We start from the raw sequence: 144,179 nt of genomic DNA, 5'->3' as shown, positions 1-144,179 counted from the left end.
TCTAATGGGGAAGAAGAGGTTTGTCCTATAAAAGTTAAAAAATAAAAATAAAATCACAGGTAAGCAAAAAAGTTAATATTCCAAAAGTTCAAAAAAGTTTTTAAAAGTTAATGTTCTGTTTCAAATGTTATTAAGTTAATGTTAATAAATTTATTGCGTTGCGGCCTGTTTTTTTTTTTTTTTTTACCTTCTAGGTGGACCAACCGATGAACGAGCTGCAGCACTGATGTGCATTCTGACAGAAGCATTGCGCTGCTGTCAGATTACACAAAAGTCGGTGTATGCGGCGCTGCAAGACGAGATTTCTCCTCTGCAGTAAAAAAGATACGTTTGCCGAGGCTTATGAGCTGAGGGGCGGTGTTCATATGCTTTGGCAAACACTTTGTATCTAAAAAAAATATTAAAAAATCCCGGCAATGATTTATTCATCCACATCGATTGATGTGAATGGAGAAATCGGGTTTGCCAGGGCAAACGGGCTGAGTGGGTTTGGATGTTGAGCGGAGCTCCTATGTCCTGGCAGACGCCTTTCCCCTCCTTTTTTTTTTGGCAGAGATTTTTTCATCCACATTGATCGATGCGAATGAAGAAATCTGTGGCGTTCATTTTTTCTTTCAGCCCAGAGGCTGAACGAAAAAAAAATAATCTCATTACACGTATGCTCAATATAAGGAGAATAGCAGAAACTCCTAATGCTGGCCATACATGTAATGATTGCGGAGATCCTCAAATGCCAGGGCAGTACAAACACCACACAAATGACCCCATTTTGGAAAGAAGACACCCCAAGGTATTCGCTGAGGGCCATATTGAGTCCATGAAAGATTGAACTTTTTGTCCCAAGTTAGCGGAAAGGGAGACTTTGTGAAAAAAAAAAAAAATATATCAATTTCCGCTAACTTGTGCCAAAAAAAAAAATCTTCTATGAACTCGCCATGCCCCTCACGGAATACCTTGCGGTGTCTTCTTTCCAAAATGGGGTCACATGTGGGGTATTTATACTGCCCTGGCATTTTAGGGGCCCTCAAGCGTGAGAAGAAGTCTGGAATCCAAATGTCTAAAAATGCCCTCCTAAAAGGAATTTTGGCCTCTTTGCGCACCTAGGCTGCAAAAAAGTGTCACACATGTGGTATTGCCGTACTCAGGAGAAGTTGGGCAATGTGTTTTGGAGTGTCTTTTTACATATACCCATGCTGGGTGAGAGAAATATCTCTCTAAAAGACAACTTTTCCCATTTTTTTTATACAAAGTTGTAATTTGACAGAGATATTTATCTCACCCAGCATGGGTATATGTAAAAATACACCCCAAAACACATTGCCCTACTTCTTCTGAGTACGGCGATACCACATGTGTGACACTTTTTTGCAGCCTAGGTGGGCAAAGGGGCCCAAATTCTAAAGAGCACCTTTAGGATTTCACAGGGCATTTTTTACACATTTGGATTTCAAACTACTTCTCACGCATTAGGGCCCCTAAAATGCCAGGGCAGTATAAATACCCCACAAGTGACCCCATTTAGGAAAGAAGACACCCCAAGGTATTTCGTGATGGGCAAAGTGAGTTCATGGAAGTTTTTATTTTTTGTCACAAGTTAGTGGAATATGAGACTTTGTAAGAAAAAAAAAATCATAATTTTCCGCTAATTTGTGCCAAAAAAAAAAAAATTCTAGGAACTCGCCATGCCCCTCACTGAATACCTTGGGGTGTCTTCTTTCCAAAATGGGGTCACTTGTGGGGTATTTATACTGCCCTGGCATTTTAGGGGCCCTAATGCATGAGAAGTAGTTTGAAATCCAAATGTGTTAAAAATGCCCTGTGAAATCCTAAAGGTGCTCTTTAGAATTTGGGCCCCTTTGCCCACCTAGGCTGCAAAAAAGTGTCACACGTGGTATTGCCGTACTCAGGAGAAGTAGGGCAATGTGTTTTGGGGTGTCTTTTTACATATACCCATGTTGGGTGAGATAAATATCTCTGTCAAATTACAACTTTGTATAAAAAAATGGGAAAAGTTGTCTTTTAGAGAGATATTTCTCTCACCCAGCATGGGTATATGTAAAAAGACACCCCAAAACACATTGCCCTACTTTTCCTGAGTATGGCGATACCACATGTGTGACACTTTTTTGCAGCCTAGGTGGGCAAAGGGGCCTAAATTCTAAAGAGCACCTTTAGGATTTCACAGGGCATTTTTTACACATTTGGATTTCAAACTACTTCTCACGCATTAGGGCCCCTAAAATGCCAGGGCAGTATAAATACCCCACAAGTGACCCCATTTTGGAAAGAAGACACCCCAAGGTATTTCATGATGGGCATAGTGAGTTAATGGAAGTTTTTATTTTTTGTCACAAGTTAGTGGAATATGAGACTTTGTAATAAAAAATAAAAAAAATCATCATTTTCCGCTAACATGTGACAAAAAATAAAAACTTCTATGAACTTACTATGCCCATCAGCGAATACCTTAGGGTGTGTACTTTCCGAAATGGGGTCATTTGTGAGGTGTTTCTACTGTCTGGCCATTGTAGAACCTCAGGAAACATGACAGGTGCTCAGAAAGTCAGAGCTGCTTCAAAATGCGGAAATTCACATTTTTGTACCATAGTTGTAAACTTTTGCGCAAACCAATAAATATACACTTATGTAATTTTTTTTTATCAAAGACATGTAGAACAATAAATTTAGAGAAAAATTTATATAGAAATGTAGTTTTATTTGAAAAATTTTACAACTGAAAGTGAAAAATGTGAAATTACGTCTTCTCTTTTGGGTTTAGAGGTGACATCATCGGCGCAGGCGCACTGAGGGAGTGCTGAGGAAGCAGGCGCGGAATTTGAATTGCAGACAGGGCCAGCCGGAGGAAGAGAGCGCTCACTGGCCCTGTCAATCAACTGGAGGAGGGGGCGTTTTTTTAAAAGGAGGATGTGGCGGCTACCAGCAAGTAGACGCCCTACTTGCTGGTAGTGAAGTAATTTGCATATTTAGATTTTTAATGAAACAAAGCCACAGAACATGGTAAGAGCCCTATATATTGAATAGTCGTACAATAAGGATTTTAATATGCCCAAAAATGAAAAATGAGTTTTGGGGGGTGACAGAAGCCCTTTAAGGCTATTGGCAGGTTTAGCTGTATACACATTTAAGCTATACTAGAAACCTAGGACAGGTCTTAGCTGGCCAGCTACACTGCACTAGCTATGTAGGAAGATCAAATACCTTTGGGGTCCAGCCTGGCATAGGTAGCCACAATAGTACTGAGGTAGGTGAAAATTTAATGGTGGAACTACAAATCTTTTAATACTGGGACATGACCAGAATATGTGGCTCAACGAACCCACACCTAGTGAATATCTCCAGCAAGCACTTATTTCCCGTAGTCCCATTTTATGTAATTTATCTGGATTGTTATACCATCTCGTCATAGTCTTATACGAATGTTCTTGGCTTCTAACGCATCTGGAGAAACCTTGTGATCTTAGGTGTATTTGATCTACTTTAGCAGGAGTGAAAGATAGCCCCAGGTCCTTTTCCCAATGTTTGATGTAGGCAGGAGTACTTCACAAGACATGTATCACGGTCGGCGTGGCTATCACATACGTGACACAGAGGGAGGGAACGAGGAAGGCCCTGCCCAAGTGAGAGGGAAGATGGTGACCCCTGACTCACCTGGCGGCTGGCACCTGGCTGCCCTGACGTCCCTAGACGGGTTCCTCACCCGTACGCCGATCACGTGCCTAAAGCCCTGGCTTTCCCTGAGCTGAGCCCTAGGTAGTGAGCAGGGCGATGGGAACACTAGTCCGCACCACTAACTCTAAGGGAAAACACCAAGGGGAGGACAGACAACACAGACTCAACATATATTCCCAGGTGGGCGACAACAAGAGACAACAATAAGCCAAACAGGGATCCGGAGGGTAGCACACAGGAACAACAACCAGGATCAACCACTCCAGTGGGTCAGTATAGATGTCCAGGCAGGAAGCTCTACAACTGGCAACTAGAGAAGTGTGAGGGGAGAATATAAGGAGGTAGGGAGTGGCAGACAAGAAACAGCTGAGGAGGAGAAGCTACGGATCCCTGAGAGAGACAAAAAGGATAGCAAGGCAAACACAGAAAACAATAACTAAGAAACACCGTGATCTTTAGATATAGAGCGCGCAGCCACCCGCTGCGACTTCCTGACCCCGGGTATAACGGAGTCAGACGTGGCTCTTGATACCCTCGTGACAACATGGACTGCAAGCTCCTGTATAGTAGAGAAATGACTTGTTTGGGAATCAATGGATTAGCCATTAGTTTCTCAAACCAGGTCATCTCTGCAGTCATGTCATATTTGGACTGCAATTGTATACAGGCTGATCTGAACTCCCTTTGAGCAAGGAAGTTACCCTTTTTTACATATAGGGAACAAATGCTGTCCATGCCAGTGGGGGTTTGTCTATTGGATATTGGCTCTTTTATGCTTATGTGATTAAAAAGGCACCAAAAGGGCGAAGGAAGGGCAGCTTTATCTGGGTAAAGTAGATATGGGAGTAAGTGAGAAGGCATGTAACTTGAAGGGCTGGATAACGGCCTAATATCCGTTTGTAGCAGTTTAAAAGTGGCGTGAACACCTTTTGTTAGACCTTCTGGCGGAGGGTATAATCCTCCTGTACCCCAGAGTCCAGCTAGCTGTCTGTTTGAAAGATTTGCCAATTCTATGTCTGAACCCAGTATTCTAAAATGAGGGATGCAAAACTAAAGCCATCTCTTCAGCTGAATTGCACAATAATAAGTTTTTGCGTCTGGAAGGCTGAATCCTCCCTTGGAGCGCTCTTTGGTTGGTCTATCATATGCCAATCTCTGTTTTCTGACATTCCATAGGAATGTTGTGAATATGGAGCGTATTGACAAAAAGAAAAGGTGTGGGAGGTATATAGGCACCATTTGTAGCATATAAAGAAGTTTTGGCATGATATAGGTCTGTAATAAGTTCTTTCTGCCTAGCCATGAAATGTACGGTAGGGTTAGAGACTTCAATCTCTCCTTAACCACCTCACATCCGCCCATAGGATATAAATGCCCTATGGGTGGATGTTTAACTCTGAATGAACGTTCTGGAACGTCCATTCAGAGATCGCACCTGCAGGCTAATCATGCAGCTGCAGAGCGGGTTGCCCGCTGTCAGTGAAAGCAGGGCAACCCAGAGAAAAGGCAGGGACAGTTCCCAGGTGTCCCTGCCTTCTAGATCGCTGCATGCACAGCGCTCACTAAGCGCTGTGTATACAGATCAGGAATCGCTATGCGCTTACTGTCCCGGTCCGGTGGTCATGTGACCACCGGGGGCCGGGAGAGTGCAGGAGCTGTCGGGTCTTTCACAGACCTCGATCAGCCCTGCACTGAGGCTGTACAGCCCTGTATTGCACTGTACAGCCTCTCTGGGGGATGTATTTCCCCTGTAACTGGAGCCACTATGTCAGCCCCAGTTACAGGAGAAATCAATTGTGAAAAAAATGAAGTCAAATGTCCCCAAGAGGTCTTGTATGACCTTATGGGGTACACAAAGTGTAAAATGAAAAATAAAAAAATAAAGTGTTTTATAAAATAAAAGGTTTCACATGTAAAAAAAAAAAAATTCAGTAATTTAAAAAAAATATAATAAAATAGGAAAAAATAAATAAAATAGACACATTTGGTATTGCCACGTCCGTGACGGCCGGCTCTATAAATATGTTACATGATCCAACCCGTCTGATAAACACCATAAAAAGTAAAAACTGTGTAAAAAAAAAAGCAATTTTTGTCACCTTACATCACAAAAAGTGCAACACCATGTGATCAAAAAGGCATATGTCCCACAAAATGGTACCAATAAAACACCTCATTCCGCAAAAAATGAGCCCCTAAATAAGTAAATCGTTAAAAAAAATTGAAAAAACTATAGCTCTCAGAACATGGAGACATTAAAATATCACTTTTTTGGTTAAAAAAATGCTGTTATTGTGTAAAACTTAAGTAAATAAAAAAGTATACATATTAGGTAATGCCCCATCCATAAGAACCTGCTCTATAAAAATATCACATGACCTAACCTCTCAGATGAACGCCGTAAAAAAATAAATAGAAACAGTGCCACAAAAAAGCCATTTTTTGTCACCTTACATTACAAAAAGTGTAATAGCAAGCAATCAAAAAGTCATATGCACCCCAAAATAGTGCCAATGAAACCGTCATCTTATCCCGCAAAAAATTAGACCCTACCTATGGACTATGGAGACACTAAAACATGATTTTGTTTTTTGTTTCAAAAATGATATTGTGTAAAACTTCAATTATTTAAAAAAAAGTATACATATTAGGTATTGCCGCGTATGTAACAACCTGCACTATAAAAACACCACATGACCTAAACCTTCACGTGAACACCGCAAAAAAAACAAAGAAAAAACTGTGTCAAACGCCATTTTCTGTCACCTTACATTACAAAAAGTGTAATAGCAAGCGATCAAAAAGTCATATGCACCCCAAAATAGTGCCAATCAAACCGTCATCTCATCCCGCATATGGAGAATGTTAAGTAATGTATATTTTATGAGGTATCACTTTCTGTTTTAAAAGCAGAGAAATTTTTATTTTGAAAATTGCAAATTTTTCTAAATTTTCGGTCAATTTGGGATTTTTTCATAAACAAAGGTGAAATATATTGACTCAAATTTATTTTTTTGTAAATTCTCTTTTTATTAGTTTTCATTTTAAAATTAATGTATCACGAGGGGAGGACACCTCGGGACGCAGCCCAAGAGAGTTACCTCCATAAGACATGAGTGATACAATAGAAAACACATAAAGTGCTATATGTGTATACACATAAAATATGTAACAGAAAAGCACCAAGGAAAATCGAATTGCAAATATACAATTACCAGCATATGCCGGGCGATATCAGGGTATTTTTTCGTTAAGGGTGCAGCCTAGTAAACAGTTAACTTCAGGTAGTTTGCAGGTGGGAGGGAGAGACCAGGTCAAGTGGGGAAGGGAGGGGGGGGAAGCAAGGGGGAGCAGGGGGACAGAAATCGAAGGTAAAAACTCAGAAAGAGCAAAAAAGGATGGAAGGGCCAAGAGAGATACACAAGAGCCTCATATCCTATGAAGCAAGAAGAAGTTTATAGTCGTGGGTAGTTTGAAATGTCATCCAGCCTTTCCATGTCTTAAGAAACGTATTTTCAGTGTTCATTAGTGAAGTGGTTAGATCCTCCATCCTCATTATCTCCTGAATTTTACCCAGCCACAGAGACATCGTAGGCACAGTCGTCTACCTCCAAAGGCAAGGGATACATGCCCGAGCAGCGTTGACCAAATGTGGTATCACTGATTTTTTATAAGTCGCCATAGATAGGTCGCACTGGTGGAGCAGGAAGAATGCTGGTGATTTCGGGAGGTCAACCGTGGTGAATTTGGACGTAACCTGCCACACCTTATCCCAAAATTGTGTTAGTGCCTGACATTCCCAAAAGATATGTAACAAGGTCCCTCTTGTTTCACCACAGCGCCAGCATAGTGGAGACACTGTAGGGAATATGGCATTCAGTCTGGTGGGTACACGGTACCATCTAGAGAGTAGTTTAAATCCTGCTTCCTGTATGTTACTGGCTATAGAGGTCTTATGTGTGCACGACTAAATCCTGTCTTTCTGCTCAGTCGTAAACGTCACTCCCAGGTCTTGTTCCCATTGTATCATATATTTTGGGGGGGAGACCCGAAGGAGAATTCAGGAAACCGTACATGCTGGAGAGAGTGTGTCGGAGGGTACCCCTTTGATCGCATAGTTTCTCAAAGTCCGTTTTACCTCTACCGTATAAAGATGCCTGTGGTAGCGTAGAGAGGAAATGTCGTAGTTGTAGGGCCTGCCAGTCAGTCAAGACAGGTGTATTGGAGTCCAAGTGTGGAATCGTCCATGAGTCCGTCATGATAAAGTGATGTGCCCGGAAGACATTGTTAGATAGTAAAGTCCTGAAATTACCCTGTTCAAGTCCTGGTGTAAATTGCGGGTTCCTCAAAACTGGGTACAACGGCGAGGGCGAGGGTGAAATGTCCGCCAACCACGGTGTCGCCACCAACGGAGTGGGGATAAAGGATTGTTCGAGTTGAACCCACTGTTTATGCGAACTATGCCGGCACCAGTCAATGATGCGCATTAGGTGTGAGGCTTTGTGATAGGCCACGAAGTTCGGTAGTCCCAGACTTCCACTGTGTTTAGGGCGGAACAGGAGGGAGCGGGCAATCCTTGGTGCTTTCCCCGCCCATATGAACTGTGTGAGCATTTTTAACAGTGTATGAAAGAAAAGTCTGGGAATGTGTATAGGGAGCGTTTGAAAGAAATAGAGTATCCTAGGGAGGATGTTCATCTTAAAGATCGAAATTCTCCCGAACCAGGAAAACGTACCTGTATGCCACTTATCAAGATCAGTTCGTATCTGGCGGAGCAGGGGGGGGTAATTTTCTGTGTAAAGATCGGCCAATGTGGGGGTTAGGTGGATACCTAGATATTTTAGAGATGATCGCGCCCATTTAAAGGGAAATCCGACCGACAGATCCCTAATCATTGCAGCAGATTTGGGATAGAAATTCTGGGGTTAGAGAGGAAGAAAAGCAGATCGTCCGCATAAGAGGCAACTTTGTGGTGGGTTCCCCTTATTTGTACACCCGAGATATCCGGATTCAATCTGATATGCCCTAATAATGGTTCTAGGCAGAGGATGAAGTTTAGAGGAGAAAGGGGACATCCCTGTCTAGTCCCACTAGTAATGGGAAAACTGGCAGAAAACTGGCCGTTCACTTTAACCGAGGCAGAGGGGTTGGAATACAGGTTATGAATTCTTGCCATCATGGTGTCCCCTAGGCCTAAGTATCTCAGGGTTTCGAACATAAACCGCCAGTTCACCCTGTCAAATGCTTTGTTGGCCTCTGTTAAGAGCAAGAGCATGGGAAGTTTAGTCGATACTGCATGATATATTAGATTGATGGCTTTGGTGGTGTTATCCCTGGCTTCTCACAAGGGCATTAAGCCAGTCTGATCTAAATGTATGATGTGCTGCAAGTATGGGATCATACGGGTAGCTAAAATTTTTGAGAATAATTTCAAATCCACGTTAATTAACGAGTTCGGACGGTAGCTCTGGCATTGGGATAAGTCTTTGCCTTCTTTAGGGATTACCGAGATGTGCGCTCTGAGGGTATCTGGCGGGGGGGGGGGGGGGTCTGTATAGTATTAAAACTGTTAAAAGCAGTTGGAAATTGAGGGGCCAATAGGTCATTGAACGTCTTGTAGTACGACAAGGGCAGGCCATCCAGGCCAGGGGCTGTTCCCGTGCGGGATTCCTTAATGGCTAGAGCTAGTTCTGTATCAGTTAATGCCAACTCCAGTGCGTCAATCGCTTCAGGAGGGAGGCGAGACATGCCAGAAGTGGAGAGATAGGTTCATATGTCCGTAGTGTGGCCGTCTGGATCAGTACGGGAAGCGTCAATGTTGTAAAGTGAATGGTAATATTGTCTGAAAGCATCTGATAATTTTGAGGGCAAGGTGACTCTGTTTTAACCTGGAAATGGACCCTTTTAAAAATTTGCTTTTATTAATTTTACTTTAAAAAGCATAGAAACATAGAAACATAGAATGTGTCGGCAGATAAGAACCATTTGGCCCATCTAGTCTGCCCAATATACTGAATACTATGGATAGCCCCCGGCCCTATCTTATATGAAGGATGGCCTTATGCCTATCCCATGCATGCTTAAACCCCTTCACTGTATTTGCAGCTACCACTTCTGCAGGAAGGCTATTCCATGCATCCACTACTCTCTCAGTAAAGTAATACTTCCTTATATTACTTTTAAACCTTTGCCCCTCTAATTTAAAACTGTGTCCTCTTGTGGTAGTTTTTCTTCTTTTAAATATGCTCTCTTCCTTTACCGAGTTGATTCCCTTTATGTATTTAAAAGTTTCTATCATATCCCCTCTGTCTCTTCTTTCTTCCAAGCTATACATATTAAGGTCCTTTAACCTTTCCTGGTAAGTTTTATCCTGCAATCCATGTACTAGTTTAGTAGCTCTTCTCTGAACTCTCTCTAGAGTATCTATATCCTTCTGGAGATATGGCCTCCAGTACTGCGCACAATACTCCAAGTGAGGTCTCACCAGTATTCTGTACAGCGGCATAAGCACTTCACTCTTTCTACTGCTTATACCTCTCCCTATACATCCAAGCATTCTGCTGGCATTTCGTGCTGCTCTATTACATTGTCTTCCCACCTTTAAGTCTTCTGAAATAATTACTCCTAAATCCCTTTCCTCAGATACTGAGGTCAGGACTGTGTCAAATATTCTATATTCTGCCCTTGGGTTTTTACGCCCCAGGTGCATTATCTTGCACTTATCCACATTAAATTTCAGTTTCCAGAGTTCTGACCATTCTTCTAGTTTTCCTAAATCCTTTTCCATTTGGCGTTTCCCTCCAGGAACATCAACCCTGTTACATATCTTTGTGTCATCAGCAAAAAGACAAACCTTACCAGCGAGGCCTTTTGCAATATCACTTATGTATAAACACCCTCTGTATAAACACCCTCTGATAACTGGGTATATATAAACACCCTCTGATAACTGGGTATCCAAACTAATAATAGGACAAGATGTTGCCCAGCTACCACCGTGAATTGGTGAAGAAAAAAATAGATAAATACAATAATAATTCAGATATGTAAAAATTCCCATGGCATTGGTGACTTTTATTTGAGGTTGGGAGTTGGGTAGAGAGTGGGGCACATTGATAGGGGTATTAGGGATGGTTCTCTCCCTGTACCCGCCCTAAGATAATCCTCTGCCCAGGGATGAGCCCTAATGGTGGGATCACCCTGTCCCGTACCTACCCTGTCTAGCCCTGTACAACCCTGTACAGTGAGAATTTATTACAGATGTCAAATTTTTTTTACCCCGACGCGTTTCCCCACTTTTGGTTCATCAGGGGGTCGGTTAGAAGATAATAGTTATAATGGATAACATCATGCAGGATGAAAAAAACTGATAATACTGGATATATTTACTGTGTCCTGATCGATACCATGATGGGGCAGGCCATGTAGGAGGAACTGAGAATTTGCATATATTCCCCAGAAGAAAGAGGAGATGTCACCTAGGAAAAAGATATCATAAGAGAGCCCACTGTTGATATTGTGGCTATATTGTAAATTGCTCATAAAAGTTTACAATTAATGGTGACTTACATGCTGGGTGTCCCCCTGTGGTTTGGACTGCCGCCTGCCGTGTCTGATGGGGCAGTAAGGCATCCCTGTGTTTGCCGTTTTTATATGGTGGGTAAAAAGGCGCCTTTCTCTGTAGGGAGCCGCATGTCCGGTCGGTGGAACGCACGCTCCACTACTTCCGGTGCCTTGGAATGCATGCTTCGCTTCCTGTCTGCTGAACCGCAGACGTCATTTCCGGAGTAGCGATGCTACAACGCTCCAAGTCCTCCCCATATGATACAGTTGCGGGTAGGCTGTATCCGATTTTGGTACCCGATTATCCCCATATAATTGTTCTAATTAGACACTTCTATGCGTCTTAGAGGGGCAAAGGTGTAGATAGTTGTTTTAGGAGTACGGTTCCTCTGGCAAGTTTTAATCTGAACAGATCAGATGTGCCACATGAAGCAGCCAGATGAGGTCAAGTGAATGGTAATATTGTCTGAAAGCATCTGATAATTTTGAGGGCAAGGTGACTCTGTTACCTGAATTGTCAGTCAGAAATGGGACATATGTGCTCAGTCTGGATTTGCGGAGTGCCCGTGCCAGCGTCCTGCCTGGTTTATTCCTATGCTCATAATAATGCCTGCTCTCGCTTTTGATAGGCATAACGAGTGGATTTGATCTCTTAAGAGACATATTTCAGTTCCTATTTGATCAACCTGGGTGGCCTTGTGTTGTCTATCAAGGACATGTAGTTTAGAGATCAGTGCAGTAAGGGTGGCTGTCTTCTCTTTTTTGAGGCGGGCCCCTAGCTTAATGAAGATCCCTCTGATAAAACATTTGTGCGCTTCCCAAATAGTAATCGGGCTACTTTACGGGGATACATTTATGGAGAAGTAGTCAGTCAGTTCCTTAAGAATCTCTGTCTGCACCTGAATGTCATGTAAAAGGGCTGTGTTCAGACTCCATCGCTAGGCCCTAGGTTGATAAGTAGGCAGAGAGAGAGTGATGGAAATAAGGTCGTGGTCTGAGAACAATATTGGATCTATATGAGCCCCTGTCAAGACTTCCAAGTTGGAGTGTGAGATAAAAAAGTAATCGAGTCTAGAGTAAGTATCGTGAAGAATAGAGTAGAACGTGTAGTCCCTAGAAGATGGATGTAATGTCCTCCACGTGTCCAAGAGCTGATGTGTGTGTGTAGTAAGTCTTTAACCCTAGTCTGTGAGGAGCGGGAAAGGTAAGAGTGTCCCCTTGAAGAGTCCACAGTTGCGTTCAGTAGAAGGTTAAAGTCGCCCCCCAAGATCAGGACCCCTTCTGTAAATCCTTCCAGGTTAGTGAGAGTGACCCTTCTACCCGCTAAGGTACCTTTCACGAAGAGGGAGCGTCCTGCTCCACCAGCACGAACCTCAGTCAGGACCCACGAGATGGCACCGGAGACTAAAATGGAGACTCCCTTCGTCTTGGAGTCCGAGCGAAAGTGCGTTTCCTGAATGAACGCAACATGCGCACGCTTCTTCCATAGAAGTCTGAGGAGGGAGGATCGTTATTCAGGAATGTTCAGTCCCTGTGTGTTAAGAGAAATCAACAGGATATCAGACATGGCCACTGTAGGCAAGTTGTAATTGGAAGACCCAAGAATAAGAGAGCAAAGAAGAGAGAAGGGACATCGGAGTGGTTGGGAAGGAGAGAGGGGGGAGAAAAGGTTATAGGCAACTGGGAATTAGTGAGGGATAATCAAAAAGCAAAAACACTACTAGACGGTAGCAATATTGCTAATAAACTGTGATTCGCCCACTCTGGGAAATGACCAGAAGTGGTAGAGTACACAGTGCCCTATTGGGGAAATGGAACAACTGACAGCGGAAGTACAATTGGATAAACTCAATACATAAACATAGTGAGAGCAACCGTAGGTCCCCCATCTTCAGAGTAAGAAAACAATGTGGGGAGGAAGCACATGGTTCTGCAGAGTAAATCGTAGCAGGCAGCCTCGTCTCTAGCAGAAAAGCCAAGGTGGCTAAATGGAGATAACAAGGCTTGAGGGTAGAAGTGGTCACCCAGGTGGCTGACTGTAACTGTGGACCAAGTCCAATCGAAGGTCCTGTGGGTGTCTGGCTAAATAAAGATCAGCCAGCCGTCAATCCAAGGCCATCAGCGGGGTTGAGTACGAGAGGATCTCAGCAGGGATAGATGTCAGCGGCGGTCCCATGAGTTTTGAAGACGATCACCCGATGAACGTTGTGGGAGAGGGCGCTGAGGTCTTCCAGATGGGTCCCCTGGGAGGGACCGAGATTGGAACATGGGGGGAGCAGTCCAGTCTGGGACAGAAACCGGTGGCATGCCTAGGAATGCAAAGGCTTCCGGAAGATCCTCTGTAAAGCGGACAGGAAAGGATTGGCCTCCCAACTTCCTAATGATAATGTGGAACGGGTGGCCCCAGCGATATGTAGCTCCTGCCTGTTTGACGGCCTCCAGGAGTGGTCGGACCATGCGTCTCATGTACAGGGTTAGGCGGGAAACATCCTGTGGACCCTGTCTAATTCAATCTCACTGTGTAGCGGTCGGTCCAGGACGATATTAAAGATAGACACCACTGCGGCGTAGAGGCGGTCGCCGGTTACTGATTCAGGTAGGTTACGAACCTTAAGATTGTTACGGTGACCCCTGTTTCCAACGTCGTCTAGGTGGAGTGAAAAGTCTCTCATTCGAGAAGTATGTGTGGACAACACATCCGAGAGAGAGGCCAGTTTAGATGAAGACGCCCCAAATTGTTGTTCAAGAGACGATACACGCTCATCTATGGCTTGTACTGTGGCCTGGACAGCCTGCAAGGCCTGAGTTTGATTAGCTTCAATTCTGGCAACATGTGCCTCTAGGTCAGCTCTAGTGGGTAGAGCCTTCACCATCCCCCATAATTCAGCCAGCGTGCGGTCTAGTGACGGCGGTGGAGGTGAGTCACCCGGTCTATCATCCGATATTTGCGGCGTGGGAGAGAATATGGCCGGGATGACTTGGCTAAGGGAAGGGGTCTCAGCCACTGCCTGAGGTGAGGGTGGTACCTGCATAGTTGAGGAGCAGGGGCCCGTCTGTGCGGGTGGCCGTGCTGCAGAAGCGGATCCCCGCAGTAAAGCCTGTGTTCCTCGTTGCTGTGTGGCAGGATCAGCGAGGATGAGGCCTCCAGATGTCTCCTTACTTGATGTCTCCACATGACTGTGCGCCAGCGCTGGGGAGAAGGGGGGCGCGGTAGGCCGCAGCTCTTGCGATGCGTCCGCCATCTTGGGGATCTCTGCGGCGGGTGGGTGAGCGGGGCCGGAGCGGAGGAATCGGCTCAGTGTCTGGCCTGAGGGGACTGTAGACTGGCTCCTGGACCGCCTGCCTCTTGTCATGGCCCGTGGTGGAGTTGTTTATGCGCTTCCTCTGGCCAGGCTGCTACAGGTGACCACGGAGCTCTCGGTGTGCACGTCCTCACGCCACCATGTCGAAGCCACGCCCCCTTGACTCAAATTTATGACTGTCATGAAGTACAATGTATTACGAGAAAACAATCTCAGAATGGCTTGGATAAATAAAAGCGTTCCAAAGTTATTACCACATAAAGTGACATGCAAAAAATGGCCTGGGCAGGAAGGGGAAAACTGGCCCGGGGTTAAAGGGGTTATCCAGGAAAAGATAATTATGACCTATCCTATTACATTTTAAAGGGGTTGTCCAAGTTATTTTTTTATTTTTTTATATGTTTTTAACTAGGCAAATGTAACAGCTTTCCAATTAACTCACCTTATCTCCAGTGGCTGGTTTCTCAGATTTCACTGAGGGTCACATGACCTGTGATGTCAGCTTCTCTCCCTGCTCTGATAATGTTCAAGCCTGAGAGATCTTGAGACATCACTGTGCAGACCACGCCCGCCCCCCCCCCCCCCCCCCTGCACTGCCGGCTGCTGCTTACACCGCGCAACAATGATTTTGCTACTGAGAGAAAAACATGTGATTTATACTAAAATGAGCGCGCTGACTCCAAATATAAACTCAGAATTTGCCTGACACGTCTAGATTTTAACCTCTTAAGGACCCTGGGATTTTCCATTTTTGCGTCTTTGTTTTTCACTCCCCGCCTTCCCATAGTCCTAACTTTTTTATTTTTCCATTCACATAGCCTTATCAGGGCTTATTTTTTGCGAGACAAGTTGTACTTTCTAATTGCACCATTTACGGTTGCATACCATGTAGAAGGAAGCGGTAAAAAAATTCCAAATGGGGTAGAATTGGGAAAAAACAAGGTTTTTATTTTTATTTTTTTACACTGTACACTATGTGGTAAATTTGACCTGTTATCTTCATTCTCCAGGTCAGTACGGTTACAACAATACCACACTTGTATAATTTTTCTTTTAATACTGAAAAAAATTAAAACCTTTGAGGATTTTTAATTTTTTTAATAACCATATTCTGACCCCTATAACTTTTTTGTAGTCATGTATATGGGGCTGTGTGAGGGCTCATTTTTTGCATGACAATCTGTTCTTTTCAGTGATACCAATTTGAAATGTGTGTGACTTTTTGATCACTTTTTCTAAAAAAAAATATTGGGTAAGAAGTTGGGTTGAAGTGACAAAAAATGGCAAATTGGCCGTTTTTTTTTTTTTTTCCGGTTACGCCATTTGCCGTATGTAAATAAGTAGTGGTGGGGCACTCTCTATAGTATTGAGAACAGTAGGGTTTATTAATAAATATGAATATAAAAGTGATATCCGAAAAATCTATATTAGGGCTCTTTCACACTTGCGTTCTTGTCTTCCGGCATAGAGTTCCGTCGTCGGGGCTCTATGCCGGAAGAATCCTGATCAGGATTATCCTAATGCATTCTGAATGGAGAGAAATCCGTTCAGGATGCATCAGGATGTCTTCAGTTCCGGTACGGAACGTTTTTTGGCCGGAGAAAATACCGCAGCATGCTGCGCTTTTTGCTCCGGCCAAAAATCCGGAACACTTGCCGCAAGGCCGGATCCGGAATTAATGCCCATTGAAAGTCATTGATCCGGATCCGGCCTTAAGCTAAACGTCGTTTCGGCGCATTGCCGGAGCCGACATTTAGCTTTTTCAGAGTGGTTACCATGGCTGCCGGGACGCTAAAGTCCTGGCAGCCATGGTAAAGTGTAGTGGGGAGCGGGGGAGCAGCATACTTACCGTCCGTGCGGCTCCCCGGGCGCTCCAGAGTGACGTCAGGGCGCCCCAAGCGCATGGATCATGTGATCACATGGATCACGTCATCCATGCGCATGGGGCGCTCTGACGTCATTCTGGAGCGCCCGGGGAGCCGCACGGACGGTAAGTATGCTGCTCCCCCGCTCCCCACTACTACTATGGCAACCAGGACTTTAATAGCGTCCTGGGTACCATAGTAACACTGAACGCATTTGGAAGACGGTTCCGTCTTCAAATGCTTTCAGTACACTTGCGTTTTTCCGGATCCGGCGTGTAATTCCGGCAAGTGGAGTACACGCCGGATCCGGACAACGCAAGTGTGAAAGAGGCCTTACAATTGATTTAGCAGCAATAATAATACATAGAATGCTAAAACTCATAACGCAGTGTTCCAAAAAGGCATCTCCTTCAAAAGTCCATCAATGGATAGCCTCCAATAATTCCCAATGAATGGGATACTGGTCATCCAGACCTACAATTGTATTGATTTGTCCACAATGTAAAAAGATATATCAAATACGATTCAGTTACAGCCAGATATCTTCCAAAATCAACCACTGATGTAGGGGTCATCCTGTTAAACCCCGAAACGCGTATGGTATTATCCCCCAGTATTGGAACACAGACACACGATTATCTACCACCTAAGGACTGCTTGAAATATTTGAAATCTATTTGCGCAAACAACCTTTATCCTTTGCGGGTCCCCGTGCATTGCCATCGTTGGCGTGAGATTCTCTGGCGAGTAACAGCCCTTGAGACCGGAGCGCGAAACACACAAGAGGCACACCGCGTCGAGGGCAGGAGAAATCCACTGAAGTCCTCCTGGTAAGATCGTGTCAGTTTTGTGAAAGTTAGCGATCGCATTATCTGAACAATACAGCGGGACGCCGCTGTCTCAGACAAGTGAGCGGGACGCCGCTCTGAATATTGTCAGCGCTTGCTTGCGCTTTAGACTGGAGACTACCTGGCACATTGATTCGAATTTTGGAAGATATCTGGCTGTAACTGAATCGTATTTGATATATCTTTTTACATTGTGGACAAATCAATACAATTGTAGATCTGGATGACCAGTATCCCATTCATTGGGAATTATTGGAGGCTATCCATTGATGGACTATTGAAGGAGATGCCTTTTTGGAACACTGCGTTATGAGTTTTAGCATTCTATGTATTATTATTGCTGCTAAATCAATTGTAATATAGATTTTTCGGATATCACTTTTATATTCATATTTATATATTTATTAATAAAACCTACTGTTCTCAATACTATAGAGAGTGCCCCACCACTACTTATTTACATATTTTGATTTCTGTCAGATTGGGTGATATCTGTCAGTGGGTGCACCTCAAATTGATTCCTTGTCACTCTTGTGCGACATATCTCTAGTTTTTATCTTTACCATTTTACGTATGCCATTAATATTGTTATATTTTATTTGTTTAAGTATTTTTATTTTATGGAAAGGGGGGTGATTAGAACTTTTTTTTAATTAGTTTTTTATATTTGCAAAAACTTTTTTTTCCCCTTTTTTAAGTCACCCTGGGTGACAATAACTGGCAATCATTAGATTGCCTATTGCCTATTGTGTTCATTGATGTCTATATAGACACCATTGAACACTTCATTTGCACTATACCAATACAATGCTGCCACCTAGTGGCCTGTATTGGTATAGTCATCTACCAGGCACCGAAGCCTGCTCGAGGCTTCAGCCTATTAGATCAATGTAACAGGTTGCCTGATCTCAGCCGGGGAATGCTGTTACCGGAGCGGAAGTGCACGGCGTCCGCTTCCGGACTGCGGAGATGCCATGGTCACATTTGACCACTGCATCTGAAAGTGAAAATGTATGCGATCAGCCTCATGACTGATCATAGTAACATAGTAACATAGTACATAAGGCCGAAAAAAGACATTTGTCCATCCAGTTCGGCCTGTCATCCTACAAGTTGATCCAGAGGAAGGCAAAAAAAACCTGTGAGGTAGAAGCCAATTTTCCTCACTTTAGGGGAATAAAAAATTCCTTCCCGACTCCAATCAGGCAATCAGAATAACTCCCTGGATCAACGACCCCTCTCTAGTAGCTATAGCCTGTAATATTATTACACTCCAGAAATACATCCAGGCCCCTCTTGAATTCCTTTATTGTACTCACCATCACCACCTCCTCAGGCAGAGAGTTCCATAGTCTCACTGCTCTTACCGTAAAGAACCCTTTTCTATGTTTGTGTACAAACCTTCTTTCCTCCAAACGCAGAGGATGTCCCCTCGTCACAGTCACAGTCCTGGGGATAAATAGATGATGGGATAGATCTCTGTACTGCCCCCTGATATATTTATACATAGTAATTAGATCTCCCCTCAGTCGTCTTTTTTCTAAAGTGAATAACCCTAATTTTGATAATCTTTCAGGGTACTGTAGTTGCCCCATTCCAGTTATTACTTTAGTTGCCCTCCTCTGGACCCTCTCCAGCTCTGCTATGTCTGCCTTGTTCACAGGAGCCCAGAACTGTACACAGTACTCCATGTGTGGTCTGACCAGTGATTTGTAAAGTGGTAGGAATATGTTCTCATCACGGGCATCTATGCCCCTTTTGATGCAACCCATTATCTTATTGGCCTTGGCAGCAGCTGCCTGACACTGTTTTTTGCAGCTTAGTTTGCTGTTTATTAAAATTCCTAGATCCTTTTCCATGTCAGTGTTACCGAGTGTTTTACCATTTAGTATGTATGGGTGACTTGCATTATTCCTTCCCATGTGCATAACTTTACATTTGTCAGTGTTAAACCTCATCTGCCACTTATCTGCCCAAGCCTCCAATCTATCCAGATCCCTCTGTAGTAGTATACTGTCCTCTTCAGTGTTAATTACTTTACACAGTTTAGTGTCATCTGCAAAAATTGATATTTTACTATGCAAGCCTTCTACAAGATCATTAATAAATATATTGAAGAGAATAGGGCCCAATACTGACCCCTGAGGTACTCCACTAGTGACAGTGACCCAATCTGAGTATGTACCGTTAATAACCACCCTCTGTTTTCTATCATTGAGCCAGTTACTTACCCACTTACAGACGTTTTCTCCGAGTCCGAGCATTCTCATTTTATATACTAACCTTTTATGCGGTACAGTGTCAAATGCTTTGGAGAAGTCCAGATACACGACATCCATTGATTCGCCGCTGTCAAATCTAGAACTTACCTCCTCATAGAAACTGATTAAATTAGTTTGACATGACCGATCCCTCACGAAGCCATGCTGATATGGCGTTATTTGCTTATTTCCGTTAAGATGCTCTAAGATAGCATCTCTCAGAAAACCTTCAAACAGTTTACCCACAACAGATGTTAAACTTACCGGCCTATAGTTTCCAGGCTCTGTTTTTGGACCCTTTTTGAATATTGGCACCACATTTGCCATGCGCCAATCCTGTGGGACATTCCCTGTCAGTACAGAGTCCGCAAATATCAGAAATAAGGGTCTGGCTATGACATTACTTAATTCCCTTAGGATACGGGGGTGTATGCCATCCGGTCCTGGCGATTTGTCTATTTTGATATTTTTAGGTCGCTGTTGTACTTCTTCCTGGGTCTGATAGGACACTTTTAATGGCGAATTTATTTCAACATTCAGCATTTCATCTGACAGTTTATTTTCCTCAGTGAATACATTGGAGAAAAAAATATTTAACAGCTTTGCTTTCTCCTCGTCGCTCTCTGCGACTCCCCCCTCATTACTCTTTAAAGGGCCGACACCTTCAGATTTATACTTTTTAACATTTATATAATTGAAGAACATTTTAGGGTTAGTTTTACTCTCTTTGGCAATTAATCTCTCGGTCTCTAGTTTGGCCGCTTTTATTTGTTTTTTACATGTTCTGTTTTTTTCCTTATAGTTTTTCAGTGCTTCCGTGCTACCCTCTTGTTTTAGTGTTTTATATGCTTTCTTTTTGTCATTTATTGCTTTCTTTACAGTTCTGTTTATCCACATTGGTTTCTTTTTGTTCCTTAACCTTTTATTCCCATATGGTATGTACCTCTCACAATGAGATTTTAGGATGTTTTTAAAGATATCCCATTTTTTGGCTGTATTTTTATTTTTGAGGACTTTGTCCCAGTTAGTTAGGCCTATGGCCTCTCTTAGTTGGCTAAATTTAGCTTTTTTGAAGTTTGGTATTTTTGTTCCTCCCTGTAGAAACGCTCTTTTGAATGATAATTGGAAGGTTATTACTTTATGGTCACTATTTCCCAGGTGTCCCCCAACCTGCACGTCTGTTGTTCTGTCAGGTCTATTGGTTAATATTAAGTCCAGTATGGCCGTCCCTCTAGTCGGGTCCTGAACCAGTTGGGAGAGATAATTGTCTTTGGTTATTGCCAAGAATCTGTTTCCTTTATGAGATATACAAGTTTCAGTTTCCCAGTCTATATCTGGGTAGTTGAAGTCCCCCATAATAACCACCTCATTATGATTTGCCGCCTTGTCTATCTCGTTTAGTAGTAGATTTTCTGTGGACTCTGGTATATTAGGTGGTTTATAGTAGACTCCTATTAGTAATTTATTGTTGTTTTTAGCTCCATGTATCTCTCCCCATAGTGACTCCACATGTTCATGTCCCTCACTTATATCTTCACGGAGTGTGGGCTTTAGACAAGACTTTACATAAAGGCAGACCCCTCCACCTCTCCGGTTTTGACGATCCTTTCTAAACAGACTGTAAATTTGTACATTAACTGCCCAGTCATAGCTATCATCCAGCCATGTCTCAGTTATTCCCACTATGTCATAGTCCTCCTCACACATCACTAATTCCAGTTCACCAGTTTTATTAGTCAGGCTTCTGGCATTAGTATACATACATTTGAGAGGTTTATGTATATTTTTTACCCTACACCTTTCCTTCTGAACTGTTCTAGTCCCTCCTTCCATTCCTCCCCCAGTCCCAATACCTTGCCCCCGGTCTCTATCTGCACTATCTTCCCCTTCTATAGTGTAATTACCCTCCCCCCCAGTCCCTAGTTTAAACACTCCTCCAACCTTCTAGCCATCTTCTTCCCCAACACAGCTGCCCCTTCCCCATTGAGGTGCAGCCCGTCCCTACGATAGAGCCTGTAGCCGACAGAGAAGTCGGCCCAGTTCTCCAGGAACCCAAACCCCTCCATCCTACACCAGTTCTTGAGCCACTTGTTAATTTCCCTAATCTCCCGCTGCCTTTCTTGTGTGGCCCGTGGTACAGGTAGTATTTCGGAAAATACTACCTTTGAGGTCCTTGCCCTAAGCTTTTGACCTAAATCCCTGAAATCATTTTTAAGGACTCTCCACCTACCCCTAACTTTGTCATTGGTTCCGATATGGACCATGACCGCTTGATCTTCTCCAGCCCCTCCCAGTAATCTGTCAACCCGATCCGCGATATGTCGCATATACAGTTGCAAGAAAAAGTATGTAAACCCTTTGGAAATATATGGATTTCTGCACAAATTGGTCATAAAATGTGATCTGATCTTCATCTAAGTCACAACAATAGACAATCACAGTCTGCTTAAACTAATAACACACAAAGAATTAAATGTTACTATGTTTTTATCGAACACACCATGTAAACATTCACAGTGCAGGTGGAAAAAGTATGTGAAACCCTAGACTAATGACATCTCCAAGAGCTAATTGGAGTGAGGTGTAAGCCAACTGGAGTCAAATCAATGAGATGAGATTGGAGGTGTTGGTTACAGCTGCCCTGCCCTATAAAAAACACACACCAGTTCTGGGTTTGCTTTTCACAAGAAGCATTGCCTGATGTGAATGATGCCTCGCACAAAAGAGCTCTCAGAAAACCTACGATTAAGAATTGTTGACTTGCATAAAGCTGGAAAGGGTTATAAAAGTATCGCCAAAAGCCTTGCTGTTCATCAGTCCACGGTAAGACAAATTGTCTATAAATGGAGAAAGTTCAGCACTGCTGCTACTCTCCCTATGAGAGGCCGTCCTCTAAAGATGACTGCAAGAGCACAGCGCAGACTGCTCAATGAGGTGAACAAGAATCCTAGAGTGTGGACAGATGAAACCAAAGTTGAGTTGTTTGGAAGAAACACACAACACTATGTGTGGAGAAAAAGAGGCACAGCACACCAACATCAAAACCTCATCCCAACTGTGAAGTATGGTGGTGGGGGCATCATGGTTTGGGGCTGCTTTGCTGCGTCAGGGCCTGGACGGATTGCTATCATCAAAGGAAAAATGAATTTCCAAGTTTATCAGGACATTTTGCAGGAGAAATTAAGGCCATCTGTCCACCAGCTGAAGCTCAACAGAAGATGAGTGTTGCAACAGGACAACGACCCAAAGCATAGAAGTAAATCAACAACAGTATGGCTTAAACAGAAGAAAATACACCTTCTGGAGTAGCCCAGTCAGAGTCCTGACCTCAACCCGATTGAGATGCTGTGGCATGATCTCAAGAAAGCGATTCACACCAGACATCCCAAGAATATTGCTGAACTGAAACAGTTCTGTAAAGAGGAATGGGCAAGAATTACTCCTGACCGTTGTGCACGTCTGATCTGCAACTACAGGAAACGTTTGGTTGAAGTTATTGCTGCCAAAGGAGGTTCAACCAGTTATTAAATCCAAGGGTTCACATACTTTTTCCACCTGCGCTTTGAATGTTTACATGGTGTGTTCAATAAAAACATGGTAACATTTAATTCTTTGTGTGTTATTAGTTTAGGCAGACTGTGATTGTCTATTGTTGTGACTTAGATGAAGATCAGATCACATTTTATGACCAATTCGTGCAGAAATCCATATCATTCCAAAGGGTTCACATACTTTTTCTTGTAACTGTATGTGCCGCGGGTCTCTGCTATTTAAAATAGCAGAAACCCGGCGGCTATGGCGCCCGCTGCGCTGCACGTGCAAGTGGGCGCCATGTTTGGGGACCAGACTTCCGCTGTACATGTAAGGCAGAGGTCCTTAAAGGGTTAAGTTATAAATGCAAAGCCTATTCAGTTATAATATTAATGCATTATATTAGAGATATTCCAATGTACATGTCCAGACCTTTCCGGATACACTTTCTGCTACATATGTGGCAAATACACTACTTATGATCAGCGCAAGAATCTGACAAAGTAAATACATCTTGCAGCTTGGGATGCATTTGTGCTAGTAGTGCAGAACTTCCTTGGGAACAGACGAGCTGCAAATTATGCTGAATTAGTAGACAACATGCTTACAGCATATGAACAACTTGGCTGCCGAATGTCATTGAAAGTGCATGTCTTACATTCCCATCTTGACTTTTTCACACCCAATTAGGGACATGTAAGTGATAAACATGGAGAGCGGTTCCATAAAGATATTTCTAGGATGGAGAACAGGTATCAAGGCCGCTGGAATCCCAACATGATGCAACGGGAAAATATGACCGTTCACAAATGCAAAAGCCGATGCCTGAAGCACTTTTAACAGTACTGGACCTTGCTCAAGTAAGACTTTTAAACTGAAAAACGAGACTTTTTGAAATTTTATTCCATTACATTTTCATACACTGTTTACTACACAAACTTTGATGTAGATCAGTAATTGTTGGAGTAAAACTCGTTCTGTTCAAAATTATTGAATGCTTCCTAAGTGCTTAAAGAGGACCTTTCACTATAATAAAACATCTAAACTAAGTATACAGACATGGAGAGCAGCGCCCAGGGATCCCCCTGCACTCACTATTATCCCTGGGCGCCGCTCCGTTCTCCCGGTAGAGCCTCCGGTATAGTCATAGTTAGGCTCCACCCAGGGGAACCTGCCGGCGTCTCATTCTCCCATGCTGTAGCGCTGGCCAATCGCAGCGCTCAGCTCATAGCCTGAGAGGCTTTTTTTTCTCTCAGGCTATGAGCTGAGCGCTGCGATTGGCCAGCGCTACAGCCTGGGAGAATGAGACGCCGGCAGGTTCCCCTGGGTGGAGCCTAACTATGAAGATACCGGAGGCTATACCGGGAGAACGGAGCGGCGCCCAGGGATAATAGTAAGTGCAGGGGGATCCCTGGGCGCCGCTCTCCATGTCTGTATAGTTAGTTTTTTGCCCAGTAGCAGACAAAAAATTTTTTTTGTTCCATGGTGTAATTGCTCTCTCCCAGGATTCTTAACCCCTTCAGCTACACAGACTCAGGGCTGAAGTGTTTACTGTGTAGCTGCAGGCAATGAGGAGAAAATGCTGGGCACCGGAGCTGAAAGAGAAGTTCTGCAAAGCATTGCAGGTAGGGGGAAGATCCTGTGTGTATTAGCAGTGTCATTATACAGCTGGGACTTGTAGTTCTACACTTACAACATGCTGCAGAGTCTCCCAGCAGGCAGACATGTCACTCAGGGCAGTATACTTGAATTCACTCCCTTAGCAGTGTCATTATACAGCTGGGACTTGTAGTCCTACACATACAACATGCTACAGAGTCTCCCAGCAGGCAGACATGTCACTCAGGGCAGCTCTTGTATTCACTCCCTTAGCAGTGTCATTATACAGCTGGGACTTGTAGTTCTACACATACAACATGCTGCTGAGTCTCCCAGCAGGCAGACATGTCACTCAGGGCAGTATACTTGTATTCACTCCCTTAGCATTGTCATAATACAGCTGGGACTTGTAGTCCTACACATACAACATGCTGCAGTGTCTCCCAGCAGGCAGACATGTCACTCAGGGCAGCTCTTGTATTCACTCCCTTAGCAGTGTCATTATACAGCTGGGACTTGTAGTCCTACACATACAACATGCTGCTGAGTCTCCCAGCAGGCAGACATGTCACTCAGGGCAGCACTTGTATCCACTCTCTTAGCAGTGTCATTATACAGCTGGGACTTGTAGTCCTACACATACAACATGCTGCAGAGTCTCCCAGCAGGCAGACATGTCACTCAGGGCAGCTCTTGTATACACTCCCTTAGCAGTGTCATTATACAGCTGGCACTTGTAGTCCTACACATACAACATGCTGCTGAGTCTCCCAGCAGGCAGATATGCCACTCAGGGCAGCTCTTGTATCCACTCCCTTAGCATTATCATTATACAGCTGGGACTTGTAGTTCTACACATACAACATGCTGCAGAGTCTCCCAGCAGGCAGACATGTCACTCAGGGCAGCACTTGTATTCACTCCCTTAGCAGTGTCATTATACAGCTGAGACTTGTAGTCCTACACATACAACATGCTGCAGAGTCTCCCAGCAGGCAGACATGTCACTCAGGGCAGCTCTTGTATTCACTCCCTTAGCAGTGTCATTATACAGCTGGGACTTGTAGTTCTACACATACAACATGCTGCAGAGTCTCCCAGCAGGCAGACATGTCACTCAGGGCAGTATACTTGTATTCACTCCCTTAGCAGTGTCATTATACAGCTGGGACTTGTAGTTCTACACATACAACATGCTGCAGAGTCTCCCAGCAGGCAGACATGTCACTCAGGGCAGCTCTTGTATCCACTCCCTTAGCAGTGTCATTATACAGCTGGGACTTGTAGTTCTACACATACAACATGCTGCAGAGTCTCCCAGCAGGCAGATATGTCACTCAGGGCAGCTCTTGTATCCACTCCCTTAGCATTATCATTATACAGCTGGGACTTGTAGTTCTACACATACAACATGCTGCAGAGTCTCCCAGCAGGCAGACATGTCACTCAGGGCAGCACTTGTATTCACTCCCTTAGCAGTGTCATTATACAGCTGGGACTTGTAGTCCTACACATACAACATGCTGCACAGTCTCCCAGCAGGCAGACATGTCACTCAGGGCAGCTCTTATATTCACTCCCTTAGCAGTGTCATTATACAGCTGGGACTTGTAGTTCTACACATACAACATGCTGCAGAGTCTCCCTGCAGGCAGACATGTCACTCAGGGCAGTATACTTGTATTCACTCCCTTAGCAGTGTCATTATACAGCTGGGACTTGTAGTTCTACACATACAACATGCTGCAGAGTCTCCCTGCAGGCAGACATGTCACTCAGGGCAGTATACTTGTATTCACTCCCTTAGCAGTGTCATTATACAGCTGGGACTTGTAGTTCTACACATACAACATGCTGCAGAGTCTCCCAGCAGGCAGATATGTCACTCAGGGCAGCTCTTGTATCCACTCCCTTAGCATTATCATTATACAGCTGGGACTTGTAGTTCTACACATACAACATGCTACAGAGTCTCCCAGCAGGCAGACATGTCACTCAGGGCAGCTCTTGTATCCACTCCCTTAGCAGTGTCATTATACATCTGGGACTTGTAGTCCTACACATACAACATGCTGCAGAGTCTCCCAGCAGGCAGACATGTCACTCAGGGCAGTATACTTGTATTCACTCCCTTAGCAGTGTCATTATACAGCTGGGACTTGTAGTCCTACACATACAACATGCTGCAGAGTCTCCCAGCAGGCAGACATGTCACTCAGGGCAGCTCTTATATTCACTCCCTTAGCAGTGTCATTATACAGCTGGGACTTGTAGTTCTACACATATAACATGCTGCAGAGTCTCCCAGCAGGCAGACATGTCACTCAGGGCAGCTCTTGTATCCATTCCCTTAGCATTGTCATTATACAGCTGGGACTTGTAGTCCTACACATACAACATGCTGCAGAGTCTCCCAGCAGGCAGATATGTCACTCAGGGCAGCACTTGTATTCACTCCCTTAGCAGTGTCATTATACAGCTGGGACTTGTAGTTCTACACATACAACATGCTGCTGAGTCTCCCAGCAGGCAGACATGTCACTCAGGGCAGTATACTTGTATTCACTCCCTTAGCAGTGTCATTATACAGCTGGGACTTGTAGTCCTACACATACAACATGCTGCTGAGTCTCCCAGCAGGCAGACAGGTCACTCAGGGCAGTATACTTGTATTCACTCCCTTAGCAGTGTCATTATACAGCTGGGACTTGTAGTTCTACATATACAACATGCTGCAGAGTCTCCCAGCAGGCAGACATGTCACTCAGGGCAGTATACTTGTATTCACTCCCTTAGCAGTGTCATTGTACAGCTGGGACTTGTAGTCCTACACATACAACATGCTGCTGAGTCTCCCAGCAGGCAGACATTTCACTCAGGGCAGCTCTTGTATCCACTCCCTTAGCAGTGTCATTATACAGCTAGGACTTGTAGTCCTACACATACAACATGCTGCAGAGTCTCCCAGCAGGCAGACATGTCATTCAGGGCAGCTCTTGTATCCATTCCCTTAGCATTGTCATTATACAGCTGGGACTTGTAGTCCTACACATACAACATGCTACAGAGTCTCCCAGCAGGCAGACATGTCACTCAGGGCAGCTCTTGTATCCACTCCCTTAGCAGTGTCATTATACATCTGGGACTTGTAGTCCTACACATACAACATGCTGCAGAGTCTCCCAGCAGGCAGACATGTCACTCAGGGCAGTATACTTGTATTCACTCCCTTAGCAGTGTCATTATACAGCTGGGACTTGTAGTCCTACACATACAACATGCTGCAGAGTCTCCCAGCAGGCAGACATGTCACTCAGGGCAGCTCTTATATTCACTCCCTTAGCAGTGTCATTATACAGCTGGGACTTGTAGTTCTACACATATAACATGCTGCAGAGTCTCCCAGCAGGCAGACATGTCACTCAGGGCAGCTCTTGTATCCATTCCCTTAGCATTGTCATTATACAGCTGGGACTTGTAGTCCTACACATACAACATGCTGCAGAGTCTCCCAGCAGGCAGATATGTCACTCAGGGCAGCACTTGTATTCACTCCCTTAGCAGTGTCATTATACAGCTGGGACTTGTAGTTCTACACATACAACATGCTGCTGAGTCTCCCAGCAGGCAGACATGTCACTCAGGGCAGTATACTTGTATTCACTCCCTTAGCAGTGTCATTATACAGCTGGGACTTGTAGTCCTACACATACAACATGCTGCTGAGTCTCCCAGCAGGCAGACAGGTCACTCAGGGCAGTATACTTGTATTCACTCCCTTAGCAGTGTCATTATACAGCTGGGACTTGTAGTTCTACATATACAACATGCTGCAGAGTCTCCCAGCAGGCAGACATGTCACTCAGGGCAGTATACTTGTATTCACTCCCTTAGCAGTGTCATTGTACAGCTGGGACTTGTAGTCCTACACATACAACATGCTGCAGAGTCTCCCAGCAGGCAGACATGTCATTCAGGGCAGCTCTTGTATTCACTCCCTTAGCATTGTCATAATACAGCTGGGACTTGTAGTCCTACACATACAACATGCTGCTGATTCTCCCAGCAGGCAGACATGTCACTCAGGGCAGCTCTTGTATTCACTCCCTTAGCAGTGTCATTATAAAGCTGGGACTTGTAGTCCTACACATACAACATGCTGCTGAGTCTCCCAGCAGGCAGACATGTCACTCAGGGCAGCACTTGTATTCACTCCCTTAGCAGTGTCATTATACAGCTGGGACTTGTAGTTCTACATATACAACATGCTGCAGAGTCTCCCAGCAGGCAGACATGTCACTCAGGACAGCACTTGTATTCACTCCCTTAGCATTGTCATTATACAGCTGGGACTTGTAGTTCTACACTACAACATGCTGCTGAGTCTCCCAGCAGGCAGACATGTCACTCAGGGCAGTATACTTCTATTCACTCCCTTAGCACTGTCATTATACAGCTGGGACTTGTAGTTCTACACATACAACATGCTGCAGAGTCTCCCAGCAGGCAGACATGTCACTCAGGGCAGCTCTTGTATTCACTCCCTTAGCAGTGTCATTATACAGCTGACACTTGTAGTTCTACACATACAACATGCTGCTGAGTCTCCCAGCAGGCAGACATGTCACTCAGGGCAGTATACTTGTATTCACTCCCTTAGCAGTGTCATTATACAGCTGGGACTTGTAGTCCTACACATACAACATGCTGCTGAGTCTCCCAGCAGGCAGACAGGTCACTCAGGGCAGTATACTTGTATTCACTCCCTTAGCAGTGTCATTATACAGCTGGGACTTGTAGTTCTACATATACAACATGCTACAGAATCTCCCAGCAGGCAGACATGTCACTCAGGGCAGTATACTTGTATTCACTCCCTTAGCAGTGTCATTGTACAGCTGGGACTTGTAGTCCTACACATACAACATGCTGCAGAGTCTCCCAGCAGGCAGACATGTCACTCAGGGCAGCACTTGTATCCACTCTCTTAGCAGTGTCATTATACAGCTGGGACTTGTAGTCCTACACATACAACATGCTGCAGAGTCTCCCAGCAGGCAGACATGTCACTCAGGGCAGCTCTTGTATTCACTCCCTTAGCAGTGTCATTATACAGCTGGGATTTGTAGTCCTACACATACAACATGCTGCAGAGTCTCCCAGCAGGCAGACATGTCACTCAGGGCAGCTCTTGTATCCACTCTCTTAGCAGTGTCATTATACAGCTGGGACTTGTAGTCCTACACATACAACATGCTGCAGAGTCTCCCAGCAGGCAGACATGTCACTCAGGGCAGCTCTTGTATTCACTCCCTTAGCAGTGTCATTATACAGCTGGGATTTGTAGTTCTACACATACAACATGCTGCAGAGTCTCCCAGCAGGCAGACATGTCACTCAGGGCAGCACTTGTATTCACTCCCTTAGCAGTGTCATTATACAGCTGGGACTTGTAGTTCTACACATACAACATGCTGCTGAGTCTCCCAGCAGGCAGACATGTCACTCAGGGCAGTATACTTGTATTCACTCCTTTAGCAGTGTCATTATACAGCTGGGACTTGTAGTCCTACACATATAACATGCTGCTGAGTCTCCCAGCAGGCAGACAGGTCACTCAGGGCAGTATACTTGTATTCACTCCCTTAGCAGTGTCATTATACAGCTGGGACTTGTAGTCCTACACATACAACATGCTGCAGAGTCTCCCAGCAGGCAGACATGTCACTCAGGGCAGCTCTTGTATTCACTCCCTTAGCATTGTCATAATACAGCTGGGACTTGTAGTCCTACACATACAACATGCTGCTGATTCTCCCAGCAGGCAGACATGTCACTCAGGGCAGCTCTTGTATTCACTCCCTTAGCATTGTCATTATACAGCTGGGACTTGTAGTCCTACACATACAACATGCTGCTGAGTCTCCCAGCAGGCAGACATGTCACTCAGGGCAGCTCTTGTATGCACTCCCTTAGCAGTGTCATCATACAGCTGGGACTTGTAGTTCTGTTAAAGCAGCCCTAAATTAGGGCATTTTAGATACACTCTGGTGTTCCAGATCATTGTACTCCCCCAGGGGTGAATATCCACGCGTGGCTGAGAGACTGAACACTGACACAGAAGTTGGTCAAAGCAATCTCTAATTTTTAATACATGGGGTAAGCGTATTATACATCTTCAAAAGAGGGCAGTCCTCTCTGAGGCTTAAACATTGTTTCATTGGTCAAAAAGGAAAAAGTAATAAGAGAAAGAGAGATAATACTCAACATCTGCGCAGTGAGTACCACTTTGGAATGTGAACTAATGTAAACATCTCGTTACCATCGCCATTTTGTAATGGCTGACAATCTAACAATAATGCTGCATACGTCATATGTGACACTTCAAAGAGGTGCTTCTCTATAGGCAGTGAATAATATATATCATCAAGCCATATGATTGGCTTACGCATCTCTACCACACTCTATGGGACACCTGCAAGAAGATGAGAAATCAGACACTTCTTACAGCCCAGCACTTTGCCCCCCTCTCTCTCCTCTCTAGCCTTGGAACAAAGAGAGGGATGGGGGGGGGGGGGAGGCACTTGGAGTAGAAAAAGTTTAACTCATTACAGTCCTAGATATACAAAAAATATAGAATAAAATTCACACATCTTTAACAGTCCCCCCTTGAATTTCATTCTCTCCCTAAACCTAACCATCTGTCCCAATGCTCCGCCTCCTTTTCACCAGCTTCCACGACAAGTCATTCCTAGCGAACAACCTCCCGTGACACTGGATTTGAGCACGGGGAAGTCAGATGATCTTTCCCTAACCGGCGTTGACATTATATGGGGGGGACTGGAGGTCATCAATGCTTCTGATTTTCTGGATCGATGTTTTCATACAATTTTTCATATTCTTTTGAGTCATGATCAACAGTCACACAAGGGAAAACCAGTCTCAACACTTCCTTAAAATCAATCCAATTATGCTTTTCTTTGTGCTTCACTGTGCTTGTGGTCAACAACACTCGGAATGGACCATCAAACCAGGGTTTTAGGACTTTCCTAACGTGTCTTTTTCTACCACCCAATCTCCAGACACAAGTGGGTGGGTTCCTGGTACTTTATCAAAACCTGGAAGTGAAGCAAAAACTCGAAAATGTACTTTAGTCAAATGCTTGTACAAAACTGATCACATAATCTGTCAGACAACCATGTTGCATCTGAAGCTGCTGTGGGAAATAAATCCTATCCTAGGGGCTGACCCAAAAAAGACCTTATAGGGACAAAGGCCTGTCTCATGGTTAGGCGTATACCTTACTAAAAGAGGGCTACCAGCAGGCACTCTAAGGCTTCTGAATCTTTAACTTAGTGTCCCGTTCAGTTCCTTTTCCCTACTCTACTGCTGCTTTGTGGATGGTACGAAGCATGTAAGGCCTGTCCTACACCCAAAACCTTCATCATCTCCTGCATCACTTCACCTGTGAAGTGAACACCTGTGTCACTTTCAATGATCTAAGGTACCCCATACCTGCACACAACTTCGGCCATCATCTTTTTTACTTCTTTGGGTACGGTTTTGGCCATCCTGAAAACAAGTCACATATCAATACATACTCATACATGCCCACCTTGTGTAGTTGAAGGTAGTCTGTAAACGTTGAAACAGATACAAAAAGCAAGACGTGTTTCATGGGTACCTTAACCACCATGCCCACGTTGTTGTGGGCACAACCGTTTATCCTTGAGTATGTCTGACTGTTACAGTGCTGAACCCTGGGGCGTACCATATGCTACGTACTAAATCACACATAGCAGTTTTTGTCTGGTGCGTCACTCCATGGGTTGCCTGTGCCATCGTGGATTAGAGGGACCTGGGAAGGCAAAGTTTCCCTTCTTATTTGTAGTCCCCCCTTTTCCATCCACCAGTCCCTTTCCTCCTTCCCCATCTGGTTCTGTAAGGTCTTAAGAACTTTCGGGAGACAGGAGGAGTTATTTCAGGGACCTGAACTGTGGCCACTTAAGACAGGGGTCTGCTTAGGTAATTTGGCAGCCATTTTTGCCGCCTGATCTGCCGTGGCTTTCCCCTTTGCCCCCTTTGCATCTGTTTACAGTGGCCTTTCGTTGCTATCATCACCTCTCATGTTAGTGACAAGAGGGCTTCCATCAGAGACCTCACTGCTTCCCCATTTTCGATGGGTTTACCTGAAGCGATCAAGGAGTCTCTGGCTTTCCATGTGGGCCCATAGTCATGGGCTATCCCAAAAGCAAACCTGGAATCAGTGTAAATGTTGGCTGTTTTTCCATCTGCATATCTGCAAGCCATCTTCAGAGTCTTTTAGCTCCACTTCTTGAGCAGACATGTGTGGTAGTTCACGTTTAATCACCACTGCCCAACCTGTGTAGTACCTGCCATCCTGGCCATACCTCGATCCATCCACAAAGAGCACATGATCTAGATTACCTAATGGCTGATTTACCAAATCCCACTACCTCTTGTGACATCATCTGCAAACAGTCAGGAGCCTCTTCCTTTGGATCTTGAAGAAAAGTTTAAAGTGCGGTGCCCTAACTCTTCCCTCCCCCCTTGGTCCAGAGGCAACAGGGTGGCTGGGTCCAAAGTATTACACCTTTGGAGAGCAACATTGTCAGGCAACAAAATGGAACACTGCATTCTCAAATAACGGGCAACAAAACAATCATTTGGATTGTACGTTCATGAGGATAGATGTAATATCACCATCACTTCGTGGTTCAGAACTATCTCAGAGCTTTCATCAAGCATAGCTAGTACAACTACTACAGCTCTGGTGCAGAAAGGGGCACCTCTGGCCACGGGATCAAGTCTGGCTGAATAATATGCTATGGGGCGTTATTGCTGGCCATGCAGTTGGGTGAGGACAGCTGAGTCATGGCCACTCACTTCATAACAATACAATCTAAATGTAATAATCTGATAGGCCCAGTGTGGGGGAACACAAAATTGCCAGTTCTAGGCATATAAAGCATCTACCACCTCATCTGTGAGGCGGTGGGGACTAAAGGACAAATCAATCACAGTGGAGTGAGTAGGGGTAATGGGAACCTGAGCCAACAAGGTGTGTGTATTGGGCACGATGTGGGTGTTAGAAACTGTGACTTCATTAACGGCATGTAGGTCATGTACCATCCAATGGTGAGTGGTTTTGCTTTTTTCAGCTTCTGGGAGTACTGATACAAACATGGACCAGGGAATTTTATCACCAATGGCCAACAAACAAAGTTCCTGGTCGTTAACAAACAAAGTTCCTGGTCGTTAACAAACAAAGTTCCTGGTCGTTGAGGGCACCTGTAAGCTTCACAGTGCCGTCCTCCTAATATGAGATACCAGAATGTACTTTTGCAAGCAAATCTGCACCTAGGAGGCAACAAAGGGCGTTACCACTGACCAGCAAACGGGCAAGAGCATCTTGGTTAGGGGCAAATCTAATGTGGATGGTTTCTGTTGAAAAGGAGCGTACTACTTTCCCATCCACTTCTACCCAAAGACTGGTGTGCTTGGAGAGTAAATCAGGGGAGGCCATGTTTGCTGTGCACAACTGTCTTGGCTGCTCCAGTATCAATCAAAAACGGGACTACTTCTTTATCACCCAGAGTAAGGGATATCATTGGGCCAGACTGAATCTGCTAAAAATGTTTAAAAGTAGAGCCGATACTGGATTTCCTGTTTCCTAATCTTGATCTAACTCCCCCCCTCCCTGTCCTTGTGTTCTCCTTATGACAACAAAACATGGGTGTCTGTGGGGACGGATCCGGGCATGGTCAACATAGAATACAATCCTCTCGTGTGGTGTGGACGAGGAGTACCAAACACAGCACAACACTCTCTCTTTTGGGATCTGGGTCCCACAGACTCTGCAGGCCCATCACAGGGTGGCAGACTTACTTTTTCCTCACTTCAATGAGGCGTTTGGCATCAGGGCTGAAGCAATACCAAAGGAACACTACCTATGGTTGGCACCACTGAACCACCCAATGCCGCTTGATGTTACTCTGCATTTTGGCTTACAGAAGTATCCAACTTTCCCTATCGCGGAATTAATAGACTGGAAAACAAAACAGGACTTCTCATCTTCCATGGGAGTGTCTTATAACTAGGGGATGGGCACAAGGGCTGTCGTTGTCTGTAACGTCCACCCCTATCCTCCTCCCTCCGCTCTGAGTCATCTAAGTCCACCCTCTTCAGTCGCACGCTGTGGTCCTCCCTTTGTCCTTCAGTAATGTGGCAGCTGTCCATTAGAACAGAGCTCTGATGTTTAGCACAACACTTAACATGTAACACGTAACTTCAAACATTGAAACAAACAGATCTGACAATACAGACATGAACACACAAAGGGCCTATAAGAAACTTTTCATTGACTTCGATATAAAAAAAGTACAGCTTGATCAATGCTGTTGGCACCAATAAAAACCCCAAAACTTCCAAGAAAAAATAAAATAAAACAAATACCGTACTCCATACGCATTCACATACATTTTCATGTACTCATTTTCATTAACAGCTCATAATCAGTCTTCACACATATTCGCCTCAATTACAACTCAAAGCCACACCCATTCACATTCCACTGAATCATTCATGTCTTCCAACCCACATTGTTTCATCCCAAAACTTGCAGCACAGACAAACACAGCTTTCCACAGCTATCCACACCACACCCAGAATTGCTGATGGTCTGTCGCTGTAAGACAATATACAGGTTATAATCATACAGTCATTTTGTTAAAAGCCGGATTCCCACAGTGCACTGCTTGGGAAAGAAGAAAGAAGATTATTGAACAATTCTTTGTCTTCTATAATAATAATATTACACATATAACATCACTTACTCAATACGATTCTCTGCCCCCATTTTTCCCTCCCCCCATTTTCCTGTTCCTCTTATCTCAGGAATGTTTCTGTGTGAAGGGGGGGGGGGGGGGGGAATGAATCTCTCTATTTCACAGTTCCATTAACTGACCATCTTTTTGTCCCTCCAGTTGCTGCACCTAATAATCATTCCGCTTTCCCCGGCATTGCTCTGTTTTCTCACTCGTTAAAACTCCCCCTTCAACATCACCGGAGTTCTGATGCCCTCAGTCTGTAAGCTCTAACTTCACAGTTTCTTACAGATTTTCATCCCCGTTGCCAGCCGGGCGACCTTCTGTCCGGGGCCACACTTTCTCTAACATTCTTTGTCACATTTTAACTTTCAATTCTCCATATCACATCCTATAATCTCCCTCTTTATAATACTGGGACTGACCCATCTTAACAACAGTATTACAAACTGACACACACACAAAACAGAGGAGTGATCAGCACCTTTAACCCTTTCCTCCGCAGACAAAGGTTTCACCCTCCCCACTGGTTTGCTCAAATCTGACTATCACGTCTGACTAGTCAGCCGGTACTCCCCGCACATCTTCAGACGGCTCCGTCGCGTCTTCCTGGGGTCAGGTCAGGTGGAGAATATCTCCGCAGTCCTCCCTTTCGGGTCATACGGCTCCACGGTCTCCCTGAGGTCAGGTCAGGTGGAGAATATCTCTGCAGTCTTCCCTTAGGTCAAGGGTCATACAGCTCCACGCGTCTCCCTGCCAGGTCAGCTGGAGTTTACTTTGTCCCACACCTCGGCGCTACAGCGCCTCCTTCCAAACCAGGAGGTTACGGTCCCCTCCCTTTGTCTGTGGTTTTACCGTCTGTGCTCAACTCACTCCTCACATAAATTACAAACACACACAAAAACATATACACACCAGAGTGATCTATAATTTCAGACTATTGGTTCTATAGACTCCAAGCTTTCAGCATTACAGCCGACTACTATACTTACATCAGTACCACCCCACAGCAGACTGAGCTATCTGAGCATGACGAACTAAATAGCAGAAAGGCAGATGAGATAAAAAGTTTTCTCACCTTTCTTTGAGGTTGCAATCCTCTCCCCTCTGCCGTTCGTCAAGCTCAGGGGCCCGTCTTGTCAGCTGTTTGACGCTACATTCGCTCAGAGTCCCTTCGTGGTCGCCATTTGTTAAAGCAGCCCTAAATTAGGGCATTTTAGATACACTCTGGTGTTCCAGATCATTGTACCCCCCAGGGGTTAATATCCACGCGTGGCTGAGAGACTGAACACTGACACAGAAGTTGGTCAAAGCAATCTCTAATTTTTAATACATGGTGTAAGCGTATTATACATCTTCAGAAGAGGGCAGTCCTCTCTGAGGCTTAAACATTGTTTCTTTGGTCAAAAAGGAAAAAGTGATAAGAGAAAGAGAGATAATACTCAACATCTGCGCAGTGAGTACCACTTTGGAATGTGAACTAATGTAAACATCTCGTTACCATCGCCATTTTGTAATGGCTGACAATCTAACAATAATACTGCATACGTCATATGTGACACTTCAAAGAGGTGCTTCTCTATAGGCAGTGAATTATATATATCATCAAGCCATATGATTGGCTTACGCATCTCTACCACACTCTATGGGACACCTACAAGAAGATGAGAAATCAGACACTTCTTACAGCCCAGCACTTTGCCCCCCTCTCTCCTCTCTAGCCTTGGAACAAAGAGAGGGATGGGGGGGGAGGCACTTGGAGTAGAAAAAGTTTAACTCATTACAGTCCTAGATATACAAAAAATATAGAATAAAATTCACACATCTTTAACAGTTCTATACATACATGCTGCTGAGTCTCCCAGCAGGCAGACATGTCACTCAGGGAAGCTCTTGTATTCACTCCCTTAGCATTGTCATAATACAGCTGGGACTTGTAGTTCTACACATACAACATGCTGCAGAGTCTCCCAGCAAGCAGACATGTCACTCAGGGCAGTATACTTGTATTCACTCTCTTAGCAGAGCAGGGGGAGGGGCAGAGATTGTTTTTATTGCATGTAAACAAAGGGCCAGAAAAGAACCCGGGAAATGAGGAAATAGATATTTTTTTTTTGCCTAAAACTTGCTTAGCTTAGTTATATATCACTGACCATCAGATTTACAGCGCTATATCTTTTTCTTTCCATAACTCGGACAACCCCTTTAACTTTATGCAAGACTCATCTTTACTGGGGTGCCATTAGTATCCTGTAGGGCAGTACACCTACTGTATGTGCCCATGATAAGCTAGGTAGTCTAAAGAAATGGCGGAGAAGACACATAGGTGCACTGTCAGGCTAGCCACCCTCATCAATTATCTCCAGCTTCTTGTTGCTACATGAGCCCTTTACAAATGTGGGTCCTGTAAGTAGCATGTAGGTGTAAAGTCAGCCCCCAGAATGAATTTTGCCCTAGGCACCCCAGTAACACGGTGCTTGGATACCTGCCCTAATGCACATGTGTGGGGGCAAAACCACTGTGAGCAGAGCAAGCACTAAGGGTGCCTAGAGCTAGGCTGAGCTCTTCAGGCATGGTGCTGCCTGAGGGGCAGCCTGTCAGTTGGCAGAGGACCACCACATACACCATGGCCACGTCCATACAGGCTGCCTGCACACAGGGCTCTGCCTCGCGTCAGGCGATGTCTGGGGAGGAGGGGTTATTTCTGCATTCCTATTGGTCGCGCTCAGCTCTGATGTCCGCGGTGATTGGCCGGCTGCCTGAGCTTCTCCTCACTGTGACAGGGGGCGTGGTCCGCGCTGTTAGAAAAACCTTCGGGAGTTTGCAGAAGTTTCTTCCTTGTGTTGGGCTGTTGCGGGACCTCTGCTGACGGGCTGTGGATAGGCTGACGGGCTGTGAGACCTCTGCTGACGGGCTGTGGATAGGCTGACGGGCTGCGAGACCTCTGCTGACGGGCTGTGGACGAGGCATCGGCTGCACCATGCTGAGAGCTGTGCTGGGGAAAGTCTGCGCCAGGGCGTCGCACGTGCCTCTGGGCGTCCAGATCGGCAGGTTTTCTGCTGCAGCCCTTCCTGCCCCCAACCCCAATCCAGATGTTCGCTATAACCAGGTAACGACCCCATGATTGTGTTGTGTGCTGGGGATCAGGGATCGGTGCGATGTCAGTATTGGTAGAGGGCTTGTTATGCAGTGCGATAAGCTGCGGGGCTGGGCGCATTCTCCTCCTCACTTCCTGGATCTGCTTCCCCCAATGTTGTTGAATGGAAGATCTGTGTGGTGCATGTACTGAGACCCCCATACAGCAGTGTGCCAGCCCCTGTCCTGGTCACCTGTGTATTGCCTGGCCATAGATCATCGTCTTGCCAATGTCTCATATATCAGGCGGTTCCAAATAAAGTGTTTTTCAGCTTTGAAAATTGAATTTTCTGGGTACGTTTTTCCAATCATAGCCAAAGATCGGTGCTTGTCAGATCAGCCATTCCAAAGACGAGATGACAGGCGCTAAGAGCGATGATGTCGGGGCCCTCAAAAAGTGATCTATTTCCTGATCCAATGGATCACGACGTGTTAGTCCCTAAATCCTGATCATTTCTGTGTGTGATAGAGATAGATAGATAGATAGAGAGATATATATATATATATATATATATATATATATATATATATATATATATATATATATATATATATATATATATATATATATATATATATATTACACAATCTCCTTTTTGAAAATCTCATTTTAGTGGGAGATTTATGAAAACTGGTTTAGTTGCCCATAGCAACCAATCGGATTGAGGAATGTGTCGGTGACCCAATTATCTCTATGGTGCAGCATTCTGGATCTGAATCTGGTTGTGTATGACTGCTTATAGAGCCCTAGGCCCTGTGTGTGGTCCCTCTGTACGGCCCCGTATCTGTCCTTAAAAGCAATGTGATAGAACTTGCAAAATCAGAAGAGCCTCATGCATGGGTATTTTTCTCTGGTGATCCAAGCATGAGACTCCCCAGACATAATACAGTTCACTCAGCAACTATACCGCCCTGCGACTCCCTTGGCAATCTGAGATCGTGATGATAGACCTGTTAATACAAGGCAGTACTGCTATAGTGTTTTGCTTGACGTGCTCTATGGATTCATAATGCATACTGTTAAAGGGGTTGACTGGGTTCAGAGCTGAACCCGGACATTCCCTTATTTTCACCCCGGCAGCCCCCCTGAGGCTAGCATCTCATGCTCCGATGCGCTCCCTTGCCCTGTGTTAAATCGCGCAGGGCACGGGCTCTTTTGTTTATCATAACACACTGCCGGGAGGAAGCTTACGCCCGGCAGTGTGTTCGGTGACGTCACCGGCTCTGATGGGCGGGCTTTAGTGCTGCCCTAGCCGTTTTACTGGCTAGGGCTGTGCTAAAGCCCGTCCATCAGTGCCGGTGATGTCACCGGGCTTCCTGGCAGCCCCATGGAGAGCCCCGGTACGTCACCGGATCTCCAAAAAATGCCTTTGCCCTGCGTGATTTAGCGCAGGGCAAAGGAGAGCATCAGAGCATGAACTGCTCCGATGCTCAAGTCAGTGGGGCTGCTGGGGGTGAAAATGGAGGTATGTCCGGGTTCAGCTCTAAACCCGGACTACCACTTTAAATCCGCAAGGTGGGTGAAGTTTGGGACATGTTCACACAGCTAAATGCGAGCGGTAATTCAATGCATGAAACGCTCTGAAATATGCGCTGCAATACTCTTCAGAATTGATGCTGAAAAAGAGAGCGGGCACCGCCTCAGTCAGTAAATATGGTACACACCTTAAATGCACAATGTGCGCTACAAATCTACAATGGTTACAGTACTGTGATGCCCACTGTCCAATTGCTGCCCCCTCCTTTTCACTAGGGTATGCCATCAGTGTCAGAGAGGTATGGGTTCCATCTCTGGGACCTGCCCTGCTCTCCAGAAGGGGGACCCCAAATTGGAGGGAGATCAGCTGAGCATGTGCGGCCTCCCTCCATTTACCACTATAGGAGTTCTAAAATGCCAAGCACTGGCTCTGCTGTTTCTGGCAGTGCCATAGTAGTGAATGGAGAGGTGGCTGTGCTTGCTTAGTGTGCTGTCCTTCACTTTGGAAGCCCTGTTCTGGAGATGGATACGAGTCGCAGGGGTGGGACCAGCACATATCTGACATTGAAGGCATATCCTAATGATAAGCCATTAATGTCCTAGATCGGAATACCCTTTTAAGAAGATCAGTACTAGTGTAAATGGCCTCAATATACCGTCCTCCAGACGCAATGTCACATCAAATACAGTATAAATAAGAAAGAAACTGTAGAAGGCGGAGTTTTCAAATAGTTTACCAGCTTTCAGGAGAAATATGGCATTCCACGATATAGCGTTTATCAATATCTACAACTGCGCCATGTGTGTATACCACCATGATTCAGGAAGGTACTGTGGTGTCACAACGAGACACCGCATTGTACCTTAGGCCTCATGCACACGACCGTTGTTCGGGTCCGCATCCAAGCTGCATTTTTTTGTGGCTCGGGTGCGGACCCACTCACTGCAATAGGGCCGCAAAAGATGCCGACAGCACTCCGTGTGCTGTCCGCATCCGTTGCTCCGTTCCGTGGCCCCGCAAAAAAAATAGAACATGTCCTATTCTTGTCCGTTTTGCGGACAAGAATAGGCATGTCTACAATGGGCCGCCCGTTCCGTTCCGCAAATCGCGGAAGGCACACGGGCGGCTTCCGTGTTTTGCGGATCCGCGGTTTGTGGACCGCAAAAAATTGACCGGTTGTGTGCATGAGGCCTTATAGTAATGGGAGGAGTGAGAAGGGGGATGATATCTACGACATACAGATGGCTGATTGAAAAACACTTAGATTCACACCCGTTAAGCAGGATGCGCAAATGGGAACAAGATGTAGGAGAAATCTCAAATGAGCAATGGGCAGACATATGGGAAGCGGTGCCTAGGTCTTCCTTGAGTGAAAGTGGGAAGCTCTAGCAATTATTTACCATTCAGAGTCTACAAGACAGTTTTTTTTTTTTTTTTCTGTATTAAAAAAAAAAAAAAAAAAAAAGGTATTGGGTTAGACGCTAAATGTCCTCAGTGTTCTGTAGAACCGGCAGATTTGATGCACATGCTTTGGCAATGTGCGGATTTGAATACATACTGGGACAAGGTGATCGCTGCTATACAGAAAGCTTATTCAGTGTGTGTACCACGGGATCCTAAAGTGCGCATTCTGGGTTATGTGTCAAATTTGGGGACCGAACAAATGCTTAAAGTGGCTATAGGTCGCCTGCTATATGTAGCTAGGAAACGAATTGCTCAGCATTGGATACAGGCTACACCTCCCACATTTTGAGACTTTAAATGCAAAATTAATACTATGCTTGTCTATGAAAAGGCTGTTTTTCAAAAAGAGGATGTCCTTTCAAATAGGAGAAGTAATGGGAGCCTTGGCAGACACATGTGCGTTTAAATAGAAGTGTGGTCCAGAGAAGAAGCTAATACCGGAGAGGGGGGGGGGGGGGAGTTATGGGCATCGGGTTAAAGTATTTCATGCCAACACTTTGTAATACAACAATACTCATGTGAAACATCATTCATGTTGTGAATGTAAGTTTATTTTATAAAGTATAATTGATTTTTGTCATGTATATTAATATATTGAAATAACAATAAAAAAACAATCCTGAGTTAAAAAAAAAATAAGATAGAAACCTGTTGTGGAAGCATGGAGTTCCCATGTGTATCTCAACAGCCGTGGCTTCCTCAGGGGACAGTGTTCGTTATCTTATTAATTGTGCTGCATTTGATGTGATACAGCAGGGGGCGTCAGCCTAAGTAACAGTAGGAAATATCTCTGGTCAGTATTTTTTATTTTTCTTAAAGGTGTTTTTGTATTACCCCTTCACCCCAAAAAAAGTATACTGCCTTACCCTTTTCTAAAAGTCTGGTGCTTTTGATTTTTACTGGATTTTGAGTCCTCCCACCAATATTGCGTTATCTACCACATGGCCTCTATTTTCATCTGACCGCTGGGGAAAGTCTGCAACATCAGGTCTGCTACTTGTCCTTCTAGCTAGCACGTCACAGATCTGTGCTGGCTGCAAGATCCCCTCTAAATTTCTCTGTTTGCTACATTTGAGCATCCCTTCCCACAGATTCTCCTCCTACCTATGCACACTTGTCCCATTCTCTATGATAAATGCAATAAATCTTCCTGGGATGTCAAGTGCTGGTTCCCTCGGCATTACCCAGGCTTCTACCCCAGGCCCAGGCAGTTGTTTAGAAAAACAATGCTAAAAAAGCTGTTTTTATGTCTTTAGTGAGAAAATAAATGCCAGAGACCATTTTTGTAAATACAGGTCCTTATAGTGTAGTGCTTGCAGTAAGGTGGTATGTCACTCATTATCTCTCAATGAAACCCTAAAATTCCTTGCTCCAGTGCTGATCATTTGTTTTGAAACGCAAAATTCTTTCTTTCTCCCTTTTTTAATCTGCAAATACAGTGAAATCACTTTCAGACAACCACCCAAAGATTGCATTGAAAATTGGTTTTCTAAGTGTGTTCTTCTCAAAGAAGGTGGCCGGTAGACATAACATACAGTATGGTGGAGCTGAAAATGCATCATAGGAAATCTGTTCTGGATAATGAAGGTGTCTTCTCAATATGAGGTGGTCTTTTGGACAGGTTTCACGGTTCTTCAGTTTGGACTTTCGGTATTTCCTGTGGTTAGGCTTCTTAAGGCTACTTTCACACTTGGGGCAGAGTGATTCGGCAAGCAGTTCCATCGCCGGAACTGCCTGCCGGATCCTGCAAAACGTATGCCAACTGATGGAATTTGTAAGACTGATCAGTAAGAAAAATGTATTGAAATGCCGTATCCGTCTTCCGGCAAAACGGATCCGGCTTTTTTTTTTTTTTTTTGGTCTGCGCTATGGAAAAAAATGCTGGATCCGGCATTCAGGCAAGTTTTTCTTCAGTTTTTTTGGCCAGAGATAAAACCGCAGCCTGCTACGGTTTTCTTTTGCCTGATCAGTCAAAAAGACTGAACTGAAGACATCTTGAACGGAATGCTCTCCGTTCAGAATGTATGGGGATTAAACGTACTAGTTCTTTTCCGGTATAGAGCCCGTAGGACGGAACTCTATGCCGGAAAAGAAAAACGCAAGTGGGAAAGTACACTTACTTTTCAGACTATTAGGATTGGACAACATGGTCTGACATTATCTAGCTGTCAGGTCTAATAACCATGGAACAACAGTAATGTGTTGCTTATGACATGTATATAAACTATGATCATGTCAAGAATTTGCTCAAAACGTACTTATGATAGATGAGCCATTGTGCCCACAATTAATTAATATTCTTATTTGAAGGAAGCGGTCGTACGTGCTCGGGCATTATGGATGATGTTTGTGTGCAATGCTCCAGCAGGGTTGCCAACCGTCCAGAAATTTCTGGCCAGTCTGTAAAAATTGTTGACTTGAGCTATAGACATTTATTACTTGTCTTTATCGTTCATTATCGTTTTCCAATTTGTCCATGATTTTGGGATAAGTTGTCCAGAAAAAAAATTCTGGTTGGCCGCCCCGTGCCCCAGCCTTTTTCCCTTTTAGGGCTTGTTCACACGACTGTTGTCCCTCCGTACCCATGCTGTGGACCGCAAATTGCAGTCTGCAATGCACCGACCATAGGGCTGCCGAATGCGGATCGGGACCCCATTCAAGTGATCCGTCCGTTCCTCAAAAAGAGAGAGCAAGTTCTATCTTTTTGCAGTGCGGAGGCACGGAACGGAACCCACGGAAGCGCTCCGTAGTGCTTCCGTAGGGTTCCGTTCCGCACAGCATCTCTGGATTTGCAGACCCTTTCAAGTGAATAGGTTCGCATCAGTGATGTGGAATGCACACTACCTGTGTATTGCGGGCCACAATATGGCAACGGTCGTGTGAACAAGCACTTAGTGTCCCTCATCTACTGAAAGGTAATGATTTTCACCATGTTCTTGTTGCATATTGGTGACCTTTTGCCTAAATTTGATATCTGCATAGCAATTCTGTGCTGTGTCTTTTGGACTTTGTTTCTCTGATTCCAGTTTGACCAGTTCTTTAGTTATCTGCATTAAGCCTAGTGGAAGGCAGGCAAGGTTGTGGAAATATTTAGCTCCAATGCAGGCCATACACATCCCGGCATCATTCGCATGTTTTAGAAAGGATATTGATACTCTTGAGAAATCATATTTGCCAAGGGTTCATTTATTTTCATTGGGGCGTGGATAGTAAGGTTTATCTCCAAGGCAAGATAGGTTTGTGCTTGTTGAAAGCTAAAGCAGGCCGCACACAGTGGATGCGTATTGTGTGATTCCCAGAGATTTTGGTGTGTTTGGCTGACAATCTAATGTGTATGATGACTTCCCTACTCTAGTATTGATGGCAAAAGATATTCGGGGAGAATCATAAGGGTGGTCGCCAGACAAATGTTCAGTTTTGGCAGTCTTTCACAGGGCCGGCCTCAGGTTCCATGGCACCTGTGGGAGAATACTTTTTGGCGCAAATTAGTAGCATCAATTTTAAAATGTAACTTAATTTAATGGAGAAAAGAATACACAGGTAATGTTTAGAGGACCTTTCACCGATTATTACACTATGAACTAACTATACAGACATGTAGAGCGGCGCCCGGGGATCTCACTGCACTTACTATTATCCCTGGGCGCTGCTCCGTTATCCTGCTATGCCCTCCGGTATCTCCGTTCACTAAGTTATGGTAGGCGGAGTCTGCCCTTGTTCTTCTGTAGCGCTGGCCAATCTCATTGCAGAGCTCACAGCCTGGGAGAAAATAACCTCCCAGGCTGTGAGCTCTGCGCTGCGATTGGCCAGCACTAGAGCAGAACAAGGGCAGACTCTGCCTACCATAACTTAGTGACTGGAATCTCCGCCTACTATAACTTAGTGAGCGGAGATACCGGAGGGGAGAATGGAGCGGCGCCCAGGGATAATAGTAAGTGCAGTGAGATCCCTGGGCGCCGCTCTACATGTCTGTATACTTGGTTCATAGTGTAATAATCGGTGAAAGGTCCTCTTTAAAGGGGTTTTTACATCTGTCCATACATACAGCACTGAGAACTAAGCTCGGTCCATAGATATGGCATTTGGAACCAATCTTAATACAGATATATTTTGCATAGTCCGGTTAGCCCTTGCCATATATGCTGGGAGCTGTAGCTTCACAAAAGAGAATGCTACCACCCATCCTCATGCTGGAAACCATACGTGTGACTACAGCACTGATCAGAGTTAGTGGCTAAATAAACATTTTACATTTAGGGATCTTACAGGTGAAGATCTATTCTTTCTCTTCTTTCCATCTAGTTCAGACCACTATGATGACTTCTCCCTTACACAACTTTTCTGCAGAGTTTACCGCCCAGATGTCCTCAGCTTTTCGCTTAACCAACACACCTACACCTTTTATATTAACACAAATTCCTCTTGGTGCCACAAGTTGTGCCCCGACTATAATGGTAACATACACGGTGTGCCTGAATACAGTCATGTTGCATAATATGTCACCTGAAAATAAAGCACCATTTACACAGTGCATTTAACGGTAGTTCCCCCTATAGATACTGAAAGAACCGAAAGGTGGCCCAGGATATTTCAAAATTGTAGAGGTTAATAGCCAAGGGCTATATGATCCTATTTCTGGCCAATACCGTTTAATATATAACCTTCATTGTACTGTTTAAAATGCTCTCGCAACAAAGATAAAAACAGACAAGCTCCCTCAGCTATAATTGGAATGATCAAATATTAGGGGTCTTTGGTGCATACATTGCCAACGCTCTCCAAAGGTATTACCATCATACCTCCAAATAGTTTTTATACACTGAACAAAAATATAAACGCAACACTTTTGGTTTTGCTCCCATTTTTGTATGAGCTGAACTCAAAGATCTGAAACATTTTCTACATACACAGAAGACCCATAACTCTCAAATATTATTCACAAATCTGTCTAAATCTGTGTTAGTGAGCACTTGTCCTTCGCTGAGATAATCCATCCCACATCACAGGTGTGGCATATCAAGGTGCTGATTAGACAGCATGAATATTGCACAGGTGTGCCTTAGACTGCCCACAATAAAAGGCCACTCTGAAATGTGCAGTTTGATCACACAGCACAATGCCAGAGATGTTGCAACATTTGAGGGATCGTGCAATTGGCATGCTGACTGCAGGAATGTCTACCAGAGCTGTTACCCGTGCAATGAATGTTCATTTTTCCCCGGCAACTCCACAACGGCACTGACAGGAGGGTGTCCCCGCCCCCAGGACAGGAAACAACGTAGGAACAACTATTTTAAAAAGGCCTCCTCCCCCTTTCATTGTTTCCTGTCCTCAGGTCGTAGGAGCGCTCCTACAGTGCCAGGAAGATCTATTGCGCCCATCCTGGATCTATTCCCCATGTGTTGGGAGGGCTGATGCAGGAGACGGGTCCCCCGGGGTCGCGTGTGCCGCCCTTTCCAGCCTCTGGAGTAAGCGGCATCCCCGGGCTTCACAAGTTCTGTGCGCATGTGAAAATCGCACGGGATTTCAGATCACCAGGTGAGATTCTCCTTGGGCAAGAGAATCTCGCAAGATTTCGGGCGTCACTTCTGGGGTTAAAGGTGAAGAGCTGAGATGCTGGTGTTTGTGACCGCAGCCGGCCATCCAGCTCTCACTCACCTGGCGTTTCAGCATGCCTGCCTCTGGAGAAGATACCGCCAGGAAGCCTGGTGATCCTGCCTCTGCCCATAGCCCGGTAAGCCTCCTCCCCAAGGGAGAAAAAAACGTTATTTGTGCAGATGTTTTAGAACAATCACCTTTTATATTGGGTACTTATGTTCACATCTGGTGAGGTGGTGGCCCTGGTTATATTATGGTGTCTCAAGGTCTTATTACACCTATGTCTCCCTTTTAGGGCACTGAGACCATGACTCACAAGCCAACGAAGTGGGTCGCAGAAAATGTGCCATTTGTAAAGTCCTTCGCTTCAAAGAGCAAGAAAGCTTTGTCAAAAGTGCACAGAAAGGATAGTATCTGAGGAATTGCCATCTCTCCTGGAGTCTGAGGGCAATTATAAAGGAGGAAGTTAATTCTGCTGTTGATTTAAAAATGGCTTCTCGGTCACCACGGCCATCTACCTCACAGAGACCCCACACCTCTGATGTTCCCCTTCAATTTGATGAGGGAGAATTAGCTTCTGACTCTGAATCAGCCTCTTCGGATGATGACTCTGGCGGACCCCTATTCCTTCCAGAAGAGACTGACGGTCTATTAAAATCTATCCGTGCGACCATGCATATTGAGGATGTTAAAGAGGTCCACTCCATACAGGATCACATGTTTCAGGGGCTGGGAGAAAAACGTAGAAGGGTCTTCCCAATCCATAATAATATTAAAGCTTTAATATCGAGAGAATGGAAAGACCCTGAAAAAAGAACCACTGTCCCCAATTCCTTCAAAAGTAAATATCCCTTTGAAGAAACAAACAAATTTATGGGACAAAACACCTAAGGTGGACGCTCCAGTTGCCCGTATTTCGAAAAAAATCTTCCCTCCCGTTTGAGGACATGGGACTTTTGAGGGATCCCATGGATAAGAAAGCAGAGAGCATGTTAAAGTCCTGGGAAACAAATACGGAAATGTTGCGCCCTAGCATTGCCTCTACCTGTACAGCCAGAACCCTCTCTGTCTGGCTAGATCAGTGTTAGAGGAACACATTGCAGCAGGTACCCCTAGAGAAGAAATTCTGGTGTCCCTTCCCATGCTTAAGAAAGCATCTAACTTTTCCCCTCCCCACGACAGCACCACTGAGAGATGGCTCTGCCTCCATGGACAGGAAACCTATAGCATAAAAAAGGTGGAGCCACTCTCCCACCTCAGTGAGGTTTCCTGTCCCTGGAGCCGGAGACCTGTTAGCTTTTTTCCCTAGGGACCCATGACTAGGAAAGCCTAAAGGGTCATGGGGTCTTACCAGCCAAGGACCTGGTGCCAGGGGTCTTTCTTCAGAAAGACAGGGGATGGTCCGGGCCGTTCCCTGAGCTTCACAGCTGGCAGCGCGAGTCCCTCAAGGAGTGAGACCGCGAGATGGGCAGCAGAACGCCGGGATGTTGGGCAGCTGTAGAAGGAACAACTCAGAGGGGTGAAGTTCCGGCCGCGCACGTGGAGGCTGTACGCTATTTTTAAGTCAGCAGCAGATACGCGCCGGGAGCCTGAACAGGAAGTCGCAGGAGCGGTGACGTAAAAGCAGAGTATGAGCGCCGGCGTTTCCAGAGCTCGGGGCACCTTTTTTCTTCACTAGTTCTTTGTGTGTGTCTGTTCTAACCCCCTGTGGGCGGCCAGATTGATTGTCAGCCAGCTTTCTGAGGGACAGACAAGAGCTCAGGCGTTCCTGGATCTGCTACGTCGGCACTGGTGAGAACCTGCATGATGGATGTCTGGTACGAGACTTGGCTCCCAGGGAACATGTGGAACTCTCAAAGGAGAGGTGCTGTTCCCTGCTACATATAAATGTTTTTAACCCTCATATGCCCTCAGGAGTAAGCATAGAGGAGGATAAGAGGCCTGAAGAAATGGAAGCAGAGAGGCAGACTCCGGTATAGACTCTTCTGAAGGGGTAGGTACATTCGTTGGCATTGGAAAATACTGATATGGTTGTGTATATACTTTTCTCCCTTAGATGGCGCCAAAAAAGGTCATGGCGAAAAGGAAAAAAATGTGCCATATGTAGATGCCCCTTGTCTTCCTCCTATCCTAAAAAGTTGTGCCAGCAGTGTATCGAAAAAACACTGGCGGAGGAATCCCCCAAGTTTTATGAAAGACATTAGGGCCTGAATTAGATCCGAGGTAAAGGATTCCCTTAAATCATCTAAGAAATGTCAGAGATTGGAAGAAGAGGTGGAGTCTTCTAACGATAGTGAAGACATGAATAAAGAGGAAAAGTCAGAGGATTCGTCTTCTTCAGAAGAAGACAGCGAGAAAAAGTTCCTATTCCCAGTGGGTGATACTGACAAATTGCTTAAAACTATACGGGCCACTTTGGAATTAGACGTTAAAGAGGACAAGTTGGTAGCAGACGCGGTTTACGTGAAAGGAAAAGATGTTTTCCCTTACACAAAAGTATAACAGCTCTAATAGAAAATGGAAAAAACTGGAAAGAAAGGCCTTTGTTACTAAGAACTTTAAGAGAAAATATCCCTTTTGAGGAAGAGGCTTCTACATCTTGGGATAAAGCACCTAGACTGGATGTAGCTATATCTAAAATATCTAGAAGGTCTTCCCTGCCGTTCGAGGACATGGGGTTTTTAAAAGACCCGCTGTCTTAAAAATACATGGGAAGCATCTACCGCATCCTTCAGACCCAATATAGCGGCAACTGTTACCGCCAGATCTTTGTCTATTTGGCTGGACAGACTGGAAGGGCAGATAAGAGATAAATGCCCTAGAGATCAGATTCTGGCCTCTTTGCCGACCTTACAAAAAGCGGCGGATTTTCTATCTGACGCTTAAGTTGAGGCGGTCAGATTGTCAGCCAGGTCAGCCTCTATTTCTAATTCTGCCCGTCGAGCCTTATGGCTTAAAAACTGGAGAGGGGGAGATATGGCTTCCAAACAACGACTATGTAGTATTTCCTGTCAGACAGTTTCTGTTCAGCCCAGAACTAGATGCCCTTTTGGAGAAGGCAGCAGACTGGAAAATAAATTACCTCAGGAGCCCTCCTTCTCACAGTTTAAGAGTTACAGGCGTCCCTTTCGTAATACCTCTAGGTTTCAGGGGAAGAGACAGTCAGGGGATAAAGATCAATTCCCCAGAGCAAGAGGTTCAGGGAGTAAGGGCTTCATGTTCAGGGGTTCTTCCTCCCAAAAAGATAAACTGTCCAAAAAAATGACACCTGACTGCAGGTGGGAGGAAGGCTAAAGTACTTTCTCTATGCCTGGGGAAAAAATCCCAGGAAATTGGGTCAGGAACATTATTACAGAAGGGCTAAAATTAGATTTCAAAGGAAGTTATCCGCAGAGGTTTGTGATCACGAGAGCATCTCCAGACTTGTCAGCAAAAGTAGACCTGTTAATAAAGAAAGTGCCAATATCAGTACCAAAAAGGATGGGGGAAGGGCTTCTACTCCTTTTCCTGGTGAAAAAAACGGATGGTTCTTTCCAGACAATTATAAACTTAAGACAGCTGAACAGGTCTTTAAAGAAAAAAATCTAAATGGAAACCATAAAATCTGCAATTCACCTAGTCTTTCCAGGATGTTTCATGGCTGTGATGGATTTGAAGGATGTGTATCTGCATTTCCCGATGCATCCCGGAGATTTCCAGAGATTCTTCCGGGTAGCACTGTTAGGGGCGAAGAAACCAGACACTTCCAGTTTCAGGCCATGCCCTTCGGGCTGTCAAGTGCACCAAGGATTTTTACCAAGATCCTGGCGGAAGTATCCTCATTTGTTCACAAAGAGAATATTATCTTCCTACCCTACCTGGACGATTTCCTGATAGTCGCAGACTCTCTGGAGAAATGTCAGTATTCTATTCAGCGGGTGATGCATATTCTGGAAGGGCTAGGATGGATAATAAATATAAAAAATCCAGATTGGAGCCCAGTACAAGCCAGATATTCCTAGGTCTACAGCTGGACTCTTTATGTCAGAGGACCTTCCTTCCTTCAGAGAAGATGGAAACTGTTCAGAGGGAGATTCTAAGGACTCGTAAAAATCCACAGATGTCCATCCGGAAAGCAATGTCTCTGTTGGGATTGTTGACAGCCTGTATCCCAGCAGTCCAGTGGGCTCAACTGGTGGTTGGAGGTAAAAAACTTAAACCAGGGTATCCCGTGGAATTACCCAGACTCGATGGTAATCGCAACCGATGCCAGTCCATGGGGGTTGGGCGCTCATTTTCGGGACCAGATGAGGCAGGGAAACTGGACCTTACTTCAGAAAGTTTTTCCTCCAACAGGAAGGAACTAAGAGCAGTACTGTTGGCTTTAAGAGCATCCCTACCAGAAATACAGCAGAGTCACATCAGAATTATGTCAGACAACAGGACAGTGGTATCCTACTTGAATCGTCAGGGAGGTACCAAATCCTGATCTTTGAGGGAGACAGAAATAATAATCACAGAAATACAGGAACAGGTGGCGCATACTTCAGCCCTACATATAAAAGGGAAAGAACGTTCAGGCCGACTTTTTAAGTAGTCACCAGTTAAGACAGGGGGAGTGGTCCTTAAACCCCTTAGTATTTGCAAAGATTGTGAGGTTATGGGGGACCCCGGAAATAGATTTATTTGCCACCAGAGAGAACATGCAGGTGGAGAGGTTTTGCTCCCTCAGTCCCTACGAATCCCCGTTTGGGGTGGATGCTTTTCTCCTAAAATGGAGGTTTCGCCTGGGATATGCCTTTCCCACCTTCAACTGCTACCCAGAGTACTCAAGAAAATAAGGGAAGAAAAATCGAACAAGATAGTTATTGCCCCGTTTTGGCCAAAGTGGACATGGTTCTCTCTTCTCAGGTCAATGTCAATATCGGACCCTTGGGTTCTTCCTGAGATTCCGGATCTCCTGTTGCAGGGCCCAGTAGTTCATCCAGAGCTAGAGTCCTTGCATCTTACGGCCTGGAGATTGAAAGGGCACATTTAGCTGGCAAGGGTTTTTCTGAGGCACTAATTTCTACCCTGCTAAAGAGCAGGAAAAAAGTGACCAACACAATTTTTATGCCAGGATTTTGAAAAGATTCCTATCCTTTGCAGGCCTAGAGACCAACGTTTGGCCAGACAAAATTTCTACCGAGCAGGTGTTAGTCCTCGCTGTAAAAATGTTATCTTTAGGCTTAGCTAAGAGTACTCTAAAAGTTCAGGTTTCTGCCCTCTCAGGGCTAAGCGGTAGGAATTTAGCTATGGATCCCTGGATAGTCAGGTTTTTTAAAGCAGTGGATAGGGTTGCTCCAGTTAAGGGACCTAGATTTCCCCCCTGGGACCTAAATCTGGTATTAAAAGTATTGACCAATCATCCCTTTGAGCCTATCGAAGATAGTTCTATCAAATTGCTCACCCTGAAATTGGTAATCTTAGTAGCCCTCACTTCAGCACGAAGAATTAGTGAGATCCAGGCCCTGTCCATTAATCCCCCGTTTATGGCAATACGTGAGGATAGGGTAGTGATGAAGCCGGACCCTAATTTTATCCCCATAGTTTTCCCAGTTTTTTTTTCCAGAACCGAAGAATGAGGATGAAGAAAAATGGCACCTTCTAGATGTAAGAAGGTGTCTGATCCAGTACCTAGAAAAGACCAAGGACTGGAGAAAATCTTCATCGCTATTTTGTCTTGTATGCAGGGGCTAGGAAAGGTAATGCAGCCTCAAAGAGTTCTATCGCTAGGTGGATCCGAGAGCTAATTTCGTTAGCATACTCTTATTCTGATTCTTCTCCTCCTCTAGCCTTGAAGGCTCACTCTACTAGAGCGGTGTCTACTTCTTGGGCGGAGAGGGCCAGTGTATCGATCGATCAGATCTGTAGAGCTGCCACTTGGGCCTCTCCCTCTACCTTCTATAGGCTTCAGCTGGACTCTATCTTTGACCTCCTTTTTGGCAGAAAGGTGTTAGAAGCTGTTACCCACCCTTGAATTTCTATGTAATCTCTGTGGTGCTGTCGTGTGGGAGGGGAAAAATGATTACACTTACCGGTAATCAGATTTTCCTGACCCCACGACAGCACCCGTTAAATTCCCTCCCTAAGGTGGTGGTGCTGTGTTGAGAGCACGTGGTGAAGCGCAAAAAAAAATCTGTTATAACCTTGATTAACCAAAGGGGAGTCCCTCTCATGCTCTGTAAACTCAGAGGTGGGAGAGTGGCTCCACCTTTTTTATGCTACAGGTTTCCTGTCCATGGAGGCGGAGCCATCTCTTAGTGGTGCTATCGTGGGGTCAGGAAAATCTGATTACTGGTAAGTGTAATCATCATTTTTTAGCAGATGCCTTGTCTGACCTCGTCAGACTCTCGACCAGGTCTGCCGTACTCTCCAATGTGGCTAGGAGGACAGTCTGGCTTCGGTTATGGTTGGGAGACGCAGGCTCTAAGAGTCGACTGTGTTCCATCCCCTGTGAGGCAGACACTGTTTGGTTCAGGGTTAGACAATATCCTTGAAGGCATCTGATAAAAAGGGGTTCCCTCTAGAAAATAAATAGGGGTTTCCTACTTAACCCAGAGAGTACTTCTCACTCCACCCAATGACGCAAGATAGCCTGTAGGGGGCAGATTGAGGGCCTTTTTCCAGCCTGGGAAAACATCTATACCTCCCGGTGGGTTTTAAATACTCTAAAGGAGGGTCTAAAACTCAAATTTACCTCCCTTCCCCCAGATCGATTTACAATAAACAAGATACTCTCCCCAAAGGGAAAACAACTTTGTCTAGAGTCAGAGGTATCATCCCTAATGGAAAAGGAAGTACTCCTTCCTGTTCCAAAGGATCGATACGGGAAGGGGTTCTATTCTCCGGTCTTCCTAGTGCCGAAGCCAAATGGGTCCTTCCGACTAATAATAAACTTAAAACCCCTAAACGGATCAATCGTTTACAAAAGATTCAAAATGGAAACCATAAAATCAACAATAAACCTCCTTCCTCAGGCTGTCTGATGGCTACATTAGATTTACAAGATGCTTACTATCATGTCCCAATATATCCACCCCATTAAAAATATCTAAGAATCGCAGTCTTTATAGGAGACTAATTGCGCCATTTCCAATTCAAGGCGCTTCCATCATTTTTTGCTGGACAACAGTCGAAGAAGGAGAATGGTCCTTAGATCCCCAAGTATTCAAAAAGATCTACTAAAAATGGGGCTGTCCGGAAATACTTATTCACCACAAGGGAAAACAAACAAACCAAAAAGTTCTGCTCCCTCTCCGGGCAGGGCCAGCCACTTTGGTTAGATGCCCTAGCCCAACCTTGGCTGAGCACTCTATTGCTGGTAAAAATGTGTAAAAAGATACAAGACAGATCCGTCTGTCTGCATGACAAGCGGATGCGTCTCGCAAATGCTTTCAGTCACATCCAGATCGGCGGATCCGGCAGGCAGTTCCGACGACGGAACTGCTTGCCGGATCACACTGCCGCAAGTGTGAAAGTAGCCTTAGTGTGTTTTTTTTTTTTTTTTTTTTTTTTTTTTTTCTTACTATTAGCCCCCTTAGGGGCTGGAACCCTTGTCCTATTCTCCCTTAGGCCCATTTCACATGGGTGAGATTTCTGCGCGGTTGTAATGCGTGAGGTGAATCATTGCACCCGCACGGAATCCGGACCCATTCACTTTTATGGGGCTGTGCACATGAGCGGTGATTTTCACGCATCACTTGTGCGTTGCGTGAAAATTGCAGCATGCTCTGTTGTGCGTTTTTCACGCAACGCAGGCCCCATAGAAGTTAATAGGGCTGCGTGAAAATCGCAAGCATCCACAAGCAAGTGCGGATGCGGTGCGATTTTTCACGCATGGTTGCTAGGATGACAGTCTATTCACTGTATTTTCCCTTATAACATGGTTATAAGGGAAAATAGCATTCTTTAATACAGAATGCTCAGTAGAAGGTCAATATAATAAACATTATATACATCCCAGTATAATAAACATTGGTGGCACAGTGCGCCCCCAACACCCCAGTATAATAAACATTGGTGGCACAGTGGGCAGTACCAATGAGGGTTAAAAAAAATTGAATTCCCCTCCAATTGATCGCGTAGCAGCCGGTCTCCTGTTCTTTCTTCAGGACCTGTGGTGACATCACTGTGCTCATCACATGATCTATCACCATGGTAATGGACCATGTGATGAGCTCAGTGACGTCACCATAGGTCCTGGAGAAAGAACAGGAGACCGGCTGCTACGTGATCAATTGGAGGTGAGTTAAACATTTTTTAATTTTTTAACACTCATTGGCACTGCCCACTGCACCACCAATGTTTATTATACTGGGGTGTTGGGGGGGGGGGACGCGCACTGTGCCACCAATGAAGATAACTGACCTGTTAATACAAATGACAGGAAGCTGCGATCCGCTGCAGTTAACCCCCTCAGGTACCGCACCTGATCGCAGCTCCCGGTCATAGAGATCGGGTGCCGGCTATTTGATACCGGCACCCGCCTCCTGTATTTGTATTAACAGGTCAGTTATCTTCATTGGTGGCGCAGTGGCCACAGTCCCTCCCCCTCCTCCCATCTCTCTCCTTATTGGCAGCAGCAGCAGCACAGGGGGGAGGGAGAGACTCCTTCTCCACTGCGCTGCTGAGAATAACATCAGTGGCGGGGCAGAAAACCATCATCTCCGGTGCCCCGTCGCTGTATTCAACTGCGGAGCTGCGGCTGCAGGTCTAGTCGCAATCTGGAGCCCTGCGCCTTTCTGGATTTAAGACTGACCCATTGCCCTCTTATTAAACTCTTTATCAAGGGGGCTACCAGAAAGATTCAGACTGTTCGTTCCACCTTGGGATCTGAGTCTAGTCCTCTCGATCTTAATGGAGCCTCAATTTGAACCAGTGGATGAAATCTCTTTAAAACTATTAACTTACAAGATAGTATTCTTAGTGGCAATAACCACCGCCAGAAGAATTGGGGAAATACAGGCCTTCTCCTGTAAGACGCCCTATTTGTCTATTCTAGACGATCGTATAATTCTAAGGCACTGTCCCTCATTTCTTCCTAAAGTGATCTCCTCCTTCCATTGTGGTCAAGAAATCTCGCTGCCATCCTTTTGCCCACATCCTTCCTCTGAAAAAGATAAGAAATTTCAGAACCTGGATGTAAGAAGATCTGTGTTGGCCTATCTAAAAGCTACGGAGGCGTTTAGACGATCGGACCAATTTTTCCTTCAACACCAGGGGGCCAATAAAGGAAAAGCCGCCAGCAAGTCTACCATAGCCAGGTGGATTCGGGATGTCCTCTCCACTGCTTACATCAAGAGACTTTTTTACCTCCTGTAGGAATAAGAGCCCACTCCACTAGGGCAGTTTCGGCCTCCTGGACAGAATTGGCCTCGGTCTCTTTAGACCAGATTTGTAAAGCGGCCACCTGGGCCAGTCCCATGACTTTCTACAATCACTATAAACTAGATGTCCAAAAGAATCTGGACTTATCCTTTGGCCGTAGAGGTCTTGCCGCTGTTGTCCCGCCCTAGTAGATTACTCTGCTAAGCCTCCTGTCAGTGCCATTGTGGAGGTGTCGGGGAAAAGTATAAATTACTCTTCTCGGTAATTGGATTTTCCAATAACCTCCAACGGCACTGAGTTTTTCCCTCCCAAAATGAAATGTATGTTTATTGATTTCTGCAAGTATTATGCTTCTTATATTGTCAAATGATGTAATTTGATATTTAATACAATTTTCTTTTTGCATCTTCTTCGAGTACTCTTACTGACTGGTGAGGTAAGGGGGAGGAGGCCTTTTTAAATTTGTTGCTCCTACGTTGTTTCCTGTCCTGGGGCGGGGACATCCTCCTGTCAGTGCCATTGTGGAGGTTATTGGAAAATCCAATTACCGGTAAAAGTAATTTATACTTTCTCTACCATAAGCCGTCTCCAAAGGCGTTTCGGAGAATTTGGCAGTACATCCAACCGGCCTCACAACCGCAGAACATGTGTACCCACACCAGCCCAGGATCTCCACATCCAGCATGTTCACCTCCATGATCGTCTGAGACCAGCCACCCGGAGAGCTGCAGCAATAATCGGTTTGCATAACCAAAGAATTTCTGCACAAACTGTCAAACAGTCTCTGAGAAGCTCATCTGCATTCTCGTCATCCTCATCAGGGTCTGGACCTGACTGCAGTTCGTCATCATAACCGACTTGAGTGGGCAAATGCTCCCATTCGATGGCATCTAGCACGTTGGAGAGGCGTTGTGTTCACGGATGAGTCACTCAGGTTTTCTCTGTCCAGGGCAGATGTCAGACTGCGTGGGTGAACGGTTTGCTGACGTCAACGTTGAGGATTGAGTGGCCCATGGTGGCGGTGGGCTTATGGTATTGGCAGGCGTATGTTATGGATAATAAACATGGGTGCATTTTATTGATGGCATTTTGAATGCACAGAGATACAGTGACGAGATCCTGAGGCCCATTGTTGTGCCATTCATCCACGACATCACCTCATGTTGCAGCTTGATAATGCACGACCCCATATTGCAAGGATCTGTACACAATTCCTGGAAGCTGAAAACATCCCAGTTCTTGCATGGCCAGCATACTCGCCGGACATGTCCCATTGAGCATGTTTGTGATGCTCTAGAACGGCATATACGACAGCGTGTTCCAGTTCCTGCCAATATTCTGCAACCTCAAGATGAGTGGACTAAGATTTCACAGGCCACAATCAACAACCTATGCAACAGAGATGTTGAACTGCGTGAGGCAAATGGTGGCCACACCAGATACTGACTGGTTTTCTGACCCCGATTTAAGCCCCCCCCCCCCCCATTAAGGCAAAACTACACATTTCAGAGTGGCCTTTTATTGTGGGCAGTCTAAGGCACACCTGTGCAATATTCATGCTATCTAATCAGCACCTTGATATGCCATACCTGGGAGGTGGTGTGACTAATCCCACGCCTCGTGCCTGCTTGATGTCACGAGACGCAGTATGGTCACGGGTTACCAAAGCGTGACGTTACGTCCTCCTGAGGAGCAGGTAAGGTCAGCTTGGTACAATTTACACAGACACCTCCTGTCCATGTGGGCACAGAGAGGCAATAAGCTGAGAGCCTTTTCACTGCCGCAGTGAAAACAGCGCTGTCTCAGCCCGGGTATCTGCCACCAGCTTCTCGTTTGAAACCAACCAGCGGTAGCTTATAACTAGGCCAAAACACGGACGTGGGGGACTCATGATCGAGATACAAGACAGCACAAGATTAAATTATATATTTAATCGCCGTAAGGGCACTCTAGATGACACAATATACACAGAGAATATATACAGTGGTCTGAGGTTACAGATACAGGTGATATAGGTACAACAGGGTTAAGCAGAACAATAAGTCAGTTTACCAGATAGGAGTCCTTTTGGGTAGTGATGAGTTCTTAGCTGTATTCACGTCGGAGGCAGTGATGTCAGCCGGTTGCAGGTCCCTCCAAACACATTGCACAATGTGACCCCCTTTCAGAGAGACCCTGCCTGCTGGCTTGCATGGGCTTATGACCTGTAGCCGGCCGCTCCCCTCCGCGCCTATGGGTAGGGTCCACCCCTCCTTCTCTGGTGCTGGGAGCAAATGACCCATTAAACCCCTTAAGGCTCATAGCCCCAGACCAGAATGTCGCGGGAAGATGGTTCCGGGCCCAATTGTTCTGGCTACAACTAGATTCCAAACATGGTACATGGAGTGAATGTGGTTTGGGACACTGCTAAGGCCTACATAAGAGGATTGATAAATAAAAAGATCATTGAGCTTAAAAAAGGATATAACAAAAAAGAGGAAGACCTAAGAACTAAGGTGATAAATAAAGAGGCACAGATGACCAGGGAAAAAACACAGGAAGCCAAAGACGAGTGGATAAAAGCGGTTAATAATTGATAACTACATCAAGGAAAGGGTGCAGAATAAAGAATTATTTGTCAAAACTAGGAATTACTGGGAAGGAGGTAAACCGGGTAAAGTCCTATCCAAAATAATTAAGAACATGGAGGCGGTTGAGAATATCGCCGCAATTAGAGGAAAAGATGGCCTACTATATAATGATCAGGAAAAAATACGGGATATATTCAAGACCTTTTTATAAAGAATTTGTACTCAGTAAAAACTCTGTTACATGGAGAAGAGATGATAAAATATGTGCGAGAAATAGGAGCCCCAAAACTCAATGATGATCAACAGACAGCATTAGACCGCCCTATATCCATAAACGAGATATTAGTAGCAATAAATGAAGCACCACTTGGTAAAACATCAGGACCGGACTGTATTCCAAATGAATTATATAAAAGAGATAAAGAATTCTGGGCAAATAGACTTATGGAAGTATTTGTATTTGAATACTCAAAGGTATAGGATGCCTCCCAGAGTCTATGGGAGACGCAACGATTATCTTTTTTTGGGATTAAAATAAGGACCGATTTAGATCCCATATCGTATCGCCCAATTTCACTTATGAATAATGACTGTAAAATTCTGGCTAGGATTTTGGCGAAAAGGTTGAGGAAGGTCATAGTACAGCTGATCCATGAGGACCAAAACGGATTCATTCCAGATAGATCTACAACAATGGGCTTGCTTAGGGTCTTTGCAAATATCCAGTTTACAGAGAATAAAGAATTGTGCTCTATTCTATCATTAGATGCGCATAAAGCATTTGACTCTGTGAACTGGGACTTTGTATGGGAAGTTATGACAAAATTTGGTATTGGCCCAGGATTTATAGACTGGATGAAGATTATATATAAAGACTTTAAAGCCAGAATATCAGTTAATGGTATATTATCTGATAGCTTCCGTATAGAACGAGGGGTGAGACAGGGTTGTCCTCTCTCTCTCCCCCTTGGTTTTTGCCCTGACAATAGAAATCCTGGCTATAAAGGTCAGGCAGGACGTGGATCTGCGGGGCTTTGGACTAAGGGGGAGTGAGGACAAAATCTCTCTATATGCAGATGATCTGCTCTTCTTCCTGGATGATACAAATAAGGATCTGCAACGTGTCATGTCGCTGGTGGAGGAGTTTAGTAGACAATCGGGTATTCTAATTAACTGGGATAAATCGATTCTGCTTCCTCTGACAAGAATGTGATCTCAGAGGCAAAATTAAAGATTCTTAGCCCCCAGGACAGCTTCAAATACTTAGGTCTGGAAATATCTAAGGACCCTAATAAATTTATAGCACTGAACATTAAACCATTACTTGATAAGATGGAGAGGATTAAAGTCTGGAATAAACTACCAATAAACAAAGCAGACCAAATTGGACTAATTAAAATGATACTGCTACCCCAGTTGCTCTACGTCATTAGAAACAGTCCCATTTACCTGGGGGAATCGGTTTTTCATGACATAGAGAAATTATTCAATGTATTAATCTGGTCAAACAAAAGGGTAAGGAAAAAGATGTACTGGCTTACAAGATCTTACGAACAAGGAGGACTAGAGGTCCCAGATATCAGATTGTACTAAATGGTAGCTAATATTGCAACAATGATGAATTGGACACGGGTGGACTTTCTGAGCAATTTGGTATATAAGAGTGAGGGTGGCTTACCAGATATTCACATTACTTGAATCAGGACAACTGGAAACTATGCACTTATAAAATCCCATTGGTAAAATTATTGGTGAAGGTATGGAGTAAAGTCAAAGTCACTGAATTTAGAGGGGTAGATTAAAGTCACACCATTATGGTATAATAGGAGGTTAGGTAATGCTACCTTTTTGAAAGAGGCCAAATACTGGACTGATAAGGGTTTATGGTATATTTCACAATATTTTCAAAATGAAACACTGAAGGATAGAGACACATTATTAATGAATGTAAGGGAAGATAGACAAAGTTATTTTAGATATATTCAGATGGTGGATATTGTTAAAATGGTTATAAAAAAGGAAAATATAGTGACAAAACCACATGAGGTGATTAATTATATACTAGGCTGGAAAGGTAAGCACAAATTGGTGTCGAGCTTGTATAAAAAGATACGAGAAACTAGAAGTGAGGGATTTATTTGTAATAGTAAATCGAAATGGGAGAATGATATAGGGATAATAACAGACGATCAGTGGGGAAAATGTTGGTGTTTTAAACCATATCTGAGGAACCCCTCTCATAGGGTAACTCAGTTTATGATATTACACCGTTTATATATAACACCAAAATGGCTCAAGAAAGTTTCAGCTAAAACGCCTGGACTATGTCCTAGATGTATGAATAATAAAGCGGACATTATCCATATGTGGTGGAGGTGCCCAAAGATTCAACCATTCTGGTGCAGTCTGATTGAATTAATCGGCGATATTTTTAGTTTCAAAATCCAATGGACGGCTTCTGTATGTATTTTGGGTGAAACTTCCCATAAGCTATCAAAGGAGAATGAAATTGTTATACAAATCATGTTTTATAGCTCGTTTACTGATCGCAAGAAGATGGATGCGCCCTGAGGTACCAACAATATAAGAATGGGAAAATTTGAACTCCAATTGTATAATAGAAAGAGTAGGATACATTAAGAGCAACAAAGGTTATAGACATGAGAAAATTTGGGCTCAGTGGTCAAAACATATAAACAAATAGATATGGCTATATTTATATTTTTATATATTTTTTTAGTATTATATATATATATATATATATATATATATATAATTAATTTTTTTTTTTTATTTACTTTGTTTTTTTTTTTGTCCCCCATCTACCCGGTGGATATAGGGTGGGCGGATATGGGTTTGGGAAGGGTGGGATGGGGGGGAGAGGGGGGAAATAAGGAATAAAGGTTTAAAGGTAATATAAGTAATGTGCATTTACTGTAATGTATTGGATAGGTCAAGTATCTCCATGTAGGGGATGTTTTAGTGGCAGGGGAATGAATACCCTACTACATTTTATCGGTGCAATTGTATTACGCACGCTTACTTTCTCTTGGTTGATGCCTGATGGTTTTTTTTTTAATTTTTTTATTATGTAACTGTTAAATGTACTATTACTGCTCTTTTTGTACTTTATTGGATTAAATAAAAAATATTTATAAAAGAGTCCAAACATGGTACCGCTATGTGGTTTTTGTCGGGAGATATGTATATCTCCCCCTCCCGGGCATCCTAGCCTCAAGCCAGGACGACGTGGATGTTTGGTTTTGCCCCAGGATCGCAAAAAGATCACAGAATTATGCTGGGGATGGACAGACTATTCATGATTCCTTATGAAATGTAGGTGCCAACATGTCTGGGAGGTATCATTGATCCTGGCAAGGGCTGATGCCTCCTGCTGGGGGTTTTCCTGCAGGATCTGTGCTGTCTGACTGGAGGTGTGAAATGTAACCAAATGTGGCCTGCTAGGAGTTTTCTGCTATCTGGCTGCGGCTTTGAAGCAGGACCCCCTTATGGAGCTTGATTTCCTCTGCCGTCTTTCAGCAAATGGTGGGTGAGGACATGGCTGACAGTAAATATTTAATCCATATGCCTCACAGGTGGGATGGATTATCTCGGCAAAGGAGAAGTGCTCACTAACACACAGATTTAGACAGATTTGTGAACAATATGAGTAATGGATATTTGTGTATGTAGAAAATGTTTCAGATCTTTGAGTTCAGCTCATGCAAAATGGGAGCAAAACCTAAAGTGTTTATATTTTTGTTCAGTGTATATCTTATTACTTGGATACTAATGTAACAGTTAGTCTGTCTGCCACTAGAAGATGTAAATATTTCTGCTGAGAATCAGACCTGATTTAGAGCAACCCTGCCTCGACTGAGTGTTAAGCGTCTGCAGTGCGCCCTACTGGTGCTGGTTAGCTGAGAAGGCTCGCTAGTTAAAAATAAAAAATAAAGCTCCCCGATATGTTTCACCATTAGCACAGGGTCCTCAAGGGTTAAAGAGGACCTGTCACCGCTCCTGACATGTCTGTTTTAATAGCTTCTTGCATTCCCCATGTAATAACTATTCTGGAGCCTCTATTCTTATGGCTCTATGTTGTGCCATTCCTTTATTATTTCTATTAGAAGTTATGAATGAATTGCTATTAGCCTTCAGTAAGGGTACAGAGGGGAGGTAACCGGTTGGGGGCGTGTACCTGCACAGACTGAAAATGGCAGCACTGATTGGATAGAGTGAGTCTGTGCAGGCACACGCCCCCAACTTGTTACCTCCCCTCTGTACCCTTACTGAAGGCTAATAGCAATGTATTCATAACTTGTAGTGCAAATAATAAAGGAATGACACAACATAAAGCCATAAGAATAGATGCGCCATGTCAGGAATATGGATTATTTACTGGCAGCCCTGATTGTCAGTTGATTCACATTTTGGCTTGTGCACAGTCAGTGTACATGCAAAATATGCTCCCACCCCCCAGCCATCTTATTGTCAGCTAGCAAGGGAGAAAGCCCCAGGGGTCAGGCTTCAAGGAGGCCCCAGGTGCATAATGTCACACCTCAACCAGCCAGTTTGGAGGCAACCAAATCTGCAGGAAAACCCCCAGCAGGGGGTCTCAGCTCTTGCCCAAGATCAATGATACCTCCCAGACAAGTTGGCACCTACATTTCATAAGGAATTATGAATCGCAGGCGCAAACCGGATACATATTTGTGGCCACGGTGAACATGCCCATAGGCTTTGTTTGATGGTGGCATGCCAGGGAAGAAAGATATCCATATCTCCCCACAGAAACCGAATAGCGGCACCATGTTTGGACTCTAGTTGTTGTAGCCGGAACCCAGGCAGATCCGTTGGTCCTAGAACCATCTCCCTGTGACCTTCTGGACTGGAGCTATAAACCCTAATGGGTTTTGTGGGTCATTTGCAGCCAGTCCAGCAGAGGGGGGTGGACCCCTCCCAAAGGCCGGGAGGGGCCGGCTACAGGTTAAAAGGCTTGTGCCAGCAAGTGGGTGTGTCTTTCTCTGAAGAAGGGTCACATTGTGTAATGTGTTTAGGGGGACCCAAGAACTAGCTTAGATCACTGCCCTTCATGTGACTACAGCAAAGAACACCTCACAACCCAAACGAACTTTCATCTTACCCAGTAACTGACTTTTACTCCGCTTAACCCTGTTGTACCCATATAACCTGTATCTGTAACCTGAGACCACTGTATATATTCTGTGTATATTGTGTTATATCTAGTGTGCCCTTACGGCGATTAAATATATAATTTAATCTTGTGCTATCTTGTATCTCGATCACGAATCCCCACGTCCGTGTTTTGGCTTAATTATAAGCTACCGTGGGTTGGTTTCTCACTCTATGTAATCCCGTTAGCGGACCGGGCTTATATCAAACGAGAAGCTGGTGGCAGATACCCGGTCTGGTAAATTGTTGTTCCCTGCTGTTTATGGTCACATTATCCCCCACGGTAACCCGTGACTATACCGCGCCTCGTGAGCTCGACGTAGGCGACGTCAATCGGGCACGAGGTGTGGTATTCGTCACACTCCAGAATTATTACATGGGGGATGCATGGAGCTATTAAAACGGGCATGTCGGGAGTGGTGAAAGGTCCTCTTTAAGGAGCTTATGGAGCTCTACCCTTATGGTCCAGGCAGGGTTGATCGGCCATAAGCTCCTTAACCCCTGAGGATGCCATGCTAACAATGAAACTTGTTAGCATGGCATCCCTTGTCCCATCAGCACTGAGGCAAATGCGTAACTCCCAACTTTTAAAAAGCCCAAGAAGAGACCCTTGCAGCACTTTCACAGTAGTTGTACCCCCTTAGTCCCCACTAACAGTAAGTATGTCATGTTGGTGGCCCCACACAGTAGTTATGCCACCACATTGACCCCACACAGTAAAACGCCCCCTTATAAGAGTGGTGCCCTGTTAGTGTTAAAATAAGAAAATTTAAAACTCTCCAGCCTTGTTACCACGATGAATGGAGAACATACAGTTTTACCCCAGCAACAAGCGTGATGCAGCGATTTCTTCATGTTTGCTGAGCCAGCTCTCTAGTCTCTTGCCCAGTTAAGCAGGCACAATGACGTCATTGCACCGCATCTGTTGCTTCAGACAGCAGCAACCGGTCGATGGCATGTAAATCATTATATCTGCGTCCTATGAAAAGAGATACAATTTAGTGTGCCGGGGCTGTTTTGTAATCCCAGCCTGGCCCCTGTACAAATCCCATGAGCTTACATATGATACTGAATAAAAATGATGAGCAGCCAGTCTTGCTTTACTTGGTCATGCCCCTATGTAACCCTTTAATAAACGTGAACACAGAAATGCTTAATCACATGGTCTGAGACATGCATTACCTCCCCTATAACATCACATGCCCAAATAAAGCTAAAAATACCTCCCAGCACAATCTGATTATACCATGCAGCATATAAAACCTCCTAGCCATACCAAATAAACACCATCATGCAGCAAAAATTGCTACCCCAGCAGTAACAAATACCACAGTGCATTACTGTTTCCTCCAATAGCAGCAAATGAATACCCCCATAAAGTACAAAATACCCAGCATTATCGTCCTATGACAATCCCTCCCATACTGGCAGCAGCATTGTCCCCGGATACTCACACTGACTGCAGCATTGTCCCCTGACAACCCTTCCCCAAATTGTCGGTTGCCTTGTCCCCATTTTAAATGTCTCACCTCTCTTGGGGACTTGCATGGGAAGACCATGGAGTCTTGAGGGAGAGAGCTTCTCCTGCAGTTCTTCTCCACGCTCACAGGTCCTGCTCTCTCCTAACCTCAGTGCTACACCATTGTCAGTGCAGTTCCCTTTACTGTTACAGGGAACAGGACCTGTGATTTCATCATAGGTCCTTGAGCTTTGTAAAGCCTCTGAAGTGCACTGCTGGGTTGGCATAATTAGTGCAGTTAGGCCCCTTTCACACGAGCGAGTTTTTCACGTGGGTGCAATGCGTGATGTGAACGCATAGCACCCGCACTGAATCCTCACCCAATCAATTCAGTGGGTCTGTGTACATGAGCGTTGTTTTTCACTCATCACTTCTGCGTTGCGTGAAAATCGCAGCATGTTCTATATTCTGATTTAATGTTGACAGAAATAGTGTTGGTTACTTAACACCACTGCTTGTCTCCAACCCAGAGACTTAGTAGTTATTAGTGTTATTGCTGAGTATGCCTTTTTATAAAAAAATTACTTTTATTTGTCTTAGATTAAATTCAATAAAGGTCAGGTAGTAGTGAATGATTCAGAGCACTGGGAGGAATGTAACGGTCCTGGCTATCACTCTTATGAGGCGAAGGTCTGCTGAATATTGTGGTCTCCTATCTAATACATTAGCCTAATGGAGCTTTCCCTCACAGCCCTAGCCTACAGGCTGGGAATAGCTAGCTGGCTGCATGTCGGAGCAACCTGTCACAGTGGGGAGTGGGGGGAAACCCCCCACCGTGCGGTGTCAAAGGGTAAAAGGGAATCAGCCTGGCCAAAAGGAGTAATAAGGGAGCAGGTCACCTCCTACAGCTTCCCTAATCCTCTCCCTGACTCCTCACCGTATGAGCGGACCCCGATGATAGGACGACTCGTACTCAGGATTCCTAGAGACACTAAGTCGTCCTGGTAATCCCTCGCCAAGGAGCAGGGAAGAGACGACCTGTTCATCCCAGTAATGTAGGAACAGGAGTCTCTATCTGAGGCCAGGCTGCAAGGAGAGGGGAACACATACAGCTATGGAGATGGCAGGTAAGCGAAACCAATAACACCCTTACCTGCCACAGACACACTGACTGGAATCCGTGCACTAGTGCTGCTGTCCACACCAACATTAAAAGGACACAGCACACACCACAAACCACACTGGAACCCAGGATGCCCGTAGCTGCAATAAACATGAGACAGGGTAATGTCTAGTAAACATGCTGGACACCAAACGCCACCAGACATGTAACGCCAAACTAGACATACAAACACCCTAAACATAACCCACTCCATACAAATAGGGACAGGAAGGGAAGGAGACACCGGGATAACATTGATGACCACAAGGGTGGCCCTCACTAGAAGATGGAACACCCTGGACTGGAGCAGAGCTCCAGCACCAACCACAGCTGAAGTACAACTGACTCCAGCCAGGAAACCACAGAAGATAAAAACAAGTGACCACACCCAGTCAGGGAGTTAACCCTTACAGCACCAGACAGAGGGAGGCTACAACTTAAAGGGGAAGTGCACACACACAAGCATACCAAACACGTAACCACCGGCAACAGCATGCATGGCAACCATGTCACGGCAAGAAGGCCGAGACACTGCCACCGCATGCTCTCATAGCAACACGTTGCCGAGGGCAACCGCAAGTGTGGCAACAGTGTCACAGCGTACACCATAGGCCGTGACACAACCGCCCTGAAAAGGGCGACCACCCCCCCCCCCCCAGCCTCAGGATACCTCAGACCTAAGTTCAATTCCCTTATCTCCTGCTCATTAAATTGCCCTAGATAGCTTCAACGCGTTTCACATATATTCATAGGCCTCCTCAGGAAGCAGTATATCTAGGTTTGGCATTGTCATTCTCCGGCAGTGGCCACTGGAGCATATTTTATTTAAATTTTTTTCCTTAAAATCAGCATTGCACAGTTGTTCACCTATTGCTCCTGGAAATGTATGAATGTTGATAAATGATTAATGCGACTCTACAGTCACATGTGACATTGTCCGATCGGTGCTGTCCGTGTCAAACCTGCAATTGCAGGTTGAAATTAAATGTCTGATGTGAGAGACGTTATTAAGATGTTTTCTCCTTTCAGCTCTTCATAAACAATGAATTTCAAGATGCAGCCAGCAAGAAGACCTTCCCCACCATCAACCCTTCCACTGGAGAGGTCATCTGTCACGTGGCGGAGGCAGATAAGGTAAGAGAAGTGGCAGATCAGAGAAATCTGTTTAACAGCATTGCATAAGCTGCAAACAGATATCATCTTAATACAAAAGAGGCCTTGTAATAAGATCTAGAACTACCAGAAACATAACCCGTGTGATATATTTTAATCTGTAATTACTACCAGTAATGTTGGCACATCATCAGGAATGTCTGCATGCTAGCAGATGACTGTATGTAGTCCTATATATTTATTTTACTGCGAAAGGCTGTAGAGAAAAATATGAAAAGATACTGATGTCTCTGATCCCTCCACCAAGCGCTTCACTAGTTGGCCTCCAGACATTTGGCTCTGCAGATGCTATTGTGCAGCACTGGCGTAGGTGGGTGCCACACTTGAAGGATTAATGCCGCCCTGTAAGACTGCACAAGCAAGGGTGTATACGCCATGGTGCCAGACTATAGGCTGCTGTGGGAACACAGGAGGGGGCACAGACTCATCTCGTGTTATCTGCAGATCGTAGATTATTTCAGTCTCTGGGATGTGATTGCGTACAGCACCCTCTCCAGAGACCAGGAGGTGAAAGGTGAGATGCATACAGAGCTGAACTTTCAGCCTTGGAAGGTTTTTTTCACTTGCTTTTCACTCCCTGCCTTTCCGGGGCCATAACTTTTTTTTATTTTTCTGTTCACATAGCCCTATGAAGTTTTTTTTTTTTGGGACAAGTTGGACTTTGTATTGCCACCTTTTATTATCAATATGTAGTGGGGAGCTAGAAAAAAAATTCCAAATGGAATGAAATTGCAGGAAAAAATAAAGAATTCCACAACAGTTTTATGGGTTTTGTTTTTACAGCATTGCCTATGTGATAAAACGTGCCTTAAGGCCGCATGCATATGACTGGTGTGTTTTGCGATCCGCAAAACGCAGATGGCGTCCGTGCGCGTTCCGCAATTTGCGGAATGGCACGGACAGCCTTTACATATAACTGCCTATTCTTGGCTGCAAAGCGCGGACAAGAATAGGACATGTTATATATATTTTATTTTTTTGCAGGGCCACAGAACGGAGCAACGGATGCAGACAGCACACGGAGTGCTGTCCGCATCTTTTGCGGCCCCATTGAAGTGAATGGGTCCACATCCGAGCCGCCAAAACGGAGGCTCGAATGCGGACCAAAACAACGGCCGTGTGCATGAGGCCTAACTGCCTAAAAAAACAAAAACTGCGAATCAGGTATTTGGACTTTTTTTCCATTTCGCTGTTTACCACATGGGATAAATATTTTTATATTTGACTAGTACAGGCATTTTCGGACTTGGCGATGCCCATGATTATTACTTTTTATGTATTGTATTTTTTGGACTGTAAGAAGCACTCCATGCAGTGCTACACTACTGATGACCTATCTTCATGGTAGGTCATAAATATCAGATCTGTGGGGGTCCGTCTCCCAGCCCCCTTGCCAATCAGCTGTTTGAAGATGTAGCAGCGGCTGTGCGTCCTCTTTGTAGAAGCAGAGCAGTGTAGTTACAACTGCTCGTCCCATTCAAGTGAATGTAAAAAGCAGTTGTAACTGCACGGTGCTGGCGCTGCAGAGGGGGCTGCAAGCAGGTGGTTTTGAAGTGAAGCTCACCTGTGCACTATTTGACCACTAGTCCACCCAACACCACATAGACATGGATGCTTTTTTTTTTGCACACGTGCAGTGCTCTGGCGGCTGCTTATCTCCTGCAGGCAAATCGGACATATTGAAATTCATCATGCCTAATCCTTCTTTAATCTTACATCTGGGGGGGATCCTCCCATACTCATTATTCAGCTGGTTTGGCCAACTTGCATTTGATGTGTATAAGCAGTTTTTCTTTCCTGCCTTATCTAATCCTCCAGCAATGTAATAAATCTGTCATTTACTCCAGATCTGAGTTTAAGGGGTTGTCCGGTTTTCTCATATTGATGATGAGCTATCCTCGGGGTCTTCTGATCACCTGTTAGCTCGTCTGTATGAGAACCAGACAACCCATTTTAAGCTTTTTCTTTTTGGCTACTGTCACACTTGCGGTAGCCTTTTCCGGCAGACTGTTCCGGCGGGGGAATAGCCTGCCGGAACCGTGCTACCACTAGTTCACCGTTCCGCTGGAAGTCCGCTCCAGCTCCATTTCACAATAATGGGGGAGGGCCAGAGGTCCGGCTGCAGTGCGGCAAACATGCAGAGAGGCGGCAGGAATGAAACTACAGCACGATTTCCCATTCTAGTGAATGGGGCCAGAGCGGACTTCCAGCACGGTAGACTAGCTGTAGCACGGATCCCCCGCCGGAACAGCCTGCTAGAAAAGGCTACGGCAAGTGTGAAAGTAGCCTTAGTCGAGCAACAAATGCTAGAAATTGTAGGCCTTTTAAAATAAAATAAAGAACTAGAAATCCTTACAAGCAGCAGTGAATGGCAAACCAGTCTGAAGTAGGGTTGTTGCGATACCATAAAGTATTGCGATATTTGATACCACACGGAAAAAAAAAAAAAGCTGTGTGCATTCCGTCCGGCTCCAAATCGAACAGTTCTATCCAATTTTTTGGGGGAGGACAAGGTGGCAAAAAAAAAAGGCGAATTGTGCAATTTTTACGGCATTCACCACTTTTCACAGATTTTTTTTTATATATACAGTGGAGGAAATAATTATTTGACCCCTCACTGATTTTGTAAGTTTGTCCAATGACAAAGAAATGAAAAGTCTCAGAACAGTATCATTTCAATGGTAGGTTTATTGTAACAGTGGCAGATAGCACATCAAAAGGAAAATCGAAAAAATAACTTTAAATAAAAGATAGCAACTGATTTGCATTTCATTGAGTGAAATAAGTATTTGAACCCTCTAACAAAAAAAGACTTAATACTTGGTGGAAAAACCCTTGTTTGCAAGCACAGAGGTCAAACGTTTCTTGTAATTGATGACCAAGTTTGCGCACATTTTAGGAGGAATGTTGGTCCACTCCTCTTTGCAGATCATCTCTAAATCCCTAAGGTTTCGAGGCTGTCTCTGTGCAACTCTGAGCTTGAGCTCCCTCCATAGGTTTTCGATTGGATTAAGGTCCGGAGACTGACTAGGCCACTCCATGACCTTAATGTGCTTCTTCTTGAGCCACTCCTTTGTTGCCTTTGCTGTATGTTTTGGGTCATTGTCGTGCTGGAACACCCATCCACGACCCATTTTCAGTTTCCTGGCAGAGGGAAGGAGGTTGTCGCTCAGGATTTCACGATACATGGCTCCGTCCATTTTCCCGTTTATGCGAATAAGTTGTCCTGTGCCCTTAGCAGAAAAACACCCCCAAAGCAAAATGTTTCCACCCCCATGCTTGACGGTGGGGACGGTGTTTTGGGGGTCATAGGCAGCATTTTTCTTCCTCCAAACACAGCGAGTTGAGTTAATGCCAAAGAGCTCTATTTTGGTCTCATCAGACCACAGCACCTTCTCCCAGTCACTCTCTGAATCATTCAGGTGTTCATTGGCAAACTTCAGACGGGCCTGCACATGTGCCTTCCTGAGCAGGGGGACCTTGCGAGCCCTGCAGGATTTTAATCCATTGCGGTGTAATGTGTTTCCAATGGTTTTCTTGGTGACTGTGGTCCCTGCTAATTTGAGGTCATTAACTAACTCCTCCCGTGTAGTTCTAGGATGCTTTTTCACCTTTCTCAGAACCATTGACACCCCACGAGGTGAGATCTTGCGTGGAGCCCCAGAGCGAGGTCGATTGATGGTCATTTTGTGCTCCTTCCATTTTCGAACAATCGCACCAACAGTTGTCACCTTCTCTCCCAGCTTCTTGCTAATGGTTTTGTAGCCCATTCCAGCCTTGTGCAGGTCTACAATTTTGTCTCTGACATCCTTGGACAGCTCTTTGGTCTTTCCCATGTTGGAGAGTTTGGAGTCTGCTTGATTGATTGATTCTGTGGACAGGTGTCTTTTATACAGGTGACTAGTTAAGACAGGTGTCCTTAATGAGGGTGACTAATTGAGTAGAAGTGTCTAACCACTCTGTGGGAGCCAGAACTCTTAATGGTTGGTAGGGGTTCAAATACTTATTTCACTCAATGAAATGCAAATCAGTTGCTATCTTTTATTTAAAGTTATTTTTTCGATTTTCCTTTTGATGTGCTATCTGCCACTGTTACAATAAACCTACCATTGAAATGATACTGTTCTGAGACTTTTCATTTCTTTGTCATTGGACAAACTTACAAAATCAGCGAGGGGTCAAATAATTATTTCCTCCACTGTATACATTTTAATATTTTAGTAGTTTTGTACTTTTCGGACGTGGCGATATGTTTATTTATATATTCTATATGTAAAATTGGGGAAAAAGGGTTATTTTATACTTAATACAGATACAGGAGGCGGGTGCGGTGGCAGAATCGCATAGCCGACCTCTGACTCGGCGCTGCGATCCGCGGCAGTTAACCCCTCAGGTGCGGCACCCAGCTACCTGTCACAGAGGTCGGGTGCAGGCTATGTGATTCTGCCGCACCAGCCTCCTGTATCTGTATTAGATGTTAATTTTCATTGGTGGTGCAGTGCGCCTGTCCCCCCCTCCGCCCCTCTCTCCTCATTGGCAGCGGCGGCACAGGGGTACGGAGAGAGTGACTCCTTCTCCTCTGTGCTGCTGAGGGAACATGGCACACGCTGACAGCAGTGCGCTCCATGTTCTCTGATACTGGGCTGCGCAGTAGCGCAGCCTAGTATCGATAAAGGGCAAATCCCGGTACCGATACCGTACAATTCAATATTGCGCTGAATAGCGAGTTTAATAAGATCTAAGCATAGCCTTGTGGATGTGCGATCCAGTTCTGTTTTTCGCCTCTTGATATATACCGGGACAAAAGTAACAACCCTAGTCTGAAGCAATGCTTTTGGCAATGGCAGCAATTCATAGGGTTGTGAAATCTACTGAACAGTTTCATCACTCTGCAATAGTTTAGGCACGAGCCACGAAAAAATCCTTAATTTTTGCTTTGTCCTGTGCTTGATTTTTATTTGACACTTTTTGTTCTTCACCTCTTATGTGAGCTGCGCTTTTCATTGGAGAAGCATATAAAAATCACTTCATGGCTATTATTTAAAGCCATTAAAGGGGGTTATCCAGGATTAGAAGAACATGTTCGCTTCTTCCAAAGACTGCACCAGAACTGTCCACAGGTTGCCTGGTATGGGTCAGCTTCTTTGAAGTGGATAGGACTGAACTACATCCAGATGCATCTATGTTGTGGACAAAAATTGAAGCTGAATCAGACTTAATTATAAAAAAAAGGCATGTGTCAGAGGTATACATCAGGAGATCCTCCAACTCCAAAATGTGAATAGGCCCGAAATGTGACCTGCAAGAAGTTGAGCACTGATATTTGAGGTTGGCCCTCGTCTAACAACTTTGATCCCCACATTTGGAGAGACTAAGGATTAAATCAGTGTAGTCGAAGAATGTAAAACCTTGAATTACTATAGCATAACTGCTGAGGGAGGTTGACATTGGAGGACCTGCTGTCTGATTTCCTTTTCTACTAAATACTTGTTCCTCCTGAAGTAACCGTTCTCTACGTTGTGGCGTTATTCCCGATGGAAATGTGTGAGCAGATTAAGGGCTCATGCACACGAACGTATTTTCTTTCCGTGTCCGTTCCGTGTTTGTTTGTTTTTGTTTTGCAGACTGTATACGGAACCATTCATTTAAATGGATCTGCAAAAAAAACGGAAGGTACTCCATGTGCATTCTGTTTCTGTATTTCCGTTCTGCAAAAAAAATAGAACATGTCTTAGGGTCCATTCAGACATCCATAGTGCATTGCTGATCCGCAAATTGCGGATCTGTAATCCACCCGGCCGGCACCCCATGCGGACAAGAATAGGACAGACTAGAAGATCGGGGGCGTGCTCCGGAAATGCAGATGCATTAAAAGATTTGCACTCGCAGGGAAAAATCGTGCATGTTCCCGCAACGCCCGTGTGAACCCAGCCAAAGAGTCTCAAGGTGGCGGCACACAATCAAGTGATTGTCCATTGTTAAATTTCATCTGATGAATGATAATTTTGGCTGACATTGCCAATTTGCGGATCCGCAAAACACTACGGTGGTGTGAATTCACCGTAAAGGGGTTGTGCGCCTTTAGTGGGGGTTATGGTGGCGGCTGCTGCGCTGTATTTCCAGGATGTAATCTTCCGTTTTTGGCACTGCTACAGCCAATTGCTGGCCACAGCGGTGACCTACTCCCCTTGGGTCATGTCATAGTCGTGTTATACAAGGGTATCGGGTCAAATGGAAGTTTATATGCTGGGAGCCATTGCCGGGAAGCAGGTATGTTGTAGGCTTTACTTACCAGGTCTGCCCAAGAGGGTGGGTTTGCGGAACCTGCACGCCACCTCCCAAAGGTGCTCAACCCCTTTAACTCCACAAAAGTGCCCAAAATCATTCCACCCAATGGGGGAGATTTATCAAAACTGGTGCTAAGAAAAACTGGCATTTTTTTACCCATAGCAAGCAATCAGATTCCACCATTCATTTTTTAATGCTCATTTGGAAAACGAATAGATCTGATTGCAACTAAGGTGTTTTCCTTTGCACCAGTTTTAATAAATCTCCAAAAAATAAAACCACTTTTATCCACTGTGTTCTGGTTGCTAAAAGTGAGTAATTGTTTGTTTTTTCTTTTGACCACACATGGGTAGTTTGTGTGCAGTTCATCGCTCACCTATTGACTTTAATGGGAGAGTCTTGCACCAAAATGGTGCATGCTGTCTACGATCAGACAGCGAATGTGAACACCGCACATCTTAGGGTGAGTTCACATCTGCATTGGAGGCTCTCTTCGGGGACTCCCTCACAGATCCTGCATGCAGAAACTGAACAGACTCCATTGTGGTCAGCGGAGTCTGTTCAGCTACATTTGGCTCTGTTATGCATCTTTCACAACGAACAATGCGTTTTTCATGCATGTGATACTGAAGGTTTACAAACATCTTCTAGCGACTATCAGAGGGAAAAACGCATTGCATCCGCACTGAAGCCCCATTCACTTCTATAGGGCCAGGGCTGCGTGAAAAACGCAGAATATAGAACGTGCTGCATTTTTCACGCAACGCAGAACTGATGTGTGGAAAAAAAAAAAGCATGTCCAACTACTGACTTTCTTTAAAGGGAACCTGTCATGTCATTTTTACACCATGAACCAACTTGCCCTTTGTATAATTGACAACTAGAACCGTATATAGCACCATGTTTTGTTTTTATTTTTTTATCACTAGGCATATTGTACTTTTCTAATCCAAGGTGCGATTTCTGCCAAATATGGAAATGAAGTACTGACCTCACTAGTTTACTTCTCGTGTGTGTATGTGTATATATAATATTAGCCAGTGCAGAGCGCAGCAAGATAAGGGTACTTTCACACTAGCGTTTTTCTTTTCCGGCTTAGAGTTCCATCCTAGGGGCTCAATGCAGGAAAAGAACTGATCAGTTATATCCCCATGCATTCTGAATGGAGAGTAATCCGTTCAGGATGTCTTCAGTTAAGTCATTTTGACCGATCAGGCAAAAGATGAAACCGCAGCATGCTACGGTTTTATCTCCGGCAAAAAAAAAAAACGGAAGACTTGCCTGAATGCCGGCATTTTTTTCCTTAGGAATGTATTAGTGCATTCAAAATGCCGGATCAGTCCTTCCGGTCTGCGCATGCACAGACTGAAAAAAAGGTAAAAAAAAATAAATGGCGGATCCGTTTTGACGGATGACACTGGAAAGACTGATCCTGATCAGTCTTATTAATGCCATCAGTTGCTTGCTTGCCGGATCACTCTGCCGCAAGTGTGAAAGTAGCCTAACCCTATGCTCTGATGCGAGTCCAGGAAGTGACGACACAGCGCCTAAAAAATTTGAAGTGGGGAAGAACTGGCGCATGTGGTTTGTGCAGTTTCAAGATGGAAAGGACACCGGGAGACTGGTACTACTGTGTGCATGCGTGGAATTTGTAGTAAAGAGGGTGTATCGTTTGGAGCTATTGGGGGAGTGGCTATAGCGGAGATTAGAAAAAACCCTATACTCTATTCACCTCATCAGCATGTGGCGCAAGACTGTTGAAATTCGTGGGGCAAGTGGTGGACAAAGCACAACTATGAGGAATTAAAGGTGCATTATACTATATGATAATTGAATTCTGACAATCCTCTTTAGTGCATAAACACACAACAGGTTTCCTCTACATTTGGACTGTTACTGCTAATGTAAGTAACTATGTAACCTCTAGCCATCATAGAACACAAATGGGACAGAAAAGAAGAGCGATCAAAATTGTAGCTCAGTGAAAGATGTAATGCTGCTATAACATGCAACTGTGGTATATGCAACTGTGGAAGCGCTCATCTCCATATTCATCTGTATCGCCGTCCTCAGCGGAGAAGCAGGAGAGAGGTGTCTCCCTTGCCCGTTCCTCTGATAGGCTACAGGCCTAGTGCCTGTAGCCTATCAGAGGCCAGTGCAGGCGGCGCAATGCTGTCATCGCGCCACCTGAGCCGTACAGATCGGGACACAGGCCGGAAGAGGCCTGCATCGCATCACTGTCAGCAGCATAAGGTAAGTGAGTTTGTTTTTATTATTTATAGTATACTGTGGCAAGAAGTGGCGTGGGGGCCCTATATACTGGCACAATATGAATTGGTACTATGGAGAAGAGGAAGCACTATGGGGGCCCTATATACTGCCAAAATATGGGGGCCCTATATACTGGCACAATATAGGGGTCACTATGGAAAAGAGGGTAAGCACGATCAGGGCCCTATATACTGCCAAAATATGTGGGGGCACTATGGAGAAGAGGGGAAGCATTATGGGGGCCCTATATACTGGCACATTATGGGGGCCCTATATACTGGCACTATCTATTCTGTGAATTGCAACAACAAGGCTAACTCCAGACTTTGATGCCTTAGCAAAAAAGGGAGACCAACAACACTGTTCCCACTAAAATTGAAGGTGAGTTATATATACTATGTTATGAAAGAAATACATGCATAACAGTTTTGTAAAATAACTTTTTATTCTTTTCTACCTTGAATTAAACTAAACTTTTAATGTTACGAAATTTTAAATTTAATTTATATTAATTCACACAAACGCCCCATCCATCTACTCTTGTCTGGCCCCCGGGTCTAATATATGAACCCATTGTGGCCCAGAAGTCAGTTTGCCCACCTCTGCTCTAGTACCAACCGCTCCGTTGCTCCTAGAGGCTCATTTGCATATATAAAGACTTAATTTTTCTCAGCAATGAGGGCACTTAAGAACATGGAACCAACACAGATGCCTTCAGCTGCCACGTGCACCTGTAACAGATCAGCCAGTTTTCATAGGTACAGATCTCTTTTTACCAATCGTCATGTAGCTGTACTTCAGTAGATAACGGTACAGTAGGAGTTTACTGTGAATATGTAACATATTATTCCAGTTTCTAATAAAAGCCATATTGTCATGTAAATAGCGCCATTAAATCCGCTTGCATTACTTGGTAACTGGTTATTGTGTAATTATTGTACCTTGTAGGTGGATGTTGACAAGGCTGTGAAAGCTGCACGTGAAGCTTTTAAGCTGGGATCACCATGGAGGAGATTGGATGCCTCACAAAGAGGAGTCCTGCTAAATAGGCTGGCGGATCTTATCGAGAGGGACAGGGCTATCCTCGCTGTAAGTACACTAATGATAAAAGGGTTGGTTAAGTGTTACCTAATCCATTATTGCAGGATCTCCTATATAACGGTGGAAGTCAGGTTCTACACCTTTTGTATTTAATGGGTTTTCTGGGAGTAAAAACTTGATGGCTTATGCTTGGCAATCAGGACTTCCAATGATCAGCAGAATGAAAAGGCTGCAGTACTCCAGCGTGCTCGGTGGGCCTTTCATTACTACACTGGCACAGCGGCTTGTGCCTACATGTGGTTGTTCCCAGTACTGCAGCTCCGTTCCATTCAAGTGGGTGTTGGTTGTAAATCCTTGTGGTTGTCCTACCTTGGTTTCAAATATGGAATATACTATGGCACTCAAATTAAAGGGGTTCTACAGTTTTAACTGATCTATCATCTGGATAGATCATTGGCATCTGACCGGCGGGGGTCCGACACCCGGGACCCCTGCCGATCAGCTGTTTGAGAAGGCAGCGGCGGTCCAGTATCGCTGTGGTCTTCTCACCGTTTACCGCTGGCCCAGTGACGTCACGACTAGTATCAACTGGCCTGGGCGGGGCTAAGCTCCACTCAAGTGAACGGAGCTTAGCCGCGCCCAGGCCAGTGATACTAGCCGTGACGTCACTGGGCCAGCGGTGAGAAGGCCGGAGCGCCGCTGCCTTCTCAAACAGCTGATCGGCGGGGGTCCCGGGTGTCGAACCCCCAACGGTCAGATGCTGATCTATACAGAGGATAGATCATCAGTTAAAACAAACTGCAGAACCCCTTTCTTATTAAAGCGTGAATTTTATTGTTGCACAAATTCATGCTCATCTGCTATTTTGAGTGCCGCGGCATATTACTTATGGTACTGTGTTTTGTTTTTTTTCACCTACCACTGGCACCACAACCTCTTGGAGTGCAGGTGTCAACCCATTACCTTGATTTCAAATATGGACTTTTAATGTAGCCCTAAAGCGGTCTCCCAATTACTATGTCCTCTCGGCTTAGCCTAGTGTGCTTATTTATTCAGTATTGCTCCCTTAAAACACAGGTTCCTGTCTGGTGAGCAGGAAGAGAACCTAGCCTTATATACAGGTGGAAATCGAAAAATTTGAATATTGTGCAAAAGTTCATTTATTTCAGTAATGCAAATTAAAAGGAATTGCATTAATGCAACTTTAAAATTTGAATTTTGTGAAAAGGTTCAATATTCTAGGCTCAAAGTGTCACACTCTAGTCAGCCAATTAATCCATACCCCCTGAGCAAAGGGTACCTCAAAATTGTGACTTTAGGGTTTCATAAGCTATAAGCCATAATCATCTAAATTATATTGAGATATCTCGCTTTGCATGTAATGAGTCTATCTCATATGTTAGTTTCACCTTTTAAGTTGCATTACTGAAATAAACTTTGCACGATTGTTCTAATTTTTCGAGTTTCACATGTATATATTAAGGGGTTATTCATCTTGCAATGGTCTTTTGGCAGACTTGGTTGCATTCTATTTCTGGGTCCTGTCTACTTCTGTTCCCACAAGGTCAATTGGTCTTGTGACATAAGGGAGGCAAGGTCATCCTTACAGCCAATTATTGGCTGCTGAGGCGTCAATTTGGATATTGGCAGCTGGGGAACCCCATGTAAGAAATTGCATGTATGCCCTTACCAGATTCACTGATTCACAGAATTATTATTTTTTTATTTAGCTGTTGCCCTTACCATAGATATACGTGCAAAACGAACAGATTACAGATGATGAAGGGGAAATCAAATTCCCTGTATGCTGCACTCCATGTAAAATAGCTGTCTATATAGTATGCTAGGGGAACAGTGTGTACCTGTTACACTGCTAAACCATTGTAATGCAAGTCGGGATGTTAATCTCCCTTTAAATTTATTATACAGGAACAGTACTGATTATTATTAATATAATATTTTTATTTTTTTGTGTAGAATTTGGAAACTCTGGACAACGGAAAGCCTTATACCATATCCTATGCAGTGGATCTGGACCTTGTAATTAAGTGTTTGAGGTAAAAGCCATTTTTAGTTGATGCCTACTCATATATAATGTACTCGAACTGTATAGACTGGTGGCCAACATGCCTTCTTGAATAGACCACCCAAACTGCTACACCCTCTACATCAGAGATGAGGTACCTCTCTAAACATGTGAGCCATCAGTCATACAACGCACAGTACTGTAGAAAAACGCCCTACAAATGAATCCCCATGTTTCCACTGGGCATTTCTTCATTGGACAAGTGTCCTGCAATATCTGTGACCTCTCCAGACAATAGCAACACTAATAGAATAATCACATAGGGGGGTCATATACAAACAGATATACATCACTTCTGCAACTTCCTTGCTCACGCCCAGTCTAAAAAAGGGGCCTTGCTGGGAAGGAGGGAGGCCCGTCTCATTCATAATTTTCTACGCCTGGTATAGGCGTAGAGAACGGTCTAAATATAAGATGGCTAGGAAGCTGTCTTAAATCTAGAATTGGCGGTGGATACTCGGAAGTTAAGTAGAGGCCTCTACATAACTTCGGCGAACCACTGCTAGCATTGGGGCTTAAGACCGGCATCTAGAACACCAGTCTTAATAAATGTGCCCCATACTCCCCACCTAACTCGCAACAATTTTCAGGGCCACCACTGTAGTATGTGTTTACAAGCTGCAGTGGCAACATAGCTGTATATTGCTCGTGACCACAGCAGACAATTGCTGGCCTCAACGGTCTGTGTCATGTGTTACAATGGCTGCATCACCACTGCGACCTTTGAACGCAGAGGTAAGTACCAGAGCAGCAGCGTTGGAAATTGTGGGGGAATAAAGGTTTTCCGAGACTTAAATACTGATGACCTATCTTCTGCCCACTGGTGCTCCAAGGGTAGTTTTCAATAATGTCGTCTTGTTCTAATTCAGATATTATGCTGGATGGGCCGACAAGTGGCATGGAAAAACCATTCCAATTGATGGAGACTATTTCACCTACACCCGGCATGAACCAGTTGGGGTTTGTGCACAGATCATACCGGTAAGCCTTCCATGGTCCCACTTGTCGTGAACATGCTTTACAACATACTAAAACCTGAAGCAAATATAATAAACCTTTTACTACAACACTCTGGGTTATCCACAAGTGCAAGCAGATGTGGTGGTACGCGTTCAGTCAGCAGATGTAATTTATATTCTTTCTTGCAGTGGAATTTCCCTCTTCTGATGCTTGCCTGGAAATTTGGCCCAGCACTGGCTACTGGGAATGTCATCGTCATGAAGGTTGCTGAACAGACACCCCTCACCGCTCTTCATGTTGCCAGCTTGGTGAAGGAGGTAATGTTCTCTTGCCTTTTCTCCCACATACACATGACCATTTTCTCTGGAGATTCCTGTTTGCTTTAGTCCTACAAGTGGCTCAATATATGTATAAACCCTTTCAGAGAGAACATGAACTTGGACATGGTTGACCTTTGATTTTTAAACATTAACTCAGTGCAGCTTGTGTAAACCTATAGAGGGATAAAGTTGGAGATATCCTCTTTCTGGGAAATGCATTTTTCCTAGTGAACAACTGTAATGATGGGCGCCTAGGGCAAAGCTTCCCTGGGTGGTTAAGTACAGCATAATTACCTGTATGTTCAGTAGACCTACTATTAGGCTTACAGTCCAATATGGGTTTACATTATAGATGACAAATTGGATGAGACTTATCTACTAAACCAATTAACAGTTTCCCGAAAGAAGCTTGTTTGTATGGTCAGAGGATTAGCACAGAAATAGTCATGGAAGTCGGTCATTTGACTACACAACCTAGTAGTGTAAGAACAAGACCATTTTAGCCCTGGATTGTCCTAGTTGTAGTATGTATATGAGCATATCAAGCTGCAGATGGATGACTATTTTTATCACAGAATAAAGATTCATACTGAACCAGTTTCATAATTTATTTATTTTTTTACTGCTAATGTATGGGATAATTTGATTAACATATTGTATCTTCTTTCAGGCTGGGTTCCCTCCAGGTGTGGTTAATATCGTCCCTGGCATGGGTCCCACAGCAGGTGCTGCCCTTTCTTCTCACATGGATGTGGACAAAGTTGCTTTCACTGGCTCTACAGAGGTAAAATCGCCATCACCTATAAGTGCTGCCACATGTGCAGGTTTCTTGATTACGTTTTTGAAGCCAAAAACAGGAGTGGATTCAAAAAGAAGTTGTATTGTAACTGTCCTTGATACTTACTTTTATGATCCACTCCTGATTTTGGATTAAAGGGAACCTGTCATCAACTTTGTGCTGACCGTACTGAGGGCAGTATAAAGTACTGACAAATACCGATTTCAGCGGTGTCACACATCAGATAAAAGGGATGAAAGGACGCTTCAGTTGAACATATCGACAGTAGGAGGTGCAATTTTCAGGTTTACCAATAAACCTGAAAATTGAGAAATACCCAGTTGTGAAAGTGTGCCTCCTACTGTCCATATGTTCCACTGAAAATCGAGCGTCCTTTCATCCCTACTGTCTCACCCGAGTGGTGGGGTGGCTCCCGCCCAAGGTGTTTGGACAAACCCGGGCTGCACCAACTGTGAAGCATCTATGTTTAGCCTTCATTGTGGTTACACCCAAATAGGTGCAACCCATATAGGTGAGCAAACAAATTTTTATTGTGGATTATCTACTTATTGAACATACTCGCCCTATGTGCTCCTCTCTATACCCTCTGGCTATTATTTGCTAGATCAGATAAAAGGGAGTGGTTGCCGATAACCAGCATCATAATCCTTGCAGCCCAGGCCTTGAAAAGAGCCACGGCTACCTGAGAAGTCATGGTTATTCATAAATTCCTGCTCTCCTGACCACCTGCTGATGACTGACCGTCTTCTACCCAGTTGTCTCCCTTTCCCTCTAGGAGAAAACTGCCAATCATTAGCAGATGGACGGGAAGAGCAGGAGATTATGAATAACTCTGACTCTTCTCAGGTAGATTTGACTCTTTTCAAGGCCTGGGCTGCAATGATTATGATGCTGGTTCTCAGCAACCACTTACTTTTAGCTGATGAGTAACAGACCGCTGAAATCAGCATTTCTGTCACTACTCACCCTCAGTACGGTCAGCATAAAGTTGATGACAGGTGTGACGCTCACCGGGCCTCTGGTGAGCGCCGCTGTGTCCTCCTAGCTTACCAAGGACAATGCCATCAATTGGATAGAAGCTGTGCTTGGTATCGCAGCTCAGCCCCATTCACTTGAATACGACTGAACCATGCGACCGATTAACATGACATCATATGGTCAAGGAAGAGCAAATTTATGGCATTCAAATTTAAATGGATTTGCCTCAATTTAATAGTAACAGTCTCCTATTACTTAATATTCATGACCATTTTAGTATGTGGTCTTCCTGGGCCTGCCAGAACAAGGCCTTACTATCTCATTAAGTCAGCAATTTTGTATTTCTTTAGCAGTCTTTACAGGCTTAAACATGTTGTAAAATTACTTATTTGTGTTTTTATCGTAAACACATTTTTAAAGCATTTTTTTAAAATTTTCCATGTCAGTATCTATATTTTTAAAAAAACCACAAAATCCAGCAGTTTTTACACTGGCCACTAAGCCTAATAGATGCCACGTCTTTGTCTGTACTCTGTACAGATCATTTTACCACAGTTATCTGCTTATCACAGGCACCTATACAATGAGTGTCAAAGCTTATGTACTCCTGGCTTGTACAATGACCTCTGCACAGGTCACAGAGCAGGCCTAGGAAACTCTCCCACAGAAGTAATTTAAGTCCTCTCCTGACCATTGTATCTATGGACCATGGGGCTGCCATAAAGAATATCTCTAAATGCTATTAAGAACAGCTCAGGCAAGATGGATGTTCAGGAAAAGGAATACAAAAATCTGCAATCAGAAAATGATTAGAAAGCTATGTTACTATCTGGTTTTAACTAACCGGAAAAAAAATCCAGTGATTTCCAATATTGTATTTGCCTGTAGTGTAGTTTGTCACCTGAAAAATGGGGATCAAGCTGGCTGACATTAGCGATGTGCTAATGCCAGCTGAACATCACTATATTAGTGCCGTCTCACTGCCTGAAGCCTTTATTGAGAAAAACAAACTTTTATAATATGCTAATTAGCCTCTAGGAGCAGGGGGGGGGGGGCATTGCCCCTGCTCCTAGAGGCTCTTTTTGCCCACCTCTTTTCACGCCCTTCTCTTGATTGCCAGGGCAGCGCTGCTCTCCTCCCGCCGGCCGTGTCTACTAAGGAAATCTTGCGCCTGCGCCGTTCAGTATTCGGCGCAGGCGCAGTGAGGGAAGAACGCTCGGCGGCTGCTGGCTTTCTCACTGCACCTGCTCTGAATAAGTCAGTGAGGAAGCCGGCTGCTGGAGACGGTCCTTCCCTCACTGCGCCTGCGCCGAAAACTGAATGGGACAGCGCAGGAGTGAGACACGGCCGGCGGGAGGAGAGCAGCGCTGCCCTGGCCCTGTCAATCAAGAGAAGGGTGTGAAAAGAGGTGGGCAAACAGAGCCTCTAGGAGCAGGTGCAACGCCACCCTGCTCCTAAGGCTAATTAGCATATTATAAAAGTAAGTTTTTCTCAATAAAGGCTTCAGGCAGTGAGATGGCACTAATATAGCACATCGCTAATGTCAGCCAGCTTAATACCCTTTTTTTCAGGTGACAGAAACCCTTTAAGTTGTTGAGGGCTTTAATACCATCTGCACAATGTGTGATTTGGACTAGGCTTTTTTATAACCAAGGACAATCCTGTTATCCTTTGAGCCTTTTACAGGGTTTGTTATCACTCATGGCTGTTAGCCTCTAGAATATGTTAAGCATGTTAATGCATTGTGTAGGTCAATTCGACGAAGAGGAAAATGACCTGTGCCCTTGCACAGAAGATGTGGGAATATAAATGTTAGCTTATTACTAAGTGGGGTTATCTAGCGGGCACTGCACACAGGAAATGGTAGAAGATGATGGATCAACGGTGACCCTCCTCAGCCAGTGATTGGTGGTCCTCTTCTGGCATTTCCTGTGTGTCAAAACTGACTCTGGAAGAGACATAAGCAGGAACTTGGTTGGCATCTAAACAGGAGAGAACGGTGAAGGGGAGTGTAGATTATTTTTAAATTGCTCTGTGCTGTTTAATTTTTATTCTGTATGACTGGTTTAGATCAACTACTTTTTCTATTTATTCTTCAAGTGCGTTACAGTTCATATCTAGAGTTTTTATGTACCAAAGGTTGGCATAGCTGGTAACTTTGTCCATACACCAGATACTTATTGGCATCTGGCCATTTGACTATTTAGCCCCCATCCTAACAATTTAGTGTTCGATAATCTTCCATCTAGTCAAAGAATTGTATCATTTATTAAAGTGTAACTGTCATATTTTTTTATTTGCTAGTTTATTAGAGCTAGGCATGTGTAACTGAGTTAGTCGGTCAATGCTTGTCAAAAGATCTGTAATTATCTTATAATAACAGCTTTCATTAATGTCCTCTGTCCCTTACCACTGCTCCCTTTTTAAAATACAGTTGCTATGGCTTACTGTGTAATAAAGTCAGGCGGCACAGCGTACTGGTTGAGGGGTGCTCGGTTTGTGTGGAGGTAATCCCAAAATCAGAAGAATGAATCGGGAGTGCCGGTTTTCTTTCATTCTTCAGTTGCTATGGCTTGTCTGTCTCCAGCTAAGAAGAGAGGAAGACGCAGGTGCGGTCCTTCACACTGACTGCCTGTATTAGGCTTCAGAGTGAGGAGGCGTGTCTCAGTAATCCAATCTGATTGGCTGCCAGGGAGCTGCTGGCTACAGCAAGTGCGTATGTGAAGTGAGGGAAAGCAGTTTTGGCCTCAGAACTGGCAGAGGAGCCATCATGAGAAGGTCCTCATATTATAAATGTTTAAACAGACATGACTAAAGGAAAAACTCAAGGAAAACAATGGTATGTGAAGAAACTAAAGATTGCATTATTTTATTTTTTTATGAAAACATGACTGTTACACTTTAAGGCTCCAGACATGCTCCTTAAGAAGATTTTCAGCTTGGAGAACATTTTGCAGGAATGTTTAGATTGAAAATCTCAAACCTCTATCAGTCCTCCCATGATATTGACTAGCCTGAATGCATACAAAATTCCAGGAACTGTGCAGTTCTAGATGATCTCTGTGCTGTCTGTTCTCGGGCTAACCGAAAAACTGCACCCATCATTTCCAAATGGTTAAATTGTTTATTTTCAATACATAGAAAACATGGAGGATGTTAAATGAATTGTATATAATTTTCTGCAGGTGGGCCGTTTAATCCAGCAGGCAGCTGGGAAATCCAACCTGAAGAAGGTATCCCTTGAGCTTGGAGGAAAGAGCCCTAACATCATATTCTCAGATGCTGACTGTAAGTGTCTAAATCATCACTTCCCATCCAAAAAAAAATAAAAAAATTGTTTATATTCAATTCATATGTAAATCAGTTCCCGGTTTAGTAATCTCTGCATTATGAAATTAATAATCTGGACAAATGATAGTGCCTCATGGATAAACCCTTAATAACACATTTGCTGCAATGCCCATATATGATCTGAAAGTGCAGACCTGTCATATTGTGAAAAATGCCATCCAGATTTTTCACATTGCACCTTCATACAATTTTTGCATCAAGCTAACATTGTTAAAAAAAATAACATGCAAATTCATATGTCTAAAAATCTGTGTTCCATGCGCACAAAAAGTGTATGTCTATCTATCTATTAGATAGATATAATGTATAAAGGGAAATATGAATAAAAAGGGATATGACGCACAAGAGTGACTAGGGACCAATGTGAGATGCAGTTAGTTTCCAGTGGTCACTGACCACTGATGAAGGGGTCAACTTCCTAAACCCCGAAACGCGTTTGGTACGGACCCCCCACGATTGGATTACAGACACATATTTTCGATCGATTTAGGAGGAGCAGGATTTATTATTCTACAGATCCGATAAAGCTAGTCGCGTGAGGTCTCGGCTGTATAAGGAAAATCCGCACTTCCAGCGAACCTACGTGCACTTCCGTTGTTGGCGTGGGATCTTTTTGAAGACTAACAGCCCTCGGGACCGGAGCACCGATACACAGAGAAGGCGCACCGAGACGAGGGTAGGCGATTCCATCGAGGCCCTCCGGGTAAGATCGAAGTGTCTGCAAGCTTTTCGAAAATATACATCGGGACGCCGCTGTCTCAGGTTTAGGAGCGGGACGCCGCTCTGCATATAACCAGCACAGACTTGCACCTTAATTGGAGCACAGTTGATACAATTTATAACTGGAAACTAACTGCATATACCTAGAGCTCTTTATATATATATTTTGGTGCCAGATTTCAGCCCAACTTTGATCCTATTGACGGACTACCATTTTATCTTTATTCTCATTTTATCAATATTGCTGTTTTAATATGCCCAATACTAGGGATCGACCGATTATCGGTTTTACCGATATTATCGGCCGATATTCAGGATTTTGACAGTTATCGGTATCGGCATCTATTTTGCAGATATTCCGATAACGTATGGGGAACACAGATCGCGCTGCTCTCATCGCTCTCTGTGTTCCCTCAGCAGCACAGGGGAGAAGGAAGCAGTGTCTCCCTCCCCCTGTGATGCTGCTGCCGCTGCCGCCAGTGAAGAGACAGATGGGAAGAGGAGGGGAGGGGCTGTGACCACTGCGCCACCAATGATATTAACTTACTCATTCATTCAAATTGAACAGGAGGCGGGAGCTGGCTGCAGAATCACATAGCCGGCTCCCGACCTCTATGAGCGGTAGCTGCGATCCGCGGTAGTTAACCCCTCAGGTGCCGCGGATCGCAGCTACTGCTCATAGAGGTCGGGAGACGGCTATGTGATTCTGCAGCCAGCTCCCGCCTCCTGTATGTGAATAAATGAAAGATTTATCTTCATTGGTGGCTCAGTGCGCCCCCCCCCCCACCCAAGCCCCCCCAGTTTTAATCATTGGTGGCAGTGGCTACAGGGTCCCCTTTCCCCTCCTCCTCCGATCGGAACCCCAGCAGTGTAAGCTTGGGGCTCCAATCGGTTACCATGGCAGCCAGGACGCTATTGAAGCCCTGGCTGCCATGGTAAGCTCCATGCTGCTGTGTGCACAAAGCACAGAGCAGCAGGGACAGTGTGTGCTCCTATTCACCCTGATAGAGATCTATCAGGGTGAATAGGACAAGGGTTCTAGTCCCTAAGGGGGCTAAAAGTTAGTAAAAAAAAAAAAAAAAAAAACACCAAAATATTAAGTATAAATAAAAAGATTTACAAAAGAAAAAAAAAATACACATTAACAATAAAAATATTCATTTTCAGCAGATTTGTGTAGGAATTTTTTTATTTTTTTTAAAATGACATTTCACAGAATATCGGTATAAATTATCGGCCTGAAAGTTCACAAATTATCGGTATCGGCCCTAAAAAATCGGTTGATCCCTACCCAATACCATCACCTATGCTGCTACTATTTAATTGGTGGTGAACAATATATTTTAGTCATATATTAATAAATTTATACGTTTTATCATCCACTGTTCTCATTGCTATAGAGAGTGCCCCATTGTTCATTACTATGAAGGGAATTATGGTAAAAAATAAAGGCAGACATTTATAATGCACTGATCCACTTCATCAAGATATTACTTCATAGTATTCTAGGTCCACCACCACTATACAGCTTAATAGATGTCAATGTAATTAGATATCCCCCAATGTATAGCACATGTATTGTATAGTCACAATGTGAATAGCTTCACACATCACATTGTATAGTCACAATGTGAATAGCTTCCTAATAATATGAACATGGGAAGACGGTATAGAAGTAGAATTTACATGTAAGTATATAAAATCATTTAAGAAGAATTGCTCTAAATGTAAAATGAGCCATAGATATGGCATAACATGAGTAATGTATAGTGGACTATGCAGGTAGAGCTATAGGAAATATTGTGACCGCACTGCTTTGTGGTATAAGGCTAGTTACGTGACCATATGTATTCATGATAGTGCGCCTTTAGTGCCACCTCGGTACTAATTGATTATATTCGACAATCCACGATGTGCAGAAACACCCTGCCTGTTCTGTGTCAGAAAAATACAGATGTTTTCACGCTTTTTCTTTTGTTCTGCACAGTGGACTGGGCTGTGGAGCAGGCCCATTTTGCCCTGTTCTTTAACCAAGGACAATGCTGTTGTGCTGGCTCTCGCACATACGTTCAGGAGGACATCTACAACGAATTTGTGGAGAGGAGTGTCCACCGCGCAAAGAACAGAATTGTGGGGAACCCATTTGACTTCAAAACTGAACAAGGACCACAGGTGAAATGATTGTGTATTTATTACAAGGGTGTTCCAGTGGGGGAAAAAAATAGGTTTTGATGGGCTGCAAAATCAAAATGTCTAAGACACTTGATAAATGCAGTGCAAAGCATGTATGACAATTTTTGTGGCGTAAATTATTCCACAAAACTATTGCATTTTCAATAGTAAGTCTGCCCATCGTATTCCCATCCTACACATTTAAATACACTGAACTGGTTCTGTGTACCTTTTAAAGAGTTTGATATGTCAGTGTCATATTAGAGGTTTTGATAGGTGGTGATCTCAGTGCTGAGACCCCAATCGGTCACATGAGGAGGAAGAAACACTCAGCTAAGTGCTCTCTCTCCTTGCTGCTGAAGATGATGTCTTCAGCAGCAGTATGGAGAATTGGTGCTTCCTATTTTAGTGATTTGGCAGGGCTCTTGGTGCTCCATCCTTCAGCCTTTGATTTGTTGCAAAACTTCGGTTATATCATAGCAAGTGTGGTTGCTGTTAAATTCTTAAAGATAACCTGACATCCACTTTATGCTGACCTCACTGAACCCGGACATACCCAGAATTTCACCCAGGCAGCCCCCCTGACATGAGCATCTGGGCAGTTCATGCTCCGATGCTCTCCTTTCCCCTTGCCTGAATCGTGCCAGGCAAAGGCATTTTGTGGAGTTCTGGTGACGTACCGGGCTCTCCTTCGGGCTGCCAGGCGGAGGCTTCCGCCCAGCAGTGAGCCTGGGGACGTCACCGGTACTGATGGGCGGACTTTAGCGCTGCCCTAGCCTGTAAAACAGCTAGGGCAGCACTAAAGCCCGCCCATCAGAGAAGGTGACGTCACTGAACACACTGCTGGGCAGAAGCTTCCATCCGGCAGTGTGTTATAGTAAATAAGAGCCCATGCCCTGCGTGATCCTGCGCAGGGCAAGGGAGAGCATCGGAGCATGAACTGCTCCAATGCTCAAGTCAGGGGGGCTGCCTGGGTGAAATTATGGGTATGTCCGGGTTCAGCTCTGAACCCGGGCAACCCCTTTAAAGTAGCGACAGACACATACTTTTAGCTCATGATTAACACCCGGCTGAAATCCGTATCTGCTGAGAACCAGCATCATAATCCATGCAGCCCGGGCCTGGAAAAGAGTCATGGTTATACATAAACTCCTGCTCTTCCCACCCACCTGCTGCTGATTTTCAGTTCTTTCCTAGGAAGAAAACTAAACGAGAAGACTGGCAATCGCCAGCAGATGGGTTAGAAACCATGACTGTTCTCGGGCAGCCATGACTCTCTTTTCCAGGCCCGGGCTGCAATGTTTATAGTTCTCGGCAACCGCTTACTTTTAACTCATGAATGACACTCCACTGAAATCAGCGGGTCTGTCGCCACTTTCTGCTGCACTCGCATTCCCTTCAAAACTTTACGCCATACATACTGTAGAAATTGATAATGCCAAGGTTGTAATCCAGAACAGGCTTGCAGCAGAAGAGAGCGTGCTTCAAATTTAAAATCGACATCCTGCTTTATTCTGAAATGTCTTCTGCAGAATGGGAATTGTAATATGTAAAACTTCATCCATTTTACTGCAGTTTTGCTACCACAAAACCTGCAGGAAGCTGCCATGTAGGAACATGGCCTTGGGCAAATTCCTATGTTCGGAACTGGTATGACCCTTTTGTATAGAGCCGTATACGAGCTTGGAGGAAAGCACGCAAGACCCACTATAGTCCCAAGAAATTTCACATTTATTATAAAGAACATAGTTTTATAGGTAATTAAAACAAAGAAGGCACATCGCCATGGGGGTGGTAATCGAAACTAGTAATTTGATTAGTCATTCATATAAGGCAAAACTTCCTGACCATAGTAACTGCATCGTAGCAAAAAGGTACTGCAGCATCTTATCTCAAGGTTGGCATTTTGTTTAGCAACATCATATGAAAGACGGAACAGAATCTGTCCGGCCTTAAAGCTACAGTTCACCACTGTTCAGACCGTTTTCATCACTTTCAGGTGGATGAGGAACAGTTTAAAAAGATCTTGGGTTATATCAAATCTGGAAAACAAGAAGGTGCCAAGTTGCTGTGTGGTGGGAGCCCTGCTGCAGACCGCGGCTACTTTATTCAACCAACAGTTTTTGGAGATGTGTCTGACAATATGACCATTGCTAGAGAGGAGGTAAGTTCTTTTCATAAATTCAATGCAAATTTAAGCGCTGGGATTGTGATTTCTGAAACGTGTTCATGGGTATTGATCGTAGGTGTTCATTTGGGAGATTGCAGTTCTAAATTTCCCATAGATGTTCATACAGCTTTTTCTTAACTTTACATAGGATTTTTTGTTTGTATGCTCTCTAGATACTTACAGTATAGTGAATGCATTCAACCAATTAAGGCTCTCCACTCTGGTATATAGGTAGAGATATATAATATATATAACCTATATACCAGAGTGGAGAGCCTTAATTGGTTGAATGCATTCACTATACTGTAACTATCTAGAGAGACATTAGTGCCAGGGACTGGATCAGCACTTGTCAGATCAAGAAAACCTTTCCCAAAGCAAGCTTTCTGATCTTCTAGGAAAAGACCCAATTCTTCCTATCACTAAATATATAAAGCTGTAATACAGTTTAGCACTGTGCCTTAGCTGATGCATGTATTTGTAAAATGGTTTCAATCCATAGTTGGCCCTTTAAATTAAAACAATTTTAGCCTATATTTTGTTGGTAAAACATGTCCATTTTTATTTTTTATTTTCTTTTGACAGATTTTTGGACCAGTAATGCAAATTTTAAAATTTAAAACAATTGAAGATGTTATTGAGAGGGCAAACAGCTCAATGTATGGTCTGGCTGCAGCGGTTTTCACAAAAGATATTGATAAAGCTAACTATGTGTCCCAGTCACTGCGAGCTGGAACAGTTTGGTAAGTTTACCTTGCCTGTACAAATCTAAAGGTTTCATTTATGTCCCCATCTACTGAAGAATGTATCTGCCCCACCTCTCCTCCATTGTGCAGTAACATAGTACATAAGGCTGAAAAAGACATTTGTCCATCCAGTTCGGCCTGTTATCCTGCAAGTTGATCAAGAGGAAGGCAAAAAAAAAAAAAACTGTTAGGCCCCTTTCACATGGGCGAGTATTCCGCGCGGATGCGATGCGTGAGTTGAACGCATTGCACCCGCACTGAATCCCAACCCATTCATTTCTATGGGGCTGTTCACATGAGCGGTGATTTTCACGCATCACTTGTGCGTTGCGTGAAAATCGCAGCATGCTCTATTTTTTTGTGCGTTTTTCACTTAACGCAGGCCCCATAGAAATGAATGGGGTTGCGTGAAAATCGCAAGCATCCGCAAGTGCGGATGCGGTGCGATTTTCACGCACGGTTGCTAGGAGACTATCGGGATGGAGACCCGATCATTATTATTTTCCCTTATAAAATGGTTATAAGGGAAAATAATAGCATTCTGAATACAGAATGCATAGTAAAATAGTGCTGGAGGGGTTAAAAAATAATAATAATTATTTAACTCTCCTTAGTCCACTTGCTCGCGCAGCCGGCATCTCTTCTGTCTTCTTCTTTGCTGTGTGCAGCAACAGGACCTGTGGTGACGTCACTCCGGTCATCACATGATCCATCACATGATCTTTTACCATGGTGATGGACCATGTGATGATCGGAGTGACGTCACCACAGGTCCTGTTCCTCCACACAGCAAAGAAGGAGACAGAAGAGATGCCGGCTGCGCGAGCAAGTGGACTAAGGCGAGTTAAATTTTTTTAATTTTTTTTTTAACCCCTCCAGCACTATTTTACTATGCATTCTGTATTCAGAATGCTATTATTTTCCCTTTATAACCATGTTATAAGGGAAAATAATAGCAATCTACGGAACACCTAACCCAAGCTCGAACTTCTGTGAAGAAGTTCGGGTTTGGGTACCAAACATGCGCGATTTTTCTCACGCGCGTGCAAAACGCATTACAAGGTTTTGCACTCGCACAGAAAAATCGTGCATTTTCCCGCAACGCCCGTCTGAAAGAGGCCTTAGGTAGAAGCCAATTTTCCCCACTTAAAGGGGGAAAAATCCCTTCCCGACTCCAATCAGGCAATCAGAATATCTCCCTGGATCAACGACCCCTCTCTAGTAGCTATAGCCTGTAATATTACACTCCAGAAATACATCCAGGGGCCTCTTCTAGTGAACTCACCATCACCACCTCCTCAGGCAGAGAGTTCCATAGTCTCACTGCTCTTACCGTAAGGAATCCTCTTCTTCTATGTTTGTGTACAAACCTTCTTTCCTCCAGACGCAGAGGATGTCCCCTCGTCACAGTCCTGGGGATAAATAGATGATGGGATAGATCTCTGTACTGCCCCCTGATATAGCATCGATATCGGATTTCCAAATCTGAAGGAAATCTAAAGGTTTTATGTGTGTGTATGGCCGACTGCACGGATGCCAACTATACTGTACAACATGAAGACATTAGAGCGTAAAATTAATAATTGTATTTTTTTTGTTTAAAGGATATGTTCACACATGCATTGTTTCCCACACCATAATCTGCATCCTGGTTTACATGCTTAGGCAAATTTCCAGTCTGATTGTCATGCGGCACATCCTCAGCAGAAATCCAAAAGTCGGAAAATACGTGTGATTTAGGGCTCTTTCACGCTTGCGTTCTTTTCTTCCAGCATAGAGTTCCGTCGTCGGGGCTCTATGCCGGAAGAATCCTGATCAGTTTTATCCTAATGCATCCTGAACGGATTTCTCTCCATTCAGAATGCATCAGGATGTCTTCAGTTCCGGAACGGAACGTTTTTTGGCCGGAGAAGATACTGCGGCATGCTGCGCTTTTTGCTCCGGCCAAAAATCCTGAACACTTGCCGCAAGGACGGATCCGGAATTAATGCCCATTAAAAGGCATTAATCCGGATCCGGCCTTAAGTTAAACGTTGTTTCGGCGCATTGCCGGATCCGACGTTTAGCTTTTTCTGAATAGCGTCCTGGCAGCCATGGTAAAGTGTAGTGGGGAGCGGGGGAGCAGTATACTTACCGTCCGTGCGGCTCCCGGGGCGCTTCAGAGTGACGTCAGGGCGCCACACTCGCATGGATGACGTGATCACATGGATCACGTCATCCATGCGCATGGGGCGCTCTGACGTCATTCTGGAGCGCCCCGGGAGCCGCACGGACGGTAAGTATACTGCTCCCCCGCTCCCCACTACTACTATGGCAACCAGGACTTTAATAGCGTCCTGGCTGCCATAGTAACACTGAACGCATTTTGAAGACTGATCCGTCTTCAAATGCTTTCAGTTCACTTGCGTTTTTCCAGATCCGGCGGGCACCTCCGGCAAATGGAGTACACGACGGATCCGGACAACGCAAGTGTGAAAGAGCCCTTAAAAACATTTTGTAAAACATTGTCCTGGAGTCTTGCTGTGGGGATTTTTTTATTTGTTTTCCTTCCCATTCTTTGACCTTTTGACTTGAAACAATTTGATTCCTGCTTGTATTAATCTGTTCTATGGGTGTCCCTTTTCAGGGTCAACTGCTATGATGTATTTGGAGCTCAAGCACCATTTGGCGGTTATAAAGCTTCTGGCACAGGAAGAGAGCTCGGGGAGTATGGCTTGGAGGCATACACAGAAGTGAAAAATGTAAGTCCGGCAATTAGGATCACTTCTGTGGACGCAGTAGCACTTTCTCTGATACCATTTTGATATTCTCCTCCCATTGTTAAACCTCTGCTCACGCCACAACCTCCACCCTAAGGCCCCTTTCACACGAGCGAGTTTTCTGCGTAGGTGCGATGCGTGACGTAAATGCATAGCACCCGCACTGAATCCTGACCCATTCATTTCAATGGGTCTGTGTACATGAGCGTTTTTTTTTTTTTTTCACGCATCAGTTCTGCGTTGGGTGAAAATCGCAGCATGTTCTATATTCTGCGTTTTTCACGCAGCCCTGGCCCCATAGAAGTGAATGGCGCTAAAGTGAAAAACTCATTGCATCTGGAAGCAAGTGCGGACGCAATGCATTTTTCACTGATGGTTGCTAGAAGATGTTGTTTGTAAACCTTCATTTTATCACCTGCATGAAAAAAACGTATCAAAACGCATTGCACTCGCGCAGAAAAAACTGAAAACGATCTCGCAGACAAAACTGACTGAATTTACTTGCAAAATGGTGCGAGTTTCGCAGAACGCATCCGGAGCCAATCCGTCACGCTCTTGTGAAAGAGGCCTTCATTTTATTCTAAATTGCTTCATGCAGGAGTTCAAGCAATGTCCAACTTGTCTTTATCTTTTTACAGGTGACCATTAAAATTCCTCAGAAGAATTCATAAAAGTCTTGAAGTCACAAGACGATGATGATTTGCTTCTTCTAGCAATGTGAAGCTGACTTAGACTATACGTTTTATGAGTCGTTATCTTGAAAAACTGCTAACAATTTACTAAATGGAATGAAGTTCCTCCACTTGTCTGTTCTTCCTGTGTGTGTTTTTTATAAGGTGCATTAACTTGGGACGTTCTACAATTAAAACTGCATTTAACACTGCATGGCTTTCCCTTGGGTTGATACGGCTTTCAGCCATGTGGCTTGTACAGTTGAGGCTTATAATGTCAATGTACTTCATCTGTACGAGCCAAAAACCAAGGCAACTTGCGGTAAAATTACATATAGATGTTTTTAATAGTCAAAAACATCCCATGTAAATGCGCCCTTAGAATACTATTGGTTGTTTTTACTGGTGGTGGCATTGCTGTGCCCCATTTATTCAGTATAAGATTGTGCAGTAAAGTAGAACATTCAGCACTTATTTGTCTAAAGCTTTGTACAAGGTTTTCAGATTACTTGCAGCTTCCTTTATTCTGAGCAACTATATTGTTACAATAAAGCTTATTTGACAACTGTTGTTTTTCCTTCCCCCCCCCCCAACTGATTGGACCCCAGGATTCTTTCCACCAAGAGGTATCAAGTTTTCTGTAGAACTATGACTGGCCCCTTATGCCACCGGGATGCATCCGGACCTAATCCGGACACACCCATGTGAAAGAGGCCTTACAGTTCTGGAATGTATTTGATAACTGACAGCATTATGTCAGTGTTATCCAATACATTCCAGAACTGTAAGGGTTACATAGCATCATAAATCGGTACAATGCTAGCGTGGGACTCTCGTCTGTAAGGGGCCTTAGACTTTGGGACTTTGCAGTGGTGACACAGAATTTCCTGCTATCACAGGTGGTGTCCACAAAGCAGATAGAACTGGTGTTCAAGATGTCTGACAAATGGGAAACCAGGCTCTCCTCAGTGATGTACATGTGCACTGCTCTACATAAGCCTTTGTCAAAGTCTTTTTTGTTTATTTATGTCTCACTTTTTGTCAGGCTATAAGGCCTCATGCACATGACGGTAGCGTCTGTCCATTGAAATCAATGGGACCGTTTAACGGCCGATTGATAGGAGTGCACCCATGTAACTGCCATTAAAAAACGGGTACACTTTATGGCCATTTTATTGGTTAAAAAAACCTCACCTCATCCACTTGCTTGCACTGCAGCAGTCTCTTCTCTCTTCATTGAGCAGGATCTGCGATATGCGTGGTGACGTAACCACGTGGGAGCGCTCAGTGACGTCATCGCGCACATCTCTGGTCCTTCGGCAGGTCCTGTTCAGTGAAGAGCGTGAGCAAGTGAATAAGGTGAGGGTGTTTTTGACAAAAAAACAAACGGTGGGGCATTATTTAAACCATGGGGGAAATTATTGAAGATGGGGCCCTACATTGGGAGCATTATTAAAGGTGGGGTGTAAAAAAATAAAGTATACACTATGGGGAACATTATTTAAGATGGGGGGGCCTACATGGGGCAGCAAAAAAAAAAAAAATCCTACACCATGGGGGACATTATTTAAGCTGGGGGCCTACCATCCTGTGGGTGTTCTCAGAAGGGTGGGTCTAGAAATAACTGCCAACCAAATTCATTCACTTTTCATGTCCGTTTCTAAGGGGCATGGAAAACTGACATTTAAAAACTGACACACAGGCAGAAAATGGATGCACACACTGATGCAAAATGGCCATGAAAAACTGGGTGTGCATGTAGCCTTAGTTTACAAGGGTTTTGAAGGGGAAAACACATATTTTCTTTGAATAAGATTTGTACTGCTTTCATTTAGGGCTCATGCGCACAAACGTAGTTTCTTTCCGCTTCCGTTCCATGTTTTGTTTTTTGCGGACAGTATGCGGAACCATTCACTTCAATGGGGCTGTAGAAAATACAGAAGTTTCTCCGTGTGCATTCCATTTGTCTGCATGGCCATTCTACAAAAAAAGTAGTGCATGTCCTATTACTGTCCGCAAATCACTGTCTGAGGCCCCATTCAAGTCAATGGGTCCACAAAAAATACGTAACGCACACGGAACACATCCGTATTTTGCGTATCCATACCGTAGAAATGCTTTGCCCAGCCCATATTGCGCATGTTTGGTGATTAATAAGTTACCGTTTATGTTTCTGCAAAAAAATGATCAAATACGGAAACCATACGGATATGTTTTGTGGAATAACAGAACGGAAGAGGATTTAAATCCGAGGAAAAAAAACTCAGATATTATATACTTTTTTTTTTTTTTTTTTTTTTTTTGTGGCGTGGTTGTTTGGCTCTATCCATATTGTATTTTCCTTTATAAATGCTGGGGGAGTCTATGGACATATACTTTAGGAATTTAGCTCTGATGCATGCTATACAATGGCCTGCGTCACCGGTAGGCCAAGCTGGTCAGATGGTGGGGGAAAAAAACTTTTTTAATTTTTATTTGTGGGCCTCAGTTTAGCAAAGTGCAGAAGACTAGTCGGTAAAAAAAATAATAATAAATGCATACAAGCTAAAAGGTAGCTCTATTGGCCTCTATCAGGATTCATTTGACATGTATATGATTAGAAAGACCGGCACTCTCAACACACGGGACCATATGGTTAAATGCAGATCACAATGTTTAATCGATACATATAAAAGAATAAAAAATATATAAAAATATACACTAATATTGGATGTTGGTTAAATAGTTTCACACAATATTGTGCCAATCCTACAATAATGACATAAAATTTACAAACATCCAATGTTCAATACTGATCTATGTTTTGTAAAAAGAACCGCTGTAGGAAAAAAGGACCATAAATGTTCACATGTAGATTCCTAGAAGGAAAGAGAATGAAAGTCCTTTTTAGTTCTATCCCGAATGTGGACAGACAGTGCGAGATGGTATTCGCTTAGAGTAAAGTCAATGTTATATTGTAGATGACTGTCTTTTCATATAAGTATCGTTTTAACGATTAATAGTCATATGCGCTTGATGATCACCCACTATGTGGGCTTACCTTCCCTTTATGCCGGTCAGTCGGTCAGATTCCTCTGAGCTCGCTGGGAGCCGGCGTCCCGGCTGTAGCGCTGTCGGCGTCCCACGTGGGTTTGGAGGAAAAGTTTGTCGCTCCGGAAGTGACGTATCGGCATGTAGGATGGTATTCAATGGTTCACTCAGACTCGGCTATTCGTTGTAGCGGCTGAGGAAAAACTTACAGTGCACTGTAGTTGAAATTGTTTGCTTCTCACAGATGGGTCATATTCTGATCTCCAATTTGGATCTCTTAGTACCAAACGCGTTTCGGGAAACACTCTTCCCTTCAGTGGTGATGACCCTCCTTCATGTCTGATTGGTTTTTATACCCTCCATCGGTAATTGCCAAAAACAGACATGGAATCTGTCCATTTTTTTCTCTTTGTTTTCTTTGTGTATTTTTAGTCATCTACAGCATGATTATTTGATGTCTATTATTCTTCACATCTCTTTTGTACATAGTTTTTTTCATGTCTTTAATATTTTTCCATTTTTTCATCTTTTTTTCCCTTGAGGTTTTATCGTGTTTTTGGTGCCTTTTATTTTTGACATATGCGTTTTTTTGTTAAAAGGTTGCAATTTACCCTATAATACAAAGTCCATAAAGGGTTTTGTTGCACGGATCATGGTTAACCTTATATATCATTTATTATGGTTATTTGAGTGTATATAGGCAAATAGATATATATTTGCATCTAACAATATATTAAAAGTTAAAAATTAAGTACATAAAATTAATAAAATTGTGACTAGCTGATATAATACATTTTGATATAATACATTTTGCATCTTCATATTTTATTTTATTGATCGTATCAACATATAGCATTGTGTGTATTTCTATCTATACGTTTTGTCCTAGGGTGTAAAGGACATACTATAGTGTTGTTCAGTAGTTTATGGTATGTTAAAGATACAGTCGCAAATTAATGCGGATGTACCCATAAATTATGCTTTGCATCTTGTTCTACAAAATTTCTTCTGGGACATTTCTTTCCCAAGGGGCAGACTTTAACATACCATAAACTACTGAACAACACTATAGTATGTCCTTTACACCCTAGGACAAAACGTATAGATAGAAATACACACAATGCTATATGTTGATACGATCAATAAAATAAAATATGAAGATGCAAAATGTATTATATCAAAATGTATTATATCAGCTAGTCACAATTTTATTAATTTTATGTACTTAATTTTTAACTTTTAATATATTGTTAGATGCAAATATATATCTATTTGCCTATATACACTCAAATAACCATAATAAATGATATATAAGGTTAACCATGATCCGTGCAACAAAACCCTTTATGGACTTTGTATTATAGGGTAAATTGCAACCTTTTAACAAAAAAACGCATATGTCAAAAATAAAACTCACCAAAATGGAAAAATATTGAACACATGAAAAGAACTATGTACAAAAGAGATGTGAAGAATAATAGACATCAAATAATCATGCTGTAGATGACTAAAAATACACAAAGAAAACAAAGAGAAAAAAATGGACAGATTCCATGTCTGTTTTTGGCAATTACCGATGGAGGGTATAAAAACCAATCAGACATGAAGGAGGGTCATCACCACTGAAGAAGGGAAGTGTTTCCCGAAACGCGTTTGGTACTAAGAGATCCAAATTGGAGATCAGAATATGACCCATCTGTGAGAAGCAAACAATTTCAACTACAGTGCACTGTAAGTTTTTCCTCAGCCGCTACAACGAATAGCCGAGTCTGAGTGAACCATTGAATACCATCCTACATGCCGATAAGTCACTTCCGGAGCGACAAACTTTTCCTCCAAACCCACGTGGGACGCTGACAGCGCTACAGCCGGGACGCCGGCTCCCAGCGAGCCCAGAGGAATCTGACCGACTGACCGGCATAAAGGGAAGGTAAGCCCACATAGTGGGTGATCATCAAGCGCATATGACTATTAATCGTTAAAACGATACTTATATGAAAAGACAGTCATCTACAATATAACATTGACTTTACTCTAAGCGAATACCATCTCGCACTGTCTGTCCACATTCGGGATAGAACTAAAAAGGACTTTCATTCTCTTTCCTTCTAGGAATCTACATGTGAACATTTATGGTCCTTTGGATGTTTGTAAATTTTATGTCATTATTGTAGGATTGGCACAATATTGTGTGAAACTATTTAACGAACATCCAATATTAGTGTATATTTTTATATATTTTTTTATTCTTTTATATGTATCGATTAAACATTGTGATCTGCATTTAACCATATGGTCCCGTGTGTTGAGAGTGCCGGTCTTTCTAATCATATATACGTTTTCTTTCATTTATGAAGGGTGAATCATTTTAGACCAGAGCACCTTTTTGTGACTGTGAGAGGGTGAGCTATTTCCCTTTTTTCTATCTTTTTCATTTGACATGTGCTTTTCTGTGACCTACGACTAACCTAAGGGAAAATGGCAGTAAATATGGAAAAAAAGATTGCGGCACTTGCCACAGAGTCTTTATTTCACAATGAAAATTAAGTGCCATTGCGGTACAGGACGCGGGGTACATGGAAACACAACTGTTTTGCGTACTTGCGCTTCCATTGAGCCTTGCATGGCTCAGAGGAAGCACAAGTGCGTGAAACGGCAGTCTCCTTTCCATGTACCCTGTGTCCTGTACCACAATGACTCTCTTAATAAATATTTTGTAATAAAGATAATGTTCAGTGGTGAGTGCTGCAATTTTTTTTTTTTTTTTTCTCCTTGTCCTGTATTTACTGCCATTTACTATGCTGACATTACTGAGCACCTATACCGCTGTTTTTGTGCACGCGGTCCAGGTGAATGTGGTTGGAGTTGGTTGCTGTGCAGATTCTTGTGTTGCAGTGTCGGTCAATGTCTCTGCATTTTCCCTTATCAGCAACAGTAATGTGAAGAGATTAATAAATGCATTATGGGATTGTGTGCATAAACGGGAACATGATTAGATTGCAGAAAGACAGATAATGGGTTGTGTAATAATGTGACGTTAGCAGGATGTTTTGTACCTCTTCCACAGTCATTGTATATTTGATAAAAATAGTGCTACAAAGAAAAAATGTGACCATATGAAAGCCCCTCAAGTTATAATTCTCTCATTAAGGTCAGTCAATTCATTAAGCTTATTTGCCTCTGTCCGAACATGAAAACAAGTTGGCGACTTCCTCCCGGTGGATTTTTGTCTTCCTCTTGGTAGTCTGCAATATGGGTGAAATTCTGCAGACTGTCCTGTAAAGCAGGGGTAGGCAACCTTGATGAGGCAAAGATCTACTACAGTAATACTGAAGTTAAAGGGCTATTCTGGTAGGCAAGTTAGCTCCCATGCATAGATCAGTGTGGTCCTACCGCTGGGACCCCCACCGATTGCGAGAACACAGGCCCTGTACCCCCTGCAGCTCCCCTGAAAGGACTAGAGCAGCCGGTTGCATGTGTGCATGGCTGCTTCATTATTTTTATGGGAGTTCAGGAGACAGCCCAGTGATGGACTCGGCTATCTCCAGAATTCCCATAGAAATGAATGAAGCTGCTGCATGCATGTGCAACCGGCTGCTCTGGTCATTTCAGGGGAGCTGCAGGGGGTACGGGAGCTGTGTTCTTGTAATCAGTGTGGGTCCTGTCGATAGGGGATTACTTTTACCTACAGGAATACCCCTTTTTAATGAGTGTAGTCCAGGGATGCTCAACCTGTGGCCCTCCAGCTGTTGCAAAACTACAACTCCCAACATGCCCGGACAGCCTGCAGCAGGGCATGGTGGGACTTGTAGTTTTACAACAGCTGGAGGGGCACAGGTTGAGCATGCCAGGTATAGTCCATGATAGAAATGCCCTGTTCTCATACACAAGGTAATTAACCATTTGTAGGCCACAGGCTGCACTTATAAAGTGCTCACTATTTGGGAAGTATTATGGTTTTGATGAACTGTTTTTACATGAGTGCCTTTTTTTATGCTTTAAAGCATTTCACAGAAGAACCTTTTCATTGGATAAGAGGAGGGAAAGATGTCAGTAAGTTGTGGTACCCAGTGACTCCTTATAGTTGAACTACAAGAATGACTGTGAAAATCGGATATTTTGTTTTATTTTTTTGGTTGTTGGTACATGCAGTTGTTTTGGTGTAAATGTTTGGCACAAACAACTTAATATGTATTACTATCGATGGAGACGCAGAACCAGAAGCCACATCATTTATTTACCATTTTAACTTCTAGTGGTGTTCAAACCACTACTCTAATGATTTTAATACGGGGGGGGGGGGGGGGGGGGGGGCGCTCCTAACTTTTTTAGCTGGCTCTGGGCATTCGGGCACTTTGCTGTGTTCACCACTTTGGAGTGGTAGAGGCTGGAACATGGATCCCAGCAAATATACCAACATTAACACCAGGTGTAAATATTGGTGAAAAACGACTCCAGTCAGGGAATGTAGTGTTTTTTATTTTTCTCCATGGCCACTGTAGACGGCAAATGATATGGTAGCACAGTGTAAAAAAGCTGGTCTTTTTGCGAGGGGTCAACATTGGTGCAAAAAAATAAATCTTGGCACACACATACACATATCTATACCGACGTAGTGCACTTTGTAAATGACCCCACTCTGTCAAAGGACTGAAATGCTCTAACCACACTCTTACAGAAAAGTGTACCTTACAGGTCAGTTGCTATGGGTTACGGTAGCAGTTGGACTGTTTACTGTGAAGACACCAGTAATGAACCTACTATGTGATATGTTATCCCACATGTTTATATGTGTTACACACCAAAGGTGTGGTCCAGTTTTTGGACTTTTTAAACTATCGATTGCAGTGTGCTCTACCAGTTGAAAAAAAATATATAATATCCCCTGCTCTATATTTGGAAATTTACAGAACGGGGACCCAGAAAACGAGTTTTAGGGAGGCACAAAACCCCATGAGGTAGAAAAGTTTTTGTAGGAGTGCTTCTTTAATTCCACGTGTTCCTTCATTGTTTTAACAGCTTCAATATGAAATAGACAACGTAGAAAATAATTTTTCTACGCCAGTTTTCCTCCATTTAGAAAACAAAATCCTCACTTTGTGTTTGAATGCACCTTTTCAGTCCATGGTTTTTTTTTTTAAATTATTTTCTACGTTGTCTATTTCATATTGAAGCTGTTAAAACAATGAAGGAACACGTGGAATTAAAGAAGCACTCCTACAAAAACGTTTATTCTCTGACCTGTTAAAAAGGTACATGATGTAAACTGTAGTGAAGGTAATCTTGTTACCAGTGGCTATATTTGTGAGTTAGAACCCCCTTCTGATCCTCTGCTTCGTCATGTGACTTTCCATGTTAGCAATTTGGATGTAATAGAAAGATTGGGACCTTCAATAGATGCAAACATAAATATCCCCATTTTAGAAACGACACCCCTCAAATTATTCAAAACTGAAACTTTGCCCTTTAGGGCAGCGGTCCCCAACTGCCGGGCCGCGGCCCAGGAAGATTGTTTGGCGGGCCGCGGCAATACAGAGGAGCCGAGACGCTAGGCGCATGCGTGCCCGACGCGCACATCACACACAGCGAGCGGCTGTACAGCGGGAAGGAAGGAGAGCGTTCCTTCCTTCCAACCGTGATGCCGGTCAGCCACTGCCACCAATGAAAAGGGCTAGTGAAGCAGGGATTGGTTAGGCCCCACTGCCCCACCAATGAAAATGCTGAAAAGGGCTTGTGAGGGAGGGATTGGTTAGGTCTCACTGCCCCACCAATGGAAATAAACATGACAGCCCGAGGGGTTAGGTGGGTGGTTGGCATCCAGTTTCAGCTAGTATCTGAGGGAGTGAGCGGGAGAATGACCTGCAGTTCCTCTTCCATGTCACCTTGAAAATATCAGCAGTGCAGCAGAGACCAGTGACCACTAGACCCTAGTCAGTTTTGTTCAGCCAATTCAGGTATAGTTACCATGTCAGCCTGAAATAAAGGCAGGGAGATATCAATGTAATAGTAAGGCCTATTTCACACTGATTCTGCATTATGGTAAGTTGAGTCATATTTAAATAATAAATGTAATTGTTATATATTTTAATATGCATCTTGAGTTTTGTTATGTGCGTGAATCTGTCATCACCGACCAGCACCTCCCCCAGAACCCCCCCCCAACCCCACCTAGTCCCTGTGAAAATTGTCTTGCATGAAACTGGTCCTTGGTGCAAAAAAGGTTGGGGACCACTGCTTTAGGGTACTTTCACACTTGCGTTGTTTGATTCCGGCAGGCAGTTTAGTTACGTTAGGATCCTGATCACTCTGAAAAATGCCTGATCAGTCAGAAAAATGCATTGCAAAATACCGGATCCTTTTTTCCGGTGTCAACCAGCATTTATTTTTTTTCACATTTTTAAAATGCCTGATCCGGCATTCGGGCAAGTGTTCAGTTTTTTTGCCCGAAGATGAGGGTACTTTCACACTAGAGGCCGTGCACTGCCGTGCTGCGCCGGAGCTCCGCTCCCGTCCCCATTATAGTCAAGCGGCAGTCCGGCGGCACGGCGAAATAGCAGCAGGACGGATCTGACCGGGTGAACAGCCTGTCGGATCCGTCCTGCCGCTAGTGTGAAAGTAGCCTAAAACCGCAGCATGCTGCGGTATTATCTCCGTCCTGAAAAGTCAAAAAGACTGAAGACATCCTGATGCATCCTGAATGGATTGCTCTCCATTCAGAATGTATGGGAATAAAACTGGTATTGAGCCCCTATGACGAAACTCAGTCCTGGAAATGAAAAACGCTAGTGTGAAAGTACCCTTATGTGTTCCATAGGAATGGAAACAAAATGGAAGAGAAATATTTTCCATTTTTTTCACAACATTTTAACATAGCAAGGTATAACAGCAAAACAAACCTCAATATTTATTAACCTGATTCTGAAGTTTACAGAAACGCCCCATATGGGTTCATAAACCACTATATGGGCACACCACAGATTTCAGAACGAAAATATCAGCCATCATGTCACATTTAAAGAGATCCTGAAGAATTTAGAATTTCACTTGTAAATTGTAAAGTGTCTTCCAATAAAATGTTGCTTTAGCCCTAGATTTTTTATTTTCACAAGTGGTTTGGTGATTTACAGTATACAGCACTGGCCAGCAACTGTAGAGGATCAGCGAGGAAGTAAAAAAAAAAAAAGAAGTGACGCTATTTTAGAAATCACACCCATCAAAAAATTTAAGGGGTGTAGTAACTATTTTGACTCCACAGGTGTTTTGCAAAAGTTAATGCACAGTAGATGGTGCAAAGTGAAAACTGCAAATTTTTCTACAGATATGACATTTCAGTGCCCAATGTGTTGTGTGAGAAGGTTTAGGAGTAAAGAGTAAAAATTATAGCACTATATTAGCTAAATTGCTAGTTTTTTCGAATATTCGCTATATTGCTATATATTCTTGTTTTAGAATATTACGAGTATTCTAAAAAACAAATACCGTATAGAGCACTATATATCGAATATATTAGTTTTTTTGAATATTCGTCAGTTTTTTTTCCATCTGAAGTCATGATTCCTCCCTGCTTAAGTTGCTTGTGGGCCAATGAGTCATTGGCCCACAAGCAAGAAGCAGGGAAGAATAATGTTTTTACTCGGCAATTGAAAAATTTGCATAACGAAAATTCGCAATCAACACTATCATGACTTCAGATGGAAAAAAACACGAGTATTCGAAAAAACGAATATATAGCACAACATTCTATGGTGCTATATATTTGTTTTTGACCCACACCTGTATTGATTGCGTAATATTCGCATATTAAGCGATCATTACCTTGACGATTTTTTGAGTAAAAAAAACCTGTAGAATATTCTACTAAATATTTGCGAAATATCGCAAATTCGAATATGACCCTTGCCGCTCGTCACTATACAACAGCAGTAAGTCCTTCTGAACTTCTTTGTATTTTCAAATTGAGGACATAATTGCAAGATGATCTTAAAGGGATTCTGTCACCTCGTTTTAGCTTATAGAGCTGCGGACATGCATGGCTAGATCGCCGCTAGCATGTCCGCAATATACCTGTCCCATAAATCGGTGTTCTTTTATTGTGTTTAAAAATTGATTTTATAGATATGTAAATGACCCTGGTAAGGTGCACAAGGGGCTGTACTAACCTTCTTGGAGCCCAGCAACGCCCCCCTGTGAAGGAGCCCAGCACCACCTGCGTCCTCCGAATCTCCTCCTTGCTCACAGTTAGATTGCCGTAATCTTGCGATGCGCGAGCTCGTATAGTGTTCCTTCCCTGTGCTGGCATCAGCCTCGGAAGGAACTGCGCATGACGAGATTACGGCAATCTAACTGAGCAAGGAGGAGATTTGGAGGACATAGGTGGTGCTGGGCTCCAAGGTTAGTACAGCCCCTTCGGCTCATTACCAGGGTCATTTACATATCTATAAAATCATTTTTTAAACACAATAAAAGGACACAGCTTTATGGGACAGTTATATTGCGGACATGCTAGCGGCGTTAAAACAAGGTGACAGAATCCCTTTAAGAATGCTAGGAAAGTTGATGAAGAAGGAAGATTCGTGGTGAAAAGCATGAGAACCATAAAGGTCACTGTCCTCCAACAAATACGAGTGTATTACTGTAGTCCAGCGGCGGTATCAAGTGCACGGCGTCATAGCAACCAATGACGCTGTGCGCTCCTGCTCTCAGACGGAATCCAGGCCCTGTTACCACGGACCGCTCACGGCCGTGTGCATTCGGCCTAAAACATGCTATTTTCTTCCCGGCACAATTAATTTCACTGTTTTTCTAAATGAGCTGTGCATGAAATACCAAAAAAACACCACAAGGTGGTAGCCTTGTTCTACTAAACAGACATTGTCTTATGGTTAATGGTTAATACTGAGCACAGCCCTTATTTGGTCCAGATTATTGAACTCTACATTATATTAGGCCTAAATATTTCATCTGTGGGCACTTGTGCAATATGAGCTCACTGCATTTAAAACCATCCCACTTTATTTTCTCCCACTTTCATTAAAATTTTTATTGAAATATAACCTCTATTAATCGATGCTGAAAGGTAGTATTGTTTCCTTTGCCCAATGTCCTGTACTCCTATTTATAATTTTTTAAATTCCAGATTATCTTCCAGTTGTGAGCCCTAAGGCCTCATCCACATTTCTGTGTCAATGTCATGTCCGTGTAAAAAAAAGCGTGTTTCATCAGTGAAGATGTCCGTGGTTGTTTTTTTTTACCATCCATGTGTCATCCATGATTCACGGACGTTGCTCAGCTGAAAATTAATTTCCAAAGAATCTCCTATCAGTCTTCAGTGAAAAACGGACGCAACAAGAATGCCATCTGTATTGTGTCCGTGATTTTCACAGATCCATAGACTTCAATGGGCATCCTTGGTCCGCATTACGGATCAAAGAAGTGCATGTCTCAGTGATTTTTTTTACCGACCGACAGTCTGTTCACATTTCAGTATTTTTTTTACTGACACATTTAAATCAATGGGTACGTGTCAGTGAAAAACCAAAATGTGGGCGAGGCCTAAGGCCAGGGCCAGCATTAAAGGGAGGGGGGGGGGGGGGCAAACAGGGCAATTGCCCAGGGCCCCCTTTCTGAAAGGGGTCCCCTGCAGTGCTTATACTTAGTTGTGCTGACGGTGGGAGCCTTTTTTTTTTTGCATTCAACTGCGTTATTTTTCTCCTCGAGGGAAGGGATGCAAATGAGCTCTTAACAAGCTCTGCCACTAATGCCACCAGATGTAAGGCAGCTATCCTATAAGTCAATGTTCAGCTTTTAAAATAAGCCTTGAAACATGACTTGGATATTAAATAAGCCAGCACCCTTCTGCTGACAGCTGTTTCGGGGTGATTGCCCCTCATCAGTGCAGAGCAGAGAGTACTGGCTTAACTGGGTAAGAGGCCTGTGTCCGGGTCGGGGGAACTAACTCTCCTTAGGGAGAGAGCACCTTAATCAGTGTGAGGAGACTTATAGGCCATACATGCTCCTCTGGAATTCTGTGAGGGAAGGGACGCAAATGAGCTCTTAAAGGGAGTCTGTCACCACATTTGGGCATATTAGACTGATCAAATAGTGTTATATGTGCCACCCAGAACTTAAAAACGGTACCTTTGTTGTAGAAAACGGACTTTTCTTTTAGCCGAAAATGAACTTTTAACATTATGTTAATGAGTCCTCTCAAGTGCCATGGGCGGCGTCTCAATCCTCCGAGCCCCAGGCAGCACCTCCTCAACGGCTCATAACCCCGCCCTCCGTGTGCCTCTGCCCGCCCGTTTACTCCCTTCCTCTGTCCCTTTCCACTGCAGCTGTGCGGTCAAATTCGTAGTGGGCGCATGCGCAGTAGGTATTGCGATGCCCTGCCAGGAGCGGGCATCGCATTGCGCATGCGCCCGCTACGAATTTGACCGTGCAGCTGCAGTCCTCCACAGATCCCCCATAAGAGTGTGTCATCCACAGATCCCCCATAAGAGTGTGTCATCCACAGATCCCCCATAAGAGCGCGTCATCCACAGATCCCCATAAGAGTGGGTCATCCACAGATCCCCCCTAACAGTGCGTCATCCACAGATCCTCCATAACAGTGCCTCATCCACAGATCCCCCCATAACAGTGCGTCATCCACAGATCCCCCATAACAGTGCGTCATCCACAGATCCCCCATAACAGTGCGTCATCCACAGATCCCCCATAACAGTGCGTCATCCACAGATCCCCCATAACAGTGCGTCATCCACAGATCCCCCATAACAGTGCGTCATCCACAGATCCCCCATAACAGTGCGTCATCCACAGATCCCCCATAACAGTGCGTCATCCACAGATCCCCCATAACAGTGCGTCATCCACAGATCCCCCATAACAATGCGTCATCCACAGATCCCCCATAAACAGTGTGCATGTGCAGCATTTTCTCCATTCACTGCTATGGAATGGCCAGTGATCAGCTATTTACAGAGCCATGCATGCATATTGTGCTCTCCCTTCACTTCAGGGGCCTGGATGGGACAACCCCTTTTTTTTAACTTGTGGTTTTAAAAACTGCACCATGGAAAAAAATAACTGCCCTGGCCATTCTTCATGCGGGTTCCATGTCCAGAATTTCCATTGAAAATAGGCAGGAATGAAAATCCACAGCAAAACTGCATTAAAAATTGTGTTATAGGGGGGCGTGGCCAACTGCCGACATGAGCGCACGCACTTGAGCTCTGCTCCGTACCCCGATCTAAATCCTTCAGCATCCTGACACCCTGGCTACACAGAAAGACGAGTGGCAAGTGCAGAGGAGGAAGAGGAAACCTGGGAAGACAGACATGGGCCCCAGTAAGGCACAATCTGCGGCTGAAAAGCTTAAAGAGTATGTTCGGCAGGAGGCCCAAAATGGCGCCGGCGGCCCTGCTACGCCACGGGCGGCGGTGACAAGAGGCCAAGCAGCGCTGCAGACAGAGGCGGAGGGAGCGGAAGAACCGGAGGTAACGCTCAAAGATGTTTCTCATCAGCTCCTCGCTGCAATCTCCACCTGCCAGACGTCCCTTACCTGTAAAATCGAGGAGATGAAGGTGGATTTGGGCCTACTCAGACAGGATGTGCAGCAGCTCAGAGAGCGTGTACGTCACACGGAGGACAGGGTCTCTGCCCTGGAGGACTTCACAAGGCCCCTGACAGGCAGAATACAGGCTGTGGAGAGGTCTGTGGGCCTATGGCAGCAAAAATGCGACGACCTTGAGAACAGGGCCAGGCGCAACAACGTCAGGATCCTGGGGTTACCTGAGAGAGCGGAGGGCTCGGACCCAGCTACTTTCCTGGAACTCTGGTTCAAGGCACAGTTCCCTGATGCGCCATTTTCTGGTGCCTATGCAGTTGAGCGGGCTCACCGGGTCCCCGCCAGACCTCCCCCTCCTGGAGCTCCCCCAAGGCCCTTGCTGGCGAGGCTGCTTAATTGGAAGGACAGAGATCTAATCCTGGGGCAAGCGAGAAACAAGAGAGAAATCAAACATGATGGAGTGAATATATGACTGTTTCCTGACTTCTCAGCTGAGCTCCAAAAGAAGAGGGCCACTTTCATCTCTATTAAGCGGCGTCTTCGTGATATGAATCTGCAGTATTCCATGGCTTACCCAGCGCGCCTTAGGGTGGTAGATGGAGAGAAGACGGTCTTCTTTGTGGATCCTAAGGAGGCGGAGGAATGGGTCTCCAAAAGGCCAAGTCGTCCTGAACCGCGCTGAGGATCATACATCTAGGACAGCTGCAGGTCCCCTGAGCGGTAATGTTGGGCTTCCACAGGCATCTAAGACTTTGACTCCCTAGCGTGGTTTATGGAGTGGCCCTGAGATGCTTATAACTGCGGAAATGTTATCTGAGATCCGCTCCTATACATATGTCGATATTACTGTGGTTGCCCTCCCCATTTTGTTTTTCTCCCTGTCCTTGATACCTGATCCCCCCTCCCTCCCCCTCCTCCCTCTCCATGCTCCCCTTTTCCTCCTAGTCTTTTGATTTTGCAAATTGCTATGATCAGTGGTGTCTCATTGATATGGGGTTGGGCGGATACCTGCATAGGTTTGTCACCTTAATGTACTATGCAGGTCCCCGTGACAACAGCCACGATACGTGATGACAGAGATGTCGTCCACTATGGAGTTATCCACTCATTTGTTATCATGTTATTATGTTATAGAAGGTTCATACTGTTAAAGGCATGGTATGTAAAGCATGGTGGGATATCAAGGCGAGTATGCATGAGAAGGTCCGATGTCAGCAGACAAGGTTTAAATGTTGGAGGATGGCTGAATTGCAAGGAGAGTGAATCATTAAGTCGAGATGGCTGATTTTAAGGTTATGTCATGGAATGTGAGGGGTCTGGGTAGTCCGAGAAAAAGGATCTCTGTATTCTCTCATATCAGACAGTACGGCCCTCACATTCTGGGCCTGCAAGAAACCCATTTGATTCCAGAGACAGGGAACAGGATTAAGAAACCCTGGGTTCAATGGTCAATAAATGCGTATGGGTCTACACACTCTAGAGGGGTTGCCCTGCTTGTTCACAGGAACATCAGGTGGGAGGTCCAACATTCGGTTGTGGATCCTGAAGGTCAATATATTTTGGTATATGCTTTTATCAACTGCGCTCCATATGTGGTAGTTAATATCTACAACCCCCCCCCAGCTACTATAACTATACTTCAGGTGGTGATGGGATTTATGGCACAATACCCCAATGCCAAATTTCTTTGCATGGGAGACTTCAACCTAGTGATGCATGAGGATTTGGACAGGTTTTGTCCAGAAGGGAGAGTGGGTAATCACACTCAGAGTGACACTAATATAGCTAGAGTTGCGTCTGAACTTGGGTGGCTAGATATGTGGAGCCTACGTTACCCCCTTCGGAGGGAATATTCCTGCTTCACCCCGGCCAGGGGCGCCCTGTCCATAATACATTATATATTTGGAAATGCGGCTGTGTATACGGATCTTGGCAACATTGAATATGGATCACAGGGCCCCTCGGATCATGCTCCGGTCCTGGCCCAGTTTACTCTGTATAATGGCATCAAGCAGAGTGTCAAGATGCGCGTGCACCCTTTTTGGTTGTCTCTGATGTCCTCTCATGACAGAGTCCCTGATCAACTCCAGGTATTCCTTGCAATGCAGGATGAGATGACGGATGGACTGCTTCTCTGGGAGACGTTAAAGGCCTATCTGAGGGGGTGTCTTAAGTCATCCATATCATATATTAAAAGGGAATCTGCGCGCAAGGAATTAGAGCTGCACTCCAGCTGTAAGGTAGCTGAGAACTCCTTCAGGTTAGACCCCTCTGAAGTGAATAGGCAGGACTGGATGTTAAAAGGCAGGTTGTACATGACGCACCTCAGGGAAAAGAGTGAACGCAAACTGTTCTTTCTAAAGCAACAGAACTTTGAGCTGGGCAGCCAGGCAGGTAAACTATTGGCCCACGTTGTGCGCAACAATAATATGTCTCCCCCGGTCATTAGAATAAAGGACACAGCTGGGGTGGTAGTCGAATCAGTGGGTGACATACTGAATAGATTCAAAGGTTTTTATCAGGATCTATACAGATCGGCGGCTCAATACTCTGATCAAAAGTTGGAAGCTTATCTGGGGCAGGTCACACATCCGCAGCTTGGCGAGGAGGATAGAATTTTATTGGAGGCTGATATTACGCTAGAGGAAATTCAGATGGCAATGGCGGAGCTGCCTACTGGTAAAGCACCTGGCCCAGATGGGATCCCGGTAGAAGTTTACAAAAAATATGCAGAAGAGCTAGGACCCGAGCTTCTTAAAATTTATCAGGCGGCACAGCAGAGGGGTAGACTCCCGGATTCGATGTACGATGCCACCATAGTGGTTATTTTGAAGCCAGACAAGGATCCTTTGGAATGCGGGTCATATAGGCCGATATCACTCCTAAACCTTGATTATAAAATACTCACGAGATTGCTTGCCTCCAGGCTAAATAAGGTCATTGCCACAGTCATACAAAAAGACCAGTCTGGGTTCATACCGGGACGATCGACGTCTGACAACATCAGAAGGGCGCAGGTCATAGCACAGGTGGGAGTGGCAGGGGATAAGCATTGGGCCTTGGCATCTCTGGATACTGCCAAGGCCTTTGACTCTGTGGAGTAGGTGTACCTACTGGAAGTACTACGCTGCTTTGGCTTTGGCCCTAAATTTATTGAGTGGGTGGAGATTTTGTATCACCTCCCCAAGGCTAATGTACTTGTAAATGGATCAATATCTGACTCCTTTAGTCTTCACAGAGGAACCAGGCAAGGCTGCCCTCTGTCACCACTCTTGTTTGCCATTGCCATAGAGCACCTTGCTTTAAGGATTCGACAAGATCAGATCTTCAAGGGAATATCCATGGGCGAGAGAATGGACAAAGTTGGACTATATGCGGATGATCTCCTTCTCTTTATGGACGAACCTGAGACAACACTCCCTAGAGCAATTGACATAATTAGCAAGTTCGGAGAGTTCTCGGGTTTACACATAAATTGGACGAAATCAGCACTTATGCCTTTGTGGATACACACGTGGCCACCTCAGTATTGCAATCTGCCAGTAGTAGATTTCTTCAAATATTTAGGGGTTGTTATCACTAGGGACCCCCAGTTAGCGTACTCCCTGAATATTGCACCCCTGGAGTCCATGTTCATGGATAAATTCAGGACATGGAGGACCTTGCCACTCTCTATTATGGGAAGATTAAATTTGGTCAAGATGACTCTCTTGCCCAAAGGGTTGTATCTGCTGGCGCATGCGTGTACCCCGATATCGCAGGGATTCTTTGCTCGCATTCATTCGTTAGTGACTAAATTTGTGTGGGGGAAATCCAGGCGAAAGCTGTCCCTTCAGGTCCTACAGAGGCCCAAGCTAGAAGGTGGCGCTTCTTTACCTGATTTTTTCCTTTATTATCTAGCTGGACAGCTGAAACTTCTAGCCCCCTGGGTCCAGGCGACTGATCTACCTAATGCAGAATACTATCTTAGGGAGTATCTAGGATTATCCTCTCTATGGCCTGTGTTGGAGGGGCCGAGGTTTATTTCCATGCGCTTGCTCCCTATTCATAGAATGGCCCATCAGGTATGGAATGCTGCGAAAATGAGGTCGTTTAAAGACATCCCAGATGACATCCCGTTATGGGATAATCCCATGTTTGCTCACTTAAAAGATTTAGAGGGAGCTAGATGGTGGCAGGCGCAGGGAATCCGCAAACTGAACGACTTATATGCTGAGAGTAATCTATGTTCCTCCTCTCAGCTGCAGGTTGCAGAAGAAGAAAAAAAGGATGAACCTTTGGATGGCGCTGTCAGCAGGAGTCAGGAGCCGGTATGTATTGGTAACACAATACTTTTTTTTATTTTTAGTCAACGCGTTTCAGGGGCGGAGAGCCCCCTTCATCAGGACAGTATACAACATAAAACAGCATTCACATGTGGCGGTTATTTAAACACAAAAAAGGCGCGTGAGGCCAAACAGAGGTGGAGCAAGGGGAGGGGGAGGGGGGCGGGGAGTAAGTATGTATCAACAACTATAGAGAGCTGATGTCGGGCATCACGCTACTTGCTGATCCTTTTAGATATATATATAAAAAAATGGACCCAATTTGTTTTTGAAAAAAGAAAAAGGATATAATTTCTTTTAAGTTGCTATGGGATAAGGCATTACTGTAGTGGTTAAAAATTTGGCCGTATTTACATTGCTTATGTTAAAATTTGGCCGTATTTACATTGCTTATGGATTGATCAGTCTAGTATTAATGATTATTGGGAAAGAGACTGGGCATGGAGTGGTATAAAGCATGGTGGTATTATTGAAAGTAAAAATATATATAATAGGATACCGATAAACAAAAGTGTGTATATATATATATATATACATATAAAAATAAACATATATAGTATATAAAAATACAAAAGCATATGTATATAAAAAATAAAAAAAAATAAAAAGGGGAATATAAAAAAATACATATATATGATAATATACATCCTATATCCAAAATGAATGGATGAAATGTAATAAATAGTACAGGGGGTGGTGTAAAGCATGGTGGTTACATTGATTAAAGATAAAAAGAATTTTTATATATAAAATACGTACATCTTAATAGATAAATAAATAAATTATATTATATATATACATGTATGTATGCACCTATATATACGAGCCCATACACACATATACATCAGCACATACATGAACTTTTACCATGATTTATATAAGAATATATATAAAAATCCTACTGTAAATAAAATTTCATATATTGGTAGATAAAAATGGAGGAGGGGGAAAAGGGTTGGTGGCTGATTTTTTTCAAAAGAATAGGGGGGGGGGCAATATCAGGAGATTAACCTGATTCGAATCCAAGGGAAATGGCTACTGATACAATGTTGTAGTTATTTCATGAGGCTGTATCAATTGTTCATTATAGACACAGTTTCACAAATGTAGCTAGCAGAGATTTTTTGGGCATACTGTAGGACTGCAGATGTTTGTTACATGGGGGTCGTATTTGGGATATAAAACTGAGGCCACATAAAGATAGTATTTGGGATATAAAACTGAGGCCGCCCTATGCCCCGGTCAACTCCAAACATTCAGAGAGATATATAGATATAATAACCTAAATTTTAGAGTATTCGGCTGTATGGGCCCCTTGCATAAAAAATCTTTTAATATTCAAGATGGAATACCAAATGGCGGGATGTTAGAAGTTTTTCATGGATGTCCTTTGAAAAAGTTTATACTAGAGGATGGTCTCATTTATTTCATTCAGCCCTTGGGGCGCAAGGGTATCCAATTGGTACATCCAGTAGACTTCTCTTCGCTGTAATGTACTGAACCGATTGTATGGGTTTTCTGGTATATCTCAGCTGCAGGAGAGGTTTGAACTGCCTCGCTCATTCTTCTTTAGATACCTGCAGCTGAGACATGCGCTAACGGCACAGTTCGCAGCAGGTGGCCGGAAAATTTCTAATTACCCTCTGATAGGAGTTCTCAGATCACAGGGCCCGAAAGGTATTATCTCTGCACTCTATACACATTTGCTTAATAACCGCACGCTGATGAATCCCCTTGCTGTTGAGGAGAAATGGAGAAATTCCATCCCTTCCCTATCAGCTGATGATTAGAATGAAGCGCTGCTGTCTCCAGTGAGGGTCTCTCCGTCAGTAACTAATAGGCTGATTCAGTTGTTTATCCTGCATAGGAGTTACCTTACACCTGTTCGCCTGCAGAAAATGGGGAGACTGTCACACAGTAGGTGTCATAGGTGCCATCAGGAGGGAGCGGATTTCTGGCTCATGTGGGACTGCTCATATTTGAAGAGCTTTTGGGCAGCAGTGATAGGAGTGCTGTCTGCTATAGCTCCAAATGCGGTGCCGCTGTGCCCAAAGAGCTGTATACTTGGTATCCTGGATGAGGAGGATTGGGGCCATCATCACATAATTTTTTTGAGCGAAACCTTATTCTTTGCCAGAAAAGCTGTTGCCCTGAGATGGATGGATGATAGAGTGCCTACGGTGGATCAATGGAAGTTGCTGGTTAATCAGGCTGTTAGTATGGAAAAGGTTATCTTTATCCATAGGAAGTGCCCGCAAAAGTTTGATAAAGTGTGGGGCGAATGGTGTGCATCCCCTCTGACTGTGCATAATGCTTGTATGTACTCTGTAACCGATGTATAATGCCATGCTAACATGCATATTGAGGCTAGATCTCCTCCATCGTGCTCCCTCCAGAAGTCATTTGATTATGTAAATTTTTATGCTGTATCGGATTTAAATGCAGAACTGTCAAGCACTGCAGTGCTTGCACTATATCTCCTGCGTGAGATATTCCCTGAATGTATTAATCCTTGTCTATTCTAAAAATGTAACATGCTTTTCTTGTTAAATTTCAATAAAACGAGTTTAAAAAAAAAAATTGTGTTATAAAATGCGTTCTGCATTAGGTTTTTTTAAGCACAGAAAATACTCTGTGTTAACATTCCCAAAGAGGCTGCAGGATCAGCAGCTTACAGTGGAAAGGCTAAAGCGAGATAATGTGGCATTCTACACTCAGCTGCTGTGGTTGCAACCGCTATCTGTGCCTACAAAGTCTTGTCAGACTTAGGCCTCTTGCACAAGACCGTATGCCCTCTGAGACATACGGTCTGTGAGCGGGCCATATGTCCCGGAATTGATCGTGCGCACGGGAGTACACAGCATCATAGATTACAATAATGCTGTGCATGTTGGGCCACCCGCGGGGCTATTGTCCCACACTCATAAGATCATATCAGTGCAGGACAATAGTCCTGCAGGCGGCCCGACGTGCACAGCGTCATTGTAATCTATGATGCTGTGTACTCCCGTGCGCACGACCAATGTCTTGGAGGGCACACGGTCGTGTGCAAGGGCCCTTATGGTCCAATATTTCAGGATTTTGGGCCCCACTTTTAATTTTGCCCAGGGCCACACTTTGTCTAAAACCGGCTCTGCCTAAGGCATCTGTGTTATGTCCATGTTGCGTCCGTTTTTCACCGAAGACTTCTGTATATATGGTGATTAAATGGCCAAAAAGAAAGGGGAGAAGGCACTCATAGGTAGTGGTGAACAAGATATTGTTATCTAACCAGGGTGAGTGATTGCTACTCACCTTGGTTTAGTTGAACTGTGTGTAGTGCAGCTCTGGTAGAGATAAAAGAGTTGGGGTAATCTGGGTTGGTGCAGCCAAATATTGTCCAAGTTGACCATGGGCGGGAGCCAAGGTGCCACTTTGGTGCGTATTGTGATATGTGAAGGGGAGCTAGTCTGCACTGGGTTCGGGCGGTGAGCGGATGGACACAAGGCGCAGTTCACAACCCAATTGTGGATACAAAGTATTTTTTATTTTTTTGTTTAGCAAAGACGATGCATTTCGGGGTACACAGGATCCCTTTATCAAGTCAAAAAAAAACACAAAGGTTGATACAATATACAGTATCAACCTTTGTTTTTTTTTAGACTTGATAAAGGGGTCCTGTGTATCCCGAAACGCGTCGTCTTTGCTAAACAAAAAAATAAAAAATACTTTGTATCCACAATTGGGTTGTGAACTGCGCCTTGTGTCCATCCGCTAACCGCACGAACCCAGTGCAGACGAGCTCCCCTTCACATTCTGTATATATGGACAGTGCACAGTATAGCGTATTCAGAAAGTGTTCAGACCCTTTCACTTTTTTCACATTTTGTTGCAGTCTTGTGCTAAAATAAAAAAAAAATCATGTTTTCCCCCATTAATCTGCACTTACCTCCCCCCCCCTTAATGAGAAAGTGAAAACTGAATTTTAGGAATGTTTGCAAATTTATTAAAAAGTAAAATTCAGATCCTTTGCCATGACACGTGAAATTTTGTTCTGGGGACCTCCCATTTCTCTTGATCACCTTTGAGATGTTTCTACACCTTGATTGTTGTGCACCTGTGGTAAATTCAGTTGGTTGGACATTATTTGGAAAGACACAGCCCTGTCTATAGGTCTTACAGCTGACAATGCATATCGGAGCAAAAACTAAGGTATCAGGAGGAAAGAACTGCCTGTAGAGCTCAGATACAGGATTGTGTGGAGGCACAGATCTACAGAAGGGTACAAAAAATTGCTGCACTGAGAGTTTCCAAGAGCACGGTGGTGTCCATAATTCTTAAATGGAAGAAGTTTGGAACAACCAGGACTCTTCCTAGAGCTGGCCAACCATCCAAACTAAGTAATTGGGGGGAAAGGGCAATGCTAAGAGAGGTGACCAAAAACCTGATGGTTCCTCTGGCTGAGTTATTCATATTATTTATTTATTTATTTTAAAGCACCATTAATTTCATGGCGCTGTACATCCAGCTGGGGTTACACAGAAATAAAAAACACAGTAAACAAGAAGCTATTAACAGACAGGTACAGAGGAGTAGGATCCTGTATGCAGATGGGAAAAACTTCCAGAAGGTCAACCATCACTGCAGCATTCCACCAATCTGGGTTTCATGGCAGAGAGGCCAGAAAGAAGCCTCTCCTCAGTAGAAGAACGTTTGCAACAACACATCTTAAGGACTCTGATTGTGAAAAACAAGATTCTCTAGTCCAGGGATGGCCAACCTGAGGCTCTCCAGCTGTTGCAAAACTACAACTCCCAGCATGCCCAGACTACCTACAGCTTTCAGCCTACAGCAGGGCATAGTGGGAGTTGTAGTTTTACAACAGCTGGAGAGCCGCAGGTTGGCCATGCCTGCTCTAGTCTGGTGAAACCAAGTTTGAACTTTTTGGTTTTGATTCTAAGCATCATGTCTGGAGGAAACCAGGCACTGCTCATCACCTGCCCAATATCATCCCTACAGTGAAGCATGGTGGTGGCTGCATCATGATGTTTTTCAGCAGCTGGGACAGGGAGACTGGTCCGAGTTGAAAAAAAGATGAATGGAGCAAAGTACAGAGATATTCGTAATTAAAACCTGATCCAGAGTGCTCTGGACCTCAGACTGGGCTGAAGGTTCAGCTTCCAACAAGACAGTGACCCAAAGCACCTAGCCAACACAACACAGGATTGGCTTTAGGACAACTGTCAATGTTCTTGACTGGACCAGCCAGACCCCTGACTTAAACCCAATCGAACATCTCTGTAGAGACCTGAAAATGGCTGTCCACTGATGGTCCCCATCCAACCTGAGAGGATCTGCAGAGAAGAATAGCAGAAATTCTCGAAAATCTGCAAACCTTGTGGCATCATACCCAAGAAGACTGGAGACTGTAATCACAGCCAAGAGTGTTTCAACTAAGTCCTGAGTAAAGGATCTATTCTCAGTACCTACATCAATGCAAGATGTTAGTTTTTTCCTTTTTAATAAATTAGCAAAGTTTTTGAACATTTAGTTTTTTCTTTCTCATTATGAGGTATTGAGTGAAGAATGTTGGGGAAAAATGTGAACTTTTTATTTTATTTTAGCATAACATAACAAAATGTGAAAAAGTGAAAGGGTCAGAAGATTTTCTGAATGCAATGTTCTTGTTTCCTGCCGCTGGGTACCAACTCCTTAATTGGCTGCAATGGCAATGTGACCTGCGTCAAACAGTGGGAACCAGAGAGTGTCATCAGCGACAGCGGGCCAAAGGAGCTGGAACCCAGCGGCGGGGAGCAGGTAAGTATGTTCCCCCCCCCCCCCTCGCAGGTTCAGAAACATGGGGGTGTCTGGCCAAAAGGTCCCCAAATAGTGGACTACCCCTTTAACCCAACTGTAATCATTAGTATAATACAATAAATATGAATAGAAAGTAATGCAAAGAGTGTACAATGTGATTTACCTCTTCATAAACATGGTGAGAAAAATGTCAAGCATGTAACTGCTGTAACTCATGCAGTATTGCTACTAGTACAGCTGAAATGATGATTTTACTGTATTATTCTTGTTTGTAAAGATGAACGCTCTACATGGTTCATGTGCCCAAGAAATTATAAGTGACTATTCTTATACCCAGGGCTACTAATAGCTCCTTCCTGACATATGGATATAACTGAATAATTGAAGAGAGCATATTAACCGCCCATAAGGACAATCTTTTACCTCTTACTGCTCTCGGCTGTGGTGTTGCTCCTCACAAATGTGTTTTTCTTATGTAAATGATATGAAATTAAATCCCTTCTTAGGAAAACAGTACGCAGCTCCATGGGTGAGATCACCAACACTGCTTGTATAGATGTTCCTGAATAAAAATAATATTATGTAACTGTTGTAAACTTATAATAATCCAATGAATACAGAATAAATGCAGGGGTGGTAAATTATGAATCAAACTGTAAAATCATTACTATAGTCATCAAGCAACTTTCTGACAATATGTTTTGAGTTCTGTAAGGAAGACAATGTGTGTCTTCTAGGAGTCTATTTTGGTGCTATCAACACCCACACCGTGCCTTGTAGAGCTAGCTCAACTGAGTGTAATGATGCCCTTTAATTTGAGATCCATTACTTCATTCTGGAGAAAAAACACCTTTAATCCATATGCAAATGAGCAGTTAAGTGCACTCAGGGTGGACCCAAGTCACTCTGTCAACCCTTGCTCATCCTGCATCCTCCACCAGCCTCTCCCACTCCTTCTTGATTGACAGGGTCAGGTTCCTGCATAGTCATTTTGCCTGGCTCTGTCATCAATGAATTTGTATGTGAAACGTCATTGGAAGTGATGCTGTTTCAGACATCAAGTTAACCTGACTCCAAAATCTGCAAATCTGCATCTCGGATCTTGGAATCGGACGACATTTTTACTGTAAGAGAGAGGATGTACAGTAGACCAACGTAAGATGAAACTAGACTTAACATACAAAGCCTCAGACTCAGATCCAACCAACTGACATGGTCACGTCTCTGGCAAAACACTTGTATTGGTGTCTAGTAGCTCCTCTTTACAGTCACTGAAGCTGAAATTTTTTATGAAGAATTAAAAAAAACGGTATTTTATTAATCTCCGGTATCCTGGATTTTCCATTTATAGAAGTTACACAGTTGATAGACCATTCATGTTATACATGGACTACAGGACGTGGTGCAATAGGTATTGTATGATTGTTCTGATAGCTTATCTTTACAGTATTTTGCAGCATTACAGATGTAGCAGGGTTAACACACAAACTCTAAACTCAAATTTCTTAACTCATCACGTTATCTTGAAAAAAAAAAGCCATTAAATAGCAAGTGAAGGTGTTTGCTTAACGCATTTAGTTTAGATAACACGTCTCAAAAAGCATGTGTGTTAACTCTACTACAGGCATCCTCAAACTGCGGCCCTCCAGCCAATGCCCTGCTGATACCTGTAGGCTGTTCGGGCATGCTGGGAGCTGTAGTTTTGAAACAGCTGGAGGGCCGCAGTTTGAGGATGCCTGCTGTACTGCCCTCTGTCTGTGCCAGGATGAGCTGCTCCTTTGGATGTCGGGTGAGGGTGGCTCCCTTTTATTTTTCCGGCTCACCATGTGCTATACAGGACCCTCCTGAAGAAGCTCCTGTCCTCACCACAGAAAGTGATTTACAGGACTTGATTTATCTGTCTTATATATTTACTTATTATGCTTAAATCTTCATTTTCTCTTATCTTGAGTTGACATTTTGTGACTTTGGAACCAGTTATTAGTTCTCCGTAGAGGTATAGATTCAAGTTACAATGGTTTTCAATATACAATGGTTGTCCGGGAACCAATTAATATTGTAAGTTAAGGGATTGCTGTATTTCTGTTTCAAAGTTGGGTTTGAATGTTGGAAAACCTCTTTTATTAATATCTATGAAAACAACAAATTATTATATATAGTTATTATTCAGTGACCCACACATCAGTGGCGTGTAGCCTCCCTTCTCTCTCCATGCTCTTAGTCATTCTATAATTATTGGCATTACAATTGGATAAAGCTAATTCCCCAGTATTTGCAGAGGGTTGTGCGATAGGTTAGTTCTGGGTAAATAGACGTAATGTTAATAGCTCAGAAAATCAACTTGTGTTAAGCCGTTTGTCGGCAATTATCTGCTTGAAACAGGTCCCCAAAATAGTTCTCACATACAGTGTGAATCATGTTATTGGCTCACAGTTACACTGAGTGGGCGCATCTTTCTGTGCAGTGATGTCTCTAGAAAGCAGCACACAGTCACCCACAAGCAAAAGATGCCCTTCTCTCCTACCCACCCCTCTGCCAGCATGAAAAGGACAAGCCAGCATCCCATTAACACCTGCCCTGCCAGAGGCTCTTGCACATTCCTGTCATGCAGACTATAATTTTAGTCAGCGCCTACACTGTTGGATTAAAATGTGACTTAATTTTAGCATCATCAACCAAAACTAGAGAAAGCCGCGCTACATAGGGAAAAAAACAATGCTCAACCTTATAAAAAGTAATGAATTCTGTAAAGAGGCTGTGATCCATGAAGTTCCTTCACCTGGGGAAAAGATTCACTTACATGCCTTAGAGTACTTTCACACTTGAGTCGCCGGAACTGCCTTCCGGATTCGGCAATCCGGATGCGGATCCGTCTCACAAATGCATTGCAATACCGGATCCGTCTTTCCGATTGTCATCCGGAAAAACGGATCCGGTATTTATTTTTTTAAAATTTTTAAAGGTCTGCGCATGCGCAGACTGCAAAACCGGATTCGTTTTGCCGGAATACTTGGGGCCGGATCCAACATTAATGCATTGCAATGGAAATTAATGCCAGATCCGGCATTCTGCCAAGTGTTCAGGATTTTTGGCCGGAGAGAAAACTGCAGCATGCTGCGGTATTTTCTCCGGCCAAAAAAACGTAAGAGGGACTGAACTGATGCATCCTGATGCATACTGAACGGAATTCTCTCCATTCAGAATGCATTCCCGAGTTCCCGAGGACGGAACTCAATACCGGAAAACTTTAACAAAAGTGTGAAAGTACCCTTAGCCTTTAACTATATGCCCTGGGCAAGGCTGAGACACTAGTTGACGGCCCACTGATGTGCCTGGACGACCTTTCAGTCCCAATATTTCATGCTAATAATGAAATCTGAACTAGTTTTATTATGCATATGATTAAAGCATTAGTTATTATTATTATGTTTTCAGGATGCATGTCCAAGATGTTCTGTTCTGTCTTCATCCTATTGATTGGCATTTGTCTATTTTGGCAATCACCATCTTCCTCCTTCAACCTTTCTGAACAAAATTGTCTTTCCCAATAAACATTATCATAATGTGAGTAAAAGTCTGGTTTGTGGGTGCCTCAGATGGAAGGTCAAAGGGATTTTCCAGGATAATATTGAAAAGCCAAGTGGAACGGAAGCTGAACAGAGATGAGCAAATTTCTTAAAATTCGATTTTGGGCCAAATTGGTCCTCTGATTCGACTCTCAAGTGTCTCTTTCTCTAAATGATTGATCACTGGGAGCAGGGGTGTAGCTATAGGGAAAGCGGCTGTTTTGTGGCCCAAACTCAAAAGAGGCCCACCCAGGAGGAGGACTAAAAGATTCTATTGTCAAGGCCCCCTCAACATTATTATAAAATTAGATAATATACAGAAATGCTGTAGGAAACGGACAGTGCGGCTGCCGGGCCTCGTCTAAGAGAGCAATCTTGACTAGCCACAGGGTGGGGGTTGCACAGGAGGAGGGGGTTGCAATTTGCTGATGGGGCGAGTCCCGTTCAAGAATTTGCTGTGGGGCCCAGTCATTTCGAGTTACGCCAATGACTGGGAGTACAACCGGTGGAACATCAGCAATCACAAGAATGAAGGTCCCACGTCCCCTGTTCCTCCTTACCCCAACAACCACACTGAGGGGGATTTGAATGGAGTGATGGTCTCTCCTTTGAAACTCTACAGAAACAGCCAAGTGTAGCTCCATTCAAACTGCTCTGTGCTCAGAGCTGACATGTCAGCAGAACTGATAGCAAAGCGCTGATCACAGTGGTGATAAAACTGGATCCATTTGGGACCCAACTTTCTTAAAGAGAGCAGAGAGCTACACCAAGAGCAGCTCACACCCTAGAGGACTGCTGGTATGCTTGCAATAGATGGACTCCTCACTTCAAAGTGATCCAGCTAATCTGATGATTGAGGTAAAATGAGCATTTGGAAATGACTGCAATAATAGGGACTGATCATAGAGGGTCCCAACAATGGAAATTACTTAAATATTCATCCCAATGCCACCTGCCTGGAAATTAAGAAGAAACACCAGTCATTACATCGTTTTACATTGATTATAGAAAAAAAAAATTTGAGCATGCAATGGGAGTTAAAAGAAAAGCCAATCTATTCGGCCCTAACACTTTTCATTGCCATAGAAATTTGATGCAGAGCCAGATTACATTAGTCAGAACTGGAGCCAGAAAAAGTGGAGCTGCATATCAACTTATACAAAGCATTTATAAAATTATAACATGATGATCATATCGCACTGTATAATGAACCTCTGTTCACCATTTTTCCTACTTCCACTACTTTCCATCAGGATTCTGTTATAATGTACACCTTGCCATACATTCATGCTCCTTTATACCTGAAAACAATACGTGAAATTACTAAGTTTTATAAAGCACCCCCAGATAACTGGTTAATGTTGCAGACGATTGACATGGCTTCATCCTCCATGTGTTGATGCGGAGATTGCACAGTCAAAATACAATTTCCATTTTCTTATAGCAGCCTCATACTGAAAAGGGTTGTCTGGTTATGACGACCCCTTCCCCAAATTCTTTGTGCATGCATATGCTATGCAACACCCTTATACCGGCGTCTGGGGTATCCCTTACCCTTTAAGAGGTTTTTACGATATATGTCCCTCTTACAGCGTAAGTAGTCGTGACGCCAGTTGCATTGAAGCAACGAGGACATAGAGTCCACTTTGTAGATGGTAGTGATGGTACCCAGGTGTAGGATTGCCAGAGTGGTGGAAAGTGGCCTACAATCTCTCTGAAGGTGTTGTATGCACGTGTCAGTGCTCCTACCTTAATATATCCTTGGATCCCAGATGTGGTTGGACGAAGCAGTGCAAAAGGGGTGATTAACTTGGATGATGAATAGGTAGAATAAATGGAGTCCAGACTTGTATTAACGTAGTTAAACACCAAAATCAAGACACACATATGATATATTGACATTTTTTATTACACAAATTTCACAATACACATAAAGCAAATATACAAAAATTTGCAGCAATGTTAGAGGTGTTATTACACTAGTTGTTCCCCCTGAACCGACAAGGTCAGAAATGATACAGCAGGGACATATAGTGTGACAAATTACCGGTATAAAATACACCATCTAATGAACAACACAATGTCCTAACCCAGCTAATACACAATAATAGTATTGGTGCCCATATGGTTGATCCAAACTGGTCCAGGTACACAAAGAAACCTACATCTTACACATATAATGATACAATATCTGATGTAATAACCGCAACCAAATAATCATATAATCAGTATAACATAATGCTGGAGTGTCATACAGACCGGGAGTGCAGCAGAAACACACATCCAATTATTATTGGTTGTTTAATTGTATTGGATCCGCTATTAACGTAGTTAACAGCTTTACTTGAATAAACGGTAATCCAAACAATTTCCAGACTTTATCTTAGTCATCAGCAGGTCTTGACATGTAGTTCTGGCAGGCAATCTCTCTCAGGCTTGCTACATCTGTACTCTCTCAGCTCTGCTATGTTGGCTGTCTTAAATAGGAATCTTTTCTCTTCTGCTGGAACTGTATCTTAACTGTCAGTAGTCTGTCTCTTACTTTAATCCTAGGAACTTCTTCCTGGCTTCAAGCTTACTTAGCTTGGCTTTTAGGCAATGCAAGCCCAGGAGGGGACATGCAACCACGTAGAACTCACAGGCAGGGCCTGCGGGCCCAGCAGAGCAGGCGGCGCTCTGCTTACCAACACACAGCCTTCCCCTTACAGGGGCTGCTCTCAACTGAATCCTAACTACAGTAGGTGTTTCTGACATTGTGTTTTCAGCACGACAGCGTCGCGCTGATACTCGGCGACGTGGTGCCGAGATCTCGCACTCACTGGGATAGCGACAGCACATCCCAGCAAGCGCGTCATAGAAGCGACGGGAGATCCGACTTGGATTCCCGCCAATTCTACACGTGTGCGGCGTTTGTTATGAATCCTGAGGGGGAAGTCCCCGCCGGATTTAAATAAAAATCCGGCCTGGGTCCCGCCCTCAGGAGCATACCGGGCCCTTAGGTCTGTTATGGGTTGTAAGGAGAGCCCCCCCTACGCCGAAAAAAACGGCGTAGGGGGTCCCCCTACAATCCATACCAGACCCGTATCCAAAGCACGCTACCCGGCCAGCCAGGAAGGGAGTGGGGACGAGCGAGCGCCCACCCCCCTCCTGAGCCGTACCAGGCTGCATGCCCTCAACATGGGGGGTTGGGTGCTCTGGGGCAGGGGGCGCACTGCGGCCCCCCCACCTCAGAGCACCCTGTCCCCATGTTGATGAGGACAGGGCCCCTTCCCGACAACCCTGGCCGTTGGTTGTCGGGGTATGCGGGCAGGAGGCTTATCGGAATCTGGGAGCCCCCTTTAATAAGGGGGCCCCCAGATACCGGCCCCCCACCCTAAGTGAATGAGTATGGGGTACATCGTACCCCTACCCATTCACCTGCAAGAAAAGTGGTAAAAACACAAATAAACCACACAGTGTATTAAAATATTTTATTTTTCTGCTCCGGAGGCCGCCCCCTGTCTTCTTTATTAGCTCTTTTACCAGGGGGGGGCTCTTCTTCTTCCGATATCCCGACGGGTCTTCTCCGCTATCCGGGGGGGTCTTCTCGACTCTCCGGGGTTCTCCTTCTGTCTTCTCCTTCTGTCTTGTTGTCTCCTTCTGTCTTCTGTCTCCGGGGGGGGCTCTTCTTCTTCCGATATCCCGACGGGTCTTCTCCGCTATCCGGGGGGGTCTTCTCAACTCTCCGGGGTTCTCCTTCTGTCTTCTCCTTCTGTCTTGTTGTCTCGGCGCACCCCGATTCTTCGTCTTCTCTTCTTGTTTTCGCCTCTCTCTGTTGTTGACTCGGCGCACCCCGGTTCTTCGTCTCGCGAGACGAAGAATCGGGGTGCGCCGAGTCTCGCGAGACGAAGAATCGGGGTGCGCCGAGTCTCGCGAGACGAAGAACCGGGGTGCGCCGAGTCAACAACAGAGAGAGGCGAAAACAAGAAGAGAAGACGAAGAATCGGGGTGCGCCGAGACAACAAGACAGAAGGAGAAGACAGAAGGAGAACCCCGGAGAGTTGAGAAGACCCCCCCGGATAGCGGAGAAGACCCGTCGGGATATCGGAAGAAGAAGAGCCCCCCCCGGAGACAGAAGACAGAAGGAGACAACAAGACAGAAGGAGAAGACAGAAGGAGAACCCCGGAGAGTCGAGAAGACCCCCCCGGATAGCGGAGAAGACCCGTCGGGATATCGGAAGAAGAAGAGCCCCCCCCTGGTAAAAGAGCTAATAAAGAAGACAGGGGGCGGCCTCCGGAGCAGAAAAATAAAATATTTTAATACACTGTGTGGTTTATTTGTGTTTTTACCACTTTTCTTGCAGGTGAATGGGTAGGGGTACGATGTACCCCATACTCATTCACTTAGGGTGGGGGGCCGGTATCTGGGGGCCCCCTTATTAAAGGGGGCTCCCAGATTCCGATAAGCCTCCTGCCCGCATACCCCGACAACCAACGGCCAGGGTTGTCGGGAAGGGGCCCTGTCCTCATCAACATGGGGACAGGGTGCTCTGAGGTGGGGGGGCCGCAGTGCGCCCCCTGCCCCAGAGCACCCAACCCCCCATGTTGAGGGCATGCAGCCTGGTACGGCTCAGGAGGGGGGTGGGCGCTCGCTCGTCCCCACTTCCTTCCTGGCTGGCCGGGTAGCGTGCTTTGGATACGGGTCTGGTATGGATTGTAGGGGGACCCCCTACGCCGTTTTTTTCGGCGTAGGGGGGGGCTCTCCTTACAACCCATAACAGACCTAAGGGCCCGGTATGCTCCTGAGGGCGGGACCCAGGTCGGATTTTTATTTAAATCCGGCGGGGACTTCCCCCTCAGGATTCATAACAAACGCCGCACACGTGTAGAATTGGCGGGAATCCAAGTCGGATCTCCCGTCGCTTCTATGACGCGCTTGCTCTCCATAGCGGCAAGCCAGCTCGGCGCTGGCTCCCGCGATGGGGCTCGTATGTGCTCAATCTCGCCGAGAAATACAGCGAGATTGACACAAAATCGGGTTCACCTACTGTAACTAACTAACTCCTCCCTCTCTAGAGAGGGCTGGAATGGAACAAGAAGGTTCCTCTCCGGGGAAACTAGCTCTGCACAGATTGCCGCCACCTACTGGTGAACCAGGCACATTACACTTAAACATTAATTTTCAAGGAAATAGATACACACATATTGCAGGAAATGAATATACAAGATGACACAGGATGTACCAACAAAGATAGTGGGGGTACAAAAAAGGTGGTAATGCCACTCTGGGGTATTACACATACAGTCCTGATCAAAAGTTTAAGACCACTTGAAAAATGGCAAAAAAATCATATTTAGCATGGCTGGATCTTAACAAGGTTCCAAGTAGAGCTTCAACATGCAACAAGAAGAAATGGGAGTGAGACAAAACATTTTTTGAGCATTCAATTTAATGAAAACAACGAATAAACTGAAACAGGCTGTTTTTCAGCTGATCAAAAGTTTAGGACCACACCTCAAAAAAAAAACTAAACCCCCCAAAACAGAAATCCAACTTCCAAACATGAACTCAGTAATGAGTAGCTCCGCCGTTATTGTTTATCACTTCCAAAATTCGTTTCGGCATGCTTGATGCAAGCGTTTCCATGAGGTGAGTGGGAACATTTCTCCAAGTGGTGAAGACGGCCGCACGAAGGCCATTTACTGTCTGGAACTGTTGTCAATTTTTGTAAACTTCCCTTGCCATCCATCCCCAAAGGTTCTCAATTGGATTTAGATCAGGGGAACACGCAGGATGGGCCAAAAGAGTGATGTTATTCTCCTGGAAGAAGTCCCTTGTCCTGCGGGCATTGTGTACTGTAGCGTTGTCCTGTTGAAAAACCCAGTCGTTACCACACAGACGAGGGCCCTCAGTCATGAGGAATGCTCTCTGCAACATCTGAACATAGCCAGCGGCCGTTTGATGCCCCTGCACTTCCTGAAGCTCCATTGTTCCACTGAAGGAAAAAGCACCCCAGACCATTATGGCGCCCCCTCCACTGTGGCGCGTAGAAAACATCTCAGGTGGGATCTGCTTGTCATGCCAGTAACGTTGGAAACCATCAGGACCATCAAGGTTAAATTTTTTCTCAGAGAATAAAACTTTCTTCCACCTTTGAATGTCCCATGTTTGGTGCTCTCTTGCAAAGTCCAAACGAGCAGTTCTGTGGCGTTCAAGGAGACAAGGTCTTTGAAGACGTTTTTTGATTTTGAAGCCCTTCAGTCTCAGATGCCGTCTGATGGTTATGGGGCTGCAGTCAGCACCAGTAAGGGCCTTAATTTGGGTCGAGGATCGTCCAGTGTCTTGACGGACAGCCAATTGGATCCTCCGGCTCAGTGCTGATGAATTTTTTTGGGGTCTTCCACTTCACTTTGTTGTTCCATAACCCTCAGGATCATTTAAGAAATTCCAAATGACTGTCTTACTGCGTCCCACCTCAGCAGCGATGGCGTGCTGTGAGAGACCCTGCTTATGCAGTTAAACAACCCGACCACGTTCAAAAAGGGAGAGTTTTTTTGCCTTTGCCATACCCAACGTGTGACTACCTGACAGAAAATGACACTGAATCCACATCTTTGCACAGATTTGGCCTTTTAAAAGGCATGTGGTCCTAAAATTTGGATCAGCTGAAAAACAGCCTGTTTCAGTTTAATCGTTATTTTCAATTAATTGAATGCTCAAAAAATGTTTTGTCTCACTCTCATTTCTTCTTGTTCCATGTTGAAGCTCTACTTGGAACCTTGTTAAGATCCAGCAATGTAAAATATGATTTTTTGCCATTTTTCAAGTGGTCTTAAACTTTTGATTAGGACTGTATATGAGACTTTGTCATAGTGATCAGTGTCATCTTGGTTTAGTTGCTTGTAGATTATAATCATTCTACCCTTCTTGTAATGGTAGTAAGCACTCCACGCCTTTGTGGTGAACTTGTGGTAGATTTTCTCTATTACATATTAATAGCCAGTCTGAGGAACCACACGGGCTGTGGAGAGAGACAGCCTGGGCTTATGATTTAACTACTTGTCGTTTCTATTAGACACCAGTGAATCCCCAGTCAGTGATCATAGCTGAGCTCTTACAGAGCATTGTAGGGCTCATTCACATATGTTCAGATCTCCTGCAGAGCTTTAGCTAGGCTTTACTTCACCTGGGAAAAAACTTAAAATGAATGCCTTCACCTTGTATTTAAATACTCTGGCCCAGGCAATGTGGCTTGTTGGTGCCCCCTCTTCCTTCCCTGGTAACCGGCATATGTGGCATATGGTCAGTAGCTCCTCCCAAGTTAGTCCTGACCTCCAGTCTTGTTTCCCTGGGAGGGAAAAGGATCACAAAACAGATTTCAGACTAGCTTTCTATATCTTTGTGACACTAGTTTAATGCCAGATGTCTTCCTGAGCATGCATTATTTCCCGATGGATGCAAGGTGCACAACTTTGTCATTAGTTTTTTCCAAGTTAGGCCTGACAGCACTGTTATATGTGAACCAGCCTTGAACACAACCAAGCTGCCGATACTGAAGAGGTTAACCCCTACGTGCACCACAACATACAGTTACATCCAGGGGCGTAACGATCGCGGTCGCAGGGAGTGCGACTGCGACCGGGCCCGGCGGGGGGAGGGGGCCCGCTGTACTAACATGTAATGAAGCGCTGTGAAGGGGCCCGGCATGAAGTACAGTGACAATGCCGGGCCCCATCAGGGCGCTCCATTACATGTTTAATATGAGGCAAGGTGGGGGAGGTTTGCGCAGAGGGGGTGGGAGGAAGAGGGAGGACGCGCGCACTCACTCACATACACTCGGCCCGGCAGTTCTTGTCACTGCCGGGCTGTCTCCAGATCATCAGTGAAGCAGGAGCTCTAGCGCTCCCTCTGCTGGCCGCACATCGGGCTGCTGGCTGTGGGAGGAGCTCTGAAGGCCCGGGAAACTGCCTTCAGTACAGCCAGCAGTGCGATGTGAGTGTGGCAGCGCAACATCAGGGAAGAGGGTAAGTATGTGTTTTTTTTTTATTTTCCTAACACTGCAGACTGGGGGCAAAGGGGAAGGGGGGGGGGGGTTGATGGGCACAATTAGAGTGAGGGGGCACAAAAGTGGGCATCTCTACTGAGGGGGCACCTAATCTGCCATAACTACTGTGAGGGGGGCACATAATCTGGCATAACCACTGTGAGGGGCACATATGTGGGCATATCTAATGTGAGGGGCACATAATCTGGCATAACCACTGTAGGGGGGCACATATCTGGCATAACTACTGTGAGGGGGGCACATATAAAGGCATAACTATGAGATGGCACATATGAAGGCATAACTACTGTGAGGGGGGCACATAATCTGGCATAACCACTGTGAGGGGCACATATGTGGGCATATTTAATGTGAGGGGCACATAATATGGCATAACCACTGTAGGGGGCACATATCTGGTCATAACTACTGTGAGGGGCACATAGTCTGGCATAACTACTGTGAGGGGGAACATATCTGGCCATATCCACTGTGAGGGGCACATATCTGGGCTTAACTACTGTGAGTGGGCACATATCTGGGCATAACCACTGTGAGCGGGCACATATCTGGGCATATCCACTGTGAGGGGCACATATCTAGGCATATCCACTGTGAGGGGCACATATCTGGCATAAATACCGTGAGGGGGCATATATTTGGCATAACTACTGTTAGGGGGCACATATTTGGCATAACTACTGTGAGGGGCACATATCTGGGCATAACTACTGTGACAGGAACAAAGGTGGGCATAACTGCTGTGAGGGGCCACAAGAAGGACATAACTTTTGTGAAGGGACCACAAGGTGGGCTTAATTACTGTGAAAGGCCACAAGATGGGCATTACTACTGTGAGGGGCCACAATGTGGACATTAGTACTGTGTGGTAGCACTTAGGGGAAATGTCCTAAATTACCCTGCTATACATTGGCATAGCTCAGTCTACCAGGCCAGCAGAGCGCCCCCAGCTGGTAGTTTCACAGGGGTAGTCACCATCCCTTCCTTATGTGATTATTCTTTTTTTTTCTATCACCACAGGGACCTTGTTCTGGATCCAGCGGACATCACACCGACGCCAGCGACACCCTGGATGAGGTAGGACCAGATTTTATTAGGACTGGGTGAGTGTAGCCATGCATTGGGCTCTTTCACACGAGCGGATCCCGTGTGGCTAATCTGCTGTGTGAAAGAGAGCCAAGCCCCGCTCCGGACAGCAGAGACACCGAGCAGTAACATGATTGATAATGCTCTGTGCCTCTCTATGATCGTTTTGCTACAAAATCACGGTGACCACTTTATCTCCCTGTGATTTTTTAGTAAAAAGGTCACAGAGAGGCACGGAGCATTATCAATCGTGTTACTGCTCCGTGTCTCTGCTGTCCGGAATGGGGCTTGGCCCTCATTCACGCAGCGGACTAGCCACACGGGAAAGCCATTAGTAAGAAAATCTGCCGCTTCTTTATAAAAATCGGGGGGTAGGGGGGCCCCGATACAAAGTTTGCACTGGGGCCCATAACACTCTAGTTACGCCACTGGTTACATCATGGTGTGGTGTAAAGAGTATGGAGCATGGTAATGTGCTGAGCCCGCTACATACGCAGTGGGTGCCAGCTATGTACAGCAAGCAATGACTAGGATTGGTGATGACACCGATCCCAGTCATTTAACCCCTTAGGTGCTGTGATCAATAGTGTTTGTGGCATCTGTGGAATATAACTTATCCCACTCTCTGGAGAAAGTTATAGTAAATCTGGTGGGTGACGCTAAGCCCCCCTTTTCTAAAGTGCCAAGAAGCTTTTTTTACACCATATAATGGCGCAAAGGGTTCGATAAATGTCCCTCATTGCATACATGCATAAGTTATAGCTGAAGTCTATGCTGCCTCCTAATAAACAAGGCGTATCTCCTGCCAGTGCAGGGAGATCAAGACTGGCATATCGTACTCCAGTCTTGATAAATCTCCCCCAGTCTGTTTGACCAGCATTTTCTTCATGGTGTTTTTCCCCTATAGGAGAAGGTGCTGTCAAACACCTGGAAACACGTCAAAAGCTATAGCATGCTGCATTTTTTGAAAAGAGGCAATTAAAGATTAAAAAAAAAAAAACACTACACTACCTAATGAACAAAAACACCAGTGGCTAAAAAAACCCCACTTGTGTGGCCTTGTAAGAAAGGGACAACCTTTCTCGTAGCTCATATTATCTGTTCATGGTTCTATGTCGATGTTGTCCAATTTTATACATTTCTATGCCTTTCTTTAATACTGTCGGTACGATGCCCTGCAGTCTTGACCTGTAGGGGAGAATATGTAAACACATTTTGGCAGGATTAAAATTAGCATCCTCCTGCTAACAAATTAGATACAAAATAGGTTACATAAAGGGATGCGTAAAGCAACAACGTGGCATAAGCCACTCAGAAAAAGAGCTAACTCAGAAATAACTAGAAAAACCTATAAACGAACACTGAGAGTTGATAAGCTATAAAAATAATATTTATTGGAATACATGATTAAAAAAAACATACAGTACGAGATGACAGACAAATCAATGACTTAAGTGCGGTACAACCCTGGGAGAGTTTGGTAAGACAAGTGACAAAAAATGGAGCCTGAGGATAAGAATCTATTGCATAAATCCGAAAAATGTGGATATCTTAATCGATGGAGGCAAAAAATGCCATATATAAAAAGTGCAAGTGCAAACCGCAAATGAGCAGTTAAATAGTAGCAGCTCTACAGGTACATATATCATCAATCGAGTAAATAACTATTTAGTAAAGTGCAAAAGATATCATGATAAAGTGCATGTGCAAGCCACATATAAGTGGAAGAAGGACATGATAAAATCCTATCAAAGGCTCAACAATGATAATGGATGCAATGTAAGCATAAAAAGTCACATACCGTAATTTAAAGTAGTATTTCCACAGGAGGACCGCACACCCCTCCTGCTAACAAAGTAGTGGTACCAAGGTTTCTACGTCAGAAATATTGGCATCGGTGCACAGCAGACATCTAGGTGCTTTTCAACTGGAGTACTACAAGATGAAGAAAATACACTCACCTAAAGAATTATTAGGAACACCTGTTCTATTTCTCATTAATGCGATTATCTAGTCAACCAATCACATGGCAGTTGCTTCAATGCATTTAGGGGTGTGGTCCTGGTCAAGACAATCTCCTGAACTCCAAACTGAATGTCAGAATGGGAAAGAAAGGTGATTTAAGCAATTTTGAGAGTGGCATGGTTGTTGGTGCCAGACGGGCCGGTCTGAGTATTTCACAATCTGCTCAGTTACTGGGATTTTCACGCACAACCATTTCTAGGGTTTACAAAGAATGGTGTGAAAAGGGGAAAAACATCCAGTATGCAGCAGTCCTGTGGGCAAAAATGCCTTGTGGATGCTAGAGGTCAGAGGAGAATGGGCCGACTGATTCAAGCTGATAGAAGAGCAACATTGACTGAAATAACCACTCGTTACAACCGAGGTATGCAGCAAAGCATTTGTGAAGCCACAACACTCACAACCTTGAGGCGGATGGGCTACAACAGCAGAAGACCCCACCGGGTACCACTCATCTCCACTACAAATAGGAAAAAGAGGCTACAATTTGCACGAGCTCACCAAAATTGGACTGTTGAAGACTGGAAAAATCTTGCCTGGTCTGATGAGTCTCGATTTCTGTTGAGACATTCAAATGGTAGAGTCCGAATTTGGCGTAAAAAGAATGAGAACATGTATCCATCCTCTGATGGCTACTTCCAGCAGGATAATGCACCATGTCACAAAGCTCGAATCATTTCAAATTGGTTTCTTGAACATGACAATGAGTTCACTGTACTAAAATGGCCCCCACAGTCACCAGATCTCAACCCAATAGAGCATCTTTGGGATGTGGTGGAACGGGAGCTTCGTGCCCTGGATGTGCATCCCTCAAATCTCCATCAACTGCAAGATGCTATCCTATCAATATGGGCCAACATTTCTAAAGAATGCTATCAGCACCTTGTGGAATCAATGCCACGTAGAATTAAGGCAGTTCTGAAGGCAAAAGGGGGTCCAACACCGTATTAGTATGGTGTTCCTAATAATTCTTTAGGTGAGTGTATAGTGATAACTCATCTCTGGTACAACGCACATAGTAATTGTAATTAGTGATAATCGAAGCGAGCTTCGGATCATAGATCCGAAGTCGCTTCGTTCAAAATTTCGGATTAATGCTGTATGGAGATCCGTCTCCGTACAGCATTAAAATGTACAGCCTCTGATGAGGCAAAGTTAGTTATTCGCACGAGACTTGGTTGAATAACTTCGGAATTTGATTATTAAAGTGGAAAACCATTTTAAAACATTAATCCAAAGTTTTGAATGAAGCAACTTTGGATCTATGATCGAAGCTCGCTTTGATCATCACTAATTACATTCCGTATAATGTGGGCATCGTAGGGAGACCAAACATTCCACCCCTGACAGCCAGCATTCCCGCGTAATGAGAATCTCTTATTCCAGGACCCCTACCAAATACCATATTTGGTATTAGAATGATCAGCCTATTCAAATATGTGTTATTAAAACAGGTCGGGCCTAAATATCCATTAGTGTGGACGGGAAGCATCTATTAATATTTTTTGCTTGCCAGCTGGGGATAAAGGTGGAGCACGCACCCATAATGAAGGCCTTCCCAGAAGGCTGGGCCAAGGGTGGGGGAGAGACTCCTCTCAGCGCCACCCTCTGCCGAAGGGGGATAAAAATGAGGCGTATTGAACCTCTCGTTGACACAATTTGGGGATGAACATTGGGTTGTGTTCCACGTCCTCCTCTCCAGAACCAGAACGGACTCTTATCACGCAATTAGTTGAGTAGTAAGAACCTTTCAGTTTTTTTCCTTTTATTTTTATAACGGTTTAGTACACGTTTATGTATGTCTCTTATTTCTTTTAATTTTTGTAACTAAGTACTGTACCCTTTTTAGTACATTAAAGCACATCTTTAAAGGGGTATTTCAATTTGAAACAATTGAGGCATATCACTAGGATATGCCCCCATTGTCTTATAGGTTCTGGTCCTACCTCTGGGACCCGCACCTACACTGAGAGCAGAGCGGGAAGGTGGAGGGCTCCGGGTTTCTCTGGGTCTAGCCACCACCAAGCGCTCTCCCCGTAGTAGTGAATGGGAGCGCACTGCGACCACCGCTCCCATTCATTTCTATGAGGCCGACGGAAATAGCTGAGCCAGTGCTCAGCTATTTTCGGTGGCCCCATAGAAATTAACAGAAGGCAGCTCCACAGCTTTCGGGGCTCTGTTCTTGGTGTAGGTGCAGGTGGGACCCGAAAACTATCAGACAATGGGGTATTATCCTAGCGATATGACCCCAATGTCTAAGATGGGAAAACCCCTTTAATGGTTTTTCCTTGTGCCCTCAATTAACTCAGTAATCTCCCTTTTAAATGTATGAGTGCAGTTTACGTGGGCTGTGCTACTGTGAGCCTGCTTGTGGGTGGGGCGCTGAGAGGTTTTCTTTGAGCCCCTAATTAATTGGTATATTAATTTAAATGTCATAGACGGTGAGTTTGTGAAATAAATCGACCCTTGGCAGTCACACCCGTTCTTGTACGTGATAGGCCTGCATTTCACATTTCCCATTGATCTTCAGCTAACATCTGGAGCTGGTGTTTTTATTCGCTCATCTCTACAATTGTCCATAGCAAGTAATGATATGTGTGCAGTCATCTCTGAGGAAACACTTGCAAACAGACATGTAAAGAAGGCACGATGTAGCTGAGTATGGCTGCACCCAGCAATCATTTGTGGCGGTGTCACTTCCTAGTTGCTGCAGATCTGTAACCACTTCCTGGATTATCTTCCCGTTTACAAGGAGTTGTCAGTGATACTATAATTGAACGTTAATATTTTTTCTAAAGTAATAAACAAATGAAACAGATATAAACAGATATAAACTAATATAGTAATCATCTATATAAGTGTACACGTTGTGGGTATATGCAAGCGGGTGCAGTATAGAGGCAAAGACATGTTTGTAACTCAAAAACTGCAGGGTTTATTCACACTAGTTGCAGGTTCACAGTATAACAGTCCATTTTCAGTATTGGTGTTATTTCACACCCAAAACAGTTCATACAGGAAAACATTCACCTTTGATCCTAGGTGTTTAATCCACACCCGGCTAAATGCTCAGCCTCAAAAAGTCTACATGCAGGCTTTAGGCAGCCTGCTCGCCTGACACACTGTCTTCAGCTTTCAGCACACAAACAGGCCTCAGATCTCAGCAGAGTTTCACACAGCTCCAGTGTCAGAGAGGAGTAATCCACCCACCTGACAGTGTTGGCTGTTTTTTATAGGCCTGTCAAAACCCGGCCTGGACCATGGGGAGTAGTCACCCACTCAGCACTTTGACTACTCCCAGTAAGAGCTGTCCCGGATCAGCTAATTACAGCCATACTAGATAGCAAAGTGTCACACAGCAACTGCTGCTGACACATGAAAACTGGGTCTTACTCCACCGAGGCCAGGAACCTTGGTGACACATACCTATAATCCATGCTGATTCCTTGAAACTTCTTACAACGTTTATAAAAATATATATCTTTGGAAAGCCGGAGAATCTGACCATTTAACATATAGTCTGTTAAAGGAGACTTCCAGTTTGCTGAAATAACTTTCTAATACCCATTGGAGCTGATGAAACTTTCTAAAAGCAAAACTGTCTCTGTTACTCATAACAACCAATAACAAGTCCGTTTTCATTTCACATTCTACATAGTAACATAGTATATAAGGCCGAAAAAAGACATTTGTCCATCCAGTTCGGCCTGTTATCCTGCAAGTTATTCTGCTCTTGAAAAATAAAAGTTGTGCTCTTGTTTGTTTAGCGTAGACTACAAAGAAAGTTTTTCTTACATCTGCCCCTTTGTGTTGCAGTTATTCACTTATTTTAATAAATCTGCTTGCTGTCAGGATTCTGAACCAAAATCCAAGTGAAATATGATAATCCCATTGGGAAATTTCACAGTAGTTTTGCGGTGCCTCAGTGGACAAAGAAAATCCACTGTGAAAATAAGTGACCCATCACTTATTTCAAGCAAATAAATTAAAGAGGTATTCGAGTTATAACAAGTTATCCCTTATCCACAGGAACCTCTCAATCACAAGTCTGAAGAATGTTTTCCCACACTGAAAGGACTTTGGCACACAAATCATCAGGATCCACTGCTAGCACCTCCCTTTGCAATTGCTGACCAATGATGGCCCAGATGTGCTCAATAAGAGACAAGTCTGGAGATGCTGCAGGCCATGGTAGCACGTTTAGGCCACACAGGCTGCTCATAGTAACAAGTGATCTGGCGTTGTACTTTTGAAAAACGGGTCCTGGGACACTTTGAAAAATGGCCATATCCCTGGTTCCATGACCAAATCAATGTAACACTGAACTGTTTGTGTTCCTGAAATAAAGACTAGAGGGATCTGGCCACTGTACATTCCTGGGAGTAGGACTGGTGTGATGTTCCCTTCTTAAGGCCTCCTCATGACGTTGCCCACATTATCTCCAGACCAATCCCTGGCATTTGCATCTCAGACAAAAGCGGGTAGACCTCCATTCCAGCCTCCATTGGCGCCTTGCTGTGGATCATGATAGCCTTTGAGGTCAATGGAGCACATATAGCTGGACGTCTGGCTTGCAGCCGAGTGTCGTGCAAACACCTTCTGATGGTTTGTGTAGACGCTGTTTGCCGCCCTAGCCTTGGAAGGTGATGTTCAGTTTCACTTGCAGTACATAATGGATCACTATGCACCATTCTGCTAATCAGATGATCTGTCCGTGGAGATATTCTCCTATGCTCGCTTTTTGATGTCATTCCAGTTCGTCATTGTTCTCCCAACCACCGGGACATGCAACAAGGAACAGTGCTGACATCTTGGCCAAGTCACGTAGCGATCTGCTGGAGTGATCAACCAAGGTTTTCACACTCAAGAATTCTGTCCATCTCAGTTTTCGACAAGTGGTGATAACTGGCGCATCACACATGACTTAATCCAATTTTTTAGGTTTCCTGTGGCTAAAAAACTTTGCTTTGAATCTGGCTTTTATGCCAATCCCACATGGCACAGATTGGGTCTAGGTTTTTGAAAATCGGATAATTTTCATATCTTAATGACACCTGCAACTTCCTAAATTTATATAACCTTACAGCTGGTCCTTCTTGATGTTGCAATTTCAATGTTGGGGGTGTATATATGTATTGAATGTTAGTTGAAGGTGATGTTACAGATTTGCATAAGTGACCAGAAGATATAGCGGCCCTTTAATATGCATGGGGATGACTATTTAATTTAGAAAAATACCACTTCAAGGGCTCCACTACCAGCGCTCCCCCCCCTAACAATAGCACCCCCCTCCACTCCTCAGTAACTACATGGGTGGTGGGGAAGGGGGCCTCCCTTCAGTTTAGTGTCAAGTAGCATCTACTACATTATCTGCACTCTGTGGTGTTACATATGACTGCAGCTAACATCTACTACATTATTTGTACTCAGAGTTATCACTGTTATCTGTGGTGTTACTTAGGACTGCAGGTAACATCTACTATATTATCTGTACTCAGAAAGTTGTCACTATGTTATCTGTGGTGTTACATAGGACTGCAGACATCTACTTCATTATCTGCATTCAGAGAGTTATCACTGTGTTATCTGTGGTGCGATGTAGGCCTGAATGTAACATCTACTACATTATCTGATATCTGTGGTGTTGCATATGACTGCAGCTAACATATACTACATTATTTATACTCAGACAGTTATCGCTGTGTTATATGTAGTGTTACATAGGACTGCAGCTAACATCTACTACGTTATCTGTAGTGTTATATAAGACTATAGGTAACATCTACTGCATAATCTGTACTCAGAGAGTTATCACTGTTATCTGTGAAGTTACACAGGACTGCAGGTAGCATCTACTATATTATCTGGTCTCAGAGAGTCATCACTTTGTTGCCTATGGGGTTACATAGGACTGGAGGTAAAATCTACTACATTATCTGTACTCAGAGAGTTATCACTGTGTTGTCTGTGGTGTTACATAGGACTGCAGGTAACGTCTACCACATTATCTGCACTCTGAAAGCTATCACTGTATTATCTGTGATATTATATAGGACCGCAGGTAACATCTACTACATTATCTGTACTCGTAGATTTTCCACTGTGTTATATGTGGTGTTACATAGGACTGCAGGATGTCTCCTACTTCCCCTGCTTCCTGTACATTGCTCTGTGCCTCAACTTATCATCATACCACCTGTCACACTATATGAATGCCTGTTGGAATTTAGGCCGTAAGTGCCCCCACATATCATCACACAGAAGAGGCCATGGCACTCCTGTGAGTTCTGCATTCCCATCATCCGTGTGTATATGGCTGTATCTGTGCTTTTTCACTTAAACAGGACAAGATGCAGTGTTCTGCACAGCCATCATATGGAGGAGCCATTGTGTCTGTGTAAACAAAACAAAAACGGGGTGCATGACTTACAGGAATGTATGGCTCCTTTCACTGTGATGACTGGTGAAGGACCTGGATTTCAAACCCCATGATCAGTATTAGTGGCCTACAACCACCCCACATCATGCTGCTGATTTAAAATTCACACCACCGCCCAATTTATGCTCTGAATTTTTTTTAACAGTGTGTAGATGAGATTTCCTAAACTCCATATCCATTTTGCTGGTATGTAAACTCTGGATTTGCCCTCACAGATTTACGTGCAGAGATATTTCAATATATCTAGAGGGTCGGCCTCCAGAATCTGTTCCTCTGGTGGGCCCCAGGCATTCCCGTTCACCACTGTTTACTTATGGCCATTGCTGTCATCATTTGTAATGTTACTAATTGATGGAAGTGAGTAGGAGCTGAGCTGCAATACATGGGCATGGCCACTACACAGCAGAAAAGAGTTGTGCTTCTGGCTCCGTCCTATGAATTATTTCCTGTGCCAGTGGTATCCTAAGGATAGACATCAATATCTAGAACCCAGACAACCCCTTTCTTTTGGAAAAAAAAGTAATAATTGACATTCTTGCTTCAGGGTAGCATACCTCTGTATGTAGTGTAAATAGTCTCACTGTTTAAATAACACAGTAATTATATGTACACAGCAATCTGCACAATAACAGCGGCACCTCCTGTCAGCACACTTGGATTATAATACTTACTATAATATTGAAAGAAAAACCTTATATAATTTATGACTGGTAACATAAAACTCAATATCTGTATATTCATTTCCATGCAACATTTAAGTGTATCACAGGAATTATACCAGGAATTGAACCAGAAGTGAACTTCATTTCCATTACACATCTTGTCAACATTATCCTTTACATCTATATCACCTAAACATGTTTTCTTATGTATTCATCATCGCCTCCATATCCCTCAGACTATTTCATTACCTCACTATTCCTACACCAGGCAAAGAGCTATTTATTTCACAATCTCTTCTATCCTACCACCTGGATACTTCTGCTTAACTCCTCCTAAACACTCAAACGCTCTTGTCTAAACACTCAGCCACCTCTTGCTTTATCCTACTCTCACCTGCTATCCCTCTATTTTCTTCTTCTTACTGCTGGAGACATATCTCGTAATCCTGGCTTCCCCCTTGTCTAATCCCCACTGTTCTATCTCCCTTCCATCATAGAGCCCCTACCACTAACTGCTCTCACTCCTCTAACCTCCTATACCCATTCACCTGGCTCCTGCTCGCCCAGTTTCTCTATCCGGAGAATTATGGAATTCACGTTTCATTTGCAATAAACTTTCCTGCAAAGAAAACAAAAATTGGGGGTTAGCCAGCACATCCCAGTGCGCAGCTGTAAGTCGCCATGGCGGCAAGCACAAAAGCAAAAAACAAACAATACAACCGAACTCTGCAAACACAAATAATAAAGTAAATACAATAGTGCCATAATCACTATAGGAAATCTAAAATGCTAATGCTATGTTATAAATGTGAGATTCTTGGCAAATACATTTTGTACAAAACGTGCCTGGCCGCCAGTGTGAAGGCGATCTCTTTAGGATAGGAACCTAACACTAAATACTACAGCCACTGGTGCCATAACAATGGAACAGTACTCTGCAAACAAACTTTCCTACATCCAAAGCCAGTTAATTTCCCACAAAATTACATTCCTTGGTCTCATAGAAACATGGCTGACACCCACCGACACAGCCTTCCCTGCCGCACTATCCTATGGAAAACTTAAATTTACTCACACTCCCCACTACCTACTCACACTACCTACTACTCACACTCACACTCCTGGATTCTAGAGATGAAAAAAGAAGGAGGGAGCGTTTTCTGTATCGGTGGTAGAAGAAGAAGAAGGGTAAGTATGGTCATTTGATTTAATCTTTATTAGTCAATAAAGAATAATTCAAATGACCATAATTACCATAATTACCCTTCTCCTTCTTCCACCAATATGGACAGCACTCTCTCTTCTTCTTTCTTCATCTATGGATATATCGCTCGGCCAGCGACCTGACCATAACATCGTGAGCAACAGTCGTGGTGGACATCAACCAATGCCCTTCAGAGTGTTCTGCCTCTATCGCAACCACTCCTTATGCACGCTCCTTTTATTCTTTCTAAATACCTGGCTTCTACATTTCCTCTCCGTGAACATTCTCACTTTCATTATGGGGTATTTCAACATCCCTATTGACACACACAACTCAACTGCCTCCAAACTCCTATCTCTTACTTCTTCCTTTGGCCTCACACAATGGTCTCCACTGCCACTCACAGAAATGGACACGCTAGACCTTGTCTTCACCCGCCTCTGATCCCTATCTAATCTCTCAATCTCTTCTCTCCCCCTCTCGGACCACAATATTGTTACGTTCTCAAGCACTCTCTCCTCAACTGCCCTTCCAGTCCATATAGTAGCACACCCTAGTACAAACCTCAAAGACCTCTCCATTCACACACTCTCTCTCACCACTGTCCAGCATATCTTCCCTTCACAACACTGACACAGCCGCTGCTTTCTACAACACCACAATTACTTCAGCCCTTATCTCAGTCACCCCTCTCACACTCTAGAACCAAACAAGTCAATAGAAAACCCTGGCACACTCACCAGAAAAAAATTCATACAAACTTCCAGAGTTGCAGAACAATGCTGGGGAAAAAAAACACTCTAAAGAAGACTTCATCTTATACAAACAAGCTGTTCTCAAATTCAACTCTCAATACTACTCTCTTATAATCTCTTTCCCACAACCCCAAACAATTGTTTAATACTTTTAATTCTGTACTCTGTCCCCCAGTGTCACGCTTCGTTGTGGGAGGGAAACACCACACCGAGCATAGGAGGGAAGGGGGGAACAGGGAATCAGGCCTGAGAACTAGGGAAG

The 144,179-nt window shown here is 44.2% G+C and overlaps 1 protein-coding gene across 2 annotated transcripts; it reads left to right on the top strand.

Annotated features, from left to right (window-relative positions):
- Positions 1-38,267: 38,267 nt before the first annotated feature.
- ALDH2 (aldehyde dehydrogenase 2 family member) lies at positions 38,268-95,983 on the top strand. 2 transcript variants are annotated; one of them, XM_040416095.1, is made up of 14 exons: positions 38,268-38,353; positions 38,406-38,615; positions 67,943-68,047; positions 77,594-77,734; positions 79,664-79,743; positions 80,642-80,753; positions 80,921-81,049; positions 81,723-81,836; positions 86,015-86,117; positions 88,888-89,072; positions 91,072-91,236; positions 91,828-91,985; positions 94,615-94,729; positions 95,386-95,983. In XM_040416095.1, the coding sequence occupies exons 2-14, from the start codon at positions 38,487-38,489 to the stop codon at positions 95,416-95,418; spliced, it is 1,569 nt and encodes a 522-aa protein (XP_040272029.1). In that variant the 5' UTR covers positions 38,268-38,353; positions 38,406-38,486; the 3' UTR covers positions 95,419-95,983. The 2 variants fall into 2 exon arrangements, with proteins under 2 accessions (XP_040272029.1, XP_040272028.1); XM_040416094.1 differs by lacking the exon at positions 38,268-38,353 and having other exon boundaries at positions 38,361-38,615.
- The last annotated feature ends 48,196 nt before the right edge of the window (positions 95,984-144,179 follow it).

This window comes from Bufo bufo, chromosome 2, assembly GCF_905171765.1.
Source record: "Bufo bufo chromosome 2, aBufBuf1.1, whole genome shotgun sequence".
In the NCBI taxonomy this organism is placed as follows: Eukaryota; Metazoa; Chordata; class Amphibia; order Anura; family Bufonidae; genus Bufo; species Bufo bufo.
The sequence above is the reverse complement of the archived record's forward strand: the minus strand, read 5'-3'. Positions and strand labels throughout refer to the sequence as shown.

Bases quoted from the DNA above. Each gene is read 5' to 3' on its own strand.
- ALDH2 (XM_040416095.1), top strand. From the start codon at position 38,487: ATGCTGAGAGCTGTGCTGGGGAAAGTCTGCGCCAGGGCGTCGCACGTG. The intron at 81,837-86,014 runs GTAAAATCGCCA...AATTTTCTGCAG, and splicing joins CTTTCACTGGCTCTACAGAG to GTGGGCCGTTTAATCCAGCA. The intron at 86,118-88,887 runs GTAAGTGTCTAA...TGTTCTGCACAG, and splicing joins CATATTCTCAGATGCTGACT to TGGACTGGGCTGTGGAGCAG.